General features: G+C 42.4%; 4 protein-coding genes across 7 annotated transcripts; 1 reads left to right on the top strand and 3 right to left on the bottom strand.

Moving 5' to 3' along the window:
- The first annotated feature begins 21,061 nt into the window (after positions 1-21,061).
- Positions 21,062-53,492, top strand: LOC139557669 (adenosine deaminase-like). The gene is made up of 11 exons (XM_071372755.1): positions 21,062-21,268; positions 31,314-31,375; positions 31,962-32,084; positions 36,953-37,096; positions 37,337-37,452; positions 38,256-38,380; positions 42,054-42,125; positions 48,096-48,197; positions 52,263-52,330; positions 52,504-52,633; positions 52,901-53,492. The coding sequence occupies exons 1-11, from the start codon at positions 21,110-21,112 to the stop codon at positions 53,003-53,005; spliced, it is 1,206 nt and encodes a 401-aa protein (XP_071228856.1). The 5' UTR covers positions 21,062-21,109; the 3' UTR covers positions 53,006-53,492.
- Positions 53,493-54,060: 568 nt separating this feature from the next.
- LOC139557671 (cAMP-dependent protein kinase inhibitor gamma-like) lies at positions 54,061-90,915 on the bottom strand. 2 transcript variants are annotated; one of them, XM_071372758.1, is made up of 3 exons: positions 90,691-90,915; positions 54,851-55,035; positions 54,061-54,688 (listed from the first exon to the last, which is right to left on the bottom strand). In XM_071372758.1, the coding sequence occupies exons 2-3, from the start codon at positions 55,002-55,004 to the stop codon at positions 54,606-54,608; spliced, it is 237 nt and encodes a 78-aa protein (XP_071228859.1). In that variant the 5' UTR covers positions 55,005-55,035; positions 90,691-90,915; the 3' UTR covers positions 54,061-54,605. The 2 variants fall into 2 exon arrangements, with proteins under 2 accessions (XP_071228859.1, XP_071228860.1); XM_071372759.1 differs by lacking the exon at positions 90,691-90,915 and adding an exon at positions 64,031-64,175.
- A 1,884-nt stretch (positions 90,916-92,799) lies between these two features.
- Positions 92,800-96,881, bottom strand: LOC139557670 (alpha-tocopherol transfer protein-like). 2 transcript variants are annotated; one of them, XM_071372756.1, is made up of 6 exons: positions 96,738-96,881; positions 95,963-96,248; positions 95,508-95,689; positions 94,871-95,064; positions 94,568-94,678; positions 92,800-94,290 (listed from the first exon to the last, which is right to left on the bottom strand). In XM_071372756.1, exons 2-6 carry the CDS (start codon positions 96,238-96,240, stop codon positions 94,006-94,008), a joined length of 1,050 nt encoding a protein of 349 aa, XP_071228857.1. In that variant the 5' UTR covers positions 96,241-96,248; positions 96,738-96,881; the 3' UTR covers positions 92,800-94,005. The 2 variants fall into 2 exon arrangements, with proteins under 2 accessions (XP_071228857.1, XP_071228858.1); XM_071372757.1 differs by having other exon boundaries at positions 96,742-96,825.
- An 8,538-nt stretch (positions 96,882-105,419) lies between these two features.
- On the bottom strand, positions 105,420-112,856 carry LOC139557672 (hepatocyte nuclear factor 4-alpha-like). Of its 2 annotated transcripts, none has more exons than XM_071372761.1 (10): positions 112,703-112,856; positions 111,026-111,200; positions 110,619-110,713; positions 109,834-109,940; positions 109,490-109,645; positions 108,192-108,279; positions 107,260-107,412; positions 106,792-107,028; positions 106,292-106,414; positions 105,420-105,803 (listed from the first exon to the last, which is right to left on the bottom strand). In XM_071372761.1, the coding sequence occupies exons 1-10, from the start codon at positions 112,788-112,790 to the stop codon at positions 105,661-105,663; spliced, it is 1,365 nt and encodes a 454-aa protein (XP_071228862.1). In that variant the 5' UTR covers positions 112,791-112,856; the 3' UTR covers positions 105,420-105,660. The 2 variants fall into 2 exon arrangements, with proteins under 2 accessions (XP_071228862.1, XP_071228861.1); XM_071372760.1 differs by having other exon boundaries at positions 105,513-105,803; positions 110,589-110,713.
- Positions 112,857-116,828: the final 3,972 nt, after the last annotated feature.

Raw genomic sequence — 116,828 nt, forward strand, 5'->3', positions numbered from 1 at the left:
CTTTTCCTTCTACATTAGCTGCAGTGAAATGTTTCCACACATCAGATAGTGCCCGTGGCATTTTCCTGTAAAGATGAGAAAAACATGAATTAAAAAAACAAATACAATTCCATGTACAGAGAAATAGTTAAGCATTTCATTAGAGTAAACAACTCCTTTGTAAGATTTTAAAAAATTAAACACGCAGGGTCAAGCAAGCTAAAACCCACAGTAGCAAAAACAAACAGAAATTGTTAACAAGTTTGAAATTATTTAAACACATGGTAGGCTACAGTTTACTAGTTAACAAAAAACATATGTGTCATATAAAATATATTCACCCCACCCAGTATTGTAATCAAAACTTATCAGAAATCATGTAGTTCTTGGCTCAGACAGTGTAGTAGTGTGGGCTCAATAGCATCTCATCTGACGTAATTACCTGTCTCAACTTGTGGACTTGTTTATGTGCTGCTGTACGTTTTGTTGCTTGCGTTACTTTGCTACCTGCCAACTTTACGGTTTTTACTTTTTAATTACTATTTTATATTTGTATTTTTTCCCCTCGCTCTACTTTTTTCATTAAACTTTTTCCCCCCGGACATGGTTCTACAGGACCTCCACCAGCCGAAGCTAAGTAGTAACATTAACATTATGCCTTCTAATAGCAGTCGATGTACTCATAATATACAGGAGAACGATCGCCTTATGGTGAGGATAGCCGTGCTGCAAGACCAGCTTCAGATGCAATCGTTAGTCAAGGGTCATTTAAGTGTAGGAATAAGTACAGATAGTAGTATAAAACCCCTCGCACAGTCCCCACAGCCGGACAACTTTCTCATGGCTTCTGGAAGGAAATGCTGTAGGAATGCTCAACCGGTGTCGCTCATTCAGCCGACAGAAACTTTCAACCGGTTATCCCCATTTAGCAACGAGTCGGAGTCAGAGGCCGAGCCTTCTCTGGTCTCTCCTCCACCAGTTACGGGGTCTGAGACGCCGAAGCCTCCCACCATTAGCTCTGACAAATTGAAAACCCTAGTCATCGGCGACTCCATTATCCACAGAATTAGACTTAAAAATAATCATCCAGCGATCATACACTGTTTACCAGGGGACAGGGCTACCGATGTTAAGGCTAATCTGAAGATGGTGCTGGCTAAGGCTAAGACTGGCGAGTGTAGAGAGTATTGTCACGTGTGCTCATTCTCCGGCCTCAAGGTCACCAGGCACCATTTTGTTGAAGAGAGCGTTGAGAGCCATGTGTTCTTTTGGTTCAGTTAGCTTGGTAGTTAAGCAATTCACTCTGGGTTTTCTTCAGGTGGGAGTCCTCTCCTGTTTAGGCTTATCAGCGAGTGTCAATAGGAGGTTTGTGGTGTTTTTGTTTTATGTGGCAGTGAACGTGGGTAGAGCATCCCTTTCCCTCTACATCGGCTCGGGAGCACCTCCGTGGTTATGGGAGGGCCGCCAGTTTCTGGTTGTCTTTTCCACTCCACTGGTTTTGTGTGCATAAAACCCCATCACATGTGACTGCACGAAGACCAGGGCCAGTTAGTTAGTTGTTTTTGGAGGATAGTGGGGTGTGGCTCCTGTCCTTGAACCCAGACTGACAGCAGGTGAGTTGTGTGTTTTTGGAGCATTTGTAATAGTTGTATTGGTTGAGGAAAATATCTTCCATTTTGAGTAGTTTTGTTCAAGCTCCTTCCGAGGTAGCCTTAGAGTTGTGTACTAAGGAGCAGTTAATTGAAATTGCTGAACATTGGCAGATTGAGATTGTTGATAAAAAAAATTAAGAGACTGTTAAAACTAGATTAAAGCAGGGTCTTAGGGAAATGGGTGTTTTTGGCGGTCAGTCTGCTGGTAGTGAGGGTGCATGTTTTCAGTCTAGCCCTTCATTAACTTTTGAGCAGCAGAGGGAGCTGTTGCAAATGCAGTTAGAGATCGAGCGATTGAGAAATGCTAATAGACCAGAAGGGCCACTGCTGAGGAGTGACGGACTCCATCCTAGCTGGAGGGGTGCTCTCATCTTATCTATGAACATAGACAGGGCTCTAAATCCTCTAGCTCCACAATGAGACAAGGTGCAGGCCAGGCAGCAGGCTGTTAACCAGCCTGCCAGCTTAGTTGGAGTCTGCCACTAGCACAGTCAGTGTAGTCTGCCGCCCCAATTTCATCAGATATTGTATTATTTGTGTGTATTTTTACTTCAGGACAATTGTACAACATTTTTATTAAATGTATTATTACAGCTGGAAAGTTGAAAGTCAGTCAGTGTAGTCAGCTCAGCTATGCCCATTGAGACCGTGTCTGTGCCTTGATCTAGGTTGGGCAAAACTAAACATGGCGGTGTTCGCCTTAGCAATCTCACTGGAATAAAGACCTCCTCCATTCCTGTCATTATTGAAAGAGATTGTGATATCTCACATCTCAAAATAGGGCTACTTAATGTTAGAGCCCTCACTTCCAAGGCAGTTATAGTCAACTAACTAATCACTGATCATAATCTTGATGTGGTTGGCCTGACTGAAACATGGCTTAAGCCTGATGAATTTACTGTGTTAAATGAGGCCTCTACTCCCGGTTACACTAGTTACCATATCCCCCGCATATCCCGCAAAGGTCGGAGGTGTTGCTAACATTTACGATACCAAATTGAAATTTACAACAACCAAAAAATTATTGCGTTTTCGTCTTTGAGCTTCTAGTCATGAAATCTATGCATCCTACTCAATCACTTTTTATAGCTACTGTTTACATTTAAGGAAATGGCGCTACACCAAACTGGAAGTCTTCCGATTAGCTTGGAAAGACAGTACCGTGCAGTATCGAAGAGCCCTCACTGCTGCTCGATCCTCCTATTTTTCCAACTTAATTGAGGAGAATAAGAACAATCCAAAATGTATTTTTGATACTGTCGCAAAGCTAACTGAAAAGCAGCATTCCCCAAGAGAGGATGGCTTTCACTTCAGCAGTGATAAATTCATGAACTTCTTTGACAAAAAGATAATGATCATTAGAAAGCAAATTACGGACTCCTCTTTAAATCTGTATCTTTCTCTAAGTTCAGTTGTCCTGAATCTTCACAACACTACCAGGGCCTAGGATCAAGGGAGACACTCAGGTTTTTTAATACCATATCTCTTGAGACATTGATGAAAATAGTCATGGCCTCTAAACCTTCAAGCTGCATACTGGACCTTATTCCAACTAAACTACTGAAAGAGCTGCTTCCTGTGCTTGGCCCTCCTATGTTGAACATAATAAACTGCTCCCTATTCACCGGATGTGTACCAAACTCATAAAAGTGGCAGTTATAAAGCCTCTCTAGAAAAAGCCAAACCTTGACCCAGAAAATGTAAAAAAACTATTGGCCTATATCAAATCTCCCATTCCTCTCAAAAATGTTAGAAAAAGCTGTTGCGCAGCAACTCACTGCCTTCCTGAAGACAAACAATGTATACTAATCGCTTTAGTCTGGTTTAAGACCCCATCATAGCACTGAGACTGCACTCGTGAAGGTGGTAAATAACATTTTAAAGGCTCTGCATCTGTCCTTGTGCTCCTAGACCTTAGTGCTGCTTTTGATACCATCAGTCACCACATTCTTTGGGAGAGATTGGAGACCCAAATTGGTCTTCACGGACAAGTTCTGGCCGGGTTTAGATCTTATCTGTCGGAAAGATATGTTTGTCTCTGTGGATGGTTTGTCCTCTGACAAATCAACTGAACTTTCGGTGGTCCTCAAGGTTCCGATTTAGGACCACTATTGTTTTCACTATATATTTTTCCTCTTGGTGATGTCATTCAGAAACATAATGTTAACTTTCACTGCTATGCGGACGATACACAGCTGTACATTTCGATGAAACATGGTGAAGCCCCGAAATTGCCCTCCCTGGAAGCCTGTGTTTCAGACATAAGGAAGTGGATGGCGGCAATTGTTTTACTTTTAAACTCAGACAAAACACAGATACTCGGTCTAGGTCCGAAGAAACAAAGAGATCTTCTGTTGGATCTGACAATTAATCTTGATGGTTGTACAGTCGTCTCAAATAAAACTGTGAAGGACCTCGGCATTACTCTGGACCCTGATCTCTCTTTTGACGAACATATCAAGACTGTTTCAAGGACAGCTTTTTTCCATCTACATAACATTGCAGAAATCTGAAACTTTCTGTGCAAAAATGTATATACAGTGGGGAGAACAAGTATTTGATACACTGACAATTTTGCAGGTTTTCCTACTTACAAAGCATGTAGAGGTCTGTAATTTTTATCATAGGTACACTTCAACTGTGAGAGACGGAATCTAAAACAAAAATCCAGAAAATCACATTGTATGATTTTTAAGTAATTAATTTGCATTTTATTGCATGACATAAGTATTTGATACATCAGAAAAGCAGAACTAAATATTTGGTACAGAAACCTTAGTTTGCAATTACAGAGATCATACGTTTCCTGTAGTTCTTGACCAGGTTTGCACACACTGCAGCAGGGATTTTGGCCCACTCCTCCATACAGACCTTCTCCAGATCCTTCAGGTTTCGGGGCTGTCGCTGGGCAATACGGACTTTCGGCTCCCTCCAAAGATTTTCTATTGGGTTCAGGTCTGGAGACTGGCTAGGCCACTCCACGACCTTGAGATCCTTCTTACGGAGCCACTCCTTAGTTGCCCTGGCTGTGTGTTTCGGGTCGTTGTCATGCTGGAAGACCCAGCCACGACCCATCTTCAATGCTCTTACTGAGGGAAGGAGGTTGTTGGTCAAGATCTCGCGATACATGGCCCCATCCATCCTCCCCTCAATACGGTGCAGTCGTCCTGTCCCCTTTGCAGAAAAGCATCCCCAAAGAATGATGTTTCCACCTCCATGCTTCACGGTTGGGATGGTGTTCTTGGGGTTGTACTCATCCTTCTATTCCTCCAAACACGGCGAGTGGAGTTTAGAGCAAAAAGCTCTATTTTTGTCTCATCAGACCACATGACCTTCTCCCATTCCTCCTCTGGATCATCCAGATGGTCATTGGCAAACTTCAGACGGGCCTGGACATGCGCTGGCTTGAGCAGGGGGACCTTGCGTGCGCTGCAGGATTTTAATCCATGACGGCGTAGTGTGTTACTAATGGTTTTCTTTGAGACTGTGGTCCCAGCTCTCTTCAGGTCATTGACCAGGTCCTGCCGTGTAGTTCTGGGCTGATCCCTCACATTCCTCATGATCATTGATGCCCCACGAGGTGAGATCTTGCATGGAGCCCCAGACCGAGGGTGATTGACCGTCATCTTGAACTTCTTCCATTTTCTAATAATTGTGCCAACAGTTGTTGCCTTCTCACCAAGCTGCTTGGCTATTGTCCTGTAGCCCATCCCAGCCTTGTACAGGTCTACAATGTATCCCTGATGTCCTTACACAGCTCTCTGGTCTTGGCCATTGTGGAGAGGTTGGAGTCTGTTTGATTGAGTGTGTGGACAGGTGTCTTTTATACAGGTAACGAGTTCAAACAGGTGCAGTTAATACAGGTAATGAGTGGAGAACAGGAGGGCTTCTTAAAGAAAAACTAACAGGTCTGTGAGAGCCGAAATTCTTACTGGTTGGTAGGTGATCAAATACTTATGTCATGCAATAAAATGCAAATTAATTACTTAAAAATCATACAATGTGATTTTCTGGATTTTTGTTTTAGATTCCGTCTCTCACAGTTGAAGTGTACCTATGATAAAAATGACAGACCTCTACATGCTTTGTAAGTAGGAAAACCTGCAAAATCGGCAGTGTATCAAATACTTGTTCTCCCCACTGTATAAAGCCCTTCTTACATCAGCTGATGTCACAAAGTGCTGTACAGAAACCCAGCCTAAAACCCCAAACAGCAAGCAATGCAGGTGTAGAAGCACGGTGTCTAGGAAAAACTCCCTAGAAAGGCCGGAACCTAGGAAGAAACCTAGAGAGCTACCAGGCTATGAGGGGGGGGGGGGGGGCAGTCCTCTTCTGGCTGTGCCAGGTGGAGATTACAAAAGAACATGGCCAATATGTTCGAATGTTCATAGATGACTAGCAGGGTCAAATAATAATAATCACATTGGTTGTCGAGGGTGCAACAGGTCAGCACCTCAGGAGTAAATGTCAGTTGGCTTTTCATAGCCGATCATTCAGGGTATCTATACCGCTCCTACTGTCTCTAGTGAATTGAAAACAGTAGGTCTGGGACAGATACCACGTCCGGTGAACAGGTCAGGGTTCCATAGCCGCAGGCAGAACAGTTGAAACTGGAGCAGCAGCATGACCAGGTGGACTGGGGACAGCAAGTAGTCATCAGGCCAGGTAGTCCTGATGCATGGTCCTAAGGCTCAGGACCTCCGAGAGAGAGAGAAAGAAAGAAAGAAAGAAAGCGAGAAAAAAAGCGAGAAAGAAAGAAAGAAAGAGAAAAAAAGAGAGAGAATACTTAAATTCACATAGGACACGGGATGAGACAGGAGAAATACTCAGATATAACAGACTGACCCTAGCCCCCTGACACAAACTACTGCAGCATAAAAATGTATTCATGCTTTTGTCACTTCTAGATTAGACTACTGCAATGCTCTAATTTCCGGCAACCCGGATAAAGCACTAAATAAACTTCAGTTAGTGCTAAACACTGCTGCTAGAATCTTGACTAGAACCAAAACATGTGATCATATTACTCCAGTGCTAGCCTCTCTACAGTGGCTTCCTGTTAAGGCAAGGGCTGATTTCAAGGTTTTACTGCTAACCTACAAAGCATTACATGGGCTTGCTCCTACCTATATTTCCGATTTAGTCCTGCCGTACATACAGTTGAAGTCGAAATTTACATACAATTAGGTTGGAGTCATTAAAACTCATTTTTCAACCACTCCACAAATTTCTTGTTAACAAGCTATAATTTTGGCAAGTCGGTTAGGAGATCTACTTTGTGCATGACACAAGTAATTTTTCCAAAAATTGTTTACACACAGATTATTTCACTTATAATCCACTGTATCACAATTCCAGTCGGTCAGAAGTTTACATACACTAAGTTGACTGTACCTTTAAACAGCTTGGAAAATTCCAGAAAATTATGTCATGGCTTTAGAAGCTTCTGATAGGCTAATTGACATAATTTGAGTCAATTGGAGGTGTACCTGTGGATGTATTTCAAGGCCGACCTTCAAACTCAGTGCCTCTTTGCTTGACATCATGTGAAAATCAAAAGAAATCAGCCAAGACCTCAGAAAAAAAATTGTAGACCTCCACAATCTGGTTCATCCTTGGGAGCAATTTACAAATGCCTGAAGGTACCACGTTCATCTGTACAAGCAATAGTACGCAAGTGTAAACACCATGGGACCACACAGCCGTCATACCATTCAGGAAGGAGACGCATTCTGTCTCCTAGAGATGAATGTACGTTGGTGCGATAAGTGCGAATCAATACCAGAACAACAGCAAAGGACCTTGTGAAGTTGCTGGAGGAAACAGGTACAAAAGTATCTATATCCACAGTAAAATGAGTCCTATATCAACATAACCTGAAAGGCTGCTTAGCAAGGAAGAAGCCACTGCTCCAAAACCGCCATAAAAAAGCCAGACTACGGTTTGCAACTGCACATGGGGACAAATATCACACTTTTTGGAGAAATATCCTCTCGTCTGATGAAACAAAAATAGAACTGTTTGGCCATAATGGCCATCGTTATGTTTGGAGGAAAAAGGGGGATGCTTGCAAGCCGAAGAACACCATCCCAACCGTGAAGCATGAGGTTGGCAGCATCATGTTGTGGGGGTGCTTTGTTGTAGAAGGGACTGGTGCACTTCACAAAATAGATGGCATTCTTTAGGAAGGAAAATTACGTGGATATATTGAAGCAACATCTCAAGACATCAGTCAGGACGTTAAAGCTTGGTCGCAAATGGGTCTTCCAAATGGACAATGACCCCAAGCATACTTCCAAAGTTGTGGCAAAATAGCTTAAGGACAACAAAGTCAAGTTATTGGAGTAGCCATCACAAAGCCCTGACCTCAATCCTATCGAACATTTGTGGGCAGAACTGAAAAGCGTGTGCGAGCAAGGAGGCCTACAAACCTGACTCAGTTACACCAGCTCTGTCAGGAGGAATGGGCCAAAATTGGCTACCCGAAACGTTTGACCCAAGTTAAACTATTTAAAGGCAATGCTACCAAGTACTAATTGAGTGTATGTAAACTTCTGAGCCTATGGGCATGTGATGAAAGAAATAAAAGCTGAAACAAATCATTCTCTCTACTATTATTCTGACATTTCACATTCTTAAATGTGTCTGGCGGCTCTGGCAGCTCCTGACAGGCTGGCGGCTCTGGCAGCTCCTGACTGGCTGGCGGCTCTGGCAGCTCCTGACTGGCTGGCGGCTCTGGCAGCTCCTGACTGGCTGGCGGCTCTGGCAGCTCCTGACTGACGGACGGCTCTAGCGGCTCCTGACAGACGGGCGGCTCTAATGGCTCGGGACAGACGGGCGGCTCAGATGGCGCTGGGCAGACGGATGGCTCAGATGGCGCTGGGCAGACGGATGGCTCAGATGGTGCTGGGCAGACGGATGGCTCAGATGGCGCTGGGCAGGCAGGCAGCTCAGATGGCGCTGGGCAGGCAGGCAGCTCAGACGGCGCTGGGCAGGCAGGCAGCTCAGACGGCGCTGGGCCGGCAGGCAGCTCAGACGGCGCTGGGCAGGCAGGCAGCTCAGAAGGCGCTGGGCAGGCAGGCAGCTCAGATGGCGCTGGGTAGGCAGGCAGCTCAGACGGCGCTGGGCAGGCAGGCAGCTCAGACCTGCTGAGGCGCACAGTAGGCCTGGTGCGTGTTGCCGGAACTGGTGGTACCGGTTTGTAGACACGCACCTCAAGGCTAGTGCGGGGAGCAGGAACAGGGCACACTGGACTCTCGAGGCGCACTATACACCTGGTGCGTGGTACCGGCACTGGTGGTACCGGGCTGAGGGCACGCACCTCAGGGCGAGTGCGGGGAGAAGGAACAGTGCGTACAGGGCTCTGGATACGCACAGTAAGCTTGGTGCGTGGTGCCGGAACTGGTGGTACCGGGCTGGAGACACGCACCACAGGGAGAGTGCGTGGAGGAGGAACAGAGTTCTGGAGACGCACAGGAAGCCTGGTGCGTGGTGTAGGCACTGGTGTTACTGGGCTGGGGAGAGGAGGTGGCGCCGGATATACCGGACCGTGAAAGCGTACTGGCTCCCTTGAGCACCGAGCCTGCCCAACCTTACCTGGTTGAATGATCCCCGTAGCCCGACCAGTGCGGGGAGGTGGAATAACCCGCACTGGGCTGTGCAGGCGAACCGGGGACACCATGCGTAAGGCTGGTGCCATGTACACCGGCCCGAGGAGACGCACTGGAGACCAGATGTGTTGAGCCGGCTTCATGACACCTGGCTCAATGCTCAATCTAGCCCGGCCGATACGTGGAGCTGGGATGTACCGCACCGGGCTATGCATACGTACAGGAGACATCGTGCGCTCTTCCGCACAATACGGTGTCTGCCCGTACTCTCGCTTTCCACGGTAAGCCCGGGAAGTTGGCGCAGGTCTCCTACCTGACTTCGCCACACTCCCCTTCAGCCCCCCCCCAAAGAAAATTTGGGGTTTCTTCTCGGGCTTCCACCCACGCTTCCGTGCTGCCTCCTCATACCACCGCTCCTCGGCTTTAGCTGCCTCCAGCTCTTCACGAGAGCGGTGATATTCTCCAACCTTAGCCCAGGGTCCCTTACCCTCCAGAATTTCCTCCCATGTCCAGGAGTCCTGTGTAATGGGCCGCTGCTGCTGCTGCTGCTGCTGCCGCTGCTGCCCGTTGCTACGCTGCTTGGTCCGAGATTGGTGGGTGGTTCTGTAACGGCAGCCTTCCTCCTCTTCGTCTGAAGAGGAGGTGTAGCAGGGATCGGACCAAGACGCAGCGTAGTTGGTGCTCAACATATTTAATAATGATAAACAGTGAACACTAAACAATTACAAAATAACAAAAATGTGGCAAACCGATACAGTCCTAGCTGGTGCAGAGAAAACACAGAGACAGGAAACAACCACCCACAAAATCCCAACACAAAATAAGCCACCTATATATGATTCCCAATCAGAGACAACACAAAACATCTGCCTCTGATTGAGAACCATATTAGGCCAAACATAGAAACAGACAAACTAGACACAAAACATAGAATGCCCACCCAGCTCACATCCTGACCGATACTAAAACAAGCACAACACACAAGAACTATGGTCAGAACGTGACAGAGGCTCATAAATACTCTTCTACTACTACTTATTAGTCATACTAGGAACTCTTGACATTTGCATAGATAAGAAAGACTTAACTTTCAACCTAATAAATGAGTGAACCCCTGTTCACAATCCAGAGAAATGTTAAAGAGATTCTCCGGTACTTTTGTATACTTTTTAGCCAGAAGTTCTGAAAGTAGCACTCATGAGCCAAAAGTGGTCCCAGAAAATGTGCTTTGTCATTATGCGGTATTGTGTGTAGATTGTTGAGGGGGAAAAAACCATTTCATCCATTTTAGAATAAGACTAACGTAACAAAATGTGGAAAAAGTCAATAGGTCTGAATACTTTCCGAATGCACTGTATGTGCCCCACTCATTGTGCTCTCTCTCTCTCTCTCTAACTCAGCTGTCACTGAAAATGTGAGGGGCTGAAGCTCATTGGCTAGAACTCAACTTGTTAGGAGGCTGGGCCATGTGGGGGAAAATGTAGGGAAAATGGCGCAGTACAGCTTTCAAATTAGGGAATTCATGGCTAATGAGGTAAGACATTAATTCTGCTCATAGAGTTTTGCATGTATAAACTACACTGTAATAAACTTAGTTGTTGTTACTAATTATTATTAAGTAACTTGTTCTACAGCAGGGTTTTTTACCTGAACTATTAAAAAAATTGTTGGCCCAAAAAGTCAGTCAATTTAAAATGACATGTTGTTTAACATTTATCATCACCTGGGATTTGAATTCGCAACCTCTTGGTTCATGGCATTCAGATCTTCCTGCTATGCCGCCATATCTTTTTTGTTGTTGCAGTGTACACACATTGAGACAAAAGCGGGAGGTTTAAAAAATACTCAGTAGTCGCCAAAGTTCCGGAGCAAATCATAACTGCATGATTTATGGTAATTTAAGTATTTTTTTGACAACCTTTCTTATCTATGTAAACATAACTTGCTAAACTAATGCTTGAATCATGGAGGCCCCAAAGGCAATAAGGTAATATGTGGCGGAAGCATGTACAACCAGTACATCTAATGCCGGAGTAGAAAAAACAAAACATTGAGGTTTGATGCAGGTTGAAAGTAATATGCAGTCTAGCTGCTTAATTAAACGTATGTGTTGCCACATGTACACTACAGTCATTGGTTTATAATGGGACATAGAACCATAATAAACAAAGGCAGTTTTCAGATAACAAACACATGGTGGTGCTACATCCTAATAGTGTTGAGATTTCAAGAGCAACGTGGAGTACCCTAACACTACAAATGTTCTTGATCTATATTACTTTCTGTCAGGACCCGGTGCGAGAAACAGTCACTAATAATCGTCAGAACCCAGAAGATGAGGCAGACACAGCAGTACTAGAGATGGTGGTTTAATTAAAGAACAAAATCTTCAGGCAAAGAAACTAAATCCACAATGTCCAAAAATAAAGCCAAGAGGCACAAAATGGAAATCCTCCAAAATACAAAAGAAACTCCACAAAGTGGTAAAAAACAGCAGGGACAAACCTCAAAAGACTACTCAAATAATACACAAGAACTAAACCAGAGAACCTCTGGAAAATCCAACAAGAGAAATATCTATATAAAACAAGGCTTGGGCTGGGGCTGGGTGCTAACTTACAAACACTGAGCAAGGAACTGAGGAACACACAGGGTTTAAATACTAACAAGGGAATGACCTACAGGTGCAAACAATAATTAGAGCAAGAAAAACAAAAGGTACAAAAAAGGTGCAATGGGGACATCTAGTGACCAAAACCTGACAGAATCCCCCTCCTAGGAACGGCTCCTGACGTTCCTACCAGCCTTCTCAGGGTGGAGGGTCCTGAACTGACGAATGAGGTCAGGGTCCAGTATGTCCTTGGCAGGAACCCAGGAGCGCTCCTCGGGACCGTAGCCTTCCCAGTCCACCAGATACTGCCAGGACCGCTGCACCCGGCGGGAATCCAGTATCCGGTGGACGGTATAAGCCGACTGGCCACCGATGACACGGGGCGGAGGGGGAGGTCTGCCTGCCGGGATAAGGGGAGAAAAAACAACAGGTTTTAATAAAGAAATGTGAAATGTTGGATTGATCTTAAGGGATCTGGGTAAGTGCAGGCGAAAAGTAACGGGATTGACTCTCCTGGCAATCTTAAAGGGACCGATGAACCTCTGGGACAGCTTGCGAGACTCCACCCGTAGTGGTAAGTTCTTAGTTGAGAGCCATACTCTCTGGCCGGGGTACAGGGTAGGACCGGGACGGCGACGTCTGTTGGCTTGTCGTTGGTACTGCTGAGAGGAACGCAGAAGATTAAGACGTGCCTTCTTCCACGTAAGCCGACAGCGTCTGATGAACCTCGAGGCTGAAGGCACTCTGACTTCTGCCTCCTGGTCCGGGAACAATAGAGGCGCATAGCCAAACTGACACTCATGCGGGGATATACCAGTGGAGGAGGAGCACAAGGTGTTGTGCGCGTACTCGGCCCAAACAATGAAGGATGACCATGTGGACGGGTTGTTGGAAACCATGCATCTGAGGGTGGTTTCCAGCTCCTGATTCATCCTCTCAGTTTGGCCATTGGACTCCGGATGGTACCCTGAAGATAAACTGGCCGTGGCCCCTATGAGTTGGCAGAAGGCCTTCCAAAACCTTGAGGCGAACTGGGGACCTCTGTCGGAAACCATATCTTGCGGAATCCCAAAGACTCGGAACACATGGTTAATCACCAACTCAGCTGTTTCCTTGGCAGAAGGTAATTTGGTCAAGGGAACAAACCTGGCCGCCTTAGAAAACCTGTCGATGATGACTAGGATCGTAGTATTACCATGGGACGGAGGAAGGCCAGTAATAAAGTCCAACGAGATATGGGACCAGGGTCGGTGGGGAATAGATAAAGGGTGAAGGAGTCCTTGAGGGCGGAGGTGAGAAGATTTGCCCTGGCAGCACACGGAACAGGCCTTGACGAAAGTGGCAACGTCTTCTTTTATGGTGGGCCACCAGAACTTACGCTGGATGAACTCCAAGGTGCGACCTACGCCCGGGTGACAGGTGAGGCGAGAGGAGTGCCCCCACAGAAGGACTTGGGACCTAGCTGCCTTGGGAACAAACAACCGATCAGCAGGACCTCCTCCAGGGCCAGGTTCGATGGCTTGAGCTTGTTTCACGGTATCCTCCACTTGCCACGAGATCGGAGCCACGATCTTAGCGGCCGGAAGGACAGTCATGTCAGTATCTTCTCGAATGGCAGGAGAGTAGATTCGTGACAAGGCGTCCGGTTTGAGATTCTTCGACCCGGGTCTATAGGTGAGGATAAACTGAAATCGGCTGAAGAAAAGAGACCATCGAGCTTGTCTGGAGTTCAACCGCTTCGCCTGCTGGATATACTCCAGATTTTTGTGGTCCGTAAGCACTTGAAACGGTTGAGAAGCCCCCTCGAGCCAGTGTCTCCATTCCTTCAATGCCATCTTAACCGCTAGGAGTTCACGATCCCCCACATCGTAATTCCTCTCGGCCGGGGTAAGCCGGTGAGAGAAGAAGGCGCAAGGATGAAGCTTCTTGTCTTCACCCCTCTGAGACAGGACAGCTCCAACCCCAACCTCTGATGCGTCTACCTCCACCACAAAAGGTTCATCCGCCGTTGGTAGTGTCAGGATGGGAGCAGAGAGGATGCGCTGCTTGAGTCCTTGGAAGGCCGTCTCAGCTTCTCTTCCCCACAGAAACCTTGTGTTGCCACCCTTGGTTACAGCTGAGAGAGGGGCTGCCACCGAGCTGAAGTTCTTGATGAACTTGCGGTAAAAGTTGGTGAAGCCCAGGAAACGCTGAACTTCCTTAACGGACTTGGGGGTGGGCCAATCCGCTACCGCTCCTACCTTCTTGGGGTCCATCTGGACTCGACCGGGTTCCACTATAAATCCCAGGAATTGTACTCGAGAGGAATGGAATTCACACTTTTCCGGCTTAACGTACAAATGGCTGTCTAGGAGGCGTTTGAGCACTTGTCTGACATGCTTAGTGTGTTCTTGAAGGGAGCTCGAAAAGATGAGGATGTCATCCAAGTAAACAAACACGAAGATGTTAAGCATATCCCTAAGCACATCGTTTATGAGCGCTTGGAACACAGCCGGAGCGTTGGTCAGGCCGAAGGGCATCACCGAGTATTCGTAGTGACCAGTAGGCGTGTTGAAAGCGGTCTTCCACTCGTCCCCGGGTTTGATCCGGACAAGATGGTATGCGTTCCGCAGGTCAAGCTTAGTGAAGACAACGGCTTCCTGGAGCAGCTCAAAGGCTGTGGCCATAAGGGGTAGCGGGTAGCGGTTACGGACGGTTATGGCATTGAGTCCCCGGTAGTCAATGCAAGGTCGTAATCCACCGTCTTTCTTGGCCACAAAGAAAAACCCTGCTCCCGCCGGCGAGGTAGATGGACGCATGAGGCCTGCTTCCAGAGCGTCCTTGATGTAGGTATCCATAGCAGCTCGTTCGGGAGGAGAAAGGGAAAAGATCCGACCCCTGGGAGGGCAGGTCCCCGGCAACAGGTCGATGGTGCAATCGTAAGGTCTATGGGGTGGTAGTTTGGTGGCCCTCTGTTTGCTAAATACCAGTTTGAGGTCATGGTAACACTCGGGAACTCGGGACAGGTCGATGGATTCTAGAGGCTCGGAAGGGGAACTCTGGGAACTCGGGAAGATACAAGTGGCTTGGCACGTAGGACCCCACTGCTTGATAGTGCCCACAGACCAGTCGATGTGAGGGTTATGGCTGTGAAGCCAGGGATAACCAAGGACGAGAGGGAACTCGGAACAGGAGATCAGATGAAAGTTCATCACTTCCTGGTGTTGGGAAACTGAAAGTCGCAAGGGGGTAGTGGCACGAGTGACAAGTCCAGATCCCAAAGGGCTTCTATCCAACGTAGTAACCCTTATGGGGTCACTTAGAGGTTCAGAAGGAACGCCATTCTCCTTCGCCCAGACCCCATCCATGAAGTTACCTGCGGCTCCAGAGTCTACCAAGGCTTGAAGAGAAAACTCGTGGTCGTCCCAGGAAAGGGTAACTGGAATGAGCAGGCGGGAGTTGGATGGATGGGAGGAGGTTATGTTTCCCGTTACAGTCCTCCCAGGCCTGCACGGGAGAGTGCGTTTCCCTGGAGCCCGGGACACGTGGAGCGGAAATGGCCCGGTTTGCCGCAATATAGACAGCATCGCTTCCTCATCCGGCGGTCTCTCTCAGCCTGGGAGATGCGTCCAACCTGCATGGGTTCTGGTGGAGCCAGCGAGGATAAAGGTGGAGACTCGGAGCTGGAACCGATAGGAGCTAGGGTGAGCGGTCTACGGTTGAGTTCTCTCTCTCTCAGACGCTGGTCTATGCGTGAAGCCAACTTGATAAGGGACTCGAGGTTGTCCGGTGGTTCCCGAGTGGCCAGTTCATCTTGGATGGTGTCAGAAAGACCCTTCAAAAAACACACTGTGAGCGCCTCGTCGTTCCAGCCACTTGCTGCTGCCACAGTGCGGAACTGGATGGCATAGTCCGTCACGCTGCGCCGACCTTGGCGGAGAGTCAGGAGCTGTTTGGCTGAGTCAGGGCCGTTGGTAGGACCTTGAAACACTCGCTTGAATTCTTCAGCAAAGGTAGAGTAGCTGGCACAGCAGGGACTTTGGGCATCCCACACAGCAGTAGCCCAGGCTAGGGCTTTTTCCGACAGCAGGGTGATGATATATGCTATCTTGGACCGGTCGGTGGGAAACGACGATGGTTGCAGCTCAAAGGAGAGAGAACATTGTGTGAAAAAACCCTTACAAACACTCGGATCCCCTGAGAACCGTTGGGGAGGCGGCAGACGAGGTTCAGCCAGGGGGTTAACTGCCAGGGGCACTTGAATCTGATGAACTGGAGCAGAAGCGGTTGCCGGGGAAAGTCGATCCGAAATCTGCTTTATGGAAGTCAGCACCTCTGACAGAAGTTGAGAATGTCTAGCCATTAAGGCCTCTTGCTGAACCAGAGCAGCTTCGTGGCGTTGGACAGTCCCCTCGTGGTGGGACAGCATGGAAAAAAGATCCTGGGTACTGGCTGCCTCTGGGTTCATTATAATGGCTCAGTGTTTCTGTCAGGACCCGGTGCGAGAAACAGTCACTAATAATCGTCAGAACCCAGAAGATGAGGCAGACACAGCAGTACTAGAGATGGTGGTTTAATTAAAGAACAAAATCTTCAGGCAAAGAAACTAAATCCACAATGTCCAAAAATAAAGCCAAGAGGCACAAAATGGAAATCCTCCAAAATACAAAAGAAACTCCACAAAGTGGTAAAAAACAGCAGGGAAAAACAAACCTCAAAAGACTACTCAAATAATACACAAGAACTAAACCAGAGAACCTCTGGAAAATCCAACAAGAGAAATATCTATATAAAACAAGGCTTGGGCTGGGGCTGGGTGCTAACTTACAAACACTGAGCAAGGAACTGAGGAACACACAGGGTTTAAATACTAACAAGGGAATGACCTACAGGTGCAAACAATAATTAGAGCAAGAAAAACAAAAGGTACAAAAAAGGTGCAATGGGGACATCTAGTGACCAAAACCTGACACTTTCTTAATTGCATTTACAAAGAACAGACCAAATACAAAAAACATATGTAAGTTGTACAGATCAGTCATTTAAAAATAAATGGCAAGTGTGCATATTATCTGTGTGGCAATATCTGGTTGTTGATTTTCACTGTAGAGCGTAGCTTATTTTGCTAATTGTTGAGTGTTCTTTAATAGTACAATAACAAAAAACTGCAATAAGACAGAGATTAAAAAAGGAAGCTGACAAGATGAAGAGGCCCAACTGAAGAGGCCCAGGACTTGATGAACATCAAGTGGTGGTGGCAGATAGCCTAGAGGTTAGTGTTGGGCCAGTGATTGAAAGTTTGCTAGTTTGAATCCCCGAGCAGACAAGGTGACAAATCTGTTGATGTGAACTTGAGCAAGGTACTGAACCATAATTGCTCCAGGGTTGCTGTTGATAATGGCAGACCCTTGCTGTGACCCCCAGGGGGAGTTGAAATATGCAGAAAAACACAATTCCAATTCACACGTGTATTAATGCACACTTGTAGATGTGTGAAATAGGACAAATATAAGTACCAATATAGTTGTTATTATTATTCCAGTCAGTTTATCAAGGGTAACTGGCGGTTAAGACAGACCACAGAACCTTTCACAATAAGCTCATCATGATGATCTTGAAATTAGGGAAGCACTTTCAATAGTGGCCCCAAGCCAGCAGGCCCCATAAGCTCCTATAAGAGGAACCTGACACCTGAGTGAGTCCCATGGACATCCCCATATCCTTTTCATTATGTGGTACCACCACCAGTTAGGCTACTAGTTTAATCAATTTGAAGAACCATTGAATTATTTACCTGTATGTTGGACTTGTTTCCTTATCAGATGTATACATGATTGGGTAGGTTACTTTCTAAATGTAATCCTAAATGTAATTCTAATTTTAAATGTAATAGTTACATGTCCAAAATTGTTATCAATAACGCAACTTTTGGATGACCCAAACTCAGTAACATAATCAGATTACTTTCAGTCACTTTTGGATTACTTTCACCTTAAAGGCCCAGTCAAAAATGTGATTTTCCTGTGTTTTATATATACTGTATTTCCACACTATGAGGTTGGAATAATACAGTGAAATTGTGAAAATTGTAATAATGCCCTTTTAGTGTAAGAGCTGTTTCAAAAGACTACCTGAAATTTCAGCCTGTTTTTGTGTGATGGAGTTTCGGCCTGCCTGGTGACATCAGTATGTGGTAAATTGGTTAAAAGACCAATATAAAAGAGTTTCAAACCACTCTACCAATAAAATAAAATAAAATGTTATTTGTCACATGCATGAATACGACAGATGTAGACATTGGGGGGGGGGGGGGGGGTCAATGTAAATAGTCCGGGTGGCCATTTGATTAACTGTTCAGCAGTCTTATGGCTTAGGGGTAGAAGCTGTTAAATTAATTAATGAGCATTTTGGTCCTAGACTTGGCGCTCCGGTACCGCGTGCTGTGCGGTAGCAGAGGGAACAGTACATAACTTGAGTGACTGGAGTCTTTGACAATTTTTTGGGCCATCCTCTGACACTGCCTAGCTACCCCTATTATATAGGTCCTGGATGGCAGGAAGCTTGGCCCCAGTGATGTACTGGGCCGTACGTACAACCCTCTGTAGTGCCGTATGGTCAGATGCCAAGCAGTTGACATACCAGGCAGTGATGCAACCGGTCATGCTCTCGATGGTGCAGCTGTAGAACTTTTTGAGGATCTGGGGACCCATGCCAAATCTTTTCAGTCTCCTGAGGGGGGAAAGGTGTTGTCATGCCCTCTTCACAACTGTCTTGATGTGTTTGGACTATGATAGTTTGTTGGTGATGTGGACACCAAGGAACTTGAAACTCTCGACCGGCTCCACCACAGCCCTGTCGATGTTAATGGGGGCCTGTTCGGCCCTCCTTTTCCTGTAGTCCAAAATCAGCTCCTTTGTCTTGCTCAAATTGAGGGAGAGGTTGTTGTCCTAGCACCACACTGTCAGGTCTCTGACCTCCTCCCTATAGGCTGTTTCATCATTGTCGGTGATCAGGCCTACCACTGTTGTGTCATCAGCAAACTTAATGATGGTGTTGGAGTCGTGCCTGGCCACGCAGTCGTGGGTGAACAGGGAATACAGGAGGGGACTGAGCATGCACCCCTGAGGGGCCCCGTGTTGAGGATCAGCGTGGCAGATGTGTTGTTACCTACCCTTACCACCTGGGGGCGGCCCATCAGAAAGTCTAGGATCCAGTTGCAGAGGGAGGTATTTATTCCCAGGGACCTTAGCTTATTGATGAGCTTTGTGGGCACTGTGGTGTTGAACGCTGAGCAGTAGTCAATGAACAGCATTCTCAAATAGGTGTTCCTTTTGTCCAGGTGGGAAAGGGCAGTGTGGAGTGCGATTGAGATTACATCAACCGTGGATCGGTTGGGGCGGTATGCGAATTGGAGTGGGTCTAGGGTTTCCGGGATGATGGTTTTTATGTGATCCATGACCAGCCTTTCAAAGCACTTCATTGCTACCAACATGAGTGCTACGGGGCGGTAGTCATTTAAGCAGGTTCCCTTTGCTTTCTTGGGCACAAGGATTATGGTGGTCTGCTTAAAACTTGAAGGTATTACAGACTTGATCAGGGAGCAATTGAAAATGTCAGTAAAGACACTTGCCAGTTGTTGCACGCATGCTTTGAGTACACGTCCTGGTAATCCGTCTGGCCCCGCGGCTTTGTGAATGTTGACCTGTTTAAAGGTATTGCTGACATCGGCTACAGAGAGCGTGATCACACAGTAGTTCGGAACAGCTGGTGTTTTCATGCATGCCTCAGTGTTGCTTGCCTCAAAGCGAGCATAACATGCATTTAGCTCGTCTGGTAGGCTCGTATCACTGGGCAGCTCGCGGCTGGGTTTCCCTTTGTAGTACTTAATAGTTTGCAAGCCCTGCCACATCCGACGAGCGTCTGAGCCGGTGTAGTAGGATTCAGTCTTAGTCCTGTATTGATGCTTTGCCTGTTTGATGGTTCGTTGGGAGGGCATAGCGGGATTTCTTATAAGCGTCCGGATTAGTGTCCCGCGTTTCTTGAAAGCAGCAGCTCTAGCCTTTAGCTCAGTGTGGATGTTGCCTATAATCCATGGATTCTGGTTGGGATATGTACGTACGGTCACTGTGGAAACGACGTCGTCGATGCACTTATTAATGAAGCCAGTGACTGAGGTGGTATACTCCTTAATGCCATTGGATGAATCCCAGAACATATTCCAGTCTGTGCTAGCAAAACAGTCCTGTAGTGTAGCGTCCGCGTAATCTGACCACTTCCATATTGAGCGAGTCACTGGTACTTCCTACATTAGTTTCGCTTGTAAGCAGGAAACAGGAGGATACAATTATGGTCAGATTTGCCACATGGAGCAATAACAGCTAGTTTTCAGTTTTCTCCTCCCCACTCAGACTACTCCCAGACAGTCCTGGCAAAATTCTTGCTTGAGAAATTGTTATTTGCTAAGAAACTATTTTTTGTTTATTTTTGACCATTTTAATTGAAACAATCACAGTAAGGTATTTAATTGTTACCCAAAAATGATATGATATTGAGATTTAAAAAAAATTGCTGCATTGGACCTTTAAAAGGCAGACAAAAAGGATCCATCAAACACATTTGGTGTGTCATCATAGTGGTCTCTGACTTGTGGTCTCAAAGGAATAAACTTAAACCAGCGCTTTTTTTCTATGCTGAATTTAATGTTACTTAGAAAACAAAAGTTTTTGTATTTTTTTATTTGTATTTTGCATTGTAATGTATTTTTTTGCAAACATCCTTTCTGATTTTAAAAGTAGATAATCTAGTAATCATTTAGTAAAATAATCATCTAGTTTTTCAAATGTATCTGTAATCTGATTACAATATTTTTGCTGGAAATTCAGGTACATTTTTGTTTTGTGTAATCAAATTACATGTAACTGGTTACATGTATCACTTCCTCCTTTCCCTGGATGTATAGGACTTGGTCTGGCTACGGTAGCTCTGGACAGGCCATAATCAGATCATTGGTAAACCTCTAAGCATTTGGCCAACGATTAACCTACTGTATGCTGATAATCCTACTCACCACAACTAGTCTACTGTTTACACCGTGGAAACATTGTTACCGTGAAAATGTATCTGTAGACCTAATTATCTGGTTACAATACCTTCTATAGTATAACGGTAGATAAACTCGATTTGCTAGCACGTTTATGACAATAGGCCTAATTGCATGCTGTTGTTGGGGGTAGGATCAAGGCGTGTCCCAAGTCCAATGCGAGCTAGACATGTAGATAATGGTAGTGCTGAACGCTATTCGAGTCCTGGGCGTGACAAGCTTGAAGTTGCGCCTCTCATTCTGCGCTATCAGCACTTTCACATTCACCGGCAGACACAGGAGAGCCTTCACAATGGCAGAACACTTCACTGAACAAATAGTATTTAACAAACCAAAGGTAAGTTGTATTTGACGATGTATCAGGCAAAATGACAGTTGCATTAAATGATTCATTATCCTGTTTACTCTCCTTCTCAACCACTTTGTAACTATTTATTCATTATCCTATTATTCCTTCTCAAACTTGTCACCGCGTAGGCTGTACTTCGCTCGGTAATGATAGGGTTTGACGACGCTCTTTCGTTTCTTCTAACCAGGTGCGTCCTTGATTTTAGAATTTAGAAACAAATGAAAAGTAGAAAGGGAGCGTAAACTACTATTGATGAACTGTTGTGCCATCTTGTGGGCCGTTCCTGTAGCCTATTCATTTGCATCAATACCTAGCTAAACGTTTTAAGAAGATGCTAACTAGATGCATTTTCTATTGATACATTTTCTAAAGTGTTGTGTGGTATTTTCACACTCACTTGGGTTTTACAAGGCATGTAATACGTTGAGTATTAGATAACATTTCACTGTAATTATGGATGAGCATTGGTGGTGCCGCCTCTTTCTATAGGCAGACTAAGCGCGCTAGGCGTAGGGCACCAAATTAGAGTATCAGTATATTTCCACTTATGTCAGTCACTCAAAGCTTTTAGATTGCTAGGTGAGGTAGTCTAGCCAGCTATCTAACCCTTATATGAGGCCTAATTATCACCAAATTACCAACCAGGCACGCAGGGCATGTTGATTTACTTAGTCACTCTCACACATATATCATGTGAACATGACAAAATGTGTAGAACGGCAGGAAATTTGCTTTAAAACTGCTAAATGTTCTCCGCCCCATGGCAAAAATATCGCCTAGCGCCCCCGGAAGGCTAGAGGCGGCTCATGGTGGTGGGATTGGCAGGTGCATTTACTGGTGGAGCCAGATTGATTGTGTCAAGCCCATGAAGACTACTGGCTGTGTTGAGAGTATCAAATAGACAAGGGGTGACACTGTAGGCCTATATAACACATATATACCATTGTTTAAATATTAATGGTGGACAAATGCACCAAAAACACCAGTAATAAGATAGTTTGGCTGTTAAAGCTACTTTGTCTTTGATTATATAAGCAGTAGGCTACTCTACTTGTTCCAGTGTTGCCTTTTTAAACTGATGTAGAGGGTAAGTGAATCTTGGTTACCCAAAAGTAATGTCTCATTTAGAATCTGCCCACGAGAGATTAAGGGTAAGCAAGCTGCTCTTCCTGATACCCGGACAGTGTAATTCAATTCACACACTGTGTCTCCTATAGAGGGGCAACACAAAAACAATACAATATTTTATTGTTCCATTATTCAGAGACAATAGTAATGTGGTTGTTTTTGCTGTCAGAGTCCCCAGCCCCAACACACAACGTACAGACAACGTACAGACAACACACAACATACAGACAACAACACACAACAGGCTGGGAGCAGCACAGGGTCAGCCACAGAGCAGTGAACCTGGAGCAGGTTAGGGGTTAAGTTGCCTTGATCAAGGGCACATCCGCAGTAGGTGGAGAATGCCTAGTGAGTGCTCGATTGATTTGTATGTATTATGGATCCCCATGAGTTCCTGCCAAGGAACCAGCTACTCTTCCTGGGGTACAGCAGCATTAAGGCCAGTTATACAATTAAAAACATTACACAACAGATTTCACAACACATCAAGTGGGTTTCCTCAGGCCACTACTCTACTACCACATATATACTGTGCGTGTGCGTGTGTGTGTGTGTGCTGCTCGGACATGAGGACATTAGTTCAGGAGGCCAGGGGTAATAAAGACATAGCTCAGGGTCCGTGTTCATGAAACGTCTCAGACTAGGAGTGCTGATCTAGGATCAGGTCCCTTCTGTCCATGTTATACAGTGGGGCAAAAAAGTATTTAGTCAGCCACCAATTGTGCAAGTTCTCCCACTTAAAAAGATGAGAGAGGCCTGTAATTTTCATCATAGGTACACTAACTATGACAGACAAAATGAGAATTTTTTTTCCAGAAAATCACATTGTAGGATTTATTTGCAAACTATGGTGGAAAATAAGTATTTGGTCAATAACAAAAGTTTATCTCAATACTTTGTTATATACCCTTTGTTGGCAATGACAGAGGTCAAACGTTTTCTGTAAGTCTTCACAAGGTTTTCACACACTGTTGCTGGTATTTTGGCCCATTCCTCCATGCAGATCTCCTCTAGAGCAGTGATGTTTTGGGGCTGTTGCTGGGCAACACGGACTTTCAACTCCCTCCAAAGATTTTCTATGGGGTTGAGATCTGGAGACTGGCTAGGCCACTCCAGGACCTTGAAATGCTTCTTACGAAGCCACTCCTTCGTTGCCCGGGCGGTGTGTTTGGGATCATTGTCATGCTGAAAGACCCAGCCACGTTTCATCTTCAATGCCCTTGCTGATGGAAGGAGGTTTTTACTCAAAATCTCACGATACATGGCCCCATTCATTCTTTCCTTTACACGGATCAGTCGTCCTGGTCCCTTTGCAGAAAAACAGCCCCAAAGCATGATGTTTCCACCCCCATGCTTCACAGTAGGTATGGTGTTCTTTGGATGCAACTCAGCATTCTTTGTCCTCCAAACACGACGAGTTGAGTTTTTACCAAAAAGTTATATTTTGGTTTCATCTGACCATATGACATTCTCCCAATCTTCTTCTGGATCATCCAAATGCTCTCTAGCAAACTTCAGACGGGCCTAGACATGTCCTGGCTTAAGCAGGGGGACACGTCTGGCACTGCAGGATTTGAGTCCCTGGCGGCGTAGTGTGTTACTGATGGTAGGCTTTGTTACTTTGGTCCCAGCTCTCTGCAGGTCATTCACTAGGTCCCCCCGTGTGGTTCTGGGATTTTTGCTCACCGTTCTTGTGATCAGATCGAGGGAGATTATCAGTGGTCTTGTATGTCTTCCATTTCCTAATAATTGCTCCCACAGTTGATTTCTTCAAACCATGCTGCTTACCTATTGCAGATTCAGTCTTCCCAGTCTGGTGCAGGTCTACAATTTTGTTTCTGGTGTCCTTTGACAGCTCTTTGGTCTTGGCCATAGTGGGGTTTGGAGTGTGACTGTTTGAGGTTGTGGACAGGTGTCTTTTATACTGATAACAAGTTCAAACAGGTGCCATTAATACAGGTAACGAGTGGAGGACAGAGGAGCCTCTTAAAGAAGAAGTTACAGGTCTGTGAGAGCCAGAAATCTTGCTTGTTTGTAGGTGACCAAATACTTATTTTCCACCATAATTTGCAAATAAATTCATTAAAAATCCTACAATGTGATTTTCTGGATTTTTCTCATTTTGTCTGTCATAGTTGAAGTGTACCTATGATGACAATTACAGGCCTCTCTCATCTTTTTAAGTGGGAGAACTTGCACAATTGGTGGCTGACTAAATACTTTTTTGCCCCACTGTATAACATGGACAGGAGGGACCTGATCCTAGATCAGCATTCCTAGTCCGAGACACAAGATACTGGCCCAGGGGTAAGAAAGACACTTCAGTAAATACTGATCCTAAGTCTTCTTGAACATATACCACCCATAAGCACCAGCACACAAACAATAGTGCCCTTTGGAGTCATGGTCCTGAGTCAGCAGAACATGCACAGGGGGAGGAGCTGATAGCTGATAACAAGAAGAGTAATGTGTGTGTGTGTGTGTGTGTGTAGTAATACAGTAAACAGGGATGGACAACCTTGAAGAGTGACTTTGAATGACATTGATAACATCTTGATTATCTACCAATAACTGAATGTATGGGACGTGATGAGCCTGACCTCAACTATCCATGCAACAGAAACAGAACTATATTAATTTATGTAATGACTATACATTACACAACATGTCGCATTGTTTGAGTATTAATTGTCTATAAAATTATGCATGCATTTTGTGAAAACGTGCAGTATCATGGCTGTTACGTAAAGTTGTGTAATGATGGCTGTGACACAAACAAAATAAGGTTGTCGTGCTGTTATAGACACACATTTATAACTACAAGAACACAGATGATTAATAACAGTTTCTTCCATTACATGTATACCTGTTGATAGATGAAACAGGGTATATGCTTTGTATTGGTCATGGTTAGTAAAGTAGGAAACCACAGAAGAATAGCCCATGAAGAAATGAGTTGTTACCACAATGCCAGAAGATGACTTCATCTGTAAATGACTGAAACAGCTGTCATAGACCTGATCTGTGTATGTATTTAAACACGGTCCTCTTCAAGACTCTACACACACGCACACACACACAGGGAGGCACACACATACAGTTGAAGTCAGAAGTTTACATACACCTTAGCCAAATACATTTAAACTCAGTTTTTCACAATTCCTGACATTTAATCCTAGTAAAAATTCCCTGTCTTAGGTCAGTTAGGATTACCACTTTATTTTAAGAATGTGAAATGTCAGAATACTAGTAGAGAGAATTATTTATTTCAGCTTTTATTCCTTTCATCACATTCCCAGTGGGTCAGAAGTTTACATACACTCAATTAGTACTTGGTAGCATTGCCTTTAAATTGTTTAACTTGGGTCAAACGTTTCAGGTAGCCTTCCACAAGCTTCCCACAATAAGTTGGGTGAATTTTGGCCCATTCCTCCTGACAGAGCTGGTGTAACTGAGTCAGGTTGTAGGCCTCCTTGCCCACACACACTTTTTCAGTTCTGCTAAAAAATGTTCTATAGGATTGAGGTCAGGGCTTTGTGATGGCCAGTCCAATACCTTGACTTTGTTGTCCTTAAGCCATTTTGCCACAACTTTGGAAGTATGCTTGGGGTCATTGTCCATTTGGAAGACCCATTTGCGACCAAGCTTTAACTTCCTGACTGATGTCTTGAGATGTTGCTTCAATATATCCACATCATTTTTCTGCCTCATGATGCCATCTATTTTGTGAAGTGCACCAGTCCCTCCTGCAGCAAAGCACCACCACAACATGATGCTGCCATCCCCGTGCTTCACGGTTGGGATGGTGATCTTCAGCTTGCAAGCATCCCCCTTTTTCCTCCAAACATAATGATGGTCATTATGGCCAAACAGTTCTATTTTTGTTTCATCAGACCAGAGGACATTTCTCCAAAATGTACGATATTTGTCCCCATGTGCAGTTGCAAACCGTAGTCTGGCTTTTTTTTATGGCGGTTTTGGAGCAGTGGCTTCTTCCTTGCTGAGCGGCCTTTCAGGTTATGTCGATATAGGACTCGTTTTACTGTGAAAAAATATTCTTTAGTACCTGTTTCCTCCAGCATCTTCACAAGGTCCTTTGCTGTTGTTCTGGGATTGATTTGCACTTTTCGCACCAAAGTACATTCATCTCTAGGAGACAGAACGCATCTCCTTCCTGAGCGGTATGACGGCTGCGTGGTCCCATGGTGTTTATACTTGCGTACTATTGCTTGTACAGATGAACGTGGTACCTTCAGGTGTTTGGAAATTGCTCCCAAGGATGAACCAGACTTGAGGAGGTCTACAATTATTTTTTTCTGAGGTCTTGGCTGATTTCTTTTGATTTTCCCATGATGTCAAACAAAGAGGCAGGTGCGGTGTCTGTTTCTCAAACTAGACACTCTAATGTACTTGTCCTCTCGCTCAGTTGTTCACCGGGGCCTCCCACTCTTTCTATTCTGGTTAGAGCCAGTTTACTCTGTTCTGTGAAGGGAGTTGTACACAGCATTGTACGAGATCTTCAGTTTCTTGGAAATTTCTTGCATGGAATAGCCTTTCATTTCTCAGAACAAGAATAGGCATTTCAGTAGAAACTGTTTCTGTTTCTGGCCATTTTTAGCCTGTAATCGAACCCACAAATGCTGATGCTCCAGATACTCAACTAGTCTGAAGAAGTCCAGTTTTATTGCTTCTTTAATTGGAACAATAGTTTCAACTGTGCTAACATAATTGCAAAAGGGTTTTCTAATGATCAATTAGCCTTTTAAAATGGTAAACTTGGATTAGCTAACACAACGTGCCATTGGAACACAGGAGTGATGGTTGCTGATAATGAGCCTCTGTACGCCTATGTAGATATTCCATAAAACATCAGTTGTTTCCAGCTACAATAGTCATTTACAACATTAATAATGTCTACACTGTATTTTTAATCAATTTGATGTTATTAATGGACAAAAAAATGGCTTTTCTTTCAACAACAAGGGCATTTCTAAGTGGCCCCAAACTTTTGAACGGTAGTGTACATATCCATTGTTATTCCAAAGTGGACTGAATAGAGATGCAGTAAGTCATGTGAGACCTACACCCTTGACATGTTTTCAGAGTCAGTGTACAACGTGGTTGTCGACAAAGAACCATAGCGATGCATTATAGGCACTCTGTAAGGCAGAGGAAGCTGAGTACACGTGGGGGGAAAATGACTGCATCATTCTGCCAAGAATTGCAGACAGATGATGAGTGAGTGTGTGGGTGGATAATGTGTAATGTGCTGGAAATTGAATAAAACATGTGTATTGACTTAGTGAAACCTAACACAAAAGCTAATGGTTTTGTGAGACAAGATTACAGCTGCTGCTGTAAGTTCTTAAAGGCAGTTCAGTGTACTTTGATGTAGTTTTACTCGGGTGTGTAGAACACTATGTAGCCTACCTCAGGTCTCTAAATTTGAATTTAGTATAGCTACTGAATGTATGGAGTGTTTAGACAGGCTCTACTTTTTTCCTAAGGAACTAAATGTTTCACAGGAACTGAGTGTTTCCTTAAATTCCGTAAGGTGACATCTAGTGAGAAATAGTTGTTGTGTTCAAACAGTTAAATCAAATCAATTTTATTTGTCACATTCACATGGTTAGCAGATGTTAATGCGAGTGTAGCGAAATGCTTGTGCTTCTAGTTCCGACAATGCAGTAATAACCAACAAGTAATCTAACCTAACAATTCCACAACTACTACCTTATACACACAAGTGTAAAGGGATAAAGAATATGTACATAAAGATATATGAATGAGTGATGGTACAGAACGGCATAGGCAAGATGCAGTAGATGGTATAGTGTACAGTCTATACATATGAGATGAGTAATGTAGGGTATGTAAACATAAAAGTGCATAGTTTAAAGTGGCTAGTGATACATTTATTACATAAAGATGGCAAGATGCAGTAGATGATATACAGTACAGTATATACATATACATATGAGATGAGTAATGTAGGGTATGTAAACATTATATTAAGTGGCATTGTTTAAAGTGGCTAGTGATACATTTTTACATAATTTCCATCAATTCCCATTATTAAAGTGGCTGGAGTTGAGTCAGTATGTTGGCAGCGGCCACTAAATGTTAGTGGTGGCTGTTTAACAGTCTGATGGCCTTGAGATAGAAGCTGTTTTTCAGTCTCTCGGTCCCTGCTTTGATGCACCTGTACTGACCTCGCCTTCTGGCTGATAGTGGAGTTAAGATTCAACCTGAATGCTACCAGTTGCAAGGTAGCATGCAGGTTGATACAGTAGACCAATTCTGTGCCAAAGATTGTACGCGTATGTCCATTAGGTTGTGCTAGAAAAACATAACACAGGGTCAGTCTATACTGTACGTTCACATAGTTGATTGTGGACAGTAAATTGAGATGAGATGGCGCCGACAAAGATGGTCGCCTCGCTTCGCGTTCCTAGGAAACTATGCAGTACTTCGTTTTTTTATGTATTATTTCTTACATTGTTACCCCAGGAAATCTTAAGTCTTATTACATACAGCCGGGAAGAACTATTGGATATAAGAGCAACGTCAACTTACCAACATTACGACCAGGAATACGACTTTCCCGAAGCAGATTCTCTCTTCAGACCACCACCCAGGACAATGGATCTAATCCCAGCAGCTGACCGAAAACAACGGCGATGCAGAAGGGGCAGACGGAGTGGTCTTCTGGGCAGACTTCGTAAACGGTCACATTGCTCAACGCTCCCGAGTATACTACTCGCCAATGTCCAGTCTCTTGACAACAAGGTATACGTAAATTAAGCAAGGGTTGCCTTCCAGAGAGACATCAGAGACTTTAACATTCTCTGTTTCACGGAAACATGGCTCTCTCGGGATATGTTGTCGGAATTGGTCCAGTCACCGGGCTTCTCCATGCATCGCACCGACAGAGATAAACACCTCTCTGGGAAGAGGAAGGGCGGGGGTGTATGCTTTATGATTAACAACTCACGGTGCGTTCATAACAACACACAGGAACTCAAGTCCTTCTGCTCACCTGACCTAGCATTCCTTACAATCAAATGCCGGCCATTCTACCTACCCCTCAAGCGAACACCAAGATGGCCTTCAAGGAACTTCACTTGACTCTATGTAAACTGGAAACTATATACCCGGAGGCTTCATTTATTGTAGCTGGGGATTTTAACAAAGCAAATTTGAGATCAATGTTACCTAAATTTTATCAGCATATTGATTGCACGACAAGTAGGGCTAATACTCTCAACCACTGCTACTCTAACTTCCGCGATGCATACAAAGCCCTCCCCCGCCCTCCCTTCGGCAAATCCGACCACGACGCCATCTTGCTCGTGCCGGCTTATAGGCAGAAACTCAAGCAGGATGTACCAGTGACGAAAAGCATTCAACGCTGGACTGATCACGCGGACTGGAATATGTTCCAGTCAGCCTCAGAGAATGACATTGATCTATACACTGACTCGGTGAGTGCGTTCATAAACAAGTGCATTGGAGATGACGTAACCACTGTGACTATTAAAACCTACCCTAACCAGAAACCGTGGATGGATGGCGGCATTCGTGGAAAAACTGAAAGCACGATCCACCGCATTTAACCATGGAAAGAAGTCTGGCGATATGGCTGAATATAAACAGTGTAGTTATTCCCTCCAAGGCAATCAAACAAGCGAAATGCCGGTACAGGGACAAGGTGGAGTCGCAATTCAACGGCTCAGACACGAGATGTATGTGGCATGTTCTACAGGAAATTACAAAAACAAAAACAGCCAGCCACATCACGGATACCGACGTCACGCTTCCAGACAAACTAAACACCTTCTTTGCTCGCTTTGAGGATAATAGTGCCACCGTCGCGGCTCGCCAACAAAGTTTACGCCCCCTCCCCCCCTCTCCTTCTCAGTGGCTAGCGTGAGTAAAACATGTTAACCCTTGCAAGGCTGCTGGCCCAGACGGCATCCCTAGCTGCGTCCTCAGAGCATGCACAGACCAGCTGGCTGGTGTGTTTACGGACATATTTAATCGCTCCCTATCCCATTTTGTTGTCCCCACATGCTTCAAGATGGCTACCGTTGTTCCTGTACCCAAGAAGGCAAAGATAACTGAACTAAATGACTACCACCCCGTAGCACTCACTTCTGTCATCATGAAGTGCTTTGAGAGTCTAGTCAAGGATCATATCACCGCCACCTTACCGGCCACCCTAGACCCACTTCAGTTTGCATACCGACCCAACAGGTCTACAGATGACGCAATCGCCAATGCACTGCACACTGCCCTATCCCATCTGGACAAAAATAATACCTATGTAAGAATTCTGTTCATTGACTACAGCTCAGCATTCAACACCATAGTACCCTCCAAGCTCATCATCAGGCTGGAGGTCCTGAGTCTCAACCCCTCCCTGTGCAACTGGGTCCTGGACTTTCTGACGGGCCGCCCCCAGGTGGTGAAGGTAGGAAACAACATCTCCACTTCACTGACCCTCAACACTGGGGCCCCACAAGGGTGTGTGCTCAGCCCTCTCCTGTACTCCCTGTTCACCCACGACTGCGTGGCCATGCAAACCTCCAACTCAATCATCAAGTTTGCAGACAACACAACAGTAGTGGGCTTGATCACCAATAATGACGAGACAGCCTACAGGGAGGAGGTGAGGGCACTCGGAGTAATAGTGGAGCTGACAAGATTTAGCACTTTCATCTGTCAGTGTAACTCGTGGCTATAAAAAGGCGCATTAGCACTCAGTTGCTCTTCTTTGAACCTTCTTTGGCATCACTGGCCTTTTTACTGACTGCACTATGTTCGGTGCCCAGTCATGCGTACTGCGTATTAAAGTACATTCTGTTTTTTTATTATAATTATTTTGTCATATTTTTATCTTCAGATTGAGCTGCATGTGCATCTTGATGGCGCTATCCGAGTGGAGACGATCCTAGACGTTGCCGAGTAAGTTCATAAACCTGTTGAGTTCTTAGCATTTTTCTTATAGCTAAATAATGTGTTAAATTGGTTTTGCCAGTTCTCTTGAATCATGAATGGCCAATTACCCTTCACAAAAAGGCTGTTAGGTTCAAGTGACATACGATGTTCTTTCAGTGTTTGGAACATATAGGTATAGTTATGGTGCTCTTTTTGAACTAGCAAATGTCTTTAAGTCCTTAATATAGTTAATTGAAATAATAATAATAATAATTTTATTTGTATAGCGCTTTTCAATACAAGTAACATAGTGATACACATAAAGTAATCAATTAAAAGTACTAAGAAACAAACAAAGATAGTAGGAAGGAGAATTTTAAAAATACATTTAATAAAAATAATACATTGAAATCATATATTAAAAGCATCTTTATAAAAGTGTCTTCAGCAGAGATTTAAAAAGAGGCACTAAATCTGGCAGACCATTCCAAAGTCTAGGGGCCCTAATGGCAAATGCCTGGTCTCCTTTCATTTTCAACCTAGAGAAATGAACGTTGAACAGCTGTAGCGAAATATTGCTGATTGTACTTTTAAAGTCCTCTGTCTGTCCCAGGCGACGTGGGATTACCCTGCCTGCATGCACAGTGAAGGAGATGACACACATCTGTGTGGTGCACCAGCCTGCCACGCTCACAGAGTTCCTCGGCAAGTTCGCAGAGTACATGCACGTCATTGCGTAAGTACCCTGAACATAAAGATAGATATGAGATAAATAGATGCTGACTACTGTACTAACCACCTGAGCTTTTTGGTTTCATTTACATTTTAGTAATTTAGCACAGTGGTTCCCAAACTGTGAACCACCTTTTTAAAGGAACTCTGTCCTGCTTTCAACTCACTCTTGAAAGTTGTAATAGTAGAATTTTGAAATTGGGTAGTGCATCACCAGTTCCTCTTGTCATGTTAGTCATTGCATACCTTGTCAGAAATGTCCAGATCAACTAGCCCACATCAGCTAACAGTGCTGGAAGGGTGTTTCCCGATGCTGGAAGGGGTTTTCTTATCATTATCACAGAGAGGGGTTTTCATGGACCTAGATCTATTTGTGCCAATAGCATAACAATGACCATAGGAATTGGTAAAACAGCAAAAACAGATCTGGGAACAAGCTAGGGACGTCAAACTCAAGAGTGAGAGTTTGACAAATACCTTAATAAATGAGTGTCAGGGTTAGTTTACTTCATACTGGTTGTGTTACAGGATAGGAGGGTCTCAAGAGAGAGAGAGACACACTCAGGGTAGAGAGAGACACACACAGGGTATAGAGGAGATGGACCCACTGGTTGCCCTCTAGGTTACAGAGAGCTGGTAGTCCCATCCACCAAACTACCAGGTGTGAAAAAGGTAAGGGACTCAGGGGGTATGCTAATTTGGTATAGAGCAGACCTACAGTAACTCACTCTATTAAATTAATCAAAACAGGAACATTTTACAAGGAATCTCAACAGAGAAAAATGTCCTCCTGTGTGCTACATATACCCCCTCACTAGAATCCCCATGCTTTAATGAAGACAGCTTCTCCATCCTGGAGGGGGAAATCAATCATTTCCAGGCCCAGGGACATGTACTAGTCTGTGGCGACCTAAATGCCAGAACTGGACAAGAACCGGATACCATCACCACAGGGACAATCACCTACATGGAGATTACAACAGTCCGTCCCCCATATGCACCCCTAACTACGACAACATAACCAACAAAAACAGGTCACAATTCCTGCAGCTCTGTCGCATACTGGGTATGTACGTACTCAATGATATGCTTCGAGGGGACTCCTACGGTAGGAACACCTATAGCTCATCTCTTGGCAGTAATACTGTAGAATACTTTATCACTGACCTCAACCCAGAGTCTCTCAGAGCGTTCAGTCAGCCTACTGACACACCTATCAGAACACAGCAAAATCACAGTCTACTTGAACAGAGCCATGGTCAATCATGAGGCATCAAAGCCAAAGGAACTGAATAATATTAAGAAATGCTATAGATGGAAGGAAAGTAGTGTGGCAAGCTACCAAAAAAAAATTAGGCAACAACAAATTCAATCCCTTCAATCCCAAAACATTGCACTGTAATAGTGAAGGTGTAAACTTGGCAGTAGAAAACCTAAATAGTATATTTGACCTCTCAGCTTCCCTATCAAATCTAAACATTTCAAACAGAAAAGAAAATTAACAACAATGACAAATGGTTTGATGAAGAATGCAAAAACATAAGAAAGAAATTGAGAAACCTGTCCAACCAAAAACATAAAGACCCAGAACCTGAGCTTACACCTTCACTATGGTGAATCACTAAAACAATAAAGAAATACACTATGGAAAAAGAAGGAACAGCAGGTCAGAAATCAGCTCAATGTAATTGAAGAATCGATAGACTAACCACTTCTGGGAAAATTGGAAAACACTAAACAAACACAGAGTTATCTATCCAAAACGGAGATGTATGGGTAAACCACTTCTCCAATCTTTTTGGCCCTATAACAAAGAACAGCAAAAACATATACATGATCAAATACAAATCTTAGAATCAACTATTAAAAACTACCATAACCCACTGGATTCTCCAATTACATTGAATGAACTACAGGACAAAATACAAACCCTCCATCCCGAAAAGGCCTGTGGTGTTGGTGGTATCCTCAATGAAATTATAAAATATACAGACCACAAATTCCAATTGGCTATACTTAAACTCTTTAACATCATCCTTAGCTCTAGCATCTTCCCCAATCCACAAAAGTGGAGACAAATTTAACCCCAATAACTACCGTGGGATATGCGTCAACAGCAACCTTGGGAAAATCCTCTGCCTTATCATTAACAGCAGACATTTCCTCAGTGAAAACAGTGTACTGAGCAAATGTTATATTGGCTTTTTACCAAATTACGGTACGACAGACCACGTATTCACCCTGCACACCCTAATTGACAAACAAACCAAAACAAAGGCAAAGTCTTCTCATGCTTTGTTGATTTCAAAAAATATTTTGACTCAATTTGGCATGAGGGTCTGCAATACAAATTGATGGAAAGTGGTGTTGGGGGAAAAACATACGACATTCTAAAATCCATGTACACAAACAACAAGTGTGCGGTTAAAATTGGCAAACACAAACATTTCTGTTACCGACAGTTACATGGTGTTGGAAGTCGAGAGTCTATGTACTGGTATGACGGCGATTAATTGGTGTTGCCAGCAATACAATCAACAAGCTTGTAAAGAACACTTAAGACCATTCTTGATTGGTCTTCTTCCTGGTTACTGAGTGGATGTAATGCAGGAGCAGGTCATGATGCAGGCAGGTGTGTCTGTGGCAACCAACTGAATTTACAGAGTCTAATTGGTCGTTATAGATATCGTTCCCATTACAATACTAGCTTATATTTAACCCTAAAGCTATCAACATATTTCACATTTTGACCCCAAGATGGTACTTTTGAAAAAAGCAACAATCATAGTAAAATCTAAACTCAAATCTCACCCACTGCTGAAACTAAACAATGTATTAAAAGACAACATTTTCTGTGATGGTTCAGCTCCATACCAGACTAACCAGTAACTTCACACAACCAGTAGTGGAAAAAGTACCCAATTGTCATACTTGAGTAAAAGTAAAGATACCATAATAGAAAATTACTCAAGTATAAGTGAAAGTCACCAAGTAAAATACTACTTGACTAAAAGTATGTGGTTTTAAATATACTTAAGTATCAAAAGTAAATGTAATCGCCAAAACATACTTAAGAATCAAAAGCAAAAAGTATAAATTTTCACATTCCTTATTTTAAGCAAACCAGACGGCACGATTTTCTTATTTTAATGTACGGATAGCCAGAGGCACGCTCGAGTGAGTCCGCCAGATCAGAAGCAGTAGGGATGACCAGAGATGTTCTCTTGATAAGTACGTGAATTGGACCATTTTCCTATCCTGCTAAGCATTCGAAATGTAACAAGTATTTCTACGTGTCAGGGAAAATGTATGGAGTAAAAAGCACATTATTTTCATTAGGAATGTAGGGGAGTAAAAGTATAAATAGGAAGTAATGTACAAAAACGAATTACTACAACACTTTAAAGTATTTTTAATTAAGTACTTTACACCACTGCCCACAACAAGTATGAAAAGACCCAATGATGGTTTATAATAGCAGCCAGGGAAGCTGCCAGCTGGCAGTTATGCTGAATGAAGCATTCTTTAGCAAGGCCTTCCCTTGAAAAGCTGTTTTGTTGCATCTGGTGCTTCCCCCCTACACGACAACAACATGGGGAACTTGCTAGCTGTGTTTGGCTCATGCAGAATTGTTGTGTGTGTTGGCGGATAGACCGGCACAGAGGGAGGTCAGGGGGCGGGACAACAAGCATTCAGACCAGGCATGTTAGAAACAGCCATTCACCTCTAGTGTAAATGCTGGTCTTTTTTCCAATCGTGATGTGAAACAGAAACTTGGTTAAGTCAAAAAGCAATAGAAAGGGAAATGATGCTAGATATATCTGTTCCACTGAGTTTGCAGACATTTCCCACCCCTCCAACCAAAATACCCATTGCTTCACGGGGACTTTTACAGAAATGTGTACTATAAAACAGAATGATATGTACTCAAAATCAAATGAAAATTACAAATGACTATAATATTCTATCATTCCCTATGTCAGGTTTCCCAATAGGTGGAACTCAAGCCAAATTAGTAAAAAAAAAAATATAAATAATGATTTTTGTTGTTGGACATAAATGGCTGTAAAATCCCCAGGAAATCAGCTCAAAGTTATTTTAATTTAGGAAATATGTAAAATACTATATATGTTTGGGCTTCTTGCGGTCAATTTGCAGTGTAGGTCTACAAATGATTTTGAATTATGTTCCGGCCCCAGGACCATCCACTCAAAAAAGAATTGGCCCGCGGCTTAATGTAATTGGTGGCCCCTGCCCTATGTCATCCCTCAAATACTGTACACAGGCTGATCTTATGTCCTTTACCTTCCTTATCATACAGGGATAATGATAGTCATATTCTCCTGCTGACAGTTAGTCATATTAGCAGTAGCAGTGAAGGGCTCAGTGCCAGTCAAGTTCAGGTCAGGGGTCACAGGGAGCATTGGTTCAGCCACTTGGCTCTCTCTGTGACAGTAATAGTCCTCCTGGCGTGGCGTGCTGAGGATTTACCATCAGATTACCCTCCTGCCATTCAGAGAAACACTTCTACCATGTAATACCCAGTACTAACCCTGTAATACCCTGTTACTAACCCTGTAATACCCTGTTACTAAACCTGTAATACCCTGTTACTAAACCTGTAAGCCAAGAGGGAAGAGACGCAAAGAACAATGGGCTGTTCCTAGAACATTTCCTGTATTTTATGTGTCGTAAATTGAAATATAGCTTCTCCCAACATCTTCATTTGTAACTGGATGAGCATAATGTGATGAAATCTAAAGCAAATGTAGGGCCTTTGCTGGTGACTAATACTATTCATTATCTGCCATAGTTGAGTAAATATTTATTTGTTTCTCTTGGGCTTCCTCTGATTTTCTGTGACCTTTCCAGTGGCGACAGAGAGGCGATCAAGAGGATAGCCTATGAGTTTGTGGAGGACAAAGCCAAAGAGGGGGTGATCTACGTTGAAGTCAGATACAGTCCACACTTTCTGGCTAACACTGACGTAGAACCCATTCCATGGAACCAAAAAGAGTACGTGGATGATACTATATGTTTCTGAGCCGGTAAAGTAGCTGACAGAAAAGCGTACCTTTTATGTGATTGATGTCACTTTGCAATCGGAGAGCACAAGTAACTCAAAGAACTGTATTGTGCATGTCCATATAGTAGTCTTGTATTGTTCATGTAGGTATCTGTTCTTAGAGATAAGAAAATGTGACATCACAACGTATTGAAGAGTTCTCTGTGTGTTGATTTCACTCTCTTCCCCAGAGGTGACTTGAGCCCAGATGAGGTCGTTTGCTTGGTGAACCAGGGTCTGGCCGAGGGAGAGAAGGCATTCAACATCATAGCCAGGTCCATTCTATGCTGCATGCGCCACATGCCAAGTAATGCCCTCACGGTCCTGTCCTGTCTGTCTGGCCCTCCTTATTGTCTGCCTCTGTCTGTTTTCCTGTCTGTAGTCCTCTGTCTGTGATCCTCATCACACTAAGTTGTAGGCCAAACATCTCCCAGTCAAAAATACTGGCTATACTTCCTGTTTTGGGCATCGTCTGACTATGTCTTGTTTCATTCCATCCCCACTCAATGATGTTGATCTATATGTGAGGATGGTGTGATGCTGTGCTTATTGAGTTTTCTCCTTAGCTAATGTCACCATTTGCTGACCCTAATGCAGACAGTAAAGAGAGGCTCATTTGTGTAATGTATCACTGAATTAAAAATTGCAAGCCAAATCTCCTATGTTACAGTCCAGAATAGAGCCAGCAGTAAAGTAATTTGGTTGTATGTAACTTTCTGACTTCACAGAGCATAGTATCTGTTTTTGTTATTACATTAATCAAAATACAAGTGGCTATTTTAGGCAAACATTCCAGTGAACAGTTTTCTGTTGTCAGTATTTTGTTTTTTGTTCTGCTTTTGTTAACATTATGTTTGGAACTGAACAATTTGACCTTTACAACCATTGCTTTCCACTAGCTTTCACGGAGATGCTTGACATGATTCACAATGTCTCTCATTCGTAGCAGCAGATATTCAGATAACCTTTAGGTCATAGATCTAGCATGAAAACATTTCACAAACATCCACACAAATCAAACATCCTGCATTTTAAAACGACCTGTCTCTGGGTCTTTGACCTCACTGGGTTGCTGCTGTCCTGTAATAAATGTGTTGTTGCGTTGCGCAGACTGGTCCATGGACGTGGTGGAGTTGTGTAAGAAGTACAAGAAGGATGGAGTGGTGGCTATTGATCTGGCAGGAGATGAGTCACTCAACTGTGAGGCCTACCCAGGACACAGGATGGCCTATGAGGTAACTTACCACTGCCCAACTTTGAACCCTCGTGTCCAATTCATTCTGTATGTGCTGTAGGCAACTCTTCCATAGATGCATGGTTCATGGCCCCAATACAAGACAATAGGTAGCCTCAGCAGGATATGAGGTTAACCACTTTCCTACTGAAAGCTGTCATGCAGCATACCATGCAAATTTTTATTGCTTAAAAATGTGGCAGATCACCCTCCAACTTGCACAAGAATTTAAAATGTGACACTATGAAAATAAATAATCACATTTGACACTGTTGGCTACCCGTTGTCAGATAACAGAGTTAAAGTACAACCAATCTTTATTAGGCCTATTGCAGAACCTCAGACCTTAAAAGGCCTACAATTGGTTGATTTGTTTTATAACTAGCCAATAATTTACACCATATCATTATAAATGTGTAACCTGAGGGGAAAAATTCTAGATCACCTGTACTCCACACACGCGTAGAAAGCTCTACCTCGCCCTCCATTTGGTAAATCCGACCACAACTCTATCCTCCTGATTCCTGCTTACAAGCACAAATTAAAGCAGGAAGCACCAGTGACTCGGTCTATAAAAAAATGGTCAGATGAAGCAGATGCAAAACTGCAGGACTGTTTTGCTATCACAGACTGGAACATGTTCCGGGATTCTTCCGATGGCATTGAGGAATACACCACATCAGTCACTGGCTTTATCAATAAGTGCATTGAGAACGTCCCCCCCCACAGTGACTGTACGTACATACCCCAACCAGAAGCCATGGATTACAGGCATTATTCGCACTGAGCTAAAAGGGTAGAGCTGCCGCTTTCAAGGTGCGGGACTCTAACCCGGAAGCTTACAAGAAATCCTGCTATGCCCTGCGACGAACCATCAAACAGGCAAAGTGTCAATACAGGGCTAAGATTGAATCATACTACACTGGCTCCGACACTCGTCGGATGTGGCAGGGCTTGCAAACTATTACAGACTACAAAGGGAAGCACAGCCGCGAGCTGCCCAGTGACACGAGCCTACCAGACGAGCTAAATCACTTCTATGCTCGCTTCGAGGCAAGCAACACTGAGACATGCATGAGAGCATAAGCTGTTCCGGACGACTGTGTGATCATGCTCTCCATAGACGACGTGAGTAAGACCTTTAAACAGGTCAACATTCACAAGGCTGCAGGGCCAGATGGATTACCAGGACGTGTGCTCCGGGCATGTACTGACCAACTGGCAGGTGTCTTCACTGACATTTTCAACATGTCCCTGATTGAGTCTGTAATACCAACATGCTTCAAGCAGACCACCATAGTCCCTGTGCCCAAGAACACAAAGGCAACCTGCCTAAATGACTACAGACCCGTAGCACTCACGTCCGTAGTCATGAAGTGCTTTGAAAGGCTGGTCATGGCTCACATCAACACCATTATCCCAGAAACCCTAGACCCACTCCAATTTGCATACCGCCCAAACAGATCCACAGATGATGCAATCTCTATTGCACTCCACACTGCCCTTTCCCACCTGGACAAAAGGAACACCTATGTGAGAATGCTATTCATTGACTACAGCTCAGCGTTCAACACCATTGTACCCTCAAAGCTCATCACTAAGCTAAGGAACCTGGGACTAAACACCTCCCTCTGCAACTGGATCCTGGACATCCTGACGGGCCGCCCCCAGGTGGTGAGGGTAGGTAGCAACACATTTGCCACGCTGATCCTCAACACTTGAGCTCCCCAGGGGTGCGTGCTCAGTCCCCTCCAGTACTCCCTGTTCACCCACGACTGCATGGCCAGGCACGACTCCAACACCATCATTAAGTTTGCTGACGACACAACAGTGGTAGGCCTGATCACCGACAACGACGAGACAGCCTATAGGGAGGAGGTCAGAGACCTGGCCGGGTGGTGCCAGTATAACAACCTCTCCCTCAACATAACCAAGACTAAGGAGATGATTGCACATCCCCATTCTCATCGACGGGGCTGTAGTGGAGCAGGTTGAGAGCTTCAAATTCCTTGGTGTCCACATCACCAACAAACTAGAATGGTCCAAACACACCAAGACAGTCGTGAAGAGGGCACGACAAAGCCTATTCCCCCTTAGGAAACTAAAAAGATTTGGCATGGGTCCTGAGATCCTCAAAAGGTTCGACAGCTGCAACATCAAGAGCATCCTGACCGGTTGCATCACTGCCTGGTACGGCAATTGCTCAGCCTCCGACCGCAAGGCACTTCAGAGGGTAGTGCGTACGACCCAGTACATCACTGGGGCAAAGCTGCCTGCCATCCAGGACCTCTACACCAGGCGGTGTCAGAGGAAGGCCCTGAAAATTGTCAAAGACCCCAGCCACCCCAGTCATAGACTGTTCTCTCTACTACAGCATGGCAAGCGGTACCGGAGTGCCAAGTCTAGGACAAAAAGGCTTCTCAACAGTTTTTACCCCCAAGCCATAAGAATCCTGAACAGGTAACCAAATGGTTACCCGGACTATTTGCATTGTGTGCCCCCCCCCAACCCCTCTTTTACGCTGCTGCTACTCTCTGTTTATCTTATATGCATAGTCACTTTAACTATACATTCATGTACATACTACCTCAATTGGCCCGACCAACCAGTGCTCCCACACATTGGCTAACCGGGCTATCTGCATTGTGTCCCACCCCCTCTTTTATGCTACTTCTACACTCTGTTCATCATATATGCATAGTCACTTTAACCATACCCACATGTACATACTACCTCAATAAGCCTGACTAACCGGTGTCTGTATATAGCCTTGCTACTGTTATTTTCAAAATGTCTTTTTACTGTTTTATTTCTTTACTTACCTACACACACACACACACCTTTTTCTTTCGCACAATTGGTTAGAGCCTGTAAGTAAGCATTTCACTGTAAGGTCTACACCTGTTGTATTTGACGTGAAAAATAAACTTTGATTTTTAACTCTAACTATACATATACCCATAAATGGAGACCTGATGGTCGCTTTAGACAAACATTTGGAGAGGTCTGCAATTTCTTGCAACAGAACTCTCAAGAACTAACTGAATCAGTGAAACTATTCACTGTGTTCATGACCAAATTTAGGCAAGTTGTCCAAAGTATGCACCAAAGTATGCACTTAAACACTTAAGTGTTTCAACTGCGTAGTTTGTTCTATCTCTGGTGGTTCCTGAATTAAACACACAGCCATTCAATCATTCCCCCCAGGATAACATCTGGGAACACTGTGGTAAGGTCAACCAGCGGCTGAAGTGATAAATGTGGTCATGTTAACATCTGTTTAAATCATTAGTGTGACGAAGTCCAGTTCCAAACACTAGGAGTCGGAGAATGAACATGCTCTTAGTAGAGTGCCACGCTGATACTAATACAGACAGTTATGACTGTACAAGCTCTAGATTCAGAGGTCTTAAATTCTAAGCTGGGTTTTGTCAAAAGCAGACCTGACATTTCTCAAATGTTGGTGAGATGCAATTCTTACCAATCTAGCCTTTGGCAAAAAATAACGCATTCTCTTTACCGAAGCATGAGCTCTTGGAATCATGTTATGACTATGTTCATCCATGTATAATGACAGTTTCAAGACAATGGAAGGTATTTCAGTTGGGACTAACTGTCAAAGCCAGATGTTTCTCATGTTAACTTGGCGTTGATGTGAGTGACCTTGTTGACAGGAAGCAGAGAGATGTGGGGTCCACAGAACAGTCCATGCTGGAGAGGTAGGCCCTGCCTCTGTGGTGAAAGAGGTGAGCTTCCCTTTCCTGTACAGCCTTTGGGGACCATTAAATATTTCTATGACAGTTCAACTTGACCGAAGACTTCCTCTACTTCAACACACAACAGCAACACCTACAGTACCAGTCAAAAGTTTGGACACATCTACTCATTCAAGGGTTACTTTATTTTTACTATTTTCTACATTATTATTCTACAGTGAAAACATCAAAACTATGAAATAACACATGGACTCATGTAAACAAAACGTGTTAAACAAATCAAAATATATTTTATATTTGAGATTCTTCAAAGTAGCCACCCTGTAACTTGATGACAGCTTTGCACACACTTGTCATTCTCTCAACCAGCTTCATTAGGTAGTCACCTGGAATGCATTTCAATTAACACGTGTGCCTTGTTAAAAGTTGATTTGTGGGATTTCTTTCCTTCTTAATGCGTTTGAGCCAATCAGTTGTGTTGTGACATGGTAGGGGTGGTTTACAGAAGACTGCCCTATTTGGTAAAAGTCCAAGTCCATATTATGGCAAGAACAGCTCAAATAAGCAAAGAGAAACAACAGTCCATCATTACTTTAAGACATGAAGGTCAGTCAATGCGAAAAATTAAGAACTTTGAAAGTGTCAAGTGCAGTTGCAGAAACCATAAAGCGCTATGATGAAAATGGCTCATGATGACCGCTACAGGAAAGGAAGACCCAGTTACCTCTGCTGCAGAGCATAAGTTCATTAGTTACCAGCCTCAGAAATCTGCAATTGACTGCACCTCAGATTGGAGCCCAAATAAATGCTTCAGAGTTAAAGTAAGAGACATCTCAACATCAACTGTTCAGAGGAGACTGCGTGACTTCATGGTCGAATTGCTGCAAAGAAACCACTACTAAAGGACACCAATAAGAAGAGACTTGCTTGGGCCAAGAAACACAAGCAATGGACATTAGACCGGTGGAGAACTGCCTTTTGGTCTGATGAGTCCAAATGTGAGATTTTTGGTTCCAACCGCCGTGTCTTTGTAAGACGCAGAGTAGGTGAACAGATAATCTCTGCATGTGTGGTTCCCACCGTGAAGCATGGAAGAGGAAGTGTGATGGTGCTTTGCTAGTGACACTGATTTATTTATAATTCAAGGTACACTTAACCAGCATGTTAACAAGCAATACGCCATCCCATCTGGTTTGCGATTAGTGGGACTATCCTTTGTTGTTCAACAGGACAATGACCAAAAACACACCTCCAGTGTAAAGGCTATTTGACCAAGAAAGAGAGAGTGATGAGTGCTGCATCAGATGACCAGGCCTCCACAATAACCCAACCTCAATCCAAATGAGATGGTTTGGGATGAGTTGGACCGCAGAGTGAAGGAAAAGCAGCCAACAAGTGCTCAGCATATGTGGGAACTCCTTCAAGACTGTTGGGAAAGCATTCCAGGTGAAGCTGGTTGAGCGAATGCCAAGAGTATGCAAAGCTGTCATCAAGGCAAAGGGTGGCTACTTTGAAGAATCTAAAACATTTTTTGTTGTACACTTTCAGTTACTAAATGATTCCATAGTATTGATGTCTTCACTATTATTCTACAAATGGTGAAAATAGTACAAATAAAGAAACACTTGAATGAGTAGGTGTGTCCAAACTTTTGCCTGGTACTGTACGTCATAACGTCTCTCACTGAACTGTTATCATGTTATAAGTGACACTGCGTTGTGAAAACATATCTCCCCTTTTATAAGAACGTAAATACGGTTTGTATGTCAGATAGAAACAAGTAAAACAACTGAGTACACAGAGCGCACTAGTCTGTTCATCACTATCCAATATCACGTCACCCTGGAATCCTTCATTAGCCTATGTGAATGACTTTCTATGGAAGCCATATTTATAAAATGTCAGGCAACTATGCAACCAAAGACATGTTGCCAGGAATAGCCAGTAGTTCTGTTCGTGAGGATTTTTACAAAACTGCTTGATGACCCATATCTCATGACTTCTTCAGGCTGTGAAGACTTCCTCTACTTCAACACACAACAGCAACACCTACAGTACCAGTCAAAAGTTTGGACACATCTACTCATTCAAGGGTTACTTTATTTTTACTATTTTCTACATTATTATTCTACAGTGAAAACATCAAAACTATGAAATAACATTTACATTACATTTAAGTCATTTACATTTAAGTCATTTAGCAGACGCTCTTATCCAGAGCGACTTACAAATTGGTGCATTCACCTTATGATATCCAGTGGAACAACCACTTTACAATAGTGCATCTAACTCTTTTAAGGGGGGGGGTTAGAAGGATTACTTTATCCTATCCTAGGTATTCCTTAAAGAGGTGGGGTTTCAGGTGTCTCCGGAAGGTGGTGATTGACTCCGCTGACCTGGCGTCGTGAGGGAGTTTGTTCCACCATTGGGGTGCCAGAGCAGCGAACAGTTTTGACTGGGCTGAGCGGGAACTGTACTTCCTCAGAGGTAGGGAGGCGAGCAGGCCAGAGGTGGATGAACGCAGTGCCCTTGTTTGGGTGTAGGGCCTGATCAGAGCCTGAAGGTACGGAGGTGCCGTTCCCCTCACAGCTCCGTAGGCAAGCACCATGGTCTTGTAACGGATGCGAGCTTCAACTGGAAGCCAGTGGAGAGAGCGGAGGAGCGGGGTGACGTGAGAGAACTTGGGAAAGTTGAACACCAGACGGGCTGCGGCGTTCTGGATGAGTTGTAGGGGTTTAATGGCACAGGCAGGGAGCCCAGCCAACAGCGAGTTGCAGTAATCCAGACGGGAGATGACAAGTGCCTGGATTAGGACCTGCGCCGCTTCCTGCGTGAGGCAGGGTCGTACTCTGCGAATGTTGTAGAGCATGAACCTACAGGAACGGGTCACCGCCTTGATGTTAGTTGAGAACGACAGGGTGTTGTCCAGGATCACGCCAAGGTTCTTAGCACTCTGGGAGGAGGACACAATGGAGTTGTCAACCGTGATGGCGAGATCATGGAACGGGCAGTCCTTCCCCGGGAGGAAGAGCAGCTCCGTCTTGCCGAGGTTCAGCTTGAGGTGGTGATCCGTCATCCACACTGATATGTCTGCCAGACATGCAGAGATGCGATTCACCACCTGGTTATCAGAGGGGGGAAAGGAGAAGATTAATTGTGTGTCGTCTGCATAGCAATGATAGGAGAGACCATGTGAGGATATGACAGAGCCAAGTGACTTGGTGTATAGCGAGAATAGGAGAGGGCCTAGAACAGAGCCCTGGGGGACACCAGTGGTGAGAGCACGTGGTGCGGAGACAGATTCTCGCCACGCCACCTGGTAGGAGCGACCTGTCAGGTAGGACGCAATCCAAGCGTGGGCCGCGCCGGAGATGCCCAGCTCGGAGAGGGTGGAGAGGAGGATCTGATGGTTCACAGTATCAAAGGCAGCCGATAGGTCTAGAAGGATGAGAGCAGAGGAGAGAGAGTTAGCTTTAGCAGTGCGGAGCGCCTCCGTGACACAGAGAAGAGCAGTCTCAGTTGAATGACTAGTCTTGAAACCTGACTGATTTGGATCAAGAAGGTCATTCTGAGAGAGATAGCAGGAGAGCTGGCCAAGGACGGCACGTTCAAGAGTTTTGGAGAGAAAAGAAAGAAGGGATACTGGTCTGTAGTTGTTGACATCGGAGGGATCGAGTGTAGGTTTTTTCAGAAGGGGTGCAACTCTCGCTCTCTTGAAGACGGAAGGGACGTAGCCAGCGGTCAAGGATGAGTTGATGAGCGAAGTGAGGTAAGGGAGAAGGTCTCCGGAAATGGTCTGGAGAAGAGAGGAGGGGATAGGGTCAAGCGGGCAGGTTGTTGGGCGGCCGGCCGTCACAAGACGCGAGATTTCATCTGGAGAGAGAGGGGAGAAAGAGGTCAAAGCACAGGGTAGGGCAGTGTGAGCAGAACCAGCGGTGTCGTTTGACTTAGCAAACGAGGATCGGATGTCGTCGACCTTCTTTTCAAAATGGTTGACGAAGTCATCAGCAGAGAGGGAGGAGGGGGGAGGAGGGGGAGGAGGATTCAGGAGGGAGGAGAAGGTGGCAAAGAGCTTCCTAGGGTTAGAGGCAGATGCTTGGAATTTAGAGTGGTAGAAATTGGCTTTAGCAGCAGAGACAGAAGAGGAGAATGTAGAGAGGAGGGAGTGAAAGGATGCCAGGTCCGCAGGGAGGCGAGTTTTCCTCCATTTCCGCTCGGCTGCCCGGAGCCCATAACACATGGACTCATGTAAACAAAACGTGTTAAACAAATCAAAATATATTTTATATTTGAGATTCTTCAAAGTAGCCACCCTGTAACTTGATGACAGCTTTGCACACACTTGTCATTCTCTCAACCAGCTTCATTAGGTAGTCACCTGGAATGCATTTCAATTAACACGTGTGCCTTGTTAAAAGTTGATTTGTGGGATTTCTTTCCTTCTTAATGCGTTTGAGCCAATCAGTTGTGTTGTGACATGGTAGGGGTGGTTTACAGAAGACTGCCCTATTTGGTAAAAGTCCAAGTCCATATTATGGCAAGAACAGCTCAAATAAGCAAAGAGAAACAACAGTCCATCATTACTTTAAGACATGAAGGTCAGTCAATGCGAAAAATTAAGAACTTTGAAAGTGTCAAGTGCAGTTGCAGAAACCATAAAGCGCTATGATGAAAATGGCTCATGATGACCGCTACAGGAAAGGAAGACCCAGTTACCTCTGCTGCAGAGCATAAGTTCATTAGTTACCAGCCTCAGAAATCTGCAATTGACTGCACCTCAGATTGGAGCCCAAATAAATGCTTCAGAGTTAAAGTAAGAGACATCTCAACATCAACTGTTCAGAGGAGACTGCGTGACTTCATGGTCGAATTGCTGCAAAGAAACCACTACTAAAGGACACCAATAAGAAGAGACTTGCTTGGGCCAAGAAACACAAGCAATGGACATTAGACCGGTGGAGAACTGCCTTTTGGTCTGATGAGTCCAAATGTGAGATTTTTGGTTCCAACCGCCGTGTCTTTGTAAGACGCAGAGTAGGTGAACAGATAATCTCTGCATGTGTGGTTCCCACCGTGAAGCATGGAAGAGGAAGTGTGATGGTGCTTTGCTAGTGACACTGATTTATTTATAATTCAAGGTACACTTAACCAGCATGTTAACAAGCAATACGCCATCCCATCTGGTTTGCGATTAGTGGGACTATCCTTTGTTGTTCAACAGGACAATGACCAAAAACACACCTCCAGTGTAAGGGCTATTTGACCAAGAAAGAGAGAGTGATGAGTGCTGCATCAGATGACCAGGCCTCCACAATAACCCAACCTCAATCCAAATGAGATGGTTTGGGATTAGTTGGACCGCAGAGTGAAGGAAAAGCAGCCAACAAGTGCTCAGCATATGTGGGAACTCCTTCAAGACTGTTGGGAAAGCATTCCAGGTGAAGCTGGTTGAGCGAATGCCAAGAGTATGCAAAGCTGTCATCAAGGCAAAGGGTGGCTACTTTGAAGAATCTAAAACATTTTTTGTTGTACACTTTCAGTTACTAAATGATTCCATAGTATTGATGTCTTCACTATTATTCTACAAATGGTGAAAATAGTACAAATAAAGAAACACTTGAATGAGTAGGTGTGTCCAAACTTTTGCCTGGTACTGTACGTCATAACGTCTCTCACTGAACTGTTATCATGTTATAAGTGACACTGCGTTGTGAAAACATATCTCCCCTTTTATAAGAACGTAAATACGGTTTGTATGTCAGATAGAAACAAGTAAAACAACTGAGTACACAGAGCGCACTAGTCTGTTCATCACTATCCAATATCACGTCACCCTGGAATCCTTCATTAGCCTATGTGAATGACTTTCTATGGAAGCCATATTTCTAAAATGTCAGGCAACTATGCAACCAAAGACATGTTGCCAGGAATAGCCAGTAGTTCTGTTCGTGAGGATTTTTACAAAACTGCTTGATGACCCATATCTCATGACTTCTTCAGGCTGTGGAGGTCCTGAAAGCAGAGAGAATAGGACATGGCTACAACATACTGGAGGACCAAGTGCTGTACAAACAACTCCTGGAGCAGAATATGCATTTTGAGGTAAGAACGTACACATTTATATTTCACCTGTAATGTAAAGTAACATTAGACTTCGTACACACAGAATATTACATGATGTATGAGCATACCTCATAAAACACGGTAAATAGATCCTACCATGAATGGAGGCTACACAGCTGACGCTTAAACCGACTAGCAAAAACCTAAAAACTGACCTTTACGTTAACCCTAACCCTAACCAAATCCTTAACCCCGACCCTAACCTTAACATCATTTTAATACTTTTATGAAATAAAATATCGGTTTGGGCATCAGGTTGTGGACTTATAGCATTTTCCTACCATGAAGGCAGCTAGTGCAATGACCTCTGGTGGTCATGAAGAGACATTACACAAGTGTTGTGTCTCAATTAATAGCTCCTTTCTCACAAAGGGTCTACTAGTTTACTTTACTACATGGATTTGAAAGTAAAATGACTGGTACAGTGCATTCGGAAAGTATTCAGACCGCTTTACTTTTTCACTTTTCATAACGTTACAGCCTTATTCTAAAATGGATTAAACAGGTTTTTAGAAATTGTTGCAAATTTATATATATAAAAAAAATGAATATTTATTTACATAAGTATTCAGACCATCTTTACTCAGTACATTGTTGAAGCACTTTTGGCAGCGATTACACCTTCTTGGGTATGATGCTACAAGCTTGGCAGACTTGTATTTGGGGAGTTAATCCCATTCTTCTCTGCAGATCCTCTCAAGCGATCAGGTTGGATGGGGAACGTCGCTGCACAGCTATTTTCATGTCTCTCCAGAGATGTTCGATCGGGTTCAAGTCCGGCCTCTGGCTGGGCAACTCAAGGACATTCAGAGACTTGTCCCGAAGCCACTCCTGTGTTGTCTTAACTGTGTGCTTAGGGTCATTGTCCTGTTGGAAGGTGAACCATCGCCCCAGTCTGAGGTCCTGAGCAGGTTTTCATCAAGGATCTCTCTGTACTTTACTCCGTTCATATTTCCCTCGATCTGGACTAGTCTCCCAGTCCCTGCTGCTTAAAAACATCCCCACAGCATGATGCTGCCACCACCATGCTTCACCGTAGGGATGGTGCCAGGTTTCCTTCAGATGTGACGCTTGGCATTCAGGCCAAACAGTTCAATCTTGGTTTCATCAGAACAGAGAATCTTGTTTCTCATGGTCTGGGAGTCCTTTAGGTGCCTTTTGGCAAACTCCAAACGGGCTGTCATGTGCCTTTTACTGAGGAGTAGCTTCAGTCTGGCCACTCTACCATAAAGGCCTGATTTGTGGAGTGCTGCAGAGATGGTTGTCATTCTGGAAGGTTCTCCCATTTCCACAGAGGAACTCTAGAGTTCTGTCAGAGTGACCATGGTCTTGGTCACCTCCCTGACCAAGGCCCTTCTCTCCCGACTGCTCAGTTTGGCCGTGCGGCCAGCTCTAGAGGGAGTCTTGGTGGTTCCAAACTTCTTCCATTTAAGAATGACGGAGGCCACTGTGTTCTTGTGGACCTTCAATGCTGCAGAATTTTTTTGGTACCCTTCCCCAAATCTGTGCCTTGACACAATCCTGTCTCAGAGCTCTATGGACAATTCCTTCGACCTCATGGCTTGGTTTTTGCTCTTAAAAATAAAAGGAGAGCCTCACACTCTAGGAGCTCAGATGCAAAAATGTAATTACCAACGTTTCGACAGCCAAGCTGTCTTCATCAGGGTATAATCGCAAAAACTGCGGGATGACTCGTTTATATAGTGTCAAAAGACACACAGGTGTCTGTAATCATGGCCAAGAGTGGCCTAATATCATTGGTTAATTCTCAAATATTAAAATGGCATACAAAGAGCAGCATACAAAAAAACTAATGGATAGCATACGATCATAGATTCATTTTAGACTACACAAGCTTACAAACAATTACAATGGCAAAGTCACAAGAATGGCTTCAGATCAAAGTCTACGTTGAGACCGAAGGGAGCATGGGTCTTTAAGTTAAAGATCCAGGCAGCCTCTCGTATTAACAATAAATTATCAAGGTCACCCCCTGACATGTTCGATGCCAATATAACGCAGACTAAATCTAGTGGCCTGCCTCCAAAAAGTGAACCGCAACTGGGTAAGTCAAGTTTTTGCACCTAATGGTGCTACGATGCTCAGATACGTACTTTTAATTTGCGCTTTGTTTTACCCGCATCATTTTTACCACAAGGACAAGTTATAAGATAAATAACTGCCTTAGTGGAGTACGTAATAACACCTTTGATTGGGATCGATTTCCCTGTTTGTGGGTGTTTGAAGGATCTGCATTTATAAGTGCCATTGCATTGAGCACAGCCATTACACTTGTAATTTCCATCCAATAGGGGCGCAAATAGACGTTGTTCAGGAATATCTTGGTGGTAAATCAGAGTGTACCAATTGGTCTCTGAGATTTCTGCCCCGCGAAAATATGACCAAGGGAAGGTCCGAAAACACATTACCGAGACTATCATCGGATTTTAGAATGTGCCAATGTTTGTGAAAGATTCCCTTAATTTGTTCAGAGCGCTTTGAATAGCGGGTAGTTAGAATGCAAGAATGCGTCTTTTTGCGAGACTGCCCTTGAAAAAGGTCATGTCTCGTTTTATTTTGAATTTTCTCAATGGCAATATTAATCTGATCATTTTTGTACCCCCTCTCCTTGAACTTTCTTTGCGTCTCAGCCATATTTCTGTGGAAATCTGATTGTTTTTTGCAAATTCTTTTGATTCGACAATTGGCTGTAGGGCAAACTATTTTTCAAGGGAAGTGGGTGACAACTGTCAGCCCTCAAACTGTTACGATCAGTAGGTTTCCTGTAAAGATCAGTGTATAGAACATTATTTTCACACAAGCTCAGAAGATCAAGAAAACTGATTTGACGTGTATCAGATTGCATAGTAAATCTCAGATGCTCAGAACAGGAGTTAAGAAAAGTATGGAATGCCTGGAGCTGTTTTGCATCACCCCTCTATAGAACAAAAATATCATCAATATACCGTTTCCAAATAATGATGTTAGGCAAGAAAACATTTTTGAGAGGATTGAAAATGGACTGTTTCTCCATGTAACCCACATACAAATGAGCATAGTTAGGAGCCATGTGGGATCCCATAGCAGTACCCTTCGTCTGAATAAAGAAATCATTTAGAAACATGAAATAGTTGTGTGTGAGTACTATTTCAGCCAATGTTAACGCATTCACTGGAAGGTAGTTTATTAGGGTCACGTTGCAGAAGAAAATGTTCCATAGCTTCAATACCGCCCTCGTGTGGGATATTTGTGTATAACGACTCAACATCAAAAGTAACTAACAAGGTGTTCTCAGGGAGAGGATCAATAGATTCTATGATAGAGATCATACTGCTGGTGTCCTTTACAAAGAAGGGGAGCTGTTCTGCGAGTGGTCTAATAAAAAAGTCAACAAAAGTAGATCGAGGGGCCGTTACTGCATCAATGCCCGCTACAATAGGGCGCCCTGGAGGTTTTGTAACATTCTTGTGTAATTTCGGCAAAGTATATAAAGTGGTAATTTTAGGGTGTTGAATAGCCAAAAAGTCATGTTCTTTTTTGGTTATCTGACCACAACCCAAATACCCATCTAGGACAGTAAAGATAGTATTCTGAAATTGGGAAGTGGGGTCACTTCTGAGTTTCTTGTAAAAGGTGTTGTCAAGCAGCTGTCTATGACACTCATTGGTTTTTGCTCTGACAGGTGTGTGCCTTTCCAAGGTATTTCCACTTTGTCATTATAGAGTAGTGTGTGTAGATTGAGGAACAAATTAATTTAATCTATTTTAGAATAAGGCTGTAAAGTAACAAAATGTGGAAAAAATCATGAGGTCTGAATACTTTTCCGAATGCACTGTATATGGAAAATCCCCATAGCCAATACCAATACAATTATTTTAAACTTGTGGGGAGTTGTGAACATGTGCACACTTCAGGAGGAAGGATAATTTATTGGGAGGCAACCAAGAACTAGTCTCCTTCACTAGCCATGTGTCCGACTACAGCCTAGAATCCTGGCAGACAAGGCTACTGTTCTGTAAGGAAGGAATGCTGTGTGATTTTCAGGTGTGTCCCATATCCAGCAAACTGACTGGAGCCTGTGATCCAGACTTCACCAAGCATCCTGTCATCACGTAAGCCATCTTTCACTACTCATCACATTCTATGAATGATACTTCTTCTGATAAAGTTTCAACAACCCAATACCATAAAGATTGTAACAGGCTTTTGGAAGCAAAACCTTTTTTTTTACCGTTTAATTGTTGTCTGAGTTTACTTATCCCCTCTGAATGACGTGTGTGTGTAGCTTCAGAAAGGATAAGGCCAACTACTCCCTGAACACAGACGACCCTTTGATTTTCAACTCCACCCTGCACTTAGACTACAGCACTGCCCAGAAGTACATGGGCTTCACCGAGGAGGAATTCAAGAGACTGGTAAGAAAACACATTTCAACTCTTCCTATTTGGCTTGGCAGCTCAATACCATTAAATATTTAGCCTGGTCCCAGATCTGTTTATGCTGAGAGCTAACTCCTATGGTTGTTAACATGACAATTAATGACCAAAGGAGTTGGGAAGACCGCACAAACAGATCCAGGACCAGGCTATGAAATACTATGAGTCTGTTGATAATACCATTAAATACTACAGTATACTCTCCCTTGATGGTTTAATAAGTCTCTCACTCACCTCGTTTTTCAGAACATAAACTCCGCTAACTCCAGCTTCTTGCCTGAGAAGGAGAAGAAGGATCTTGTTAACAAGTTGTACGAAGCCTATGGAATGGTGGAGAACACTGGCTTTTAAATTAAGTACTGATCAGAGCTGCAACAACAACCCAGGCACCAACCACTTTGCCAAGTAAGATAGGTCCTATAGACTATTTGAATCGTCATGCCAACAACTTACATTTCCTTTGGTGGAAATAGAGTTCTTACCCCACATTTTAAAATAAATTGGGAATGCTTCAGGTAAACCAGCTCTATACCAAAAATGATCAAAAATGTAATGTTGTAGTCCTAGTTGTGAGCACTAGGTGGCGTACTCTATCTACTGCTGTACTGTTCTCACTTGGTGGAGAGTAAAGCCTACTGAAGTGGTCTTACCGTTTTTAGAATAACTTCTGTAAGATGTTTTTCTCTGAGATAGATTTAGAGTGAAACATTTTGTAATTTTCTATTTTTTGCATTTTACTAATTGAAAAGCCGTTCCATTTAATACATTTCTTCCATTGAGGACAATGACGTTAAAATACGAGCAACATCTACAATAAAAACGCTTTTGCATCTTAAAATTGTCATTATTGAAGGAGTATCAAAATCAACTGCAATATGGACCTTACCTCACTATGGACAGTTTAGTTCAAATGTAAAACTACTTGAGTGGCAGCTCTTACGGAGCAGCAGCATATCTTACTGGAAAAGCACACACTGGACCCAGGAACATAGAGCTTGCTCATGAGTACCACTTCACTCAAACATCCCACTTCTTCTCCTTTATCAAAAAAATACAACATGGAAGTGCAAGGGCGCTGTCCTATATGCTGTAAATTGGCTTCCTGTGACCACTCCAATGTACACTAAACTGCATTAGGAAATATTGATAACTACAAATATTCAACTTCCATCAGCGATGGGTGTCTTTGAATGGGCACGTCTTGGCTAACGTCAGTTTTTCAAAAAATCTATAGAAAACTGCACATCTACTTGAGAACTAAATAAATCCCACTAGCAGTATTCTGACCACTGAAAATACCTTCACTGAAGGAAATGAAAGACTCCAGGAGTGCCTCAGGTAGCAATGGTATTCTGAAGATAAGATTACAGTTGTGCCAACAGCAAAAGTATGCACATACCGTAACAGAAGATACATAAACATTTTATTACAGAAAAGAAATTACTATTACAAAAGGTATCAGAGAACCATTTGAAATAAATATGATACTACAATTATTATTGTAAAACAAAAAAAGGTAAAATAATAAACTGGGTCACAAACGTACACAAAAGAAGTGGCAAACATGATTATAGATTCTGCGTAGCTCGTTTTTGATGATAGTTCCATGTTAGGTTTGGAACAACAACATTTCATTCTAAGAAAGGATAGTGTTCAGTACATCTGGAGAGACATAGAGCCAAAGACATAGAGACATAGATCCAAAGTTTGGTACATTCTCATAGTGATATGAGAACATTTCCTTGCCCAGCAGCACCTCTAGGCCAAGATCAGATGTAGTCCTACTTGCAGCTGGACCAGCAAAGCTCCATCAGAGCTACACAGTGAGAGATGTCATCACTGTTGAGTTAGTAGAGGGGTAGGGTCTAGTCAGGCAGGACATTCAGGAGATCCTCTCTCTGTCTTATTCTGTCCCTTCTCCGTGTCCCGCTCTCCTCTCCTGTGAGGATGTTTAGGATGGGCCCTCGCCTCCCTGGGCCTCTTGGCTGGTCAAGCCTTCACCCTCAGGGGCTGGTGATGCACCAGAGTCTCCTTCTGAAAGACACGGGAAACATGGTCCATTAAAAACAAAGCAAGTGCCCACAGAATGGAGATGGCTTTGGAGAGAAGCAGGAGGTAATGCTGACTAAGTGAATGAAGATGTAGAACACAGACACCTGGCTATATCTATCTATCGATATACACACACATACTCACCCGCCACCTTAAGGTCCAGCCCTTCCATGTCTTTGGTTAATTCACTGGTGCTGGCTGCTGCCCCCTGTCCCTGTATGTCAGGTACTGCGTTCCTGCGGCCTGTACGATCACAGTTGATGAAGTCAGAGTACGGTGTTGTTGTCTCCACATCCATTATCTGTCCATGACCAGACACCTCATTACACCTGCAGAGAGGGATAGGATAGGATTCATTTTAATGTCCCAAAGGGAAAATTGTCTCAGACACCGGTACTGATGTATACAAAATAAACACTGTACATTACACACATTGCACGTTACCCTTATGATACACGTCACATACATAATACTTTTCATATTCCCTTATTCTGTCAGTGGCGTACTAACACAGTTCAGCTTTACTTATTGCTGGTTAGGTATTAGATGGACATGGGAATGAATGTGTGCTTATACCTGTTCTGCTTACATATGGGGACGCTACAGCGTCTGTCTGAGGGAAGGAGGGACCCTACAGCGTCTGTCTGAAGGGAGGAGGGACCTGAACTGAAATCATTTTCTGCTCTTGTCTGATGGAGAGGGACAGCCTTACTGAGGCCAACAAAACAAAGCTGAGCTAAACCAAGTTGGAACTGTGGAAAAAAATGGAAATATAAAAAATAAACATTTGAACCACCACAATTCTGTTCAAGTTGACACGACAGTGTGAGGGGTATGACTATCTCAATGTTGAGCCATACAAGTAGTCTGTACCATATCCAGAGCTCAGAGTTGACAGTGAAATATTGTCCTTTCTATTTCTGCACAGTGGGCTAATGGCGCTAGCGTCAGAGCTAATTTGCCAACCTAATTACAAGTTATTAAAAAAAAAAAAAAACGGAGCGTTGATCAGGGACTCAAACCCTCAAGCCAATCACTCACTTACCTTTGACTGTCTAAAAACTACTCACATGAACAGTACAAGCTTACAAGACGTTCTTTATACAGGATATTTTATAGGAGTAAAAGACAAGAAGTGATCACTATGACCCCAAGTGTCTGACTGTGCTTATTAAGCCTTTCAAAAGAGCAGAGGCCGACCGGGGGAGAGAGAAAAGAAGAGAGCCTATTGAGCTCAGCTCACATTAGCTACTTATTCCTCCCCGCTCGGTCTTCCTCTTCTCAGCTCACATTAGCTACTCATTCCTCCCTTCTGGGTCTTCCTCTTCTCAGCACACATTAGCTACATTAGTGTTGTAGTGTGCCCCTGGCTATCCGTAAATTTAAAAACAAGCACTTGTGCTGTCTGGTTTACATAATAAGGAATTTGAAATTAATACTTTGACTTTTGATACTTAAGTACATTTTACCAATTCCATTTACTTTTGATACTTAAAAGGATCGGATCCTTTTTTTCAATTTTGGCCTAAAATGACATACCCAAAAGGAACTGACTGTAGCTCAACGCCTGAAGCAAGGATATGCATATTCTTGATATTGTTTGAAAGGAAACACTTTGAAGTTTGTGGAAATGTGAAATGAATGTAGGAGAATATAACACATTAGGTCTAGTAAAGGATAATACAAAGAAAGTGTTTTTTTGCTTTGTTTTTGTTCCATCTTTGAAATGCAAGAGAAATGCCAATATATGACATAGGAATCTAGGCGCAAATTAGATTTTGGCCACTAGATTGCAGCAGTGTATGTGCAAAGTTTTCAACTGATTCAATAAACCATTGGATTTCTGTTGAAAATGTTGTATTAAGACTGGCCGAATGTGCCTAATTGGTTTATTAATACATTTTCAAGTAACTGTGCACTCTCCTCAAACAATAGCATAGTATTATTTCACTGTAATAGCTACTTTAATTTGACAGGGCAATTGGATTCACAAGAATTTAAGCTTTCTGCCCATATCACATTTGTCTATGTCCTGGGAAATGTTCGTTACCTACCCACCTACCTAATCACGATCCTGTAGAAGTTAAGTATATTTAAAACAAAATACTTTGACTTTTACTCAAGTAGTAGTTTACTGGGTGACTTTCACTTGAGTCATTTTCTTTTAAAAGTTATCTTTTACTCAAGTATGACGTTTGAGTACGTTTCCCACCACTACTCATTCCTCCCTGCTCGGTCTTCCTCTTCTCAGCTCACATTAGCTACTCATTCCTCCCTGCTCGGTCTTCCTCTTCTCAGCTCACATTAGCTACTCATTCCTCCCTGCTCGGACTTCCTCTTCTCAGCTCACATTAGCTACTCATTCCTCCCTGCTCGGTCTTCCTCTTCTCAGCCCACATTAGCTACTCATTCCTCCCTGCTCGGACTTCCTCTTCTCAGCTCACATTAGCTACTCATTCCTCCCTGCTCAGTCTTCCTCTTCTCAGCACACATTAGCTACTCATTCCTCCCTGCTCAGTCTTCCTCTTCTCAGCCCACATTAGCTACTCATTCCTCCCTGCTCAGTCTTCCTCTTCTCAGCCCACAGTAAATTGGGTCATGGATCTTGCCAGGGACTACAATACTATACAGCTAGCTCGTGGTTTCAGGAGAAAAAAAAGCTGCTCCAAAAATAAGACAGACAATCTGTTCCTTTTAGAAGTAGGGCCTTCCTCTGGAAAAGAGATGAGGAAGACGATCTGGTAGCCGCTTAAACGAGGCCAAACACGGCACTGAACTATTGTTTGAAACAGTGACACGTAGCAAAATCATTTGTATGCCAGGCTAGGAATCTGTCAGACAATTATAGGCAGCTGGACAAGTGGACATATCTTACTCCAACAATCAAACACTTCCCTCCCCCTCCAACCGTCATTAAGAATCAGGCATAGCTGGCCCCAAAGCCTCAACATGGCATGGCCAACAAAATTACAAAGACTTGATTAAACATCTGAACATCAACTAGGAGCATAACCAAATCAAATTGTATTGGTCACATACAGTAAACATACTTAGCAGATGTTATTGCAGGTGTAGCTAAGTGCTTGTGCTACATAATCTGAGTCAAGGTCGCATGTCGCCACTTGGACAAAGCCCTGAACCACAAAGAATGGAGAAAGGAAGTTGGCAGCCAAAGCTAGGCCTTCTCTCTCATTCATTGACACAATAACCCAGGGTCGGGTGGTTCCCAAACACTTTCACTCACATCACATTCCTTCAGTATCACTCAGAGGAATGGCTTCTTCTGTACAGAATATTATCTACCGTGCCAAATGAGAAGTACCCAGGGTCAGAGTAAAGCAAGGCAGCTGTGCCAAACCAGGGCTGCTTTAGAATGAGCAATGAGCAGCAATGTGCAGATAGACAGTCCCATAGAATTACTAGAATGGCCATTCCCATTCAAGTCAATTAGGTGTACCAGTCAAATGGCCGTGGTCTGAGGGGCTAGGCCCGTTCTCCCCTCCAGGAGAGGACAGCACACAGAGAAATGTCACTCACGTGGAATTGCCCTTATAGCACCATAACTTGCACCACTGTATGCCATTAAGCTAATGCACAGCTTAACATCAGAAAAAGAGAGAAACATCCACTCGTCTATTTTCTCTGCAGACAGAAATCCTGTTTTATGTTCTTTAGACCAACATTACAAACTAGCTAATGCAGCTCTGTTTCTTGAATTATGGTTGGTTGTTATAGTCTGCCTAACGACAGTGTATGGGACCTTAAATTACCATTCTGTGGTCTGAGGTCTTGCCCAGACATGTTGATTTTCAGCCATGCTCTCTCTCAAACACACACATACAAAGGAACGCACGCAATTCTTCTTTTTTTTTGCGCGATATCCCAAATGCCTGTATCACAGAATCAAGTTTGTGTACTTTTTGTTTTTATGAGCATTTGTCTTTTTGGTCTCGTCTCGTTCGCTCCTTCCGTGCTGTGCACCTTCCCATTAACACCAGAGATTTGTATATAATGATGAGATGCTCATGTCTCCAGCCTAACAATAGGAATCGTTGTTCCAAAGGCGTGAAAACTGGCGACAAGCTTAGGTTCAAAATACCCTCATAGAAACGCATTGGGCTTATCTTGGACAACTTTTTGCGAGTGAAACCTCTCTCATTCTGGAAAATGAATGCTCAGTTTGTCGCGGTACCACGTATCGCTAGCAACATTTTTGTCAAATAAAGATTTTTATACTAGCTGTTTAGTCTGTTTTATAAACGTGCAGTAAGCATAAAACAATTAAGGAATTGGCAACTCGTTCTCATTCTGACAAAAAAAGGTAGGCCGCTTGAGTTCAACATGTGAACAAAGTGGACAGGCTAGCATGCTGTTCAAACAGTTGAGACAGACAGAAGGTTGTGTTCATAACAACTCAACTGTTATGACGTGTTAGCTGAATTCAGAGCTTGTGAAATTATACAAAGATCCAAGTTGGCACAACTTGAAATATGTAGTATTAGCTGGCTACTTGCACAAGCACGTGGGCTTGTGCTTCAGAGATTGTTTATGAGACCGGTGTTAATTTTCTATGCTGCCTCCTACATTATCTAGGACCAAAAGGCTCCTTAACAGCTTCTACCCCCAAGCCATAAGACTTCTGAACAAATGGCCACCCGGACTATTTACATTGACACACCACAACTATGAACTAACACATATGGAATCATGCAGTAACCAAAAAGTGTTAAATCAAAATGTATTTTAGATTTGAGATTCTTCAAAATAGCCACCCTTTGCCTTGACAGCTTTGTACTCTCTCAACCAGCTTCACCTGGAATGCTTTCCCACCAGTCTTGAAGGAGTTCCCACATATGTGGAGCACTTGTTGGCTGCTTTTCCTTCACTCTGCACTCCGACTCATCCCAAACAGTCTCAATTGGGTTGAGGTCGGGGGATTGTGGAGGCCAGGTCACCTGATGCAGCACTCCATCACTCTCCTTTTTGTTTCAAATAGCCCTTACACAGCCTCGAGGTGTGTTGGGTCATTGTCCTGTTGAAAAACAAATGATAGTCCGACTAAGCCCAAACCAGATGGCGTATCGCTGCAGAATGCTGTGGTAGCCATGCTGGTTAAGTGTGCCTTGAATTCTAAAATCAATCACAGACAGTGTCACCAGCAAAGCACCCCCACACCATAACAACTCCTCCTCCATGCTTTACGGTGGAAAATACACATGCAGAGATCATCCGTTCACCCACACCGCGTCTCACAAAGACACGGCGGTTGGAACCAAAAATCTACAATTTGGAGTCCAGAACAAAGGACAGATTTCCACCGGTCTAATGTCCATTGCTCATGTTTCTTGGTCCAAGCAAATCTCTTCTTATTGGTGTCCTTTAGTAGTGGTTTCTTTGCAGCAATTTGACGATGAAGGCCTGATTCACAGTCTCCTCTGAACAGTTGATGTTGAGATGTGTCTGTTACTTGAACTCTGAAGCATTTATTTGGGCTGCAATTTCTGAGGCTGGTAACTAATGATCTTATCCTCTGCAGCAGAGGTAACTATGGATCTTCCATTCCTGTGGCAGTCCTCATGAGAGACAGTTTCATCATAGCGCTTGATGGTTTTTGCGACTGCACTTGAAGAAACCTTGAAAGTTCTTGAGATTTTCCATATTGACTGACCTTCATGTCTTAAAGTAATGATCGACTGTCGTTTCTCTTTGCTTATTTGAGCTGTTCTTGCTATAATATGGAAATAGGGCTCTCTCCTGTAAACCACCCCTACCTCCCAAGGGCTCCCGAGTGGTGCAGTGATCTAAGACACTGCATCTCAGTGCAAGAGGGGTCACTGCAGTACCTGGTTCGAATCCAGGCTGCATCACATCCGGCTGTGATTGGGAGTCCCATAGGGTGGCGCACAATTGGTCCAGCGTCGTTTGGGTTTGGCCGGGGTAGGCCGTCATTGTAAAAAAGAATTTGTTCTTAACTGACTTGCCTAGTCAAATAAAAGGTTAAACAACAACTGATTGGCTCAAACGAATTAAGAAGGAAAGAAATTCCACAAATGAACAAGGCAAATCTGTTAATTGAAATTCATTGCAGGTGACTACCTCATGAAGCTGGTTGAGAGAATGCCAAGAGTGTGCAAAGCTGTCATCAAGGCAAATGGTGGCTATTTGAAAAATCTCAAACATAAAATATATTTTGATTCGTTTAACACTTTTTTGGTTACTGCATGATTTCATATGTGTTATTTCATAGTTTTGATGTATTCACTATTATTCTACAATGTAGAACATAGTCAAAATAAAGAAAAACCATTGAATGAGTAGGTGTTCTAAAACTTTTGACCGGAATGTAGATTCAGCCTAGGTATGACATTATTGCTGACCGTTTTAAAATGCAGTGTATTTGACCTTTACAATTGTACAACAAAGCTTATTTAGAGAAAAAAAACAACGAAATTTATATAAAAGATAAAAAAACATTTATTTATTTATATGACTTTTAGGCCATATCACTCAGCCCTAACTGCAACCAGGTTTAACCTCAGTTCACCACTTGCCTTTCCGGTCTATGGTTGAAGTTTGTTTACCCATAAGTTACAGTTTAAAAGTCAATGGTAACTCAATATATTAGCCAACAGACCACTTCATAAAGGAGGCTCTATGTCCTGAAAGGGAAGAGCAGGAGAGGAAACTGGACCCAGCTGCAGCTTCTAAACACTACCAAAGGAATGTCACAGGTGTGCTTTCAGCCCAGACAAACTCCTCCTTAATCCTCTACAGGAAATCGCTACACTACAATAAGTGACCTGCAGTGATTCTCAGAAAAAGAGGGTGGGCTTTCATTGGCTCCATAAAGAATATATCACTATTGTAATGTGTGATAGTGGGGGGGGAGTGGGGGCGCTCACAGATTGGATAAAGGGATTTGTTTACAGTATATGAACATTGCAGATAAGACAACAGCAGGTAGCCTAGCGGTTAGAGCGTTGGGCCAGTAACTGAACGGGTGCCGTTTCGAACAGCCGAACCGACAAGGTCATTTTTTCCCTCCATGTGCCCTTGAGCAAGGCACTTAACCCTAATTTGCTCCATGTGTGCTCTACAACTCACACATTTCACTGCCCCCATAAGGTGTATGTGACAAAACATCTAAACTCAGCGAAAAAAGAAAACGTCCCTTTTTCAGGACCCTGTCTTTCAAAGATAATTCGTAGAAATCCAAATAACTTCACAGATCTTCATTGTAAAGGGTTTAAACACTATTTCCCATGCTTGTTCAATAAACCATAAACAATTAATGAGCATGCACATGTGGAACGGTCATTAAGACACTAACAGTTTACAGACGGTAGGCAATTAAGGTCACAGTTATGAAAACTTAGGACACTAAAAGGAGGCCTTTCTACTGACTCTGAAAAACACCAAAAGAAAGATGCCCAGGGTCCCTGCTCATCTGCGTGAACATGCCTTAGACATGCTGCAAGGAGTCATGAGGACTGCAGATGTGGCCAGGGCAATAAATTGCAATGTCCGTACTGTGAGACGCCTAAGACACCACTCACAGTGGCAGACCACGTCTAACAACACCTGCACAGGATCGGTACATCCGAACATCACACCTGCGGGACAGGTACAGGAAGGCAACAACAACTGCCAGAGTTACACCAGGAACGCACAATCCTTCCATCAGTGCTCAGACTGCCGACAATAGGCTGAGAAAGGCTGTACTGAGGGCTTGTAGGCCTGTTGTAAGGCAGGTCCTCACCAGACATCACCGGCAACAACGTCACCTATGGGCACAAACCCACCGTCGCTGGACCAGACAGGACTGGCAAAAAGTGCTCTTCACTGACGAGTCACGGTTTTGTCTCACCAGGGGTGAAGGTCGGATTTGCGTTTATCGTCAAAGGAATGAGCGTTACACCGAGGCCTGTACTCTGGAGCGGGATTGATTTGAAGGTGGAGGGTCCGTCATGGTCTGGGGCGGTGTGTCACAGCATCATCGGACTGAGCTTGTTGTCATTGCAGGCAATTACGGGGAAGACATCCTCCTCCCTCATGCGTGACCCTTCCTGCAGGCTCATCCTGACATGACCCTCCAGCATGACAATGCCACCAGCCATACTGCTTGTTCTGTGCGTGATTTCCTGCAAGACAGGAATGTCAGTGTTCTACCATGGCCAGAGAAGAGTCCGGACCTCAATCCCATTGAGCACGTCTGGGACCTGTTGGATCGGAGGGCGAGGGCTAGGGTCATTCCCCCCAGAAATATCCGGCAACTTGCAGGTGCCTTGGTGGAAGAGTGGGGTAACATCTCACAGCAAGAACTGGCAAATCTGGTGCAGTCCATGAGGAGGAGATGCACTGCAGTACTTAATGCAGCTGGTGGCCACACCAGATACTGACTGTTACTTTTGATTTTGACCCACCCTTTGTTCAGGGACAAATTCAATTTCTGTTGAATGTGTCTGTGGAACTTGTCACGTGTCTGTGGAACTTGTTCAGTTTATGTCTCAGTTGTTGAATCTTGTTATGTTCATACAAATATCTAATATCTATGTTAAGTTTGCTGAAAATAAACGCAGTTGACAGTGAGAGGACGTTTCTTTTTTTTCTGAGTTTATATAAAATAATGTAATAGGACCGCCACACACACACCAATATCATCATCAACCTGTGCCTGTGATCAGCTAGGGAACAGAATGAATATGACTCAGTGCTCTCACTGATCCATTAGGGAGAGAGGCTGGTCCAATCCCACCAGTTTTTTAAATCACTGTGTAATAAGCTCACATTATCTGTAATAACCCGCACAAAGAAACACCGCCTCACTGTCTTCTAAACCCATTAAGGCTGTATCCTGCCCAATTTGGAAACTGTCAACTAATTTCACTGCATTTATTGACAGAGAGGAAAGCTAGGCTACACATGACTGAATCCAACTGTCTCTCATAGCAACAAGATAATCTTGCGTGACTATTCTCTCCTGCCTGGTTGCTTTGGGGATCTGTTCGATATATATTTAAGCTATAGTAAAAAGGCATTAAGATGTCATTATTATAGGCTAACCATGTTAGTGAGACAATAAGAATGATCAAAACAGCAGCCCATTTGGAAGGACAATTTTAACAGCAGAATAAAATGTATTATTTTCTGAAATAGGGATGCAAAACAAAACAGGAAACCCTGAGCAACCAGCTGAGTAGGACACTCAACTGTCCTAACATTCCTGTCCAGCCAAACAGCCTTTCTAAAAATAAAAAAAATCTAACCATATGGCACATTCAAATCAGAATGTTCAGAAAGAAATATGGTAGTTCTCCAGCTTACCAAAATAATCAGCAGTGAAGAGAGTAGCTACACAAACTCCAGTTTTACAGAACCCAGAAGACTATGTGTAAAGCAGGCAGCCGTCCATTGAGGCTCTCTCTGGGAAAGATAGCCAAGTGTGTCTCAGCTATGGCACAGTGCCTCCCTCCACTCCTTCCCTTCCCTCCTCTAAGCCTGGGCGTCAATGAAACACTGGGAGTGTCTGGGTGCTGTCCGTTCTCATGCCTTCAGCAGCTGCTGCCTGCATTGACTACCAGCCCACTCCACAACACTGGGGTGTTGTATTTCCTCCAGACAGCCAGATTAGTATTGTTGTCCTACACGGTTCTTCCGTTTCTTTCATACATAAATAAATAAAACCTTGTCTATTGAATACTGGTGGTGAGTATGTGCCCCATCTCAGTATATGGGCCTTTCCATGTAAAATTCCCATGAGCACTAAAATGTGAAGTTCATGGATGCTAAGTCTACAGTATATTTTTGAGAAATTAAGGCATATACATTTTTCAACCATTTTCCATCCCAAAAATGTGGAATAAGCAAAGGCTTTGATTTCTGGTCAAACAGATGGAAAAGGGGTCTTGAAAAAAAATTGTAAGTAAGAAATATTGCCTAGTGTCTTGTCATTCGGTTACCAAAAACCCACATATTTAAAAATATATATTTTCTAATCTCCCCCTCAAGACGAAGGATAATCAAAGTTCACAGAAGTAATGTAGACCTATCAATTAGTGTTTTTACTGATAACAATTTGGTTTATGATTTAAGTGATTAAAACGCTTCATTCTGTTACCAAATCGAAAATAGAATGAACACTAAACAGAGTATTTTTTTAAAAACTGCAATGTTGGTTAAGGGCTTGTAAGTAAGCATTTCACTGTAAGGTCTACACCAGTTGTATTCGGCACGTGAGAAATAAAATTTGATGGACTTTAATATTCATATTTTTATGAGGCCGCCGGACCTGTGTGCGAAGACTTCATTTCCCCTGGTAGTGAGTAGTACAAGTTGTGAGACAGAAAGCTAGCCTGGAGAGAGAACTTCCAGCAGTTTGCGTTTGTCAAGTAAGGCATTCCCCTGACTGACTGAAGGAGAGGAGGGAGGCTGAGGCTCTGACATCTTTGCCAAGTTTTATTTAAAGTATCACTAGGGATTTACAGCACTTTACAACTGCAGCTGCCCTCATTGCTCACTATGTAAATCTCAGCCAAATTGTTCCCATAGCTACAGAGTACAGACCATCAGTAAGGGACAATACTATTTGATACAATCCGTTTTCCCCCTTTGATGCTGTAGAAACATGTTGAAAGGCAGATACATATAAAAGAAAGTGTATCTAAGTGTTGTTCCCCATCACTAATCCCATTCAGTTGTTGTATCTTTCTAACAGCTCAAGGAGAGATTAAAAAGGTATGACCAAAGCCTGCATAAAACAAAAGCAACTATTAGCATCAAAGTGACAATGAACTGATGAATAAAACAATAGATAATCGAGCTAGCTTGATGTGTAAATCTACTTTAAAAAGTTACTGTTAAATCAAAACAAGCCTTAGATGCAGGATAATCTTGACATGCAGCAGAGCCAACACTTCACAACTGTCAAAAACAACTCGATATTTAATTTGCATTTCTTGAACGATAATTTGAATCATTGTGTGTTGACAGTGAGTGGTGGCGTGAGCAGAGCAGTGCTGTAATGGAGTATCAGTGACAGGGAGGCCCAGGGGCCGTGGAGTCACAGTGTGCAGACTGGGTCGTGTTTAGTAGCAAAACATTTTTCCGCCATCATTGACAAGTTCTGTTGGAAATGATACGTTTCAAAACGACCCTAATGAACACAACCCTTCCGCTTTAGGACCTTCGGTTGGAGGATGACATCAGAGGCTTCACCCATCGTCCCTCACATGACAACTCACCACATCTCAGAAAGTCCTTCATAACTTCCACATATTCTCAAGGTGCCTATTCAAGTAACTTACTGCTCCCTGAATAACTCACTGCTTCACTGAATAACTTGCTGCTCCCAGGCCCACTGAATAAAAAGCTACATAATCTAGGCTACTGTAACACATCAATTTCAGCCCTGACATCATATACACTCACGTTGTTTTAAAATATTCTAAAACCATAGTAGGCCAAAGATCTTTTTATTTATTTAAAGGAGCACGACGTTCATTTTCTTTTTTACCCGAAACGTAATGTGGAAAGAACAGACAGTTCAATATGAATCTTGCTTCACAGGTTCGTCAAGGCAAAGCAGAATCCTACTTGACGCCCAAAACCAGATGGCAAAGTTAACAAGAATAACAAGAATAAATCATGTCACAATACAGGTAGAATACATCTTGTACAGTAGGCCAGTCTGTTCTGTTCTCTTGGCATAGTTCAGTGTCTTACAGACTGCCTAAAGCTGGGTCAATATCAGTCCCTGTGGACCAGGTTTAAATGACAATGTATGGCCCACCGTGTCTTCTCAATGGAACCACACCACATGGCCACAATAGAGTATAGTGGCTTCACACTTTAAGGCAAAGCATCACACACACACACACTTGAGGGCAAAGCAGCAGATGAATGGTGCCCATGAGTGGAAGTAGAGCTGTAAATGAACTGAAATTAATAATTCCCTTCTACTCTCTTCTCTTGTCCAGAATGCATTATAGATCTGTGTAGATGACCCCACACTGTCAGCCAGATGCATGACAATGAGTGTACTGTAGAAACATGCCAAACCCAGCCTAAACAGTAAGGGGATTCCCCAGTGTGTGTGTGTGTGTAGGACTCAGCCACACATCACAGTGTGTGTGTGTGTGTGTGTGTGTAGGACTCAGCCACACATCACAGTGTGTGTGTGTGTGTGTGGGACTCAGCCGCACATCACAGTGTGTGTGTAGGACTCAGCCGCACATCACAGTGTGTGTGTGTGTGTGTGTGTGTGTGTGTAGGACTCAGCCACACATCACAGTGTGTGTGTATAGGACTCAGCCACACATCACAGCTGAGGTGCCATCAGCAGCAGGGGTTACCAGCTTTAGAAGACAACTGCTGCTGTAAACGGTCCAAAGCACTCATCTTCATAAAACACACACATATTGGATGTTGCCCTTTCCCCATGCTGCTAAATCAGAATTGATTTACTATTGTGACAAAGTTGAATAAGGATAAAAATGGTATGTTTTTTTCCAGAGACTGTGGGAAGTACTCCATGAAACCCAGATGTTCTTCTCTCCTGGTGCAGAATGAGTTTAGAGGAAAACCAGGCTAATGAGCCAAGACACCCATATGGTGAGACACAGGGGCATCTGAAATGGCACTTTATTCCTTATCCACATAGGGCTCTGGTTAAAAGTAGTGCACTAGATCCGAAATAGGGTGCCATTTCGGACGCACCCAGGAACGCACTGGGGCGCAGTAGTGGAAAAAGTACCCAATTGTCATATTTGAGTAAAAGTAAAACTTAATAGAAAATGACACTAGTACAAGTCGCCCAGTAAAATACTACTTAAGTCTAAAATTATTTGGTTTTGAATATACTTAAGTATCAAAAGTAAATGTAATTGCTGAAATATACGTATAACTCATGCTTCGTTTGGTAAATGATGTCTGTGTGTTTAGCGAATCCACCAGATCAGAGGCAGTAGGGACGACCAGGGATGTTCTCTTGATAAGTGTGTACATTTTCAAATTTTCCTGTCCTGCTAAGCATTCAAAATGTAATGAGTACTTTTGGGTGTCAGGGAAAATGTATGGAGTAAAAAGTACATTATTTTCTTTTGGAATGTAGAAGTAAAATTTGTCTAAAATATAAAAGTACAGATACCGCAAAAAAGTAGTCCTTGAAAGTATTTTTTACTTTTAGTACTTTACACCATTGCTGGCAAGGATAAGGCTCCAGATATTAATGTTCCTAAAACAACTGTGACGGAAGGTACAATGTGCCGTTTTTATTTATTTATTTAAGATGTGATGCAACTTTTTTAGCCGTCTAAACAAAAACTGATCAGCACAATGGAATGTTATAAGGCCTACCTAACCATGTTGAAAATGTGCAAGATTAATGTTCAGTATGACATGTATACTCAAAACATTTACTAATATCCTCTTTGGTCTATTAACTTATTTACCACCTGGTGATGTCACCAGGCATGCCAACATTCCCTCCCACCAGAACAGCCTGAAATTTCAGGTGTTATTCTCAAACAGCTCTTACTCTAAAAGGGCATTATCATAATTTTTACATTTCAATGTCATCTTGGTAAGCAACTCCACTGTATATTTGCCCTTGTATTTTAGGTTATTGTCCTGTTGAAAGGTGAATTTGTCTCCCAGTGTCTGTTGGAAAGCATGCTGAACCAGGTTTCCTCTAGGATGTCACCTGTGCTTAGCTATATTCTGTTTATTTTTATCCCCCCCCCAAAAAACTCCTTAGTCCTGGCCGATGACAAGCATACCCACAATATGATGCAGCCAATTCTATGCTTGAAAATATGAAGAGTGGTACTCAGTGTTGTATTTTCTCCAAACATAACTGTATTCAGGACAAAAAGTTAATTTCTTTGCCCCATTTTTTGCAGTTTTACTTTAGTGCCTTATTGCAAACAGGATGAATGTTTTGGAATATTTGTATTCTGTACAGGCTTCCTTCTTTTCACTCCATCATTTAGGTTAGTATTGTGGAGTAACTACAATATTGTTGATCCATCCTCAGTTTTATCCTATCACTTTAACTCTCTAACTGGTTTAAAGTCACCATTGGCCTCATGGTGAAATCCCTGAGCGGTTTCCTTCCTCTCTGGCAACGGAGTAAGGAAGGACGCTTGTATCTTTGTGGTGACTGGGTGTATTGATACACCATCCAAAGTGTAATTAATAACTTCACCATGCTCAAAGGGATATTCAATGTCTGTTTTTTTACCCATCTACCAATAGGTGCCCTTCTTTGCAAGGTATTGAAAAACCTCCCATGTCTTTGTGGTTGAATCTGTGTTTGAAATTCACTGCTCGACTGAGGGACCTTACAGATAATTGTATGTGTAAGGTACAGAGATGAGGTAGTCATTCAAAAATCATGTTAAACACTATTATTGCACACAGAGTGAGCCCATGCAACTTTGTGACTTGTTAAGCAAATTTTTACTCCTGAACTTATTTAGGCTTGCCATAACAAAGGGATGGAATACTTATTGCCTCAAGACATTTCACCTGTTCATTTATTTGTAAAAAATATGTACAAACATAATTACACATTTGATGGGATATTGTGTGTAGGCCATTGACACAATCTCAATTTAATCCATTTTAAATTCAGGCTGTAGTGTAGAAAAAGTTTAGGGGTGTGAATACTTTCTGAAGGCACTGTATATAAAACATAGGAAAATGTTGAACTGCACTGGGCCTTTAACAACATAGGACCTTAACAGGACAGGAAGCAGGTGGGTTGTCAGGTCCAGTTCTTTATGGTATTTTCCGTGTGTGTGTGAGTGCGATCAGAGTTCAAATCTAAAAAAAAAGGATGTGAGAGACTGAACAGACTGAAACGGGACCACCATTGCTCACATCTACTAAGCATAAACAGGGGAGGGAGAAGATAATGCATGTTTATTGTGATTGTGGCTAGGGCTGTGACTGTCATTACATTTTGTCAGCCGGTGATTGTCAAGAAAATAACTGCCGGTCTCACGGTAATTGACCATTAATTAACATCAACACATTTAGCATCTCCTAGCGTCCACGCATAGCCTACAAGCCACTGATGCAGACCTTGAGAACATCTACATTTTAAAAAGTATAATAAATCCATGTAATAAAGCCTACACCATCACAATAAATCCATTATTTATTTTTGACAGGTCTAAAGAAACATGATATGAAGAAAATGTAGTCTATTTCAGAAGAACAGAATAGCATACACTGAATTGTCCTTATGTTAGGCCCTGATCTGGCTATGCCATATGGCTGTGGGCTACACTAATTAATTTAGCAGACAAGAATTGCTTAGAATTCCATAGCATTATTTTATAGTATGAAGAATACAATTGAACATAGCTGAATAAAATAGGATATTTTCTCCAAACGATTTGAGGGAGTGCGCACATGCGGCTATTCTGTGTTGAGTGGTTAACAAAGAAATAAGTAACCCTATGCGGTTAATTTAGAGTTATAATGTAACTTTAGTTGTTATAAACGTTAGGCTATATGTTATGATTTTAATACATTGTAAGGCTGCATGATGCGACTAATGATGATTTGAAAAGTCACATGAAAGGCAGGAGCTCTGCTTAGTTTTTTTGCGCAGGCTGTACACACTTCATCAGTCTCTCAATCACAATTTGACAAACACTTGATAATGCCTCGAATTTCCCGGCGGCATCCCCTTTGGGTGTCTGTAATGCCGCCTAAAAAAATCCATGCCTTTTGCGGCCAGGGGCCGCTGTGCCCTTGGGCTTAATATAATAATTATAATTCCCTTCTCCTGGCTGCGTGCTCTGAAGCACCTTTCACTCACATGTCTCTCCGTCACTTGATCGGGTCTTTCTCACGGGCTACAAGTGAAGATAGAAACGTCAGGGACGCAACGGATTTAGAATGGACCACTATCATGCCCCTGTTCCAAAACAAGGGCAATATATACATGTCATCTACACACTTACATAGCGAATGGAGGGCGCTTTTCCCGTGGTTCATTTTCATGACAGCCAGGTAGGCTATACTCCTGTTGTAATGAGAAGCCATGTGCATTATATTAGGAAAGTTGAGAAATAAATATAGTAGGCATAGCCTATAGAAATGTTGCACAACATGAGCTCATGTGCTCCCATTAAGTGTTTGATTAGATTTGACACATTTGCATTGATGTCAGAGTGGTTAGAGGGACAACACAGTACTGAGTACCACAGTTAGAAAGTTTGTTAGGACACTAATGACCATCAGCAGCATCAGAGCTTGGAGATGCCTAATTACCAAGACTAAATATTCAGTGTGGCAGTAATACGGTTACCGTAAAAGCCCTAACTGTGGCTAAATAAGGCAATCAGGAACAGGGTCTTGTTTTTTCCTTTACATCATTAGATGACTAAAAACACCCTGCTACGTACAGTTGAAGTCAGAAGTTTACATACACCTTAGCCAAATAAATTTAAACTCAGTTTCACAATTCATGACATTTAATCCTAGTAAGAATTCCCTGTCTTAGGTCAGTTAGGATCACCACTTTACTTTAAGAATGTGAAATGTCAGAATAATAGTAGAGAATCATTTATTTCAGCTTGTATTTCTTTCATCACATTCCCAGTGGGTCAGAAGTTTACATACACTCAATGAGTATTTGGTAGCATTGCCTTTAAATTGTTTAACTTGGGTCAAACGTTTTGGGCAGCCTTCCACAAGCTTCCCACAATAAGTTGGGTGAATTTTGGCCCATTCCTCCTGACAGAGCTGGTGTAACTGAGTCAGGTTTGCTCACAGAAACGTTCTGTCCAAAAATGATGCAGAAAAATTAATCCATGCTTTTGTTACTTCTAGGTTAGACTACGGCAATGCTCTACTTTCCAGCTACCCGGATAAAGCACTAAATAAACTGCAGTTAGTGCTAAATACGGCTGCTAGAATCCTGACTAGAACCCCAAAATTGTATCATATTACTCCAGTGCTAGCCTCCCTACACTGGCTTCCTGTTAAGGCAAGGGCTGATTTCAAGGTTTTACTGCTATCCACTCCACAAATTTCTTGTTAACAAACTATAGTTTTGGCAAGTCGGTTAGGACATCAACTTTGTGCATGACACAAGTAATTTTTACAACAATTGTTTACAGACAGATTATTTCACTGTATCACAATTCCAGTGGGTCAGAAGTTTACATACACTAAGTTGACTGTGCCTTTAAACAGCTTGGAAAATTCCAGAAATGATGTCATGGCTTTAGAAGCTTCTGATAGGCTAATTAACATAATTTGAGTCAATTGGAAGTGTACCTGTGGATGTATTTCAAGGCCTACCTTCAAACTCAGTGGCTCTTTGCTTGACATCATGTGAAAATCCAAAGAAATCAGCCAAGACCTCAGAAAAACAATTGTAGACCTCCATAAGTCTGGATCAACCTTCGGAGCAATTTCCAAATGTCTGAATGTACCACGTTCATCTGTACAAACAATAGTACGCAAGTATAAACACCATGGGACCACGCAGCCGTCATACCGCTCAGGAAAGAGACGCATTCTGTCTCCTAGAGATGAACGTGCTTTGGTGCAAAAAGTGCAAATCAATCCCAGAACAAAGCAAAGGACCTTGTGAAGATGCTGGGAGGAAACAAGTATCTATATCCACAGTAAAACGGGTCCTATATCGACAGAACCTGAAAGGCTGCTCAGCAAGGAAGAAGACACTGCTCCAAAACCACCATAAAAAAGCCAGACTACGGTTTGCAACTGCACATGGGGACAAAGATCGTACTCTTTGGAGAAATGTCCTCTGGTCTGATGAAACAAAAAAAAACTGTCTGGCCATAATGACCATTATGTTTGGAGTAAGAAGGGGGAGGCTTGCAAGCCGAAGAACACCATCCCAACCGTGAAGCACGGGGGTGGCAGCATCATGTTGTAGGGGTGCTTTGTTGCAGGAGGGATTGGTGCTCTTCACAAAATAGATGGCATCATGAGGGAGAACAATTGTGTGGATATATTGAAGCAACATCTCAAGACATTAGTCAGGAAGTTAATGCTTGGTCGCAAATGGGTCTTCCAAATGGACAATTACCCCAAGCATACTTCCAAAGTTGTAGCAAAATGGCTTAAGGACAACAAAGTCAAGGTATTGGAGTGGCCATCACAAAGTCCTGGCCTCAATACTATAGAATATTTGTCGGCATAACTGAAAAAGTGTGTGCGAGCAAGGAGGCCTACATCCTGACTCAGTTACACCAGCTCTGTCAGGAGGAATGGGTCAAAATTCACCAAACTTATTGTGGGAAACTTGTAGAAGGTTACCCGAAACATTTGACCTATATTAAATAAGTTAAAGGAAATGCTACCAAATACTAATTGAGTGTATGTAAACTTCTGACCCACTGGGAATGTGATGAAAGTTTGAAATAAATTATTCTCTCTACTATTATTCTGACATTTCACATTCTTAAAATAAAGTGGTGATCCTAACTGACCTAAGACAGGGAATTTTTACTAGGATTAAATGTCAGGTATTGTGAAAACTGAGTTTAAATGTATTTGGCTAAGCTGTATGTAAACTTCCCACTTCAACTGTATGTATCAAGGCAACATCTAGACGTTATCAATTGTAGTTATTTATTGTGTAGATGCTATCCTACAAATTACCAGGTTGGCTGCCACCGCCGACATGACCGTGATACCCAGTATGAAGCACCCTACTGACCGTGATACCCAGTATGAAGCACCCTACTGACCGTGATACCCAGTATGAAGCACCCTACTGACCGTGATACCCAGTATGAAGCACCCTACTGACCGTGATACCCAGTATGAAGCACCCTACTGACCGTGATACCCAGTATGAAGCACCCTACTGACCGTGATACCCAGTATGAAGCACCCTACTGACCGTGATACCCAGTATGAAGCACCCTACTGACCGTGATACCCAGTATGAAGCACCCTACTGACCGTGATACCCAGTATGAAGCACCCTACTGACCGTGATACCCAGTATGAAGCACCCTACTGACCGTGATACCCAGTATGAAGCACCCTACTGACCGTGATACCCAGTATGAAGCACCCTACTGACCGTGATACCCAGTATGAAGCACCCTACTGACCGTGATACCCAGTATGAAGCACCCTACTGACCGTGATACCCAGTATGAAGCACCCTACTGACCGTGATACCCAGTATGAAGCACCCTACTGACCGTGATACCCAGTATGAAGCACCCTACTGACCGTGATACCCAGTATGAAGCACCCTACTGACCGTGATACCCAGTATGAAGCACCCTACTGACCGTGATACCCAGTATGAAGCACCCTACTGACCGTGATACCCAGTATGAAGCACCCTACTGACCGTGATACCCAGTATGAAGCACCCTACTGACCGTGATACCCAGTATGAAGCACCCTACTGACCGTGATACCCAGTATGAAGCACCCTACTGACCGTGATACCCAGTATGAAGCACCCTACTGACCGTGATACCCAGTATGAAGCACCCTACTGACCGTGATACCAAGTATGAAGCACCCTACTGACCGTGATACCCAGTATGAAGCACCCTACTGACCGTGATACCCAGTATGAAGCACCCTACTGGTCACCGGCTTTGGACTCGTCATGCAGCCACGCAAAACGGTCTTAAGTGGCAACAAATCTGCCCAATAAGCTAAATCACTTTCCATACACCAAATCCTTGACACACCCACACTCCGATCACCATATTGGGCTGCAGCCAACCATACTCAGGAATCACACCTGTGTGGAAGCACCTGCTTTCAATATACTTTGAATCCCTCATTTACTCAAATGTTTCCTTTATTTTTGCCAGTTACTGTACCTGTAGAGATCTACAGTTCAGATACTCCTCTATAGAGCCAACCAACAGCATAATTATATTTCTCCTCCTTTCCCTGGGAATTATTGTAGAGATGGCCTCATCCATTTCTGACACTGGCTTGCCAAGCTGCAATCCCACACAGCTGCATCGTTGCCTCTAACCTTGTGCTCTCCCACAAATCTACCAGGATGTGGATGCAGGGGTCCTGTGATTCAATTTGCTGAGTAGAAAATGAGAAGAGTTGAAGTAAAAGCATAACATTCCCCATTAGTAGCTAGCTTTAAAAATCAGCAGACTTGGGTAATCATTATGGTTTGCAGAGGAGGCTGGTGGGAGGAGCTATAGGAAAACAGGCTAATTGAAATAGCTGGAACGGAATTAATGGAACCGAGTCAAACATGTGGTTTCCAAATATGGTATAAATAATGAAACCAGCTCTGCACTAATTCAGGGTTAGGTAAATTACTTACTAAATTAAATCTGTTACGATTACTAGTTACCTGTTCAAAATTATAATCAGTAATGTAACTTTTGGATTACCCAAAATCAGTAACTAATCGGATTACCTTCCCCTTAAAGGCCCAGTGCAGTCCAAAACATGTTTTTTTTCTGTGTTTTATAAAGTATATATTTACACACTGAGGAAGGAATACTATGGTGAAATTGTGAAAATTATGATAATGCGATAAGAGCCGTTGGAAAACACTGCCTGAAATTTCAGCCTGTTTTGGTGGAATGGAGTTTTGGCCTGCCTGGTGAATTGGTTAATAGACAGCTACTTTTTTTATATTGTTTTACTCAAACCAATCTCAGACAGCCCTAGCAAAATTCTTGTTTGAGAAATTGCGCTTTGCTAAGAAGCTGTTTATTTTTGACCATTTTAATTGAAAACAATCACAGAGTTGTGACGTGACTATCATTAATGTGATGACTGTTATTCATTGAATAATTACCTACTACGTTTAATTATGACGCTATTAAATTAGTCATGTAACAATTAACTCATTAGGAATTTAGGGCACCACGGGAAAAGTTTATTTAACGAGTTACCGTCTCCAGAATGAACTTAAAACAACAATAAATCCCTAGTGGACAAACAAAATGACTCTTGTTACACTAGATGGAGATTTAAAGAGAGAGCAGGAGAGAAAGACAAGCAACACTTGGATATATTTGTAAACTACGCTTAGTTTAGCACTAATACCTTGCCCCGAACTGCCGTTCCTTTGGGTAAGAAGTAATGTAATGATGTATTTACGCGCTGAAGGTCTTCCTGGTGTGTCTCTGTTGGGCCCTCTGATGGCCTTGTCTTTCGTTCTCAGGTTTAAATCTCTGATTGTCCACAAGAGGTCACAATGTCCTTAGTTGTCTGTGTACTTGCACTCGTTCTGGAAGAGTGGTCTCCTGAGGACGGCTAATCAGCCGATGATCCCAGAGTGGTGATGAAAGCAGTGTAGGCAACGATGATTTGAGGAGAATAACTGGATGGTCCTACTTAAATTCACCTTCTTAGATACTCCTACTCAACCGTAGCATTGATTGTTAAGAGGTTCTTTTGTCTTCAATCTCGTGTTGCGTTTTGGGGGTCGCATCTATCTTAGCCCACACTGCAGCTGTGGTCCGTTTTAGTCTGATGTGTTAATTCTTAACTCAAATGCTTTATACCCTCGGGTAAAAAGTGCGCACGCTCTCTGGGTTCCCTGGTGCAGTAAAAAAAATCGTTATAACATCTTCATGCACCTTTTAATAACATCACAAAATAGACATTTTCCATATTCCATCTCTCATCATTCCCAATATTCAAATATTGAAATATATTGTTCCAGTGTCCATGGTTTGATGTTGTAGTTTAGGGCGGAAAACTCTTTGTAAGACACAAAGACATTCCAGTCACCCAAACTAGGCCCCTAAAGGAATCGTCTGCTGCGTATGGTTTACGATCGACGTGCGGCGTCATAAAACCCCCCACATCCATCACTCTTCCCCCTCTGCGGAAGAGAGAGAGAGCTCTGTAGAGCTGATCCACTGTAACCTGATCTTCTGGATCCTCACAGGAGAGTCATAACAACAGTAAGGTAATTATAACCCAGAAATGATATTGAGATAAAAACAGCTGCATTTGACCTTTAACCTGTTTGGGATAGGGGGCAGCATTTCAACGTTTGGATGTCTGAGGTTTGTAGTTTTTCAACTCTTTGCCTATCGAATATACAGTGTCTATGGGGTCAAATTGCACTTCCTAAGGCTTCCACTAGATGTCAGTCTTTAGAACATTGTTTGATGCTTCTACTGTGGGGGCGAATGAGAGGGGATTGAGTAAGGTCTCTCCCAGAGTGCCATGAGCTGACCATGCGCGTTCACGTGAGAGTTAGCTTGAGTTCCATTGCATTTCTGAAGACAAAGGAATTCTCCGGTTGGAACATTATTGAAGATTTATGATAAAAAATCCGAAAGATTGATTCTATACTTCGTTTGACATGTTTCTACGAACTGTAATATGACTTTTTTTACTTTTCGTCTGAACTAAGCGATCGCGCATTGAGCATTTGGATTACTGGGCTAAACGCACGAACAAAAAGGAGGTATTTGGACAAATTATGGACGTTATCGAACAAATCAAACATTTATTGTGGAACTGGGATTCCTGGGAGTGCATTCTGATGAAGATCATCAAAGTGAATATTTATAGTGCTATTTCTGACTTCTGTTGACTCCGCAACATGGCGGGTATATGTTTGGCTTGTTTTGGTCTCTGGGCGCCGTACTCAGATTATTGCATGGTTTGCTTTTTCCGTAAAGCTTTTTTGAAATCTGACAAAGCGGTTGCATTAAGGAGAAGTATATCTATAATTCTGTGCATAATACTTGTATCTTTTATCAAAGTTTATTATGAGTATTTCTGTAAATTGATGTGGCTCTGTGCAAATTCACGGGATGTTTTGGAGGCAAAGCCAAATGTAAACTGAGGTTTTTGGATATAAATATGAACTTGATCGAACAAAACATACATGTATTGTGTAACATGTTGTCCCGGGAGTGTCATCTGATGAAGAATAATAAAGGTTAGTGATTCATTTTCTCTCTATTTCTGCTTTTTGTGACTCCTCTCTTTGGTTGGAAAATGGCTGTATGCTTTCTGTGACTAGTTGCTGACCTAACATAATGATATGTTCTGCTTTCGACGAAAATGCTTTTTGAAATCGGACACAGTGGTTGGATTAATGAGAAGTTTATCTTTAAAATGGTGTCTAATACTTGTATGTTTGAGAAATTTTAATTATGAGATTTCAGTTGATTGAAATCTTTCCGTGGGAATTAACGGGAATATATGCAAATGAATACCATTTAAATGTAGATGTTTTTTGCATTGGATATATTTACCATATCAAATGGAGACAAAATCATAAACCTTTTACCTTATCATAAGTAGACAATTGCAAATGATTAAATCCTTCCAATAGAAAAACAATTTAGTTACAAATTGAACTTTAATTAAATGAGTTGACTCTTCACATGGAATGATTTCACTGAACAACAAAAGGGAATATTGAATGATCCATCGCATCTCCTAAAAACGTTTTCAACATACATCTGTAAAATGATAGAAACTAAAGTCTTGAAACTAAAGCTTTGGTTGTCTTTCTCTAAGGCTTCCATGTCTTCTCCCTGGACCTTCTCAATGTCCACCTCTTGAACATCAGACTCTGAGGCCTCATCTTCACTGTCACTTTCCAACCTTGAGGATGGCTCGTTGTCAGGCTCAAAAAGCCAAAAATTTGCCCGGATGGCCACCAATTGCGTGCTTTGGTGTGCGTGTTCCCAAACAAGGACCAGTTGCGCTCTGAGGTGGCTGATGTTGGTGGGATTTGGAGGATGATGGAGTCAACAGGGGAAAGATCCTCAGATCCACAAAGTCCCTTCCACCAGGTGGCTGATGAGATATGTTGGCATGTTTCATCTCCATCCCAAAGCCCTAACTTGGAAGTGTACTTCACCAGACTGCCAAGAACCTTCCCCTCATCCAGGCCAAGGTGGCGAGACACAGTAGTGATGCCACCATAGGACTTGTTGATCTCTGCACCAGACAGGATGCTCTTACCAGCATACTTGGGGTCCAACATGTACGCTGCGGCGTGGATGGGCTTCAGGCAGAAGTCTTCACGCTTTTTGATGCATTTCAGAACTGCAATTTCCTCTGCTTGGAGCAACAGTTAAGTGGGCAGGGCAGTACGGATTTCTTCTCTTACATCTGCAAGCAGTCTGAACATCAGACAGGATGGCATTGTCTCCCTCAATCCGTGCAATGGCTAATGCTATAGCTTTCAGGAGTTTCAGGTTGCTTACCACTCTCTCCCAAAATACATCACCCAGGAGGATACTCTTGATGGGGCTGTCCATATCAGCAGACTGTGATATGGCCATTTCTTGGAGACTCCTTCCCCTCCAGGAGACTGTCAAACATGATGGCAACACCACCCCAACGGGTGTTACTGGGCAGCTTCAATGTGGTGATCTTATTCTTCTCACTTTTCTCAGTGAGGTAGATTGCTGCTATATATGATCCTTACCTAACATACCTAACCATTTCCTTGGCTCTCTTGTAGAGGATCCATTGTTTTCAGTGCCATGATGTCCTTGCGGAGCAGATTCAATGCATGAGCAGCACAGCCAATGGGTGTGCTGTGAGGGTAGGACTCCTCCACTTTAGACCAAGCAGCCTTTATGTTCACAGCATTGTCTGTCATCAGTGCAAATACCTTCTGTGGTCCAAGGTCATTGATGACTGCCTTCAGCTCATCTGCAATGTAGAGACCAGTGTGTCTGTTGTCCTTTGTGTCTGTGCTCTTGTAGAATACTGGTTGAGGGGTGGAGATGTAGTTAATTATTCCATTCCCACGAACATTCAACCACCCATCAGACATTATTGCAATAGTCTGCTTTCTCTATGATTTGCTTGACCTTCACTTGAACTCTGTTGAACTCTGCATCCAGCAAATGAGTAGATAAAGCATGTCTGGTTGGAGGGGTGTATGCTGGGTGAAGAACATTTAGAAATCTCTTCCAATACACATTGCCTGTGAGCATCAGAGGTGAACCAGTTGCAGACACAGCTCGAGCAAGACATTCATCAGCATCTCTCTGACTACGTTCCTCCATCGAGTCAAAAAAACATCTGATTCCAGGAAGACCATGACTACGTTCCTCCATTGAGTCAAAAAAACGTCTGATTCCAGGAGGACCATGAGCTGTTGCTATCGATAAGGTGTCTGATTCATCATTTTCACCTCGAATAGAAGTAGAGGAACTTTTGTCAGAGGTTGCTTGTTGTGAGCGCTGTGGGAACTTTATGCACTTGGCCAGATGAATCTGCATCCTTGTTGCATTCTTCACATATGATTTGACACAGTATTTGCAAATGCACACAGCTTTTCTTTCTACATTAGCTGCAATGAAATGTCTCCACACATCAGATAGTGCCCGTGGCATTTTCCTGTAAAGATTAGAAAAAAAAGAATTAAAAAAACTAATACAATTTCATGTACAGATAAATAGTTAACTAGTTAACCTGTTGAGGACAGAAGGCGCTGTTTTCACTTTGGGGGAAAATCGTGCCCAATTTAAACGGCCTCGTACTCAATTCTTGCTCGTACAATATGCATATTATTATTACTATTGGATAGAAAACACTCTAGTTTCTAAAACCGTTTGAATTATATCTGTGAGTAAAACAGAACTCATTTTGCAGCAAACTTCCTGATCAGGAAGTGGAAAATCTGAAAACGATGCTCTGTTCTAGGGCCTGCCTATAAAATGGGCTTGATACGTATTAGTATACATGCACGTCATACACCTTCCACTAGATGTCAATAGTCAGTGAGAGAAGAAATGGAGTGTTTATCTTGGTCTGAGGTGGAATAAAAGCTCTTGGCATGACGTGTCACCCATTTCCTGTTTTCTGGAAAGCGCGAGAAGGAGCCTGGGATTGCCTTCTGGAAAGCTGTCGTTATAGACCACTAATATCTCCGGCTTTGATTTTATTTGATAAATGTGACAATATCATCGTAAAGTATGTTTTTTCAATATAGTCTTATTAGATTATTGAATTTTTTTTGGGACGTTAGGCGTGTTGCGTTGTGTGCCTTTGTTCAGGAAGGAGAGCTTCGCGCTACTTTGCTAGCTTTCCGTGCTAATTGACTGGAGAAGAGGACGTTCTAAAACCAAACAACGATTGTTCACGACAAAGGACCCCTTGTACAACATTCTGATGGAAGATCATCAAAAGTAGGACCCATTTTATGATGCTATTTCATATATCTGTCGAACATGTGTACTATTAGGTAGCGCCCAGATTTTGGGCACGCTCTCGCTATAACTATCCTGTAGCTATCCTGTAGCTCTAACTCCAAAAAGTTCTGGGATACTGTAAAGTCCATGGAGAACAAGAGCACCTCCTCCCAGCTGCCCACTGCACTGAGGCTAGGTAACACGGTCACCACCGATAAATCCGTGATAATCGAAGACTTCAACAAGCATTTCTCAATGGCTGGCCATGCCTTCCTCCTGGCGACTCCAACCTTGGCCAACAGCCCCGCCTCCCCCGCTGCTACTCGCCCAAGCCTCCCCAGCTTCTCCTTTACCCAAATCCAGATAGCAGATGTTCTGAAAGAGCTGGAAAACCTGGACCCATACAAATCAGCTGGGCTTGACAATCTGGACCCCCTATTTCTGAAACTGTCCGCCGCCATTGTCGCACCCCCTATCACCAGCCTGTTCAACCTCTCCTTCGTATCATCTGAGATCCCCAAGGATTGGAAAGCTGCCGCGGTCATCCCCCTCTTCAAAGGGGGAGACACCCTGGACCCAAACTGTTACAGACCTATATCCATCCTGCCCTGCCTATCTAAGGTCTTCGAAAGCCAAGTCAACAAACAGATCACTGACCATCTCGAATCCCACCGTACCTTCTCCGCTGTGCAATCCGGTTTCCGAGCCGGTCATGGGTGCACCTCAGCCACGCTCAAGGTACTAAACGATATCATAACCGCCATCGATAAAAGACATTACTGTGCAGCCGTCTTCATCGACCTGGCCAAGGCTTTCGACTCTGTCAATCACCATATTCTTATCGGCAGACTCAGTAGCCTCGGTTTTTCTAATGACTGCCTTGCCTGGTTCACCAACTACTTTGCAGACAGAGTTCAGTGTGTCAAATCGGAGGGCATGTTGTCCGGTCCTCTGGCAGTCTCTATGGGGGTACCACAGGGTTCAATTCTCGGGCCGACTCTTTTCTCTGTATACATCAATGATGTTGCTCTTGCTGCGGGCGATTCCCTGATCCACCTCTACGCAGACGACACCATTCTATATACTTCCGGCCCTTCCTTGGACACTGTGCTATCTAACCTCCAAACGAGCTTCAATGCCATACAACACTCCTTCCGTGGCCTCCAACTGCTCTTAAACGCTAGTAAAACCAAATGCATGCTTTTCAACCGTTCGCTGCCTGCACCCGCACGCCCGACTAGCATCACCACCCTGGACGGTTCCGACCTAGAATATGTGGACATCTATAAGTACCTAGGTGTCTGGCTAGACTGCAAACTCTCCTTCCAGACTCATATCAAACATCTTCAATCCAAAATCAAATCAAGAATCGGCTTTCTATTCCGCAACAAAGCCTCCTTCACTCACGCCGCCAAACTTACCCTAGTAAAACTGACTATCCTACCGATCCTCGACTTCGGCGATGTCATCTACAAAATAGCTTCCAATACTCTACTCAGCAAACTGGATGCAGTTTATCACAGTGCCATTCGTTTTGTTACTAAAGCACCTTATACGACCCACCACTGCGACCTGTATGCCCTAGTCGGCTGGCCCTCGCTACATGTTCGTCGTCAGACCCACTGGCTCCAGGTCATCTACAAGGCTATGCTAGGTAAAGTGCCGCCTTATCTCAGTTCACTGGTCACGATGGCTACACCCACCCGCAACACGCGCTCCAGCAGGTGTATCTCACTGATCATCCCTAAAGCCAAAACCTAATTTGGACGCCTTTCCTTCCAGTTCTCTGCTGCCTGCGACTGGAACGAATTGCAAAAATCTCTGAAGTTGGAGACTTTTATCTCCCTCAACAACTTTAAAAATCTGCTATCCGAGCAGCTAACCGATCGCTGCAGCTGTACATAGTCCATCTGTAAACTACCCACCCAATTTACCTACCTCACCCCCCATACTGCTTTTATTTATTTACTTTTCTGCTCTTTTGCACACCAGTATCTCTTCTTGCACATGATCATCTGATGATTTATCACTCCAGTGTTAATCTGCTAAATTGTAATTATTCGATTTATTGCCTACCTCATGCCTTTTGCACACATTGTATATAGATTCTCTTTTTTTTCTACCATGTTATTGACTTGTTTATTGTTTACTCCATGTGTAACTCTGTGTTGTCTGTTCACACTGCTATGCTTTATCTTGGCCAGGTCGCAGTTGCAAATGAGAACTTGTTCTCAACTAGCCTACCTGGTTAAATAAAGGTGAAATAAAAAAAATTAAAATTAAAAATTAAAAATAACATAAGCTGGATGTCGTAATGAGGTTATTTTTAGAATTCTAACACGGCGATTGCATTAAGAACTAGTGTATCTATCATTTCCTATACAACATGTATTTTTTAGTCATGTTTATGAATAGTTATTTGGTCAAAATAGGTGAGTTTTAGAAAAATATCCGCACATTCTGGAAAAAAGATGCTACGTTAGCACAATGTATAACCACTGATTTCAGCTCTAAATATGCACATTTTCGAACAAAACATAAGTGTATGTATAACCTGATGTTATAGGACTGTCATCTGATGAAGGTTTATGAAGGTTAGTGAAAATTAATATCTTTTGCTGGTTTATTCGCTATCGCTAACGTGCCTATTGCTATCGCTAACGTGCCTTGATGAATGAATGCGGTAGTGTGGTAGGCTATTGTAGTAAGCTAATATAATGCTATATTGTGTTTTCGCTGTAAAACACTTAAAAAAATCGGAAATATTGGCTGGATTCACAAGATGTTTGTCTTTAATTTGCTGTACACCATCGATTTTTCAGAAATGTTTTATGACGAGTATTTAGGTATTTCACGTTGGTCTCTATAATTACTCTGGCTGCTTCGGTGCTATTTTTGACGGTAGCTGTGATGGTAGCTGCAATGTAAAACTGATTTATACCGCAAATATGCACATTTTTCGAACAAAACATAGATTTATTGTGTAACATGTTATAGGACTGTCATCTGATGAAGTTGTTTCTTGGTTAGTTTGGTTGGATCTTGGTTAGTTATGTTGGTTTTGTGCATGCTACCTGTGCTGTGAAAAATGTCTGTCCTTTTTTGTATTTGGTGGGGGGCTAACATAAATATACGTGGTGTTTTCGCTGTAAAAAATTTTAAAAATCGGACATGTTGGCTGGATTCACAAGATGTGTATCTTTCATTTGCTGTATTGGACTTGTTAATGTGTGAAAGTTAAATAATTCTAAAAAATATTTTTTGAATTTCACGCTCTGCCTTTTCAGTGGAATGTGGGAGGAGTTCCGCTAGCGGAACCCCGGAGCCAGACAGGTTAAAAAATATAAAATAAATGCATTTATGCCATATAAAATGTATTCACGCCACCCAGTATTGTAATCAAAACTTACCAGAAAGCATGTAGTCCTTGGTTCAGACAGTGTAGTAGTGTGGGATCAACAGCATCTCATTAGTGTGCAAGATCTTGAGAATCAGCTGTACATGTGATGGAAGAATGCACTGTGCATGCAGAGGGTTACAATTCCATTGAATTGGGGATAGTTTAACCAAAATATGCCACAAGACCTAGAATTGCCTTATGTGTATCCCACAAAAAAAGGTTCATCGTTATAAGCTAACTTTTTTGATGAGTTTTAGCAATATTCCCAAAATACCCGGTCTTAACTTCCCATGGAAAATGTACGGAAATTTAACAGATAGTTTCCAACCCTTTGCAACCCTAAACGTAACTGATTAGTTTGTTTTTTGTAATCAGATTTCATGTAACTGATTAAATGCACTTGTTACTCCCCAACCCTGAATGTAGCAAATTAAAATTATGGAGCAATTAAATCTGCGTTGCTAGTTGGTTACCCACACATGTTAATGGGATATTAACGTTGATCATTAACGTTATTCTAAGAGGGACTCAATCATACCCACTTATCCTTCATTCTTTTACATGTCCTTAAATGACTAAGCCCACACTGTTATTTTGCTAAACCAATAAACATCTTGACTTACTAAAAACCCAAAGTGAAGGGTAATATGAAAATCATATGGTGCACGACAAATGAAAGACAAGGAGTTAATTCGGATCAAAACTAATAAAAAATCTATGGTCTATAGATGAGTGTGTGTGTGTGTGTGTGTGTGTGTGTGTGTGTGTGTGTGTATGCCTGCGTGTCTATAATATAATTGTGCATAAGTACTACTTCTCTTCCTGACAGTCACTTGGTCACAAGAAAGAAAGGGTGGTTCCCAGCCAGGGATGGAGCTAAAAAACAAACGTCCTATAGCCTAGTCTAACTACAGAGCATGGAACATGGTTAGAGGTCAGTGGAGTACTGAGTAGGCGACTACTGACAAAAAAACTCAGCCTGCAAATGTGTAAACACATCTCCCATAATTAGAGAGGGAGTAGAAGACTAAAATATAATGCCCATTAATAGTTATGAATGTACACATAAATGCTGGATATTTCTATAGATTGGAGATTGATATAGAGCAACCAATTGCTTTACGCATTTTAGACTGAGGTCTGTGGGCACTATGCTTATAGTTCTGGATCGCTTCTCTCCGTCCAGTAACATATATTGTATTGTGTAAGATAGTCCTGAATACTAGGGATGCACTGACATGACATTTTTGGCCGATACCGATATCCAATATTTAAAATTTTAGCGGCCTTTTAAGCATTCTTGTACAGTTAAATAGTTAACACACACAGCGGTCTAAGGCACTGCATCTCAGTGCAAGAGGCATCACTATAGTCCCTGGTTTGAATCCAGGCTCTCTCACATCCGGCCGTGATTGGGAGTCGCATAGGGCGGCGCACAATTGGTCCAGCGCCGTCTGGGTCTGGCAGTCATTGTAAATAAGAATTTGTTCTTAAATTACTTGCCTAGTTAAATAAAGGTCACACACACACACACAAAAAAAGTTATTTTGATGGCATTTACATTTCCCCATTACCAGTAAAACAATCAAAACCTTTTCTTTTTTTTCACTTAATTGCTGTGCTGTTACATTGTTAATTTGTTCAGTCATTTCATTCTCAACCAGGATTTCCTTATACATGTCAAGCAGTGAAGTTTCAGCTGTCTGTCTGTCCATGGCCTCTCTTCCTCGGTACGCACTGTCACTGTGTCCGTTTCCATCTTGTCCAGCTGTGTATGTAACATTTCATGTAAACCCTGTTTCTTGTCTGCGTCAAAGTAGCGACACTGTAAAGATGCTCAGAGAGAATGCCACGAATCGCTTGTTCACAGCCTCAAGTACTTTTGTAAATTTAACCACACGGTCTGTATTTGCAGTTTTGTTGAGCAGCCGTTTCAATGCCATGACAGAGGGTATCACATCTGCTGTAGACGCAGTTGATGAGCTTATTTCTCAAGTCAGTTTTTTGAATGGCGCTAAGAGTGTGTTCATGTTGCCAAGTTTCAAACATTGTCAAATGCCACTGAAATGGCAGCAGCGGTATGAGAACCAGCACATTCTTGAGCATGCAATACGGCTTTCCTCCATATGAAATCCTCATCGACCCACTGTGCGGTCAGACTCAGCATGCTCATGTGGCTGACATCGCTGGTCCAAATGTCAGTCGTGAAGCTAATAGCAGTGACACCCATAACATGTAGCTCATAGATGTATGTTTCAACAATACTGTAACTCCGGTAGGGCAACATCTGAAAAATAGTGTGTACCGGGGCTTGACCAGTCGGCGAAAGCCAACGTCATCCACAACAGAGGACGGTTGATTGTCAAGGGCAATAAATTCCATTATCTTGGCATTAACGGGTTTTGCCTTTGAGTTGTATCGCTGAAATGTTCTTACTTTCAAATGACTGCGCGACTTTAACTAGTTGTTGGAAGTGTGCGCTTAGTATTTTTCTGCTTTTGTTCTGTGTAGCGCTGTATTTTCGTGGCGTCATTACGTCATCTACCTATGTTATATAGGTATGCACGTCAGCTTTGACATCGGTTTTGCATATCGGCGTTAAACTAGATATCGGGCCGATGTTGGCATTTTTAGCTAATATCGTCCGATTCTGATATGCTCACGGATATATCTTGCATCCCTACTGAATACTCTTAATTGGCAGCAGGTAGCTGGCCAATGGTCGCTGGTTTGAATCCCCATGCCCCGACTAGGTGAAAAATCTATTGATGTGCCCTTGAGCAAGGCACTTAACCCTAATTGTGCCTGTAAGTCGCTCTGGATAAGCACATCTGCTAAATGACAAATGTAATAGTATGACAACTGTAGAGTCAGTGGCACAACACATCAGTAGGAGTTGGCAAGATAGCCCAACCAGATCTGGGACCAGACACAAAAATAAATGTACTTCCTGAAGGAAGCAAGTGATAACTACAAGATGATAAAACAACCATACACAACTAAACCTTACAACCGGCCCGTATCCCCAACCCAACGAAACATACATTTCTCACTCATCCAGAGTACTGTATTCAATCTTAATTTTTCCATTGCTAATAATGTTATTGGCCACTATCAATACAACAGCAGACATCCATTAGCTAAAGGGAAAGTTGGAGGAAGGAGAGTGAGGCTGGTAGTGCCACTGCTGCACTGCAGATATACAGTACATGACCTCATTATTGTTGATCCATGAAGCCTTGAAGCTGCAATATGTAACTTTTTTGGTCTTTTTTCCCCGTCATTTAGTTTCAGTGTTGTACACCAGCTTCAAACAGCTGAAAATACAATATTTTTGGTTATTGAAAATACAATTCACAGCGGTTTAGATGGTACAATGATTCTCTACACTTTACTTGCTTGTTTTGTCACAAACTGAAATTAGGTGAACTATTAGAATTTTAGCAGCCAGGAAATGGCAGAGCGATTTCCGCATAGTGCACCTTTAAATAACTATCTGCATGATAAAAAAAAAATGTAAATGTTTTTCGACCCTGGTCCTACAGGTGTGTACAGGTTTATGTGCAAGCTCATATCAACTGATTCAGCTAATGGTATTGTTTGTCAGGTGTTTGTGCTGCCGGGCTTGAACAAAACCCTGAAAATACACATAGTATCCCTACAGGACCATCAGAAACATGTCGAGAGGTTTTTAAACTAGAAACCAAACCGAACCGATGAAGACTACCTGAACTCAAATTTTCAATTAAGTTACAGTTTGCACTAAAGCAGGTATTCCCAAACTGAGGTACAAGTAGGGTAAGCGCAATGTCTTCGGGGGTACGCCAAATAAAAATGTGATTCATATTTTAAAAATATATATTTTCCAAATGGGGCATTTGGTTGTTTTTTTCCCCTCCCTGAGTAGACTCGTTTCACTGGCAAAAATGTAATTAAGCCATCTAGTGTTCAGCGAAATAACAACAATGTCAAATAACTAACATCCAATCACATGAACCATTACTCTCCGCGGGAAACCTTCACTCTTGCGCAGACATTTAGAAACGAAACATGACAATTTGAAAAATAATCCATGGGAGTTTTTTGAACGAGAATAAAGACAACTTTCGAGTAGTAAGACAAAAGCAACAGATACCATTAATAAGAAGGGGCTAGAAGTGTCTTATGTGGTGAGCTACCTAGTGGCTAGGACAGGCAAGCCCCATACTATTGTGGAGGACTTAATTCTTCCTGCTGCTGCAGATATGGCTGGGGGAATGCTGGGGGAAAAGGCCAAAAAAACTATACAGACAATGCCTTCCTCAAACAACACTGTCCCACAACGCATCAGTGACATGGCAGGAGATGTTTTGAAACAATTACTGCTTCGCATACAAGCCAGTGAATTCTATGCGTTACAGCTGGATGAGTCAACAGACGTGGCGGGCCTGGCAAGGCTCCTGTTATATGTCTGTTACGTTTATGGGGGGTCAATTAAGGAAGACATCCTCTTCTGCAAACCACTGGAATCCAGGACAACAGGAGAGGATAAAGTACTGGACGGACAGCTTTGTGACATCAAAAAGACTTTGGTGGTTAAGATGTGTTGGTATCTGTACTGATGGCGCAAAAGCCATGGCAGGGAGACATAGTGGAGTGGTAATGTGCCTGCAGGCAGTTGCTCCCGACGCCACTTGGGTACACTGCAGCATCCACCGAGAGGCTATTGCTGCCAAGCGAATGCCTGACAGCTTGAGATGTTTTGGATACTACAGTGAAAATGGTTAACTTTGTTAAAGCAAGGCCCCTGAACTCTCGTGGAACTTCTGCATTATGCAATAACATGGGCAGCGACCATGTAACGCTTTGACGCTGGTTATCAAGGGGGAAATTATTGACACGTTTGCGGGACAAACTTGAGGCTATGATTAAGAAGTTGGAGCTCTTTCCTGCCTGCATTAACAAGGACAACACACAGGTCTTTTCATCGTTCTATGATTTTGTGTGTGCAAATGAACTCAAGCTTACGGACAATGTCAAATGTGATATAGCGAAGCACCTGAGTGAGCTGGGTGCACAATTGCGCAGGTACTTTCCCGAAACGGACGGAACAAACAACTGGATTTGTTATCCCTTTCATGCCCTGCCTCCAGTCCACTTACCGATATCTGAACAAGAGAGCCTCATCTAAATTGCAACAAGCGGTTCTGTGAATATTTTATTTAAATCAGAAGCCACTGCCAGATTTCTGGATTGGCCTGCGCTCAGAGTATCCTGCCTTGGCAAATTGCACTGTTAAGACACTGATGCCCTTTGCAACCACGTACCTATGTGAGAGTGGATTCTCGGCCCTCACTAGCATGAAAACTAAATACAGGCACAGACTGTGTGTGGAAATGACTTAAGACTCTCTCCAATACAGCCCAACATTGCTGAGTTATGTGCATCCTTTCTAGCACACCATTCTCATTAACCTCTGGTGAGTTATTCACAATTTTCAATTAACAAATAAGGTTTTACATGTAAGATGGTAAAATAAAGAGCAGAATTGATTATTATTAGTGCCCTGGTCCTCTAAGATCTCTTTGTCACTTCCCATGAGCCGGGTTGTGACACAAACTCACACTCATTCTTATGTTTAATAAATGTATCGTATAGTGTGTGTGTGTGTGTGTGGCAGGCTTACAATGATGGCAATAAACAACATTTGAGAGTGCGCTGACCCTGGTGAGTTGGTACACAGCTGAAGGTTGAATGTTTGAAGGGGGTACAGGACTATAAAAAGTTGGGGAACAACTGCTATAGACTACACCCCAGGCCCACTGCCCCCCCACCCCACCACCCACACACACACACACACACACACACTGTAGAGATAGTACTGCAGGCACGTCATGTTTCTGTTTCTGGGGGGGGGGGGGGGGGGGTCTTTAATTACTGACCTTCATCAATTAAGTTAGAGGGTATTTGTTGAAATCCCTCTGTCAAGACCATTGTAAAAGGCATAAGAAAATGTGATAAAAAAGAAATTAAGTTAGACTATTTGGTTATTTCACAAGATCAGTTTTTGTTCTGATAAGTGAAATAATTAGCAGTAAACTGCTGAACTTGTCTAGGGCTATCTGTTGATACGCAAAACTGAAAGAGGTTGAATAAAAACGTGGAAGATAATGTTAAAATATTGGAGTAGCCCAATTTGTCCCAATTTCACATTCAAAATCGCCCAGAATAGGCAGTAGCCTATATTCCACCAGACGAGACCACCTACATTGTTCAAGTATAGATAGGCATTTCACTGGGCAAAGAACAAAATAAAACGTCCCTCAAGTGCCTAATGTTGGCAAGTTTGACGAACACACGACCTGCATCAATCAGAGCAAATTCCTCATAAACAAATGTGCATCCGCCGAGGTTGCGCGGCAACAGTCATGTTCACATATTGTTATAGTGTAACAAAAAGACAAATGACTAACCTTGATTCGATAGCCTTAATTATCCACTTGATACAATCGGATCAAACACCAATTCAGTTTCCGGGCCCTTTTGCAACACGTAATGTAAATCTTACAGCGATGAAGTCTCATAAAGCAGTAATGTTTATCTGGCAACCTCCCGAAACAATGAGGGAAGGGTAGGTCTTCAAACAGCTGTTTCCAAAATGGAGTTAGCCATCCCACAGCCAATCAGACATCGTCTTGTGATCCAGGCTCACATTTCACTCGGGCTGAAACGTGAAACTCTTCATAACTTAAGATATGAAAACGAATAGAATGTGACAAAATTAAGCTTTCGACTAGGCCTAATTCTTAAGTCGCATATGGCCTAAACGGCAGCCTACTAGGCAATCTGGGAATTGACTAAAATAGATAGTGTTCTGTTCTATAATTCTGTTCTATTCTACCCAATGAAACCATCCTCTGTACTGGACGTGTAGGCCTATGGTTTTGCAAAACACACATCTGAATTTGAAATGTGTTTATTCATCTACTGATCAATGCAGGCCTACTCTGAAATATGAAGAGACTGCAGACATGCTTTGACATCTTAGAAAAAGAAATTGATTAGCTAATTACAATATAACATTGTGGAATGTAACTTAATGACAAAATATATTTTTTTAAACAATTTGGCCTTTCATAAAATAATGAATAAAATATGAACTCATGAGTATACAACACATTATGAACACCTGTTTCCATGACATTGAATGACCAGGTGAAAGCTATGATCCCTTATTGATGTCACTTGTTAAATCCACTTCAATCAGTGTAGATGAAGGGAAGGAGACAGGTTAAATAAGGATTTGCGCAACTCAATATTAGGAAGGTGTTCCTAATGTTTGGTATACTCTGTGTATATTGAGTGAGTTCATCTGCAAAATATAACCTAACCTCTAAATCAGGGGTGTCAAACATACGGCCCGCGGGCCGGAACCGGCCCCCAAGGAGGTTCGATCAGGCCCGCAGGATAATTTGAAAGTGGAAAAAATGCATAAAAGACATGGAATTAATATTTTTAATTCGCTGCAATTCATGGATTATCCGCTAAGGGGCGCACTCTTTCCATCAGAGTAGAAGACAAGCCGCATCACTGAGACAGACTGAAAACAGCAGACGGTATCAATGCGCCATCTGCTGCTTGTTACGACGTTGTTAATACCTTGGTCTCTACCTCTCCGCTACACCCTCATTAGCCAAAATGTCGTTATCCAAACGGAGAAAAGTAGATAAGGAGTGTAGAATTTTCAAAGAAAAATGGACCACGTCCTATTTATTTACAGAGATGCACGGAAAACCTTCGTGCTTGGTGTGTTTGCAACACGTTTCGGTATTTCGGTACCTTTAAAATGCTGCCTTAGATACTGTTTGCATTGAAAGAATACAGCTCTGTGAAGATGAATCCTTACTGTGGTGATTTAAAAAATGTGCACTTTAATGTTAGTCAGCAGCTTCAAAACAAAAGTTGTGTGATGGAATTCTACTGTTCATACAACTCCATAAATTTTCAGTATGTATTGTATGTGTATGTATGTTTCATGTATGAAGTTTACAGATTTACAGGACAGGCGAACACTTTCTTCATTACACATTTAAAATCACTCTCCTTAGTTTGTAAGGTGTACGCAGGGATTACATTTAGATTTTATATGCGTATGTGTAAGTGGTTTAAAAATTCCTTTCTTTAAAAGTCTCATTTAATCTTAAAGTGCATTACTATATTTTTCAGTACCAATTAAAGTTTTGTGCCTTTGTACAATCAGTGGGATCAGTTGCAATGCATATTTGTGAATGATAAAAGTAAATTGCACATTTGTCTAAGGAAATATGAGGTGTTTCATGAAATGTTTTGTAAAAGGATAGTTCATTAAATTTCAATATTTTCCTAATGTTCTTGTGCTTCTTTACACCAAAACAAAGGAAAGACATGATATTTTGGTTATTTATAGCAGAGTATGGTATAATTTTAATGGTCCGGCCCACTTGACATCTCCCTAGGCCGTATGTGGCCCACGATGCGAAATGAGTTTGACACCCCTGCTCTAAATGGTCCATGGTAATAATAAAATATTTGGCACAATGACATAGCTCCAGTGTTGCTGGGTGGGTATCCCCATAGCTGGCTGATATTATTTTAATGGACAAAAAGTGTTTTTCTTTCAAAAACATTTCAAAGTGACCTCAAACTTTTGAACGGTAGTGTAGGTACACTGCCATGTCGGTACACTGTAGGCTTCGGCGCTCAGTAACGCAGACATTACAGGTCTTGAGTGGTTCAGGAAGAGCGTTGCGCCAGCAACGGCAAGTTCATGGGTTTCAATTCCTGCAGGAATTACATATACATGCTACAATTGTACGCTATCCACTCACTGCACTGTACGTTGCTTTGGATAAAAGTGGCATACTTGTATGATTACATACAAATTAAACCCCATTCATAACCCCTTGCATATCTATCATTATCAAAAATAGATTAAGGCAAAGTATGTGTCCTGTAACTACATGGTGTTTGAATATCACCATGCAGATAAAGAGCCTCAGTACGTGTATTCTGTAACTACATAGTGTTGAATATCACCATGCAGATGAAGAGCCTCAGTACATGTATTCTGTAACTACATAGTGTTGAATATCACCATGCAGATGAAGAGCCTCAGTACGTGTATTCTGAGAAATTAAGGAGAAAGTGGAAGTGAGTGGCATTTCAAATGGGCACAGTTGAACGTCTTCCTCTATAGGAAATAAATCTTACAATGGAAATCAGAGCCGTTTTAAAACCAAGAGTCACAAACTACTAAATAAGTAAACATGCATTAGCAGCTCCTGTAACGCTTCCTTACCAGAACCTAAAGCTGCCTTATGCTTGGCCATGTGGAGTGTAGTAGGCCCCATATTCATTTTGATCTCAAAGGTAAAAACTGATGCTATATCAGCACTCCTACTCTGAGACACTTTTTGAATATGGGCCCAGACATCTCTTTAGCTCTTCCTGTAGTGATTTCTACTAAATAACTGTTGCTGCGTTTATACAGGCAGCCTTATTCTGATTGGTCAAAAGACCAATTAGTGAAAAACAATCAGATCAAAAAAATATCTGATGTGATTGGTCAAAATAACAATTAGTGGAAAAAATAAACAGTGGTGTCCTCAGTCTGGTCCCAGATCTAGTTTTCTGTTTTACCAACTATGGTCAATGTCACATCAATGACCATAGGCGTTGGCAAGACAGCACAAACACATCTGGGACCAGGCTAGTGTCTTCATAGTAGCGAGAGGTGGTGTTGGTCATTATCAGTAACAGTAGTAGAGCTGAGAGCGTAGCCCCCTGAAGGTGTCGTCATCCCTGGCACCACCACCAGGCTGCTCCCCTTCAAACAGCATGGAGTCTGGGAGGACTACGCCCTCTAGAGGATCTGGCTGGCAGAACTCCACTATAAACTCCTCCTCAGAGTCCAGTAATGTCTTTGACCAGGTTGACATGTCAAGGTGTATGGCCACACCACCATACTCCTCTGGCAGGACGGATCGAGGAATGTTGCGGTGCAGAGAGCGCAGGTCTGACCCGTGGAGAACGTACTGTATGAAAAAATAAGGGAATTATGTTAGGCTGACGTCACACAATCACAAAGGAGCCTACAGTACTTCAAGAGGGCCTCTGCCCATGTTCATTTGATTAGGTTTATTCATAATGGCTTTAAAACACTTTGGAAATCACTGAAATCATATCACGACTGTTATACGAGATAAATGTAATCTGAATGCAGTGATCAAATTAGCAGGTTACCATGTACAGAAAAAGGAGGATATGAAGAAAGACTCCATATTATGTAAAAGACAAAGAAATGAAACTCACCCTCTCTGCCATCTTCTCCTTCAGAAAAGGCTTAATTATTGCAAAGATCCCTTTGAAAATCCGGGGCTCATTTATGATGTTAACAGCCTTGATTCTTATTGGGAAGCTATCCTGAAATCCAACATTACAATGTCTGTTATTGACAGAAGACACAAGCCACATCGAGGGTGTCATGTTTTCAACAAAACATATTTGATAAGATACATATTCTAGATAGATCTCAGTGTATTTTGATCATGCTGTCATGGGTGACATTATCAAAACTTAAATAACAGAACAATAACAAGGTCTTTGATGGCTTACCTGAAGGATGCTGACAACCTTCTTGGCCAGGAATGGGCCCGGATTGGATGCCTGGGACAAGCCCACCCCAGTGTAGTCTGCTAAGATGACGATCCCATTCACCTGAGTCTCCTCTGGCTGAATCAGCTTCTCCAGAGTCAGGTAAATGGCCCGGATGTTGTCCTCAAATGGATAATCATTTGCTTTCCATTTTCCTGTTGTAAAATAATGTATATTTAGTAACTCTGAAAAAGGCCAAGCATAGGACAATCTGAATCCGTTTTATCAAGGCTATTATCGGAAATGTTTTCAAGATAAAATAAAATAATATTATAGATGTTTATGGGCAGCTATTAGCACCTATGTCATGCATTATAGTGCATTATACATAGGTCATAAGGGATAGTAAGTAAATGCACTTACAATGCAGGTTTGGGTAAAGCAGACAACCAATTCCCGTCTTGTATGAATTAATAAAATATTCTATTCTTCTATGAAGAGGGTGTTCATATAATGTATTATTATATTATTCTATGAAGACAGTGTTCATATAAAGTATTTCCAAATAAAGATGAAAAAATTAGTTAGAGCGCTTCTAGGACATAAAACCCTTCTAGGACATAAAACGACAGTAGATAGTGTGAGCTAACACACTGACCAGGTCTGAGACAGAGGATGTAGCATCCATTATGGTCTGGATGGGGCAGAACAGTCAGGAAGCCCAGGTCTAACACATGTTTGACTGTGGAGGGCTTCAGGTCCTGGAAGACCTCGGGCCAGGCCCGCCGGCTGGTGTGGTAGTTGAGGAGCAGCTGCATGGCACGGTCATAGTCAAACTTCCTGGTGGATGGACAAGGAGACGGGACATCATTATGTAAGCTTCAAGATAGAACATCTTCAATAAGATGACACCAGGGCCCTTATTCATAAAGTGTCTTAGAGTATAAGTGCTGATATAGGATCAGCTTTGCCATTCCAATCATAATATGATTATATGGACAGGGGGGACCTGATCCTAGATCAGACCTCCTACTGTGAGACGCTTAAAGCCAGTTTCCTGGATCATTTTACAGAGAGCATTATGGGTAGTTACTGTAGTGCATCATGCTTTACCTGGCCCGTAGGAAGCGCAGGAGAAAGGCATCGTCCAGCCTGGTCCGGAGGTTAGGCTGCTCCTTCAGCACCATGTCCCTCAGGGCCTGCGCGTCTCTTAGCCTCCACTCTGGCTTCTCCTGTAGCTCCTCCCGGGCCTTGGCCACCAGCTCAGGAGTCAGAGTACAGGAGTAGACGGGCGGGGGAGGGCCAGGGAACCAGTGACCAGCTGCTGGTTGTTCCAGAGAAGGAGACCCAAGATCAATGTGCCTCATGGGCTCACTTTCTTCAGACATCATTTTGGCCACTACAATTTGTATGAATACCACATAAATGTCGGGATTAAACAACACAGCAGAAATATTCCTGGTACAAAAAAAATGGATTGGAGAGCATCACAAGACCGTAGGACTTGCGAAATACCACAATTACCACTAGACACCGCTGAGGTCATCAGCAATTAGTCATACACTGTAGCCACACAATTGAGTGTATTCTCTAGTCTAGCAGACAGCAACAGCAGTGACCTAAACAAAATACATATCTTGAAAACATTGCCTTGTAAACATTTATGTATTTCTCATAATTTCTGATTTTGACAGCGCTGCACTCGTGAAGCTGAGGCTAGCTGCACGCCACTGCGGCTTCAGAATACCAACCGGAATGCCAATGGAATTAGTATTTCCAGGGTCGATTTTTTTTTGTAATATATCATAATTCCATGTCGATTTTCTGAACGTTTTATCAAGACAAATGCTTGCTTAATCATAACAGAAGCTGTTAACAACAAACCAACCTGCCTGTAGCAATCCGCGGACAGTTCCGGGTCCTGCGACATTTCTTCTCTCGTTGGAGAGTGTGATGAGCTGCGTCACTCTTCTTCTTCTTCTGTGGTATATTGGGGATTGCAGAATTTAATGGGCATCCCGCCTTCTACTGTGCAGGATGGAAACAGGACTCCCCCAAAAACGGACTCCCCCAAATATTTTTTAATAACGACCAAACTACCACATTTTATTTTTTACCAAATCAAACAACCTTAATGTTAAAATAAATCTACACATCTGATCCTTACACAGGCTGAAGGGGAGACTAGGCTGCAGGACTTGCTACATTGTAACAACAAATCATCATCAAAACTCACTTCATTGTATTTAGATGGTGATTTTGGTAGCCTACTACTGTAATGAATCTCTTGGTTTGTCTTTTGTGTGAGATATCCACAGCTAAATATGCTATTAGGAATTGTGTTGGCTTTAGTTGTATTTATTTTCAATTAAGCATTCATGCATTTATGCGTATTAAATACAAATATAATTTATGATACACTTGATATTTCATCCTCGTCAGCCTAAAACTGTTAACCTAGGCCTACTATAATGTAAAGTTAAATCCAGGTTTTATACGCACATTGTATCCAATAGATGGTGCAATTGTACCACAGACTTCAGATGATAGGTTTACACCCTACACCAGGGATAGGCAACTTGGCCTACACTCCTGTGTAGGGATTAGGCCTATAATTTACTTTTCATGGGAGTGGATTGGTCCCCGTTGCTGACAGATGTATAAAATTGAGCACACAGCCATGCAATCTCAATAGACAAACATTGGCAGTAGAATGGCCCATACTGAAGAGCTGAGTGACTTTCAACGTGGCACCATCATAGGATGCAACCTTTCTAACAAGTCAGTTTGTCAAATTTCTGCCCTGCTAGATCTGGCACGGTCAACTGTAAGTGCTGTTATTGTGAAGTGGAAATGGCTAGGAGCAACAATGGCTCAGCCGCGAAGTGGTAGGCCACATAAGCTAACAGAACAGGACCACCGAGTTCTAAAGCGCGTAGCGTGTAAAAATCATCTGTCCTCGGTTGCAACACTTACTACCGATTTTCCAAACTGCATGTGGAAGCAATGTCAGCACAAGAACTGTTCGTCGGGAGCTTCATGAAATTGGTTTCCATTACAGAGCAGCTGCACACAAGCCTAAGATCACCATGTGCAATGCCATACGTTGGCTGGAGTGGTGTAAAGCTCACTGCCATTGGACTCTGGAGCAGTGGAAACCCGTTCTCAAGAGTGATGAAACATGCTTCTCCATCTGGCAATCCAACTGACGAATCTGAGTTTAGCGGATGCCAGGAGAACGCTACCTGTCCTGATACATAGTGCCAACTGTAAGGGTTGGTGGAGGAGGAATAATGGTCTGGGGCTGTCGTTCATGGTTCGGGCTAGGCTCCTTAGTTCCAGTAAAGGGAAATCTTAACACTACAGTGTACAATGACATTGTAGACAATTCTGTACTTCCAACTTTGTGGCAACAGTTTGGGGAAAGATCTGAACTGTTTCAGCATGACAATACCCCCGTGCACAAAGCGAGGTCCATACAGAAGTAGTTGTCAAGATTGGTGTGGAAGAACTTGACTGGCTTGCACAGAGCCCTGACTGCGAGCCGACCGCGAGCCAGTCGGAACGCCGACTGCGAGCCAGGCCTAATCACCCAACATCAGTGTCTGACCTCACTATTGCTCATATGGCTGAATGGAAGCTAATCAACGCAGAAATGTTCCAACATCTAGTGGAAAGTTCCATGTTTCAGGAGCTGAAATAAAAGATCCTAGACATTTTCCATAAGCACAAAATGCTTATTTCTCGTCAATTTTCTCCACAAATTTGTTTACATCCCCATTAGTGAGCATTTCTCTTTTGGCAAGATAATACATCCACCTGACAGGTGTGGCATATCAAGAAGCTGATAAAACAGCATGATCATTACACAGGTGCACCTTGTTTTGTGACAATAAAATGCCACTCTAAAATGTGCAGTTTTGTCACAAAACACGATGCCACAGATGTCTCAAGTTTTGAGGGAGCGTACAATTGGCATGCTAACTGCAGGAATGTTGAACAGAGCTGTTGCCAGAGAATTTAATGTTCATTTCTCTACCATAAGCCGCCTCCAATGTCGTTTTAGAGAATTTGTCAGTACGCCAACCAGCCTCACAACCGCAGACCACGTGTAAACACGTCAACCCAGGACCTCCACATCCGGCTTCTTCACCTGCGCCACACGGACAGATGATGAACCTGAGGAGTATTTCTGTCTGTAATAAAGCCCTTTTGTGGGGAAAACTCATTCTGATTGGCTGGTCCTGGCTCCCCAGTGAATTGGCCTAACTCCCAAGTGTGTGAGCCTAAAGCCTCCCAGGCCCACCCATGGCTGCACCCCTGCCCAGTCATGTGAAATGTATGCATTGGGGCCTAATGAATTTATTTCAATTGACTGATTTCCTTCTATGAACTGTAACTCAGTAAAACATTTTTTTTACTAAACAACTGGTCTTCTTGAGGCTTCAAGGGACTTGTCAGATAAATGATGAATAGATACAGTTGAAGTCAGAAGTTTACATACACCTTAGCCAAATACATTTAAACTCAGTTTTTCACAATTCCTGACATTTAATCCTAGTAAACATTCCCTGTTTTAGGTCAGTTAGGATCACCACTTTATTTTAAGAATGTGAAATGTCAGAATAAGAGTACAGAGAATGATTTATTTTAGCTTTTATTTATTTCATCACATTACCAGTCGGACAGAAGTTTACAAACACTCAAATAGTATTTGGTAGCATTACCTTTAAATTAGATAACTTGGGTCAAACGTTTCGGGTAGCCTTCTACAAGCTTCCCACAATAAGTTGGGTGAATTTTGACCCATTCCTCCTGACAGAACTGGTGTAACTGAGTCAGGATGTAGGCCTCGTTGCTCGCACACACTTTTTCAGTTCTGCCGACAAAATATTCTATAGTATTGAGGCCAGGACTTTGTGATGGCCACTCCAATACCTTGACTTTGTTGTCCTTAAGCCATTTTGCCACAACTTTGGATGTATGCTTGGGGTCATTGTTAATTTGGAAGACCCATTTGCGACCAAGCTTTAACGTCCTGACTGATGTCTTGAGATGTTGCTTCAATATATCCACATAATTTCTCACCCTCATGATGCCATCTATTTTGTGAAGTGCACCAATCCCTCCTGCAGCAAAGCACCCCCACAACATGATGCTGCCACCCCCGTGCTTCACGGTTGGGATGGTGTTCTTCGGTTTGCAAACCTCCCCCTTTTTCCTCCAAACATAACGATGGTCATTATGGCCAAACAATTCTATTTTTGTTTCATCAGACCAGAGGACATTTCTCCAAAGAGTACGATCTTTGTCCCCATGTGCAATTGCAAACCGTAGTCTGGCTTTTTTAATGGCAGTTTTGGAGCAGTGTCTTCTTCCTTGCTGAGCGGCCTTTCAGGTTATGTCGATATAGAACTCATTTTACTGTGGCTATAGATACTTTTGTACCTGTTTCCTCCAGCATCTTCACAAGGTCCTTTGCTGTTCTTCTGGGATTGATTTGCACTTTTCGCACCAAAGTACGTTCATCTCTAAGAGACAGAGCGCGCCTCCTTCCTGAGCGGTATGACGGCTGCGTGGTCCCATGGTGTTTATACTTGCGTGCTATTGTTTGTACAGATGAACGTGGTACCTTCAGGTGTTTGGAAATTGCTCCCAAGGATGAACCAGACTTGTGGAAGTCTACAATTGTTTTTCTGAGGTCTTGGCTGATTTCTTTGGATTTTCCCATGATGTCAAGCAAAGAGGTACTGAGTTTGAAGGTAGGCCTTGAAATACATCCACAGGTACACCTCCAATTGACTCAAATTATGTCAATTATAGCCTATCAGAATCTTCTAAAGCCATGACATCATTTTCTGGAATTTTCCAAGCTGTTTAAAGGTACAGTCAACTTAGTGTATGTAAACTTCTGACCCACTGGAATTGTGATACAGTGAATTATAAGTGGAATAATCTGTCTGTAAACAATTGTTGGAAAAATTACTTGTGTCATGCACAAAGTAGATGTCCCAACCGACTTGCCAAAACTATAGTTTGTTAACAAGAAATTTGTGGAGTGGTTGAAAAACGAGTTTTAATTATTCCAGCCTAAGCGTATGTAAACTTCCGACTTCAACTGTAGACCATAGCCTATATTGAATTGTCGCTGTTCCATGCTCCTGAACATGCCTGTAAGATAACACTACTCCAAAAATTGGACCACAATAACAAACTCATAGTAGGCCTATTGTGAGAAATGGAGGGGAAGGGGGAAGGGGCAGCGATTGGCTACATACAACATGCTGGAAAAAATAGTTGGTTGAGTCCACCTATGATGAAATGCCTAGTGTGTAACCCATCATAAAAGGCATTAATAGTGAGGAAGATATCACTGACTTTTTTTCTTTACTCAAGAGGAAATATTTGAGAAGCTTTGAAGTGAAGCGCCTGCTTTCTATCACCTCTATCGGCAATTACTTTATGACATTTTATCAGCCTGAAGAAACATGCCTCTTGTACTAATTATCCTGACCATGCACTGCCACGTAGGCCACAGCTTGTATCGTTCGTCACCCACTGGCCACACACTGGTTGAACCAAAAACATTTCCACATCCTTTCAATAAAATGAAGTTTAATCAACCTGGAATAGACGTTGAATTGACGTCTATGCCCAGTGGTCAGACACTAAAAAACAGCCAACAAGCAGTTTAAACTGGTTTTGAAATGTCACTCCAAAACTTTAGCCAGGGTTAACCTGTCCTTGATAAAGAAACATTGGATACCATTATGGCCATTGGTTATCATCCACGTTACAATAGCATAATCATTGAGAAATACTAATCTTGATTGTAGGCTTCATCTTCATAATCATAGCTTAGTTATAACTCAAGACAGTAAAATGAAGATAACAAACCATCTAGTTTGCTCATTCACTTAACTTGTACAATATTGACTTAGCCAGCAAAGTGTCAGCGTGTGACAGGGGAAGACCTCTGAAATAATGTTAACAAAATGTTATATTTTTCCGCCTCCTCTTTACCAGAAGCTATCCTGCTACATTTACAGTTAATCTCCTACAGTTTAAGGTTGCATGTCCTTTTGTATGTTAACATCTGCTCTTATTGAAATAAAGCACAGTACAATGCAATGTAAAAATGAACCTTGACATTTTATTCATCTTCACATTGTAAGGTGAAACATATTGCCCATCTTTGCAGTACAAGGCGGTACAGATGACAAGGCACCATGTATTTTGTCATGTAGTTATAATACCATCACAAAATAACATTCTATAGTATAAAAAAAAAACACTACAAGGTCTTTACAGTAAAACTGAAGAAGAAAAAATGGAATGGGTAAAACATTATGAATTCATCAACCTGTGAATGCCTATTGCAGGATAAATCAATGTTAAAGTTTACATAACTGGCCATACATGGATTTAACATTTTACTTTATGGGTTGGTTATGAAGGCTTCTTCTAACCCATTGCTTTCTACTACATATAATAATATGATTAAATTATATCTTTACATTAATATATATAGTTTATAAATCCAAAAATGGATGTAGCAACTACAGATTGCTTCTTTAAGTCTATCAAAAAATGTGCGAGTTTGAGCATGTGTCCATTAGGACTATGGATGTCTTTTTTTATCAGCATGAATTAGATTGATTAATAAAACCCCCACTTTTGTTCCATAGGCTGGGATCAGCACTATGCAGCTGTTGCAAGAGCGCATTTTTCACTGGCTGTCCACTGGTTTCAAAAACAATGATTGATAGGCAGCTTAAACTTGTTGAATTCAACCACTATTGTGTTCAAATATACATTTTGATTTGTGAACAGCCATTCAACAACAACTACAATCCGTAAGGCGCAAATAGCTAAATGAGAGAGCAGGAGTGTGATTCACATCAATGCGCTATGTAGATATCAATAGTAAATTATATCCGTATAGCCATAGACTACACCACTGCTATCATCCTTACCTCCAAGCATTTATTCAAATGTATTAATCTATGGATACCGACAGCAGTCGCACCATTGGAAGACATAGCTTGGACTGTAGCCTACAAAAGCCCATACCTGCTCTTTTCCTGCGATCCATCAAACACATGTGGTGTGTCATCATAGTGATCTCTGATTTGTGGTCAGACTCGCTCAGGTGGAACAAATTTAAATGTGCGCCTTTTTTCAATGCTGATATGAATGTCATTAAGAAAACAGAAGTGTCAAAAAAAATCGCAATCATCCTGTTTGAAGTAATCATCTAGTTTTTCCAAAAGTATCTGTAATCTGATTGCAATATTTTTGCTTGTAACGTAACGGGTTACAGGTTTTTTGTAATCTCTTACATGTAACGGATTACATGTAATCCGTTACTCCCCAACCCTGGTATTAAATTAACTGAGCTGTTTTAATTCAAACATTTAAGCATTTTACTACAAAACTAACGATTTCCAGTGCATATAGACAGGGATATCTTAAACCTGGATTTCAATGCAACACAATTGTCATACAGCAAGTACAAGATAACTTTAAAAAGCTAAATATGTCTTTTCAGAAACAATTGACTGCCTATCATACCTGTATATTTCCATTGGTCACATAATTACATTATTTAAAAACATGATAATATCATTGTATTCTTATTTCTGGGTACAAGTTGTGAGTGACTATATCAGTCAACAAGACTTGTATTGCCATTGGCAACAATCTTTAAAATACTGTGTAACACCAACATCATGATCTGCCTCATCACAGATATAAGGCCTGTTTGTAACATTCATACAATTTAAATGTGATTAAGAAAACCTATCTAACATGTATTCAGTTATGTTTTATTTACCAATTCATAATTTGAACTCTGTGTATAAAGACATGGATAACCTGTACAGCTACAGTGCAAGTCAAAAGTTTGGACACCTACTCATACAAGGGTTTTTCTTTAATTTCACAATTTTCTACATTGTAGAATAATAGTGAAGACATCAAAACTATTAAATAATACATGTGGAATCATGTAGTAACCAAAAAAGTGTTAAACAAATTAAAATATATTTTATATTTGAGATTCTTCAAAGTAGCCACCCTTTGCCTTGACAGCTTTGCACACTCTTGGCATTCTCTCAACCAGCTTCATGAGGTAGTCACCTGGAATGAGGTGTGCCTTGTTAAAATTTAATTTGTGGAATTTCTTTCCTTCTTAATGCGTTTGAGCTAATCAGTTGTGTTGTGACAAGGTAGGGTGGGTAAGAAGATAGCCCTACTTGGTGAACGACCAAGTCCATATTATGTCAAGAACAGCTCAAATAAGCAAAGAGAAATTACAATACATCACTACTTTAAGACATGGTCAGTCAATGCAGAACATTTCAAGAACCTTGAAAGTTTCTTCAAGTGCAGTTGCAAAAACCATTAAGCGCTATGATTAAACTGGCTCTCATGAGGACCGCCACAGGAAGACCCAGAGTTACCTCTGCTGCAGAAGATAAATTAATTAAAATAACTGCACCTCAGATTGCAGCCCAAATAAATGCTTCACAGAGTTCAAGAAACACACATCTCAACATCAGCTGTTCAGAGGAGACTGCGTGAATCAGGCCTTCATCGTCGAATTGCTGCAAAGAAACCCCTACTAAAGGACAGCAGTGATACACCATCAGATCTGGTTGGTGCTTAGTGGAACTATCATTTGTTTTTCAACAGGACAATGACACAAAATACACCTCCAGTCTGTGTAAGGGCTATTTGACCAAGAAGAAGAGTGATGGAGTCCTGCATCCGATGACCTGGCCTCCACAATCACCCGACCTCAACCCAATTGAGATGGTATGGGATGAGTTGAACCACAGAGTGAAGAAAAAGCAGCCAACAAGTGCTCAGCATATGTGGGAACTCCTTCAAGATGGTTGGAAAAGCATTCCAAGTAAAGCTGGTTGAGCGAATGTGTCACGTTCACTGTCTTCAAACTCCCTGTCATAATCTCCTCCCCGGTCCAGCTCGTCCTCCAAGTTGGTGCACGCTGCTTGGTCTTTTTGTGGTGGGTAATTCCACATCTTTAATAAAGTGAAACCTTCGCAAAAAATAGGTAAACAGAAACCGAACGTGACGCAACCGTGGCACACACAGAAAATAAATAATTACCCACAAACACAGGTGGGAAAAAGGCTGCCTAAGTATGATTCCCAATCAGAGACAACGATAGACAGCTGCCTCTGATTGGGAACCATACCCAGCCAACAAAGAAACAGACAAACTAGAATGCCCACCCAAATCACACCCTGACCTAACCAAATAGAGAAATAAAAAGGCTCTCTAAGGTCAGGGCGTGACAGAATGCCAATAGTGTGCAAAGCTGTCATCAACTATTTTGGTTACTACATGATTCCATATGTGTTATTTCATAGTTTTGATGTCTTCACTATTATTCTACAATGTAGAAAATAGTAAAAATAAAGAAAAACCCTTGTATGAGTAGGTGTGTCCAAACCTTTGACTGGTACTGTATGTCAAAGAGCATACTGTATCATATTGCCCATGAATGACGTTGTTCTAGCCGTTTGCAATTTCAGCTTGATACTACATGCAATAATATGAGTAGGCCTACCGTAGGTACTGTACCTCAGGTGGGGGTTAGTTTACTAATGTATCCCAACTGTATAGTACACTCCCTGAGATTTTTTGAAAATATGTATTTCTCACATGTGAGAATTGTTGTTGCACCTTTCTACTGAGCATGTTTACAGAGAAACAGAGATGCTAGCGAAGATGGTAAAATTGTAAATGCTTTGTCGGATGGGTTTGTGGGGTCCAGTTCTGTGTTAGATGGCTTCTTGCTTGGTGATGGTGAGCTGAGGGATGGAGATAGGATGCTTGGGCACAGTGGCTATAACCCCTTGAGCCATCTTATAGTGTTCTGAACTGGAGGCTGTGGGAGGAGAGGGGATTGGGGTTCCAGGAGTGGCTGCAACAAACCAGAAATAATCAATTAGTGGAGGAATCCACTAAACTATGCAGCTAGTCAGGTTAACAAACAAATCAACGTATTTACCTTGTGGCATGACATTACTTAAAAAAATATGAATATATTCAGACAAGGAATAAGTACGTTTGTGAAATTTTCTGAGGGCATTAAAAATGTTAATAAAAAATAACAGACGCTTTCTTTGACAAAGTAAGCCTGATTAGTCTCTCTGAATAACTTCTTAGTGGATTATTCTGCCAAGCTTGTGTGTCCTTCCAACTACCTGACTCTGTTGCACATGGCAGTGGATTGATGCCACTGAGCTCATTGTTGGTTGAGAATCTCAAGTATTTTTTGGCTAATTTTGGGGTCAGTGTCCCGGACATAGCTTTCAGTGCTTTTTAATCCAGAACTAGGCTTAATCTGTCTCTGGGGAACCAACACTTAGAGTTGAACATTTGGTCTGGCATGTAGTTATTGATACTCACAGATTTGGCCATTGTGGATGGAAGTAGCCATGTTGCTTGAAACGATGACATTGTTGCTGAGGTGTTCCTGAACCAGATGTGGATGCAGAGAATGAGGTGTGTGATGTGCCTCATTAGCAGAACCTGAGGAAAACAACACAACATACACAAACCCCCCAAACAGTTAATTTCCTCCTTCACTGTCCATTGGTAATAGAGTATGATAACAGGTCCCGTGTGGCTCAGTTGGTAGAGCATGGTAGAGCATGGCGCTTGCAACGCCAGGGTTGTGGGTTCAATTCCCACGGGGGGACCAGGATGAATATGTATGAACTTTCCAATTTGTAAGTCGCTCTGGATAAGAGCGTCTGCTAAATGACTTAAATGTAAAAATAACCAACTAGCATTCTATCCTATTGAAGAGTGTAAACCTCTCTAGCCAACAATAATTATTTTGGCATTACTTTTGGCAATAGATTGAGACTTTTTAGTTTCTTTGTAACAATATCAAGATGTCTAACCTCCTAAGAGCATCTCTTGGAGCAGGTTGTCAATCTTGGCCATGCCAAAGAGTTTGACAAACTGTATCTGTTCGATCATCTGCCAGGTGATGCTTTGTAGTGTGGGCAGCAGCAGGAGCAGCTCTCCGAAGCGTCCCCGGGAGTCATACTGCCGGTCGTTGATGTAGTCCTCTAGGCTGACCTGAACCTGGTACCGCATCCGCTTGATCTTACCTGGGTCACTCAGACCTTTGGCATCTGGAGCAGGAGAGAGTAGGCATTTGGTCAACAGCTTGGTCACTCACTGCCTGGACACGTTGCTCATATAACAGGCATTCTTAGTCACTAGTTTAGTTTCTCACTGGTTACATCGTTTTTTGTTTTGCAACATAAATGTTACTGTCCTAGAATGCTTCATATGATGTCTCACTGTTTGAATCAGATGATAGGCTGTTCATTTTAAAAGTGACGTTGTGTTCCATGTAATACCTGGATCGAAGAAAACAATGGCTTTCAAACAAGCGTATTCATTGTCATCTATCTGGAGTTCCTGGAAGGACAGCACTAGCTCGTCCAGAATCCTCACTGCTACCCGGCACACTTCCATCTCCGGGCAGTTCCGGGGAATAATGTGGTCATTTCCTATAAGGAACAGAAACCAATAAATGCCATGTATACCGAATCACTGTGATTTTTCGACGATTTTGCCCCCCTCCCAAACAAATATCATATTGCTAGCATAACTCTTATATAACTAGTCTATTATATTACATAACTATTATATGACATGATGTAATTATAAAAATAATAATATTACTTTGGTGTGTGCTTATATTTTTACAAGTGTGTATCAGTTACCATATGCATGCATTAATTGGAAATGTGATTTTTGCATATACCAAATGTCACGTTTGTAGTATGAATCGGACCAAGGCGCAGCGTGGTATGTGTACATTATTATATTAAGAATGAACACTGAACAAACTAACCAAAATAACAAAACGACACGTGAAGCTATACAAATGAGTGCTGACAGGCAACTACACATAGACAAGAACCCACGAACACAAAAGGGAAAATGGCTACCTAAATATGATCCCCAATCAGAGACAACGATAAACAGTTGCCTCTGATTGGGAACCATATCAGGCCACCATAGACATACAACTACCTACAACTACCTACAAAACCCCTAGAACTACAAAAACCCTAGACAATACAAAAACTAGCATACCCACCCTCGTCACACCCTGACCTAACCAAAATATAAAGAAATATAGATATCTAAGGTCAGAGCGTGACACCAAATCCATCTGAGACACCTTCGGAGAATGGGGTCACGGCCAGGGTCTACCATTATTAATGATGACCCTGGAGCAATTAGATGGTGTACAGTAGCTAATATCTTATCTTGACTTTACCTAGTAACAGGAGGTCCTTGTACAACATAGACCTCTTTGCAGCTCCAATCAGAAGATTCTCTCCTGCATGGGCTCGCAGCAATGCCACCTGAAATAAAGGAAAGCCTTTTCATTATTAATCACTGGGCAAAAACTGGTTGAATCAACGTTGTTTCCATTTCATTTTAATAAAAAAAATTGATGTTGAATCCAACGTCAAAGACAGATTGGATTTGAAAAAAGTCATCAACGTAAGGGAATTTTGTATTTTTTGCATAGAAATGTTTACCGAAATCCAATGACATGGTGAATTTATGATTTCACGTTGAATTCACATTACTTGACAACTCAACCAAATGTAAATCCAAACTACACGTTGAACTGACTGACGTCTGTGCCCAGTGAGTAGCTTTAACCTTGAAGCTGTCTTGCAGAAAAACACAGCCTCTGAACTTCTCTATGAAACAATGCATTTACATTTTAATAAAAAAAATGTTTTACCTTTATTTAATTAGGCAAGTCAGTTAAGAACAAATTCTTATTTACGATGATGGCCTACACCGGCCCAACCTGGACGACGCTTGGACAATTGTGCGCCACCCTACGGGACTCCCAATCACGGCTGGTTGTGATACAGCCTTGATTCGAACCAGGGTGTCTGTCGTATGAATCGGACCAAGGCGCAGCGTGGTATGCGTACATCCTTTATTATATTAAGAATGAACACTGAACAAGCACTGAGATGCAGTGCCTTAGACCGCTGCACCACTCGGGAGCCCCAATTTGATAAGACATGGGAAATATTACATCACATCTGCCAATCATACCTAACCATTAAACAAGTAACCTTTCATACCACCCTTAAGGTCACTGAAGAGCTAACCAGAGATTCTCACAGAGAGAGAGTCAAGTAAGTGTGTGAAGATACACCTGCTGGATCCCTCACTAATTCAACATCAGCAAATCAGTTACCAAAGCCCTGGTTGTCACGGTGTTAATGATTCTGGAATAGTTCTGATCAGAGATACAACTATCAAACTAGCTCATCATATTCTAACTGGATTCGGAGGTCTTAAAAAATAGCAGCAGCACTCCATACTCAAAATGCTGATTGAAGAGCTTTATATTCCCTGGACACATACCTTCAAGTTGTTATTTTTAAGAATCCCAATAATGTCATTATCAGACCGGTTTCTGGCCTTATATTGCATGCTTTTTAGTCCAGGAAAAAACAGCCCCTAAAGTGCAATAGCCCTGAATGAGAGTAGTATGGTTTAGTCTAACCTAGTCTGTCAATGTTAAATCTAATGTAACCTTACCTGGTCATCCAGTGGCAGGTCACAGAACGCAGGGATGTACTTGGCCCATTCCACCAACACCAGCAGCTGCTGTTTCATTGATTCACACACATCTGTGATGGTCGCTATCTTTTTTGTCCTGATGTCACCATTCAGTATAGGTCCAGGTGAGGATATCTACACATACAGAATTAAAAATGAATGAGTCTCCTATGTATTCATAGCCAAATTATAAACATAATTTATTTAAGCAAAATAAATTAAATTCCATTTAATTCTATTCAGTACAACCTCTGGGGCAATTAAAAATGAGTTTTAAATGCTTACATGATTTCGATCGAAAAAGCCATATCCATGGGCCTTACCTGTCTTGAGAGTACATCTGCCTGGATAAGTGCATTGATAGATGGTAAACTGCTGTCTTCATAGCTAGATCTCCTAGTGCTGATTCTGTCTCTCTCGTTTTGTACAGCTGAGAAACAATAGAAACATAAACCGCGGCTATCAGAATAGAATAAATACTCTATTGTTCACTAGAAATGGTTTAGTCAAAGCACTCCCCATTTTCTCAGACACACTCTAACTCACTTCACAAACCTACAAAGTCATTCAACTCAAATATGCCATTCCATATGCAGTAAAAAAAACAAACACATGTAATAAACGGTGCATAGATTATCTGACAGTCATTCATAGTTCCTAGTGGGTTATTAGCATTGACTCAGAACAGCATTGGGAGAAAACATTCTCCCAGGGCTGATGTGTTTATTAGTATGTGTGGCTATAACTCCCTCACCAAAGTTTTCGCTCAGCATAAGCTGGTCATAGAATTCAGTGAAACATGGAGTGAACATTAACAAAGTGCTGCTCTCGTGGCTCTTGCAACATACCCTACTCTGAGCCATGAGCAGTCCCAATGGCTCTGCTCCTCTCTACAACTCTACGATAGCGACCGGCTGATAAAAATGGAATGTTCTAGTTCTAGGATATACCTTACCAGAGATGATTAAATCATAACTGCTAGTGTCATCACATTGTGTAGAGACTGAGTATAATAGGTAATAACACAATATGGCTACATAGGCCTCGCTCAATGTTGTCATTCTTTAATTCTAATTACCATTTGAATGAAGTTGAATGAATTGTATACCTTCTTTTTTCATGCCAGCTCGAAAGCATTTCTTCAATCGACAGTATCTGCATTGATTCCTCTTGTCTTTGTCCACAATGCACTGTCTGCTGAACCTGGGAAGTGAGTTTGAATAGGGCTTGATTATTAAGGGTTTATTGAGTAGATTGCAGTTAGAAGACTCTTGTTGAATATGCCAGTGCTATTGTAACTTACTGTAGAAGGTTGAACTCTATTAGTTATCACTTTCTCTCAAGGCCTAGCTACACCAGTTTGATATTGCAACTGTCAATGAACACCCCATCTATGCACAGGTACTGTATCCCAATCCCAAAACTTGTTGAATTTAATAGTATTTTATTGTAAATGCCCAAGGATATGATGGTCACTGTCTTTGCTCTTGTGTGTAATATTGGCCTAAACCTCACCTGCATGAATACATGTGGTTTTTGCGAACGCTCCGACGGAAGAAGCCTTTGCAGCCGTCACAGCTGGAGGCCCCATAGTGTTTGCCCGTGGCCCTGTCCCCACAGATGGCACACAGGGTGCCCGCTCCGAGGTGGTTGGCTGCATTCATGTTGGCACTCTCAGCCGGCGAGGAGTCTGAAGCAACAATGGATAAAGACATATTTTATACAGTATATTTTAGATGTGCGTATCACCCTATGCTTAAGAGTATGGAGTGAGAGATAGAGAGAGATATTCCTTATCAAGTCAGGGGCTCTTTGGGCCATCAATGTTGGACATGAGATAGAGGATATGTGCAGTAATGTGATCCAAAATCAAAATGAATAGATATTTATGAGGGCTATATAAAGTAATTAAATAATGAATTGCTATGTTGGTGGAAGATAACCTGAGCGAGTATAGGGATGGATGTTATGGAATGACTAGTGGTCAACAGTTTGAGAGAACTAGAGGAAAGGTCATTCATTTAAATAATTTGTTACTTTAACCAGAATGTTTTTCTACCAAATGTGAAAAATGTATTCTTTTTTTTTTACTCTTAGCTCTCAGTCCTCATTTATTGACTAATATAATCAATATATTGACTGAATATAACTTAGGTCATTCACTATTGTCCCTCTAACTAACTAACCAACATACTGTCAAAGAAAACAGATATTTTGATTCATTTCATTTCAAAAGGTGAGAGCGACATTGATTGGTTGACTGCATCAGGTGATTACATTAAAGTCAGTGGCATTGCTGGTTACTCTTATACTGCTTATACTTCACATTAAGTTACTCTTATTAATACCTGTGCAGTAAAGCTGTAATTAAACTAGTAACAACGTCTAAAGTAGAAATAAACGACACACTGTATTGTATGCTGTTTAAGTATCATAAAACAATTGAATTTTGTGAGGATTAAACAGTACAATAATTAAGGCATATCAAAGATGATATTGGCCATGCAATATAATTGTCTTTCAAGGGTCATTGCTTTTTCATCCTGCGAGGAAGTTGTTTCATTTTAGAATCAGGTTCACAGCCAAATGTCATGGGAGACTAGAAAGGACAATTTCTCACTTTCAAAAATCATATATCATGCTGTCACACAACTCTGTGAAATGTTTTTCTCATTTTATGGACCTCAAAATGCATAGCATAGGTGTAGGTAACAAGAGAGAGATGTCCATGTCTCTTAAATCACTATCGCATTGTATGAATATCTATTCGTTGTAATTCTATCTTAAGTGAAATATGACCACTATACCATAACAATGTACATGTTACAACAGGAGAAGGTAATTCTCTACCAAATGGTTGTTTCACCACCAAATTATCCAGATGCATTGTGTCAAAACCCCTGAATGTTTTACTACTGCAAGAAGAGGGGATAATATTATCAGGAAAGAAGCACATTATCATCTATTAGCATCCAATACAAGATGGACAACTGACAGCTGCTCTTGATAACAACAACTAAAACCCTCCGTCCACAACTGACCTGTCCAAAAGTTTAACGTATGGGTGGTCCTGGGAATCAAACCCACTATCCTGGTGTTGAAGCGCCATCCTCTACCGACTGAGCTACAGAAGACCAGTTTAATAGCTAAAAGTCTCAAAGTTCAACCAGGTAATGTGTGACTCTGACTCACCTGAGCCCATGGAGAGCACTTGCATGTTTTCAAACTCCAGGGTGGTGTAGGCTGGGTCCAGGGCATCGCTATAGTCTGCCATATCCATGTCTACTAGTTCTTTGGACAAACAAATTCCCTCTCAGCTACCTGACAGTGGGGAAAAAGATTTGTCCAAGAGGCTAAGTGCCCCCCTGCACCCCTCCTCCCCCTTCTCCCATATTTGGCCAAGCTCCTCCTCATAAAGGTAGATAGAGATACCGCTGAGTATGCGATGGGGACAGTCTCTCCTCCAGAGCTCCGGAGGAGGAGGCCATGAGGAGCCTGGTTGTGACTGACAGGAGGAGCCTCCTCCCAGTTAGGCTGCTAACTAGAGGAGGGGTGGGGTGAATGTCAAGTTGATATTTAACTAGACTCCTCTATTGGTGTATCACAGTTGTTTTTTCTCAAAGATAACATAACTTGGAACTCTCAATATTTTCCCTTCTCTCTCTCTCTCTCTCTCTCGCCTTCCTTCTTTCTCTTTCCACCGTGCTGTCAGTAATAGATCAACAATTATACTATGAGAGACATAAAATGTTGAATCTCAGCCAAATCATTGTGCTTTACTTGCTTGACATCACCTCTTGTTGTTTCCTGCCAGTTTAAACCAGTTGTCCATCAGATAACTGATGGCTTTGACCAAAAAATTGGAAGCTCAACTTGTAGGCCATCCAAAGAATGCCAAGACACTCTTACCCCACGCCTTCAGCACCAAAAAAGCATCTTATCATATGGATTCTTATTGCAATCTGAAAGCACACCGATTATTTTAGCATTTTAGCTAAATGTCTTAATCAAATGTATACTCAAAGTGAAGAGAGGTGCAGGTCAACAGGAAGTAATGCATTATGAGGGGGCCTGCCAACAGTCTGGATTCAGACCTACAGTACCAGTCAAAAGTTTGGACACACCTACTCATTCAAGGGTTTTTCTTTATTTTTGCTATTTTCTACATTGTAGAATAATTGTGAAGACATCAAAACTTTAAAATAACATATGGAATCATATAGTAACCAAAAAAGTGTTAAACAAATCAACATATATTTTATATTTGAGATTCTTCAAAGTAGCCACCCTTTGCCTTGATGACAGCTTTGAACACTCTTGGCATTCTCTCAACCAGCTTCATGAGGTAGTCACCTGGAATGCATTTCAATGAACATGGAATTTCTTTCCTTCGTAATGCGTTTGAGCCAATCAGTTGTGCTATGACAAGGTAGGGGTGGTATACAGAAGACTGCCCTATTTGGTAAAAGTCCAAGTCCATATTATGGCAAGAACAGCTCAAATAAGCAAAGAGAAACAACAGTCCATCATTACTTTAAGACATGAAGGTCAGTCAATACGGAACATTTCAAGAACTTTGAAAGTTTCTTCAAGTGCAGTCGCAAAAAATCATCAAGCGCTATGATGAAACTGTCTCTCATGAGGAACAGGAAGACCCAGAGTTACCTCTGCTGCAGAGGATAAGTACATTAGTACATTCACAGAGTTCAAGTAACAGACACATCTCAACATCAACTGTTCAGAGGAGACTGCGTGAATCCGGCCTTCATGGTTGAATTGCTGCAAAGAAACCCTTACTAAAGGACACCAATAAGAAGAAGAGACTTGCTTGGGCCAAGAAACACGAGCAATGGACATTAAACCGGTGGAAATCTGTCAAAATGTGAGATTTTTGCTTCCAAACGCAGTGTCTTTGTGAGACACAGAGTAGGTGAACGGATGATCTCTGCATGTGTGATTCCCACCGTGAAGCATGGATGATGGTGTGATGGTGTGGGGGTGCTTTGCTGGTGACACTGGCTGTAATTTATTTAGAATTCAAGGCACACTTAACCAGCATGGCTACCACAGTATTCTGCAGTGATACGCCATCAGATCTGGTTAGCTCTTAGTTGGACTGTCATTTGTTTTTCAACAGGACAATGACCCAACACATCTCCAGGCTGTGTAAGGGCTATTTGACCAAGAAGGAAAGTGATGGAGTACTGCATCAGATGACCTCGCCTCCACAATCATCCGACCTCAACCCAATTGAGACGGTTTGGGATGAGTTGGACCACAGAGTGAAGGAAAAGCAGCCTACAAGTGCTCAGCATATGTGGGAACTCCTTCAAAGCTGTCATCAAAGCAAAGGGTGGCTACTTTGAAGAATATAAAATATATTTTGATTTGTTTAACACTTGTTTGGTTACTACATGGATCCCTATGTGTTATTTCATAGTTTTGATATTATTCTACAATGTTAAAAATTGTAAAAACATTAAGAAAAACCCTAGTTGTGTCCAAACTTTTGACTGGTACTGTACTTCCAAATGTAATATGTCTCTGGTAAATCTCAGTTAATTATTTCGTAATATACAAGGGAAATAACTATTGCTGAAAATAACTTGTTGCCTTTATGCAAAGGAGTTCACTGTTTCACAAAATGCTGTACGCACGTTACATACCAAAGCAGTGTGACCTAACTCTTCAGAAACTTGCTCCTTAACGTCAAATTGAAGGCTTTTAGAGCACTTTTTGGTCACTAATGTCATTGGTTTGTGATGGTAGGAGCCTATGTTTGTAGGACCGCATTGGGATACGTTCAAGTAACGTATTAGAAAGCTTCCAGCAGGATTAACAATGTAAAGTGGCTTAACAAGAATTTGAGAACAGAATGCGCTGTCAGAAAAGTATTATAATACTCTAAAGTTTACTATTATATGTTCATAAAATGACATTAAACATCGAATACAGTCGAGTATTAACTCGAATACAGTAAACATTTGTTTCCCCGGCCTGTAACGCAACTGATTTTAGAAGAATAAATGTTGCAGAATACGCAAATAAGGTGGCCCCACTGCATGAGTAAATGTGCCATGGTAAACAGTAGTGTTGTAATTGAAGAAGGGAACGTGCCAGTACACTATAAGCCACAGGTCAATGACCTAGGGTTCACCGAGACCTCAGAGCAGTTAAACGCAGGCTGGTGAACTTGAGAACCACCCACCCAGAGCATATAGGATTCATAAAATAAAATCTCTCCTTCCGAGTTTACCATCGTAACATTCCTGTGGTTAAGTCGGTCACTGTGATCCGCCTGAGAGTGTAGAGAAGATCAAATATTGACTCAAATTTATCCAAATCATATCAGGAGCCAATATGGGAGACACCATCTTGATTAATGTTTGGTAGAATTACATTGTCCAGGATAACCAGTTAGATGGATGAAAACAAGTTTAGCATCACAAACAAAACGGCACCAAAGAACCTTGTCGTCTTTAAACTTTAGAGAGGAATATTTGTAACCAATAACATTTTTTTTTATCAATGGATGACAAGAGGTGGTCAAATAGAACATGCAACTAATCTAGGGCCTCGCCAGAGCTTCCGGGTGTCCATGTTTCATAAGTCTGAACAGAGGTCATTACATTGCGTACTTCTCCACATCTTAGGTAGACATAGACTCTAGAGGAACGCCTCTCAAGTGCCCACATTTGCTCATGTTTGCTTGAGCACCAAGGCAGTAATGATCACTCTATTCCCTATATAGTGCCCTATGGGCCCTGGTCAAAAGTAGTGCACTAGGGAATAGGGTGACATTTTGGACACATACATAGACTCTGTTGGAGTGCCCTTCAAGGGCCCATATTTGCTCATTCACCACGGCAGTGATGATGGTGAAGCTAGAGGGAAATCTGTGTGACGGAATAAAGAGAACGAGTCACTTAGAACAAATCTTATCTCCTTAGCCATTAAACGTCTTTATTATCGCCAGCTCACGTCTTCCTTTTCTGTGAACTCCTCCAAGAGCAATCATATACTGCTCCATAAAGTGTAATCTGCAAGGTTAAGACTTTGTTAATCACACTCAGGCAGTGACAGACTGTTCAGGTTTAGAAAGATACTGATAGCAACATTTTGGATCATCACCTTAAACTCACATAACTTGTCTACGTTTTAGGAACTGATATTGATTTTTTTCATGATTTACATGTCATTTACATAATGATAACAGGATAACATGTCATAGTACTCTAAATATAATCTTGAATTATAATATATAATCTTAGTAACTATTTAATTTGTCATGCTTTTGCAAATATGGAGAGTTCTATCA

Source organism: Salvelinus alpinus, chromosome 28 (genome assembly GCF_045679555.1).
Source record: "Salvelinus alpinus chromosome 28, SLU_Salpinus.1, whole genome shotgun sequence".
NCBI classification, from domain to species: Eukaryota; Metazoa; Chordata; class Actinopteri; order Salmoniformes; family Salmonidae; genus Salvelinus; species Salvelinus alpinus.

Coding starts and splice junctions, on each gene's coding strand:
- LOC139557669 (XM_071372755.1), top strand. CDS start 21,110: ATGGTAGTGCTGAACGCTATTCGAGTCCTGGGCGTGACAAGCTTGAAG. Junction 37,097..37,336: donor ATTCCATGGAACCAAAAAGA/GTACGTGGATGA, acceptor TCTCTTCCCCAG/AGGTGACTTGAGCCCAGATG. Junction 42,126..48,095: donor CTGCCTCTGTGGTGAAAGAG/GTGAGCTTCCCT, acceptor TGACTTCTTCAG/GCTGTGGAGGTCCTGAAAGC.
- LOC139557671 (XM_071372758.1), bottom strand. CDS start 55,004: ATGGATGTGGAGACAACAACACCGTACTCTGACTTCATCAACTGTGAT. Junction 54,689..54,850: donor GCTGGACCTTAAGGTGGCGG/GTGAGTATGTGT, acceptor CGTGTCTTTCAG/AAGGAGACTCTGGTGCATCA.
- LOC139557670 (XM_071372756.1), bottom strand. CDS start 96,240: ATGATGTCTGAAGAAAGTGAGCCCATGAGGCACATTGATCTTGGGTCT. Junction 94,679..94,870: donor AGGTTGTCAGCATCCTTCAG/GTAAGCCATCAA, acceptor GTTGGATTTCAG/GATAGCTTCCCAATAAGAAT. Junction 94,291..94,567: donor AGGAGAAGATGGCAGAGAGG/GTGAGTTTCATT, acceptor TTTTTCATACAG/TACGTTCTCCACGGGTCAGA.
- LOC139557672 (XM_071372760.1), bottom strand. CDS start 112,790: ATGGATATGGCAGACTATAGCGATGCCCTGGACCCAGCCTACACCACC. Junction 109,941..110,588: donor CATTCAACTTCATTCAAATG/GTAATTAGAATT, acceptor ATTGTTTCTCAG/CTGTACAAAACGAGAGAGAC. Junction 108,280..109,489: donor ACCTGCCACTGGATGACCAG/GTAAGGTTACAT, acceptor CCTTTATTTCAG/GTGGCATTGCTGCGAGCCCA.